This window comes from Thamnophis sirtalis, unplaced genomic scaffold, assembly GCF_051295495.1.
Source record: "Thamnophis sirtalis isolate CommonGarterSnake01/CBP01778 unplaced genomic scaffold, rThaSir2_p1.2 scaffold_12, whole genome shotgun sequence".
NCBI classification, from domain to species: domain Eukaryota; kingdom Metazoa; phylum Chordata; class Lepidosauria; order Squamata; family Natricidae; genus Thamnophis; species Thamnophis sirtalis.
The window spans coordinates 815,609-955,000 of NW_028261392.1; the positions used below are offsets into that span (position 1 = coordinate 815,609).

Sequence of the window (139,392 nt, forward strand, 5' to 3'; positions counted from 1 at the left end):
TCCTGGGCACTGACTAGAACTTCTCAAGAGACAAGAGCTCCTATCTCCAGGCCTACAAAAGCCCATCTCCACCCAGACCCCCTCCCCTCCATCTTATCTGGTTAATTTTCAAGTGTTGTTTATTACTCCTAGGGCCCCCCATCTCTCTCCTGCTTTGTCCATGGCCCCTAACCAAAGCCCTGGTCTTCACTGTGAAGAGGCCAAGCTGTTCCCTCAAAGGCTTCCCGTTCATGCTTGAACGGAGAGACCAGCTAGTTTGGAGGCTCTTCAGAAACGCACTGACCCTGTGCCTGATCCACATCAGACTCAAGAAAAGGAACAATGCTTCCTCGGCCTCTTGAGGCAATGCATACGCCCCAGACAATATGCATTCTATAGGGGCTACGACAGCCAGGGATGCATGCTGCATTAGGCCTGTGACATTGCAGATGCTCTGAACGGGGTTCTCAGCGTTGACGTATGTGGCATGGTAGCTCATTGTTGAGACAGCCCTTCAAGATGGACTTTATGTTTAGTGTTTTATTCTTCTGGACTTCGGATTCAGGTTGGTTTGTTGAAATAAGAAGTAAACAGAGTGACAGGCACAGAACGAGCTCTGTGTGGTTTTGGCTAACTTTAGCCACCCAGCAAGACTCCCTGTCTAGCAAAACCTCCACCGTATAAGGTGATGAGTCCAGAGCGCCCGGCCCCCCCAGCGCCAGGGACGCAGCTCCGGACTACCGTGTAAATCTCCCAGCGCCAAGGGCGAAAGTAAACACCGAGGAATAAAATGCTCAACCCTTGTAAAGACCAGCTGGATGCATGCTGAATGTCACACTCCGGCTGTTTTAAATGAGGTGAAACAAACAATAAAAATAAGGAACACCCATCGTGGACAGGACTGGCTACACTCGGACGAGCGGCTGTTCATCACAGCAGGGCGCTTTTAAGCCAAAAAACGAAAAGCACAACAGGCAGTTAGTCAAGTCAAACGAAACAAATATTAGGGGAAAATGCAAAACCAAGTGAAATGGACGTTCTGGCTCTCGAGTCTCACTTGAGGGTGGAGTTTCATTAGCAGCAGAATCAAACCAGGGCTGTTTTTTTCAACCCCTGGCAAGTCCTCAGTTGAGGAAGGGGGGGGGGAATCAGAAAAATCGTGCTGTTTATGAATTATTCAGTAGAAGTGCATCCACCTTGGAGAGGTCAGCCTTAGGTGATTCCCTCCCATAAATCTTTTGCTACTATAGAAAATCCGATATTTTTGTCCAGCTGGAATAACTACAGGAATAAATTTTTCCCCATTCTTCCTTCTTTTGCAAAAGGACATCATCGCGTGGCCAATGTGAAAAATGGTCATACAAGTTAAGATACATTAACGAAAGAAAAGTATATACAATATGATATAGGCGAGACGATAGTCTGATATGAACGGCTAAGTATAAATAACTAAGGAGTAGTCCATGAAAAGGAGTAAGGAACAAGGGGAGCATAAATGTAAAATTGGAATGTATAGGAGGGGAAACATTAGCTGATATGGAATTGCTGTAGGACGGAACCTTTCGCTCCTGTGTTGTTTTAAGATATCTCTTTGTTTTTGTTGCTGTGTTTATGTGTTTAAAATGAAAATTTAAAAAATAGGGTGGGGGGGATAAAAACGGTCATGTCACTTTTTTCAGCCCCCTTGTAACTTGCAACTGTCACTAAATAAACCATTCTGATTTCTATTGTTTTTTCCCCCTCTATACCATCTTACAATCCTCACATTAACATTGTCATCATGTAGGTATATATCAATCTTATATCGCTTCTATATTTATATACATTCATCTACAGTTCTACACATTTCTCCATTGTTTCTCGGCTGAATTAACTTTATTCTTGTTATGTAACCATTGGTACCAATTATCCCAAATTTCATAGTATTTCAGACTCTTCTTTGTCCTTTAATCGTAATGTTAACTTGTCCATTTCCGCACAGCCTAAAACTTTCTGAAGTTGGGAGAGCGTAACAGTCTTCCAGGCATTTCCCCCTCGCCCCTTCACACAACCCATGCATTGTCCAGGGATTAAGCAGCGTCCCGGGGTCCCGAGTGGAGGCCTGGAGGGACAGATGAGGAAGACTCCTCTCCTTCAGGCCCAGGTGGGTGATGACATCTGCCTCTCCGGGACTCAGGCGGAGATGGCAGTACCTGCCCCCAAGACAGGCGGCCCCGGCTGAGAAGGGGAAAGAAGTCGTAATTTGTATTTTGTCAACAAAAGTTGCTTAATCCTCCCCCCCCCCCGGAATGGCATCCTTCAGAGAAGCCAACCTTTGTCCCCCCAGAGCTGCAGCGGGGAGAAAGAATGCGGGCAGATTACTGTCCACATGGCAAGGGTGGTTGAAGGGTTCATTTAGAGCGGGCCCCATTGTTGTGGGCTCAGCCCGGCACTCGGCTGGGTTCTCATTCTCTCACCCAGCCGGCCTTTTCTGGCTAAATGAAGGGGAAGACCCCGAGGAGGGGTCGGCCACGGCTGTTAAGCGATTTGGGGCAAGACGGACTCCAGAGCCCACGACGTCCTCGGGTTCAGAGCGGAAGAATTTTCCCATGAAGTCTCAAGGGGAGAAAGGCCTAGCTGGGCCTTTGCCGGCCCTGGCAAGGAGACCCCGAGGGGCTGATCCCGAGGTGGGAAAATGGGGGCGCTCCAGACCCCCTCCTCACTCCACCCCCCCCCCCCATTGCTAGTCTTGAGCAGATGATACAGCGACAATTCAATCCAATCGGCCTCTGAAAGGAAACCAGAATCCTCACTCGGTGCAGCCTTTGGCCTCCGCAGAACCAAACTGGGCCGTCCAGGAGGGAGAACCAAACTGGCCAGTTGGACCAAAGCTGCCCCCGTGGAGATGTGACCTGGGTCTGGCCCCTTTGGATGTGCGTTGCCCTTTGAGATGTTTGTGGTGCCCCAGCAGGATGGAGCTTTCGCCCGAGTGATTGATGGGGCACCATGCGCTCATCCCAAAGAGACTCACTTCTTCAGGGTGCAACTTTGCAAACATTCAGACGTCTCTGTTTCCACCTGTGGTTTCCCCCCCCCCCTTGTTTGGAAGGAAGAAGGGAGGGAGGAAAAGAGAAGGAGGGTGGAAGGGAGGAAAGGAGAGAGGGAGGGAAGGTGGAAAGAAGGGAGGGAGGGAGGGAGGAAAAGAGGGAGGGAGGAAAGGAAGGGAGTGAATCAGGAAAGGAGGGAGGAAGGAAGGAAAGAGAGGGAGAAGGAAGGAAAAGAGAGAAGAAGGGAGGTAGGGCAGAGGGAGGGAAGGAGAAGAGGGAAGAAAGGAAAAAGAGGGAGGGAGGAAAGGAAGGGAGTAAATCAGGAAAGGAGGGAGGGAGGAAGGGAGGGAGGAAAGAGAGGGAGAAGGAAGGAAAAGAGAGAAGAAGGGAGGAAGGGCAGAGGGAAGAAAGGAAAAGAGAGAAGAAGGGAGGTAGGGCAGAGGGAAGGAAGGAGAAGAGGGAAGAAAGGAAAAAGAGGGAGGGAGGAAAGGAAGGGAGTAAATCAGGAAAGGAGGGAGGGAGGAAGGGAGGGAGGAAAGAGAGGGAGAAGGAAGGAAAAGAGAGAAGAAGGGAGGAAGGGCAGAGGGAAGAAAGGAAAAGAGAGAAGAAGGGAGGTAGGGCAGAGGGAAGGAAGGAGAAGAGGGAAGAAAGGAAAAAGAGGGAGGGAGGAAAGGAAGGGAGTAAATCAGGAAAGGAGGGAGGGAGGAAGGGAGGGAGGAAAGAGAGGGAGAAGGAAGGAAAAGAGAGAAGAAGGGAGGAAGGGCAGAGGGAAGAAAGGAAAAGAGAGAAGAAGGGAGGTAGGGCAGAGGGAAGGAAGGAGAAGAGGGAAGAAAGGAAAAAGAGGGAGGGAGGAAAGGAAGGGAGTAAATCAGGAAAGGAGGGAGGGAGGAAGGGAGGGAGGAAAGAGAGGGAGAAGGAAGGAAAAGAGAGAAGAAGGGAGGAAGGGCAGAGGGAAGAAAGGAAAAGAGAGAAGAAGGGAGGTAGGGCAGAGGGAAGGAAGGAGAAGAGGGAAGAAAGGAAAAAGAGGGAGGGAGGAAAGGAAGGGAGTAAATCAGGAAAGGAGGGAGGGAGGACGGAAGGGAGGAAAGAGAGGGAGAAGGAAGGAAAAGAGAGAAGAAGGGAGGTAGGGCAGAGGGAAGGAAGGAGAAGAGGGAAGGAAGGAAAAAGAGAAGGAGAGAGGGAGGAAGGAAGGAAGGATAACCATTCTTTCAAAAACCACACTCACAACTCTCATAGTAGTACAAAAAGGACTTTGCAGAACAGCAAGAGGAACTTCTAATTCACGGGCAGAGTAGAGGGAGGGTTTGGGGGTCCTACCATTTTACTATTTAAAGCCCGTTTTGGATTGCTGCAGAACCTTACTATGATACTATTATAGAGTCACCTTGGTGAAAAATGCACCCCACGAGGATCACGGGAGCCTTCTGAAAAGCTCCAATGTCTACAGTTCAACCCCGATTCTCGCCCTCTGTGTTGCTGGGGCTCTGAGAGGATCTAAGGCAACTGCACCATGACAGGGTTGGTGAGTTTTCTCCACCGTCTCTGCCCTTAGGAGGAGTAAAGGCTTTGGGGTTTTTTTGCACGCCCATCGCTCAAGCAGTGGAAAGTGTGCTTGTGCACGTGTGTGGGTGTGTAGGCACACACAGGTAGGTCTGCGTAATTATGTTTCCTCAATTACAAATAGGTGGAATTCAGCCAAGCGAAGAGTCCCTTGAAGGTACAGAATTCGCAGCCTCCGAAGGGGATGCGGAGCCCCTGATCTTTCCGTGTTTCAGAGATAACTATATTTACTGTGAGTTTTCTTGTTTTTATTAATCAGAGGCGTGGCTTTCGGAATGTTCTCGATGATAAAAATAGCTTGCTATCTTCCTGAAAAACCAGAAGAGCAAGATAAGAACGTGGCTTGGAGGAAGAAGGGTGGTTCATTTAAAGCCACCTGCGATGGATCCAGTCAAAGATTACGGGGCCTCCCTTTGCAGTAGCCCCACACTCACTTCTGGGTTTCGGAGGGTGACACGTTTATGGGGAAGGAAACACGGCTGGTATCTATGGGGAAATGAGCAGAGGTCAAGGAAACACAGCCCCTTTCTTCAAAAGTGGCACAGGGAGAAGGCGCATCTCCCACAACACACCATTCTCTATTGGTGTTCTCAGCCAGAAGAAGGGATGCTGGCAGGTTCTGGGGGGCTGGGGGGCTTTGGCCTCAGCTATGCTGTGGCTTCTTCTTTGGCACTTTCCACCCTCCTGAGCCAGAGACCAGATGACAACCATGTTGGCTTCTGTGCGTGACTGAGCCAGTTCTCCATGCAACGGAGTCGGTGCTGGGAGGAATGCGCCCGGCTGCCTTCAGAGGTTGTGGGGGCTCCGGAAAATGCCTGAAAGGGTGCAGGGCCTCCTGTTGGACTAGAACAGTGTTTCTCAACCTTGGCAACTTGAAGATGTCCGGACTTCAACTCCCAGAATTCCCCAGCCAGCATTCGCTGGCTGGGGAATTCTGGGAGTTGAAGTCCAGACATCTTCAAGTTGCCAAGGTTGAGAAACACTGGACTAGAAGATGTCCAAGGTCTTTTCCAACTCTCTGGCTTTGCAAACCTTAGTCAGCGGAAGGACTTTCCAGCAGATGCCGTGTGAATGCAGGCTGCTCAGAAGCAGCTGGGAGATGCGGTGCCCAGAGAGGGCTGAGCAACATGGGCCTCCATTTAGCATGCTGCCATCAGGGCACCCAGAAATGAACGGAGCTATTCAGCAGAAGACCCTCTCTCTCCCTCCCCCCCTCCATCTCTCATACAAGAGAACCAGAGGTGAAATCCAGATTTTTTTTTACTACCGGTTCTGTGGGCGTGGCTTGGTGGGCGTGGCAGGGGAAGGACACTGCAAAATCCCCCTTCCCTCCCCACTCTGGGGCCAGCCAGAGGTGGCATCAGCCGGTTCTCCAAGCTACTTAAAATTTCCGCTATTGGTTCTCCAGAGCCTGTCAGAACCTGCTGGATTTCACCCTTGCAGAGAACCATATTTTGCAAGCAAAAATGACCTTATGAACAAAAAACACCCTCCAGAATGCGAATAAATTTAAAAACACCATATAAGGTGAACGATTCCAAGGGGACTTTTCAAAAGAGATTTCAATAGCTTTGCTCTAAACGCAAAGCCAACGGATTCAACTTAGTCCTTGGAAGAGGCTCTCTGCTTAAATCGCTGTATGGATGCATTGAAATGGGGATGTCAGCCGTCTGATGGCCTCGGGGCTCAACTCCAGTATATAAATATGGGCCTTTTGCTGTACAACGGCTACGCAAAGACTGGGCCCCTTACGGAGGGACCTTTCCCCAAAGAAACCTGGAGAAGGGGATGAAACACCCGTTTCCTCCAGGGATCTTGAGAAGGGCGCCCAGAAACCATTCAGACAAACACAAACGCTTTTTCCCAACTTCTTCTCGGTCAAAACAAAGTTCTCCTGCAGAGAAGAGATGATGGAGCTTCGGATGGACCCTTCTTTTGCTTTCAGCCCAAGCAGAACTCTGCCCCCCGGTGAAGGGGATGAAGATGTCAAATTGTCCCCGAGAGAGAGAAAGGACAAGAGAAGAGTGCGTTGTCCTGCTTGGACGCGAAGCGAGAAATGTCTTTATTAGCACCGAGGAGGAGGGGGAACGTGGGGTTGCAGAGCCCGCCTCCCTATTAGGATCCCGGGCGCCCGCCTCCCCGCCTAATGAAGCACAATAAGCAGATTATAAAACGCCTTTTGTTTTGCTAAGTAGCAGCTTTTCTTCCAGGGCATCACAAAGGTGTGTTTTTCCAAGGAGGGGAGGGGGCTTTGTGTGGGATCTGGGGGGGGGGGTTGTGCTGCTGCTGCTTCTCCACAGCAGCCTTGGGGGGGGGGATGGCAGGGGAGGGGGCGGGCAGCCGGGGCCAGAACAGGCTACATTTCATCATCATCCCTTAAAGCAGTGTTTTTCAACCTTGGCAACTTGAAGATGTCCGGACTTCAACTCCCAGAATTCCCCAGCCAGCATTCGCTGGCTGGGGGATTCTAGGAGTTGAAGTCCTGACATCTTCAAGTTGCCAAGGTTGAAAAACACTGCCTTAAAGCTTCTCTGATGGAGCCATTGTGCGGCAGGCAGTAAAGCTGTCACCGGTGGCTTCCATGCGAATCTTCCTTCCTTCGGCTCCCAGGCTGCGCCCGGCTCTCTCCGCTGTTTTTGTCCTCCTGAGAAACTGCTGCCACCTGACACTTAGGGTGACCTGGGAGATTTGGGAGCTGAATGTCTGATTCATACAAACGGGGGGCACCTCCTCCTCCGCCCCTCCTGGATTGGAGTGCGAGGCTTCCAAGGGGAGGCTGGGAAAAAAAGAGGCAGAAGGGAAAATCCACGCAGGCAGAGGTGTGTATCTGGGACTCCACATCCCTCCCTCTATCCGAACCTCTGCCAAAGGACACCCCCCTCCCCCCCCTCTGCTTCCATTGGTATTCAGATATTGCCACCTGCCAGACGAGCTGGCAAAGGGAAGGGGGCACGGCAGCCAGAAGGGGAAGTGTGTGGTTGTGCAGCACACAAGGCTCTAGCCACATGGCAGGGAATGAATGAGAATGGCCACGGAGGATCCCTCTGGCCTGAACGGAGGACCAGAGGGAAGCTACCATCCATGGGGGGGATGTAGGGGGATTCTCCGTCATCCAGGCTGCTTTCCCCACACAAGTCAAGTGGACTTTCTTGGCTTTTCCCTGGAAGACCTTTCGCTTCTCATCCAAGGAGCTTCTTCGGTTCTTACTGGATGGTGGAGGATGGAAGGATTGACCCTCCTTGCAGGCAGCTGGTCCTTTGCATCCTTTGAGAGGGTCCTTGAGGCCACTGGGAGGCTTATCTCTGTCCTCGGGGCCACCTGAGTGGGGCAAATGCGTGTGAGGAGCCGTGTTGTGGAGCTGTGCTTTCTGCAGGGTGTTTTCTGCCCTGGCCCCCTTCCCTCTGGAAGACCCCTGCAGGAGGCTGTGGGGTGGGGGGAGCCCGTGCATCCCTAATGAAGCGCAAATGGTTCCTGTGCTCTGCAATGTTCTCTGGGAATCCGTTCATGCTCACAGACCCTCCGAAGGGAAAAGCTAAATGTCTACGGAGATTCTCCATCATCCAGGCCTTGGTTGTCCCAAATTTTCCCACAATCATTTTGCTCCCCCCACCAAATCTCTGGTAGGTGTAGCATTGGCAGGTGCCACTATGAGTAGATACTGAGGGGGGGCGCATGTGGTGCAGAGACACCTCGGCCACTGGGTCTCTTAGCTGAGAAGGGGAGGCTGACCTCCATTTTAGTTGGGAGGGGGGTGTTGAGTTGGCACTATTTCAGTTCTCTTTCTCATGCTGCCATGGGGCAATGAAGATAAGGAGAGGTAGGGATTTTGGAAGGTCAACTGGACAGCCACCAATGGATTCTTCTCACATGACCAGAAGACAGAGGCTGTGGCCCACTTCCCTCAAACGTCTGGGCCGCCGTGTGCTTTAGGTGGCTTCCTCGGGATGTAGGCAAGATCTCTCCATAAAGGAGAATATTTGAAATGAGCCTACTTGAATTCCTACAGATGTTTCCTGACCCAAAGTAGCCAATATGGTCACTGATGAGGTTACCTAGCTGGGTAATGAAACCTGCATGAAAACCACCAAGCTCAGAGAGCACCAAGGACCCCACAGTCCTCCTCCCCATCGTCTCCGCAAACCCCACTCCCTTAGCAGTTAGACTAGCAGTTAGCAGTTAGACTTATATACCGCTTCCTAGGGCTTTCAACCCTCTCTAAGCAGTTTACAGAGTCAGCATATTGCCCCCAACAACAATCTGGGTCCTCATTTTAGGGTGTGATATGGCTCCTCCATCCCAGCGTCCTGCTCTTTAACCCAGCCAGAATTACAGGAGGGCTGCCCCCGTCCTGCTTTCCGGGCTGGGTCTTAGCCGAGGGACACCAAGACCCCAGAATGGGTGGGTGGGGGGTGGGGGAAGGGCTTCTTGGCGGAGGCCACGATCGACTTTTGGAAGTTGTGTTTTCGTAAAACAAGATTAACCTTTGGATGTGTTTGTTCCGCTTGGCCAGCGGCGTTTTCTCCCACTTAATCCCGGCGGATCCTGATATCTGAGCTGGACCCCCGGAAATGATGACGCCCCGCTGAGTAGCTGGGACTTGCAGAAAAAGGCTGCAGAGAGAGGAGCCTTCGATCCGTAATCGGTCCGTGGGGGGCGCTGGGGGCAGGCCGGGCCCCTTCTTCCCACCTCTGTCCCCCCCCCACTCTTGAGGGACAAGCCCTTTCCCCTGTCCCAATGGTGGGAGGTCTCTGTTGGGCTGGGTGAGGGTCAGGCTGGCCTCCGAGAGCGGTGCCACTCCCCAACTCCAAAGCAGAAGTGGGTTGCTCCCCTTTTGTGACCTTCTGATGAGAAAAGGCAGTGGGGAGCCGGATTCACTTAACGACTGTGTTATTGACTTTACAACTGCAGCGATTCACTTAACAACTGTGGCGAGAAAGGTTGTAAAAAGGTTAACGACAGGTGTTTTGGCCTCCGTCATGGTCGTAAGTCGAGGATTACCTGTCCGTGTAAATCACCCGTCAAAGGAAGCGCCTGAGCCTCAGAAGGGAAATTTTAAGGCCGCTTAAGGAGGGAGAGGGGCTGTATTGAGACAAAGACGGAGGGGAGGCTGCAAACATCGCCAGAAAACATTTCTCTTTAATCTTATTTTATGCCAACCTTGGCTACAATCGCCTGATACGTTCTCCGTTCAAGCCACTTCAGGAGACTTTTAGGCGGCTGCATTAAAAAAGATAAAAGTATGCATTGCACATGATCCTCATGAAATTTAGATCGTTAAGTTGTACTTTAGCTAATCACGTAATACATGATTGAATTATTTCTCCCAGGAGACGGAGCCTGCCTGATCAGAGAATATCTCCTTCTCTTCTCAATTCCCTTCTAGCACTGATGATGTTACCTAGATGGATAATGAAATGTCTGCAAGAAAACAAATCATGTTTAGAGAGCACCAAGGATGACTTCCTCCTCCTCTTCCTCCTCCTCCTCCTCTTCTTCTTCCTCCTCCTCCTCTTCTTCTTCCTCCTCCTCCTCTTCTTCTTCCTCCTCCTCTTCTTCTTCCTCCTCCTCCTCTTCTTCCTCCTCCTCCTCCTCTTCCTCCTCCTCTTCTTCTTCCTCCTCCTCCTCTTCTTCTTCCTCCTCCTCTTCTTCCTCCTCCTCTTCTTCCTCCTCCTCTTCTTCCTCCTCCTCCTCTTCTTCCTCCTCCTCCTCTTCTTCTTCTTCCTCCTCTTCTTCTTCTTCCTCCTCCTCTTCTTCCTCCTCCTCTTCTTCCTCCTCCTCCTCTTCTTCTTCTTCCTCCTCCTCCTCTTCTTCCTCCTCTTCTTCCTCCTCCTCCTCTTCTTCTTCCTCCTCCTCTTCCTCCTCTTCTTCTTCCTCCTCCTCCTCTTCTTCCTCCTCCTCCTCCTCCTCCTCCTCCTCTCACAACCCCCTACCCCTTCTAAAACTGATGCTGCCACCTAGTTTAGTGATGAAATGTCTGCTCAAAAGCAACCAAACTCCAAGAGCACCAAGCAAGCGTTGTGATTCTGAACCATGGTTGAACGGACGGTCGTAAGTTGAGGATTGCCTATATAGCAAAAGCTTCTCTTGCTTCATATCTCCGCATTCATCTACTGGTTCCATCGGGAAAGTAGGACCCCAACAAGCGTGAGGGAGGTGTTGATTTTTTTTGAAATGTGAGAGATAAATAAAAATAAAATTTTGAAAGATTCCTCTGGAACTCTCCATTGTAAACCTCATGTAGGCGAACAGAAAACAAACTCAGAACGGGAGGTTTGTATTCCCAAGAAAACACATTATTTACCCATCTCGGCCAAAATAAGGCTGGGGCAGGAACGAGGCAGCCTAACAGCGTCACCGGGCAGCCCACAGAGGGCAGCTTGTTCCAAAGTCCCTTGTTTACTTCTGCCCATTAGAGAAAGTTTTTGATTCCCAATATAACTTCCTATTAAAGGTGCTCTTTCATTGGGAAACACAACACCTACTAGAGGTTTCCAAAGGACATTCTCCTCTCTCTCTCTTTTTTTATTCCCCCCCCTCCAAAAAAAAAAGGATTCATTTATTAGATCTTCAACTTTTGCCCCGTGCTTTGCAATCGTCCTTGGGACTGCTGGATCATTCACGAAAAACAAATTGTGTTTGCTCTGCCTGCAAAACATTCGTTTGCTTTCCTGCACAGCGACCGACACCCACACAAGGACCAAAAAAAATAAAAACCACCGAGGAACAGCAAGGATTACTAGGCAGGAGAGTTTTAAAAGGCCAAATGGAATCAGATCGCATCGTAAAGCTCCATGAAGCGGTATATAATTTATTTATTTATTTATTTATTAAATATATTTATATGCCGCCCAATCCCGAAGGACTCCGGGCAGCTTACAAAAACTGTAAGAGAAACACAAAAGATAAAAAGAAAACAGTTTAAAAACAGCAAATACCCTCATACATTCATTCTAATCGGGGCTGGACCTCAACAGTGAGGTCAACAGCCCCAGGCCTGCCGGAACAGCCAAGTTTTTACAGCTTTCCTGAAGGCCATGAGAGTGGGTGAGGTCCGGATCTCCGGGGGTAGCTGGTTCCTTCCTTCCTTCCTTCCTTCCTTCCTTCCTTCCTTCCTTCCTTCCTTCCTTCCTTCCTTCCTACCTACCTACCTACCTACCTACCTACCTACCTACCTACCTACCTACCTACCACCTATTTCCATGCATCCATGAATCCACATTCCACACATCCATCTACGCTCCTTCCTTCCTTCCTTCCCTCCCTCCCTTTTCAGCCCTTTGACAGCAGTTCGATTCTGACCGGCTCAAGGTGGACTCAGCTTTCCATCCTTCTGAGGTCGTTAAAATTGTTTTTATAGAGAAACAAATCCCTTTAGCAGGAATTCTATTACCTGTGGACACTTTTCTGAATCCCTGAAGAGGATTTGCCCCCCCACCCCAATAAAGGAGAAACATTTGTCTCTTCCCTCTGACGGCCATTCCAGTCAGGAAGGTCAGAGGCTTCTGTTTTAAGATTAAATTCTGATAATCGCTTCAGAAATCCACATTCCAGGAATATATCCGGCAAGGCAGCTTCCCAAGGCCTCCCCTGGAATTCCTGATCCCAGGTCTTTTCCTTCATAGAATTCGCTTATTCCGGCCTCCTTGCAGCTGCAGAGAAAGAGGGGAGAAGGGAGGCCATTAAAAGCCGCTGGACCTTTCCACTCGGGCCCCCTCCCCAGCCCCCCCCTCCCAAAAGAAACCCCAAAGCCCTGGGGAAACAAGATCACCTTTTAAAAAAATTTAAAAAAGGACCTGCCCCAAAGGAAAATTCCTCCTGTGTCGAATCCCCCCCCCTGGCCAAGAACGAATTCTAGTCCAAAGAAATAAAAGTCCCAGCTTCCCCTCCTTGTTTAAACTCCTGGGCTGGCAGCCTTTTATCCCCCCCCCCTGGCCTCCCCTCTCTCTGGAGTTTGCAAAGTTTTCTCTGGCAAGACAGGCCTCCCCCCCCTCCCAAAAGGGGTTTCTCTGGGCTGATTTTGAGACAGGGGAGAGACCCAATTTTGGGGCGCAAAGGACCTCATCCTGCTTAGCCTCTTCTCCCGTCACAGCTGGGCCTCCGATGCCCGTCCCAAAGAGGGACTCCTGAGTTAGAAGAATGGTACAGGTTTTCATTTGGGGGGGGCAGCCTCAGTCACTTTAGCTACTTATCAAGGCATGGAGGCAGCTTGGGAAGCCTGGAGGAAGTCACCAAGGGTTGAGCTTGAGGAGAGGGACACAGTCACCCCACAATCAACTCCTTTTACAGGTCTTTGGCCCTGGGGTGGGCTTCTCTTGGACCTCATCCAAAAACGTTGTTCTGATGGGGACTGCCTGCAGAAGGATGGGATGTGCAGAACCACAGAGTTGGAAGGGACCTTGGAGGTCATCCAGTCCAACCCCCTGCTCAAGCGGGAGACTCTCTACCACTCCGGACACATGTCTGTCCAGGCTCTTCTTGAAAATCTCCAGCCATGGTGAGAGGGAGGTTTGGGAGGGGTGGCTTGGGCTGGATCCCACCAAGAGATGCCCCAAGGATTGGGGGGCTTTGACTGGCCTTGACAGGTGGAGGGGCAGCCAACCTCCTGCCCCCCCCCTCGTGTCCCCCCACCTTCACCCCGAGACCGCGCTCTGCCTGTGAAGGTGCCTCTAGCCCGGACCAGCCCAGCCGAACTCTGGCGCCCGTTTCCTGGCGGAGGGAGGCTGAAACCAGCCTGGCCCTGCCCTCCGCTGCTGGGGGCCGCCCGCTGCCCCCCCCCCCCGGGCAAGAGAGAGCGAGAGGCGGCGCCGGCCGACGGGCGGGAGGGGGGGAGGGCGGCCGGAGCGCAGCAGCCCAGCCCTCGCTCTCCTCCTCCTCCTCCTCCGCGGAGCCGCTTGGCAGGTAGGCGCGGGGGGCGGGGGGGGCGGGGGTCCCGGGGGCGGGGCGGGGGGCGTGGCGGGGGTGTCCCGGGCGGGCCGTCCCGCCTACCTCGCGGGAGCGCTGTGCGGGCAGCAGCGGAGCGGAGCAAAGCCGAGAGAGGCGAGCGGAGCGGCGCTTCTGTCGGGGCGCTGGGACGGGGCGGCGTCCGGGAGGCTGTGAGCGCCGGCCGGGCCGCGGGCCGAGGGCCACCATGCACCTGGAGGATGGCTGAGGCCGGCCGGCCGAGCGCTTCCCCCGCGGGCCGGAGCGGAGGCGGCATGCGGGCACTCGGGGCCGCCCTGCGCTGCCTGCTCTTGTTGGCCGCCGTGCGCGGACGCCCGGCCCCCGCCTTGCCCGGGGACGGAGCCCCGCAGCCCGCAGGTAAGCAGCCCCCGGGGACGCCGAGGAGGAGGAGGAGGAGGAGCTGCGGGCGGGCGGGCGAGCCGGGCTGGCCGGGGGCTTCCTGGGTGCCCTTCCCCGAGGGAGCCTCCGCTGGTGGGCTGGGGAAGAAGCCGGAGAGCTTCCCGGGGAAAGTTGGCGCTGGGCGAAGGGGCCGGAGGGGGGGGGAAGAGGCTGCTTTGGCGTTCTCCCCCTCGGGGCTCCTGCCGGACCCCGCAAAGGCCCCCCTGGCTGGTTGGGGACCCGCTCCGGCCGAGGCGTTTGGCTGCGCGCTCTTGCCCGGCTCCTTCGCTGGAGAGACGACGGGGAGCTCCGCGCTAAGACCCACCTCTAGGCTCCCACCTTCCGCTGCAGAAAGAGCGAGACCCCCTCCCCATTGGATCAATGCCCGGGGTCCTCCTGGGGCCGCTTTCTCGCCCCTTGCAAAGTGCTGCTGGGGGCACCGCAGTCCCCGGTTCTCCTTTCGGAGTCTGCCGGGCGACCGTCTGCCAGAGGAGGAGGAGGAGGAATATTTCCTCCGGGTGTTGCGGGATTCGAACCCTGAGCAAATATTAGCCTGCCCAGCTCAGCCGCCTCTGCGCCGGAGCAGCAACCCAAGGTGTGTCTCCTGCTCGGAAACGTGGAGCCGCGGCAGCCACCAGTTGCGTCTGAAAGGGGCTTTTTGTACTCGCGGAAAGCGAAAGGATTTCCCGGGGGGAGCCGGCTGTCCTTCTCTTGCGGCCGCTTCCCCTTCAGACGAGGCCGAAAAGAAGCGCTGAAGTTCGGTTTTAATTCTTGGGCTATTAAAAGCCTAGGAAAGGGGGAAATGGGCGACTGCATTCGGTGGTTTAAATCCCCCCGCTGCCTTTGCTTGCATTGAAAGCAAGTGATAAATAAAAGCCATGGGAAACTCCTGGTGGAAAAGTTTTCACAAAGTTTCTTCTGTTGAAAGAGGCTGAAGGCCGTAGCCCTGGGGGAGCAGCCGTTGCATTTAATGTTCAGGGGAGAGTGATTGTCCTAAGGACTAGCGCTGGGATGCCTCAGTTTTGACATGTAAAACTAAAAGAGTCCAGCTGACTTTACCTGCTTCTCCTGACAGTCATATTCAGCTTTTCAATTCGGTCTTTGCATCACTTTAGATCAGTGTTTCTCAACCTTGGCAACTTGAAGATGTCCGGACTTCAACTCCCAGAATTCCCCAGCCAGCGAATGCTGGCTGGGGAATTCTGGGAGTTGAAGTCCGGACATCTTCAAGTTGCCAAGGTTGAGAAACACTGCTTTAGATCCTTTAACTGCACAGGTCTGAAACTAACTAAACACGCTACACAAGGAACACCAATATTTGGTTTCGCTGCTATGTTGTGTGTAAACAAGCACAACTTATTTAGAAGAAAATGCGGTCAGAGCAGATACACAAAAGACCAATTTGTTGGGTGTGAATAGGTACGTTCCCACCAGAATAAACACCAACAGTTAGGCTTAATTCCCCAAGACAACACAGTCTTAATTTGAGCGAATGTTGACGGGCAGTTATCCCCAGCGCTGGAAGGCAAACGTGGATTTCATTAATCAAGCCTGGCCAAACTTTTTAGGGTAGTGAAACTGGGCATCCAAGAGGCCGTAAATGCTATAAATATAAGAGGCACGGTGTAAATCTTAGCTTTGTGAAAAACCTTCTGCGGAACAGCTTGGAGAAAGGAGACAGTTCAGCTCCAGACAGAGCACAAATGTTTACTTTTTCACCAGGACATTGGAGAGAAAGAGAGAAAGGCAAACAGGGCCTTTTCCAGGATGAAACACGGGCTGGTCATTGGTCCATTCCTAAGGCGGGTTGGTTCAGCAGCTTTGCATTTCGCTGTCCAAGGCCTTATTTTGCAAAAAGAAGGAGGAGGAGGAGGAGGAGGAGGAGGAGGAGGAGGAGGAAGGGGGGGGGGCTTGGAAACATTTCCCCCCCCTCACCGCTTGTGATCTAATTCTCCACGCGGAGCTGGGAAGGTTATAACAGCCCCTTCCTTGTGCCGCCACTCAGCCGCACTGAAAGGAGCCATTCTGCAGGAATGCCTGTGTTTGCTCATAGGAGTACTAGCCATTAGTAAAGGTGGTGCAGATTCTAGCATCTTCCAGGGAGGTATTCCCCCGTGAGCGAGAAGGAGAGGCAGATGGCCGGGCCGTCCTTGAATACGGTCCAAACCGAAGCCTTTGGGGGGGCCTCCTCCGAGCAGAGCGTCTCCCCTCCGGATCCTTTTCTCCCGGCTGCAGCAGCAAAGACCGTGTCAGTTTTTATTTTTGTGAATGAAAGTAGAGAGGCAGGACAGAATTGGCCATGTAGGTCATTCACGAGAGTGGCAGTGATGATTAGGGAGGTCACTGAACTCCTTTGCAGGCGGGAACATGCGGCCACTCTATTCAGCCGCCACAGAATAGACGCGGAGATAAAAAAGCATTCAAATTTGCATTCGCATTCAGATAAAGATATAACTCGCTACGGTTGGTGCATGACAAGTAGCGGGCTAACTGCCTCGCTGCAGACAGAGCCAGGGGGACTGGGAAGGGACCCACGAGGGGCTGAGTTCCAGTGGTGGCCCACTACGCTTGTTTTCTAAAAAAACCTAAGAAAAATTACTTGGCTTCGCATGGAATGGATCTTTGCAGCTCCAAAACCGAAGGGCTGCTTGAGACAACTTGTTGCTAATTTGCAGTTATAAACAAAAGATACCAGGGCACCAAAGAGAACAGATGATACTCGCCTACACAGAGAGGAATTGTTTGCATCTCGTATTTATTTTAGCTGGGGATAATTGTGCCTACTTCCCAGGCTCTCTCTCTCCGCCTGGATTATATGACTTCGAAGAGCAATTAAAAATAATATTTGCTCTTTTAAAACCTACAGCACATTAACCCAGAGTAGCATTTCACAAGGGTTACAGCCAAAGGGGAAGAAATGGGGAAGAAGAAAGAGAAATGGTTTAAACCAGAGAGGTTTGAGCAGAATTCGGATAGCAGCTTCTCATTTGTGGCTAACTGCAGTTCTTAAATCTAAAGCTGTAGTGACGAACTAACTAGGACTTGTTTGAAATAAGGTCCGCCACGGGCAAATCCACAGGAGGGACATGAGAGGCAGGGAGCGTCTCCAAATCCAGTTTAGCTTCCTTAAGAGGCCTTTGCTTCTCACGAGTTCACTTTATTTCTAAGGTTAGTCGGCACCTGGCAAATCCGAATTATAGAATAACAAACAGAGTTGGAGGGGACCTTGGAGGTCTTCTAGTCCAACCCCTTGCTCGGGCAGGAAAGCCTGTGCCATTTTAGACAAGTGGCTGTCCAGTCCCTTCTTAAAAGCCTTCAGTGATGGAGCAGTCACAACTTCTGGAGGCAAGTTGTTAACTTGGTTAACTTCTGGTTAATTGTTCTGTCAAGAAATGTCTCCTTAGTTCTCTCCTTGATTGGTTTCCATCCGTTGCTTCCTGTCCTGCCTTCTGGTGCTTTGGAGAATAGGTGCCCCCCCTCCTCCTCTTTGTGCCAGCCCCTGTTCAAAATCACAAGTTTCGAATACGGATCCAGCAGGGTAAAAACCATGGTGGAGTGTGGCTCTAGCCTTGAGCAGTAGAATTGCTTTCGGATGTGGGGGGAACCCTCTTGGTGTAAGAGGTTACTTTTTGTAGGTAACTTCCACGCAGGCCACTGCAAGATTTTTATAATGCTGTCATTCTGATCTGACATTGTCCCGGGGGGTGGGTGGGGGACGGACACACACGGGGGGGTGGGGGTGGGGCTGTTCTCTTCCGCTTCCAATGCGTTCACGTGTCCTTTTAGCTTTTCTGCCTAGGAACCAGCGCGGAATGTTCCCCGATCTCCTCGTGTGCGTTTTGTTAATGGGAACAATTGATCTGTAGTATAAACATTTCAAGAAAAATTGTAATGACTGCTACGGTTTTATTTATCTTGCTTGGCATCGGTTTTCTTGCTTTAAACAGGATTATCCTGGCATTGTGATCAGGATTGTACCAGTTTGAATCGTGCTGCTGAGAAACGTGATGCCCACAAGATTCCTTATCTTGCCAATTCTAATGGTTTGTTGTTGTTTTTTTGGGTGGGTGAGAAAAGTCTTCTTTCTTTTTTAAAACAACAACAATAACAACAACGTTCAAGCCGTTTCTATTTCTATTTATGGTTCTTGGTGTTTCCCAGTCTGTAGTAGAAATGATCTTGTCATGGAACGATCTACCCGCAGAGATCTGGACCCTTCCCACTCTCTCGGCCTTCCGAAAAGCCACTAAAACCTGGCTGTTCCAGCAGGCCTGGGGCTGTGTTGACCCATGAATGAAGTCCAGCCCCCATCTAGGTTTGAGTGTATGGTGTGTTGCTTTTAAATCTGTTTTCGTTTTCCCCTATATTTTATTTTTTATTTTTCTCTTCTATTTGTAAGCTGCCCGGAGTCCTACCAGATTGGGCGGCATATAAATTTATTAAATTACAATTAATTACAATTACAAGTATTTGGAACAGATTTGGTGTGATTCCGTTAGTTGCACTTCAGTTTCCTTCGCAGGAGGCCTTGTTCAATGAAACATTCTCTCTCGTTCGAAAGAGTGGCAGTTTTGTGTGACACAAATGTGAAACGGTGCGTTTCCAACCCTTCGGCAGTTAGAATGTGGGAATCCACGTATGAATCAGTGCCTGGTGTGGTTAAGAAAAAGTGTGGACTCCTTTAGTGCTGTTTGAGTTCGGTGGTTTTCTTGCAGACGTTTCGTTACCCAACTAGGTAACGTCATCAGGGATCAACTCCTGAGTGTAAATGGCTTGTGTGAAGGTTCAGGGAAGCCTCTGGGGATGAGACCTTGGTTCTTATGGGGGGAAAAGGTTGAGAACTAGCAGGCTGTCCATTTCAATCTCTGCCCCAGCTGTTGGGAGGATGTGGGACACTCCAGTGATTTAGAGCAGGAGTCTCCAACCTGGGCAACTTTTAAGACTTGTGGACTTCAACTCCCAGAATTCCTCAGCCAGCTTCGGGATGAAAAAGGGGAAGCTTGCAACATGTCCGTCCAGAACGGATTTCGTCATTTGGGTAAAGGACTGGATTCTGCAAAGCTGATTAGGAGGCCCCAGAGCCAGGATGATAAACCTGTGGCACGCGTGCCCAACGTGGCACATGGAGCCATTTCACCTGGCATGCGCAGTCTCGGCCGTTCCTCTTCTGGGCTTCTGGTGTGCAAGTGCCAATCAGCTGTCCTTTGTGCCTGCGTCAGTGCTGGAAACCGGAAGAGCTGGGCTTCCATTTTCCGGTGTGAGCATGTGCGCCGGGCAGCTGATGGGCGCATGGACATGCGCGGCAGCAACTGGAGGTTAATTTTGGGGAGGGCGCATGCCCCCTGGGCAACTCCTCTTCCTGATGGCGGCCCAGACGAGCACACACGAAGTGTTCCCTTGTGGTGCCCAAAAGGTTCCCCATCACTTCCCCAGAGCTTGGAAGTTGTAAAAGGCAGAGGTTAGACGTAGCAGAGTTGGAAGAAAGGAAACGTTTAAACCAGTGTTTCTCAACCTTGTCAACTTGAAGATGTGTGGACTTCAACTCCCAGAATTCCCCAGCCAGCGAAGCATAGCTGGCTGGGGAATTCTGGGGATTGAAGTCCACAGGACTTAAAGTCGCCAAGGTTGAGAAACACTGTTTTAGACTGTAAAATCCTGCGCCGTACTTTTTTATCGACTTCATGTAATGTTGTTAGCAAATGTAACCTCAAATAGTGCCTTGGGGTTGCATATGAGAAATGATATTTAATCTCTTCACACAGAGCAGGTTGAAAAGTCACCTTCATCATCCATCGCTTGGTCCAAAGTCAATCCAGTTTTCAGTGTTGAGTTGGCTTAACCAGCACCTCAAAAAAGGCCATAAAATTGTGTCAGTCGTGTGGGTAGGCTTCATTACACTCATACTATAAAGCGAGGACCACCTGTAGCTGAAGGTTTTACTACTGGTAGGATAGTCATGGCACTTGGTTCCACCTCTGTAATGAATAGAGGCATCTTCTCAAACAACATCTGACCTCAGATTGATTTCTAGCTTAGCTACTTATGGTGAAGAATAGAGTAGAGCAGAACATATTTTTTTTATAAATTTTTATTTTTATTACACAGACAACACATACAGACAACAATAAAAAAACAAAAAACAAAACACACACAGATACAAAAAGAGCATCATCACCTACAGCATGTCGTTTGGTTACAGGTGTTTTAACATCCATATTCTCAAATAACATTTACCATCACAGATTTTTCATCCAGTATAACTAAATGCCTCACTTTCATTGTACAGTATACATTCAATTACGATTAGTATTATTTTTCCCCAATAAATCATAGTTCCCTTACATTCTTGATTATCTGTTTGATAACAGTATAATTTTATATAATCCCCATGTGAAAGAAAAGATTTTTTTTACCAACCATTTATATTTATATATCACTATTTCCATTATACATAATTCCACCAATCAACTATCAGGTATGCTTATGTTCATTGTTATCCTTGTACCTCATACCTTCAAACAGAAATATTTTTCAACAAAATATTCTAAATGGTCGCTACATATATATACCAATTTTTTAATTATTCCCTTATTAAAATTATTTATCAACAAGATATCATTATAATATGTTCTTAAGGTTATACATTATATCACCAATCCTCTATCAAGTATACATAAAATCGTTGTTATCCTTTTTAAAGCAAAAAATTCTAAAGTATTCAATTCATAGATATATCAGTTTTTCATTGTTAATTTATTTCACAGCATGATTGTGTTATCATTTAACTCCTTCAGTTAAAACATGAGTAAAACATTTTTCATTTCCAAGTTTTTCCCCCCAGCCACTGATAGAACAAGTCCCATATCTTATAAAATTGCTCGTCCTTATGATGAAGAATAGAGTAGAGTAGAGTAGAGTAGAGTAGAGTAGAGTAGAGTAGAGTAGAGTAGAGTAGAGTAGAGTAGAGTAGAGTAGAGTAGAACAGAACATTTTATTGGCCAAGTGTGATTGGACACACAAGGAATTTGTGTCTCTGGTGCATAGCTCCAGTCCTCTGTCTGGGTAACTGGAGTCCCTGTTGGTCAGCCAAGTCCTTCTTCTCAATCCTTCTTCTCTTGACTTCTCAACCTCTGTAATTTTAAGATGTGTGGACTGACTTCAAGCGCCCTGCTTAGGCACTCTGGGCAACCTTATTCAAATTCCCTCCCCCTTGGATGCCATTGGATCCTAAAAGAAGCCGTATCTGCGGTCTGAATCTGCTCTAATTTTATGGAGTTGCTTTCAGTTGTGGCTTAAGAATGTGAGCGAGACGCTTGGAAGGGTTTGCCCAACCATTTAATTTCACCCGACCCCTGTATTTAATCCTGAAAAGTGCCCTATTATTTCTTCTTAATGAAAGGCAATATATAAAACCAGGGAACGAAATCATACGATGCAGTTAGGAGTCCCAGCAGCTTCCGAGGGTGGAATAGTGGAAAATATGTCCTCTTATTCTTCACTTGGCATCCGACTCTTTCCATGAGGGAATTTGTCCTGGTTTTCGCCCCAAATCCTGGCCGTTTGGTCGGCTGCAGGAATGACTTCAGGGTCCGTTTTATGTTAGATCCAGGCACCAAGATTCAACCCCATCCGAACCGACGACGGTTTTAATCAGAGGCCTTGGTAAGGACACTTGACTGTCAGAAGAGGAAGAAAGGGGGAAATGTCCATGTTAACCTTGGTTATTTCAGGAGTTTCCTTCACGGGCTTTTAAGAAATATTTCCCATTTTATAGCAAGGGGAGACATTGTCATCTTCTTTGATTATCTGTCAAGGAGCCAATAAATCATTTGTAATGAACTAATGCACAGAGAGAGAGACAGAGAGAGAGAGAGAGAGAGAGAGAGGGAAAGGGAGAGAGAGGGAAAGGGAGAGAGAAGGAAAGAGGCAGAGAGGGAAAGAGAGAGGGAAAAAGAGGAGAGGGGGAGGGAGAGGGGGAGAGGGAAAAGGAGGGAGAGAGGGAAAGGGAAAGAGGAAAAAGGGAGAGGGAAGGAGATATAGAGAGAGCAAAAAGAGAAGGAAAGAGGGAGAGAGGGAGGGAAAAGGAGAGAGAAGGAGAGGGAGAGAGGAGAAGGGAGAAAGAGAGGAGAGAGAGAGAGAGAGGGAGGGAGGGAGGGAGGGAGAGAGAGAGAGAGAGAGAGAGAGAGAGAGGGGGGGGGAAAGGGAGAGAGAGGGAAAGGGAGAGAGAAGGAAAGAGGCAGAGAGGGAAAGAGAAAGGGAAAAAGAGGAGAGGGGGAGGGAGAGGGGGAGAGGGAAAAGGAGGGAGAGAGGGAAAGGGAAAGAGGAAAAAGGGAGAGGGAAGGAGATATAGAGAGAGCAAAAAGAGAAGGAAAGAGGGAGAGAGGGAGGGAAAAGGAGAGAGAAGGAGAGGGAGAGAGGAGAAGGGAGAAAGAGAGAGGAGAGAGAGAGAGGGAGGGAGGGAGGGAGGGAGGGAGAGAGAGAGAGAGAGAGAGAGAGAGAGAGAGAGAGATATCCTTTTTCAGTCAAAAAGAGTTCCAAGGCTAGGAGAGGAACTTATCCGCTTTTGGTTTCTGAGCTGGCAAACTTGTGGGTGTGACACAAACACACCTTGTGTGGCACAACACAAAGGGGGGGGGGGAAACCCGAGAGGAGATTGTGCACCTGGTGTTGTTGTTTCTCTGTGTATAAAACACAAGGATAGTAAGAGTGCCAACACAGGCGGACTTCCACTTAACAACAGTCCGTTTAGTGACCCTTCAAAGTGACGACGGTGCAGAAGAAAGTGACTTACGACCGTTGTGGTCACAGGATCAAAATCTGGAGGATTTGCCACAGGCTCGTATTTTTGAGAGTTTTATTTTATTTTATTTTTTAAAAGGGTATGGCAGGAGTTAGCCAGGGATCACCGAGGTAGCCGTCTGTCTCCGTGAAAGGAATTTTTCCGGGCGGTGTTACCTTATTCGCGGGGTGCCTGAATGCTGGGAGGAAATCAGGGGAGTCTCCTTTCTTGTCCCTTCCGCCATTTATCCGCTCACGGGAATTGAACCGCCGACCTCAGCGGTGCGCAGCCCAGCCCCTAACCACGGGAGCCACGACGGCCCCTCGACAGTTGCAGTGCCCGGGGGGGGTCACATGACTACAGAGCCGAGGTGGCGCAGTGGGTAGAGTGCAGTACTGCAGGCCACTTCAGCTGACTGCTATCTGCAGTTCAGCGGTTCAAATCTCACCGGCTCAAAGGTTGACTCAGCCTTCCATCCTTCCGAGGTGGGTGAAATGAGGACCCGGATTGTTGGGGGCGATATGCTGACTCTGTAAACCGCTTAGAGAGGGATGAAAGCCCTATGAAGCGGTATATAAGTCTAACTGCTATTGCTATTTTGGTGCCCTTCTGACAAGCAAAGTCAACGAAGACCCCAGATTCACTTCACATCCGTGTTACTAATTTAACAACCGCAGGGATTCGCTTAACAACTGTTGCACAAAATGAGGCAACAGGCGTTTCACTCAGCCACAAATATTTTGGGCTCAATTGTGCTCATAAGTTGAGGAATACCTGTATCAGTATAAGGACAAGCGTCTTATCCGGGTCTCACTTGTACAGAGGCAAATATCGGAGCAAGCCAGAAGATTTAGATTTAGATTGTTTATTTGTATGCCGCCCTTTTCCCTGGGGGGACTCAGGGCGGCTCACAATCAAAAGGAAGGGGGGGGACAGACTTTTACATATAAGACAGTACATGATTAAAACGCAACATTCATACCATTCGGTCGGGTTACAATCTTTAGCCCCAGGCCTGACGGGATAGCCAGATTCTAAGGGCTGTGTGGAAGGTCTGGAGGGTGGTGAGGGTACGAAGCTCCACGGGGAGATTGTTCCATTGGGTCGGGGCTACCACCGAGAAGGCTCTCCTCCGCGTGGTGGCCAGTCGGCATTGGCCAGCGGATGGAACTCGGAGAAGGCCTAAACGATGAGATCTAATGGGTCATGTGGAGGTGATCAGCAGTAGGCGGTCTCTCAAGAAGGAGACTTGGAAGAGTGGAAGGGAGACAGAAAATGACGGGGAAAGTGACTTGTGGGCAATTCCGTAGGAGACAAAGGAGACTTGCTGACGTGTTGAGAGATGTCCTGCCTGCTCCTCTGGGGCTGTGTTGAAAGCCAACTTGGCAACCGAGGCCCTCTCCTTCTCCACGGCTTGGATTTGGTGGGGCTGAATGTCAGCCACCAACTGAGAAACTCCCCCCCCTCATTTAAATTTATTCCTCTCTAACGGGGGGGGGGGAAATACTCTTCCACGGTGCCAAGAAAGGAACGTTCTTCCAACCCACTTTGTGATTTTGGTCTTCGTGATTGACACTCTGTTGTTGAAAAGCCTTCGCTGTTGGGTGCCTCTCAAACTTTCTCAACGTTGGCAACTTAAGAGCTTTAACTCTACGAGACGGAACGGGAAGGAGATCATTCAAGAGAGAAGCAACCTTGAGCCAAGGGAGGAATTTCCTGATAGTCAGAACAATCAATCAATGGAACTACCTGCCTCCAGAAGTTGTGGGCGCTCCACGACTGGAGGTTTTTAAGAAGAGCCTGGACAGCTCCTCGTCCTGAATGGCATAGGGCCTCCTGCCTGCGCAGGGGGTTGGACTAGAAGGCCTCCGAGGTCCCTGCCCAATCCTATGTTCTAAGATGTATGGACATCCGCTTAGGCCGGAGGTGGAGAATTCTCAGAGCTAAAGCCTCTCTTCAAAGTTAACACGGCTGAGCATTGGAGTTATAAAGCATAATGTACGTCCAGGGTAGTATCTCCAACGTAGCTGTCCCCGTACTGGCAATGCATTGTATGTACTCCCTTGGCTACAAATCATTTAAATCAGTGTTTCTCAACCTTGGTGACTTTAAGTCCTGTGGACTTCAACTCCCAGAATCCCCCAGCCAGCAGAGCTGGCTGGGGAATTCTGGGAGTTGAAGTCCACAGGACTTAAAGTCGCCAAGGTTGAGAAACACTGTGGTAGAAGAATGAGAGATGGGAAGAGTACCCATGGTCATTGATACATCGGCTACCACTCATATCCATGTCCTTCCTCTCCCCAGCTTTGTTCAGGGAAAGCTCAGGGCTCTACTTCATGTTTCCCAAAAGGCATCTAGATGTTGCTACCCCCTCTTAGTTGGAGGAGCGAGTTGATTCAGTCCCCTTCAGTCTGAATCACCCCTTTGAAGTGTTGCAGGGATACAAATCTTGGTTCTGGGCATTGTGTTCCAGCCGCAGTGGATTCAATCATCTGATTTTGATTGTCGCTCAGTAAACTGTTGGTATCTCTAGTAGGTTTGGCCATTGGAGGTGGTGAAACATAGTATGAGATTTCCTCGATCACGTGTTGAGTATACGCCTACTTGATGATCTGGCTGTAGCCTTGGTTCCCTACGTATTTTATCTTTCTTCAAACTAACGTTTGTCTCCCTCCCCTTTCTACAGTACACAACGGGGGCAACTTTGTTCAAACATTCAGGTTGAAAGTCCGGGGGGGGGGGGAATTTACTCTGTTTTGGTGAATTTCACTGTAATTTAGCAGTGGGAATCCAAGCCGCCTCCCGTGCTTGTTCAAATCGTTTCCCCAAACTGCAACTCTTGCTTGCAAGGAGGGTGAGAACATTTCTAGCCACGGTTGACGTGAGCAAGTTCAGGTCCCTTAGGAGAAAATGGCAAACGCTTCCAGAAGCCAATTGAGACTCTGTCCTGAAGCCTTTCACCGCAGTCTGTTTGCAAAGAAGAAGTCGTTCTTTCAAGAGAGCATGGCAAGGACTCTCGGCTCTGCCAGCTTGGCCCCCATGGCGACCAGGAAGAAGAGGAAACTTCCACAGAAAAGGTGTGGGTTTGGAGCGGGGGGGGGAAGTATTCAGGAGAGCTCTGAGGAATAATAATCAGCATAGGACTCAAAGGAAGTGAAAGGGAGGAGTAGAGGTCACAACACATAATTCAGGTACGAGAAAGTAATTCCCTCTGGCTTTTCACACATTTCCCCCCACCTCCCTCCTGTTTGGAGACTGGGCCTTTGTGAGATAGTGGCTCCAGAAGCCACACTTGGAAAAAAGATGTGTTGTCTTAGGAATACAGAGATTTAGGTGATTCTAATCCATTCTTAAGACTTTAAAAAAAAACACCTACAAGATGAAGGGGACTTTATGCTCTTGCGAAACATGTGGCAGAGTCTGGAAATAAGAAATTGGGCTTAGGAAAATATTCTTTGGGGGGAATGGCCAATCCTTTCACAGTACTGAAAAGCAGAAAGTAATATAGCTCCAGTGTCCTGTAGTCCACTCAGATGGATAGAAGTGTACAGATAGTTTTCAATTAAGGATATTTGGTTGCTCAGAGGCCATTCAAAGTTATGACGGACTTAGTAAATGTGTTTTTATTTTCCATTTTCATTTTGTACAGTCACATATATACTGTGCAGAACCGGGGCCATATAACATTAAACAATAAACACAGCCATTCCTCTTGTCAACAAAACCCCCCAAAATAAAGACCCAATGTACCTCTTCGACCCTCCATACATCCTTTCTTTCGCTCCCCTCCAACTTTCCCAGATGTGGAATTTTGATGACCGTTTAATGATCAGTATAACCTATTACTAATTCTGGGCTCATAGTTGTATGTTGAGGGCTACCAAGAACCTTCCCCCCCCCCAAAAAAAACCAATTTTCCTCTTGGCCTCTGTTGAGTGAATGCGACACCTCTTCAAGTGATATTGGTTCAATCTGGGTCATGTGTTTGTCTCAAAGCAAAGCATAACAATCGGATATGACTGATTATGTTGTTGTAATTCAGGCATAAAAGTAGAGGGAGAATACATAAATATAACGCCAATCCATTTTCCTGGGCTTTTATAGAACCTTACCTTACATCACACAGATGCAAAGTTCTCATTCGGCGGCATATAAATAAAATCAACAACAACAACAACAACAACAACATTCCCAGAGATCCCGTGTTTGAAAGACCAGTTTTCCCCCCCCCATGCAACTTTCCTGATCATCGCCCACCGCTGGATACCATACAACAGATGCCTAGAATCCTTGATCAGAATACAGGCAGGGCCCCAGCAGTTCTAATTTATGGTTTTGTTCTTCCAGAGAAAAAGTTGGAGGCTCAGAATGTAAGAGAACCGGGCTGTTTTAGTGCCCCTGTTGTGGTGCATCTCGCCCCCTTTTGAAGCTCCTGCTTTCTCTCGGCAGAGTTGTTTGAATTGTGTTTTGTGACTGCCTTGGTGTGGAGCTGTGGCCGCAGGGGGAGGCTTCCCAGGGCGAGTTTGATATTCAACATGATTGAGTGTTGCAACGTTGCCTCTGGTCACCAGGACAGCAAGAGCTGAGAGGAATGTGGGAGAAGGGAAGAGCTAAACCTTGGGCAAACTTCGTTGTTTAAGGCGGAACCTGCCGTCTTTCTCTCCCTCACTCTGGAGGGAAGGGTTTTCTTTCCTGCAGGTTTAACCCAGGCACGGCCTCCCTTTACGACCAGTGGCTTAGCAATCATTCAGAGTTACGGCAGATCTACTTGGGGAAAATACTTGGGGTTCTGACGGTTGGGCCCAAACCCAGCCCGGCCCCTGAAGAAACAGAACCTCCCTTGGTCACTCAGCAACATTTGAACAAAAGTTACTGCCATTTAGCAATAGCAATAGCAGTTAGACTTATATACCGCTTCATAGGGCTTTCAGCCCTCTCTAAGCGGTTTACAGAGTCAGCATATCGCCCCCACAATCTGGGTCCTCATTTCACCCACCTCGGAAGGATGGAAGGCTGAGTCAACCTTGAGCCGGTGAGATTTGAACTGCTGAACCACAGCTAGCAGTCAGCTGAAGTAGCCTGCAGTGCTGCACTCTAATCACTGTGCCACCTCCTGCAGCCCCCACATCAAAACCCGGCATTTATTTCCATTTTTTATTTTATTTTATGAAACGGGCTCATGGAGAGCCACAGGCTCGCTTAACAACCGCTGCAAAAAAAAAAAAGAGAGAAAAGGTTGTAAAATCAGGTCAGCCCCGGTGGGCGCCTTGATTTACGACTGTCATGAGTTATGGGCAGGCTCCATACGGGTCATAATTCAAGGACGCTGGCTGTGCACTGGCCCAAACCAGTTCTTCAAAAGTCAAAAGTCTACTTAACTTGGTTTCCTCGGTCTTGTGGAATTGTGCTTTGTTTGGAAAAAGTGGGGGGCCCTTAAGGGAACCGGTGGTGACCTTCACAACGATTGGCTCCCATCGCTGTTTTTCTCTATTATTCAGGGGTTTTTCTACCTCCCGCTTTTTCAGGAGGGAAGAAACGAGGTGAGGGTGGAAGAAGAACAGGAGGCCTTCCTCTTGTACAGTACAGGTAGTCCTCAAGTTACAACCACAATCGAGCCCAAAACCTAGGCAGCTGCCAGGGGAAGGTTCCTGCCACCATTACTACCGGTTCGGTGCCCGCAAATTTTTGCTCTGGGCGCGTGTGCGTTTGCACTGAAAACGGCCTGTGCATGCACACAACATTAAAAAAGGGAAAGAAACAACATTTTTTTCAATGAAGAGTGTTCTGCGCATGTGCAGAACGGAAAATGTACAGAAAACAGGCATGAAAATGAAGAGGCTGCCAAGGAGAGAACCGGTACAGCCACGTATCTGCCAGAGTTACTACCTATTCGGCCGAACCGCTCCGTACTGGTAGGAACTCACCTCTGGCGGCTATGTGAAGATATTTGTTAAGTGAGTTTTGCCCCCATTTTACCACTTTTCTTGCCACGGTTGTTAAGTGAATCATTGCATTTGTTAAGATAGAAACGCCGTTGTTAAGGGGACCCGGATTCCCCGTTGACTTTTTCTTGCAAAAGGGACACGGCAACCGTCATAAGTAGGAATCAGCTGCCAATCTGATGAATTTTGATCATGGGAACATGGGGAATCCTGCAGTGGTCGTAAGTGTGGATCTGGCAGCAGTCATGAGCCCCTATTTTCCATGCCATTGTAACTTCGAACGGTCATTGAACAAGCTGTTGTAAGTCAAGGACTACTTGTGAAAAGCTGCCTGGGTCTAGCCTTAGGGGGGGTGCTCTGCTCCGGAGGATTTGTGGGGGCGGAGAGCTTCCCTTTTTATCAGCTCTTTCTGTACAGGAAAAACTCTGCAAACTTGTCAAGCGTATAATCCACGTTTCATTTTAAAGGCCCTTTTCATCTCCTGCCCCCATGACGGCGCTAGGCAGGTAGCTGCAGGGATTTGAACCATCCAGCCTCCGAACGCAGCAGCGCAAGGGGGATGGCCAACGCATTAGACCAGGGGGTCTCCGAACTTGGGAAGTTTTAAGACTTGTGGACTTCAACTCCCATAATTCCCCAGTCATCATAACTTTCTCTCTTGTGATCCTTTCCTTCCTCTGCAAACTCTTAGATCAGAGGTATCCAAACTCGGGAAGTTTTAAGACTTGTGGACTTCAACTCCCAGAATTCCCCAGCCAGCATTCTGGGAGTTGAAGTCCACAAGTCTTAAAGTTGCCAAGTTTGGACAACTCTGCATTAGACAGAAAGAATCTCATTACAGGCAATCAAACACACACACACACACACACACACACACACACACACACACACACACACATACACACACGTGACGTAGCTACTACGCTCTGCTTTCTTCCCGGCTACTCGGCCTGAAGTCCCGGGCAGGGAGGGAGGGAGGGATGCAGATGCTTTGGCTTGGCCAGAGAATGCCACCAGATGGCACCAACTGACCTCTGAAATTCTAATAAAAAGATTGTAAAACTCCTGAAACTGTCTTAAAGTCGCCAAGTTTGAAGACCTCTGCTCAAAGGTCTTCTCCAGAACCCCAATTCGAAAGCATCGTTCTTTGGCTCTCCCCCTTCCTCATGGTCCACCTCTCATGCACGACTACGGAGGAATCCACGGCTTTCACTATTAGTCAGAATAATAAGATGAGAACAGCAGAAATGAGAAAGATTTACTCCAGTTTGGATTGAAACGAATATCCCCAAAAGTCGGAGAGAAGTCCTTCTCCTTGCAATCACAGAAACCGAACAGGTAGCCTCTTGGCTTTTATGCCAGAGTCGCACATGGATTGGAGGGTTGACTGGCTCGGCTTGGAGAAATTTCCTATTCCCCACCCACCCACTCCTCTACTAAAAAAATAAAATAAAATACAGGAAACCTCCCTTCCCCTCTTTTAAAATCAAATGCCTCCTTGTCTCACAGCCTATTTTGGCTCCCTTATGCCGTGTAGGTGGTCTTGGTTTAACATCAAGGATAGCAGAGTGGTCAGCTGCTCCGAAGGGTCTGCTAGGAAAGAGGTCCTGGAAGGTGACTGTGGAATATTATTTGAGGTTCTTGAGGTGGTCCTAACGTCTCCGAGGTCTGTTCTGACCCTTGCATTCAAGTGCAGGAATCATGGGGGCTCTTTCTAAAAAGCAGCAAGATTTCTACGAAGAAGGCCGTGTCGTCTGTCCGCTCTCCAACAAAGAGGACTCTCTTTAACCAGTCTTTCAATATCTCAGGGGTTGCCACCAAGAAGAGGGACTCAACCTATTCTCCAAAGCACCAGAAGGCGGCAGGACAAGAAGCAATGGATGGAAACTAATCAAGGAGGGAAGCAACTCAGAACTAAGGAGAAATTTCCTGGCAGTGAGAACAATTAATCAGTGGAACAGAAGTTGCCTCCAGAAGTTGTGAATGCCCCAACACTGGAAGTCTTTCAGAAGAGATTGGATAATCCTTTGTCTGAAATGGTGTAGGGTTTCCTGCCTAGGCAGGGGGTTGGACTAGAAGACCTCCTAAAAACTATGATTGTGGGAAGAAGGGAGGGAGGAAAAGGAAGGAAGGAAGGAAGGAAGGAAGGAAGGAAGGAAGGAAGGAAGGAAGGAAGGAAGGAAGGAAGGAAGGAAGGAACCTTGTTAGAGGGAGATCAAGTCTGCAACTATGGAGGAATTTCCTGACAGTGAGAACAATTAACCAGTGGAACAACTTGCCTCTAGAAGTTGTGAATGCCCCATCACTGGAAGTCTTTAAGAAGAGATTGGACAACCATTTGTCTGGAATGATGTAGGGTTTCCTGCCTAGGCAGGGGGTTGGACTAGAAGACCTGGTTTTGGTGGCTTTTTGGAAGGCCACGAGGGTGGGAAGGGTTCGGATCTCTGCTGGCAGCTCGTTCCACAGAGCCGGAGCAGCTACAGAAAAGGCTCTCCCCTGAGAGGTCGCCAGCTGGCATTGTCCGGTCGACGGCACCCGGAGGAGGCCTAGCCTATGGGTTCTTATCGGACGTTGGGAGGTGTGTAGCAGGAGACGGTCTCTCACATATCCAGGTCCAATGCCATGTAGGGCTTTAAAGGTGAACACCAGCACTTTGTAGCGCGTCCGGAGACCAATAGGGAGCCAGTGCAGCTCGCGGAGGATAGGTGTAACATGGGTGTACCGAGGTACACCCGATATCGCTCGCGCGGCTGCATTCTGGCCCAACTGTAGTCTCCGAACACTCTTCAAGGGCAGCCCCATGTAGAGTGCGTGGCAGCAATCGAGCCTTGAGGGCATGAGTGACCTTGGCAAACTCCGTGTTGCAGCTACATGGCAGGAAATATAATTCCCAGCCGTTTCCACACTTGGAGGCAAGAAGGAAGAGTCAAAAACACCGTTTTAATTAGCCCCCAAATAGGAGGCCCTTGTGTTCCGGGGGAATGGAATGTGTTGTGTCCCACATCTTTACCTGGCACACAAAGGCTGGGACGTTGTGTACTTTCCACAGAGGTTCCCCAAAACAGGCAGCCGTGGGTGGGAAGGAGGAGAGGAGTGGTGGGAATTGGGGATTTCTTCCATTCAGAGGTGGAGTTTGCTTTAAGAACACCACCGAGAACCGCCCTGCTGGAGGTTTTATTGGTCTCCCTCCTGAGTCTCGAAAAACAAGGATTTCTTTTTTTGGAAAAAATAATAATAATAATATTCCCAGCAAATAATGACCACTGTATTGCAGTTAGCAAATTAGTAAACCTTGCAAAGGGCTAAAAGGAAAAGGATCCGCGTGAGAAGATGTGTGAAATTTGACGTATGACTAAACGGAATATTTAGAGCAGTGTTTCTCAACCTTGGCGACTTTAAGTCCTGTGGACTTCAACTCCCAGAATCCCCCAGCCAGCATAGCTGGCTGGGGGATTCTGGGAGTTGAAGTCCACAGGACTTAAAGTCGCCAAGGTTGAGAAACACTGATTTAGAGAATGGAATGGAATTTGTTCCCTTGGTGCAAAAGAGGCCGGGCTAGAACTGGGATGGTGAGCCTATAGCACACCTGCCACAGGTGGCATTCACAGCCCTCAGCTCCACCGTGTATGCGCCTGTGCCTCTCACCAGCCAGCTGGTTTTCGGGTCTCTGCGGTGCATGTGGAAGATGCGAGGGGCCGTGGGCGCACACACAGAGGGCAGGGTGCATTGCGTGATGGGTGTGGGCAAACGTCCCAAGGACAAAAATTTTAGCCGTCATCGGACTAGAAGACCCTCAACGTCGCCCCCCAACTCCGTTACTCTGTTCTCTCTGTGATGAATGAAAAGCTTTTAACTATGTGAGTGAAGCTGTTTGTTATGAGAAACTCTTTTCTCCCCCATTTTGTGTTCATGACGAAGACGGTGACTAACAAGGGAGGCGTTGAGGAAGCAGAAACAAAGATCGGAATGATTCAAGTAGGACTTTCACCGAGGACTTTCACTGAGAAAGAACATGTCTGTGGAAATCCACCCAATATTATATATTTGTGTGAAGTGCTGATGGATGAGCTCTGGGCCTCTTTGCGTTTTCCGTCTGTGTCCCTACTTGAATAGCTAGAAAACGCCGTGCTTGGTAGGGAGGACTCAGGGCAGATTTCATCTGAGCATTTCTACAAGTATGAAGTCCAGCCCATCCATGAAATAGACACTTTTCTCCAATCTAGAAATGGACTGGAAGTCTAAGGGAAAGTTAATTTTGGAGAAGGAGGTGGTGGAGAAGGAAATCATCCTTGGTGTTCTCTGAACTTGATTTGTCTCCTTGCAGACGTTTCGTTACCCAGCTAGGTAACACCATCAGTGTTAGAAGAGAATGGAGAGGAGGAAGAGGAGGTTGAAGTCATCCTTGGGGCTCCCTAAGTTCGGTTGTTTTCTTGCAGGTGATTCACGTAACATCATCAGTGCTAGTTAGTGCTAGTACTAGTTGGATTTCTTTCTTTTTTTTCCATTCAAGGTTTTTTATTTTTTAATACAAATTATACATTTTATAGGAACAAAGAGTTGCTCGAGTCTTTTCCTTTACATCCTCTCGATTCCATAGTCCTTTTTACATCATAGTTTTGTTTCCACTTTCAGCCAAAATATTCTCTTCCATTATTTTTCTTCTTTATACATAAACAATATCTTCAATTTCCCCTACAAAGTTACATCAAATCTTCATTTCTTATTTTCTCCATTGGTCTATTTGGCTATAAACAGCATACATCCTCTTATTCGATTTAAGCATAAAGAACATTTCTAGTACTAGTTGGATCTCTTAGTGTTATTTCCTTGAAAACATAAATTGCAAGCACCTCAGGCTCTCATCTTAAACCAGAAATACTTTTATTATTGAAAATTATCTTCAATCAAGGAGTTAAGTCACCCAGCAATAGCTAAACCGAATGTACATAAAAATGTAGCATTTTTAATTGAGTGCGGAAAAGTGCATCTAATGGTAGAATCCCCCTTTTGTGCAATTAGAAGGGCATTGAGGTAGCACACGGGCACAGAAAATCGTTATGTGGACATTGGCACGTTGTAACCGCTTGAGTGGAAAGCCAAAATCACAGGGAAAAAAGGATTTTTGGGAGGCTGAGAGCTACGGGCATACTAACCGGTCTCTGTTTCTCAGCGGCTGGGTTTTAATCACTTACGAGGCTGAAGCCCAGTTCTTGAGTTTGTAGCCCAATGTCTCATTCAACCAGCTTATAATTCTTTGGGTTGTGCAAAGCAACTGAATTACTTCATTAACTTTACTTCGGTTAACCACGAATGAGTGTGTTGGGCGAACAAAGCCATTGAAGTTGAAATGCCATTGCTGGTAAACAGATGCTGAATCATCACAAGAGGGGGAGTAACCAAGATTTTGGTTACTCAAATTTTAGGTAGCTTTCTTTCTCTCTCTCCCTTCCTTTCTCTCTCTCTTTCTTTTTCTTCTTTCTCTTTTTCCCTCTCTTTTTCTCTCTTTCTCTTCTCTCTCTCCCTCCCTCCCTCCCCCCTCTTCCTTCCTTCCTTCCTTCCTTCCTTCCTTCCTTCCTTCCTTCCTTCCTTCCTTCCTTCCTTCTTTCCTCAAACCTTGGAGTGTATGAATTTTAACTCCCCTTGAAATTATTTGTCTCCCCTCTTTATCATGACTTTTGATAGCACCAAGCTTTGGACTCTGTCGTTGTTTGCCCAGAGATTATCATTGAGAGTCCAAGGCAAAATGTAAACGAGACATTTCTTAAAAGACAGGAAATTGGGAAATTGGGGTTGTTGAAACTGGGATGGAGCAGAAAAGTAACAGAAAGGAAGGATCAGAAGAGATGGTGGCCTAAGAAATAATTGAAGACGCTGCTTACCATTGAGGTAAACTCCACAAAAATGCACACTTGCGAATAAAACATGGATATGCCTATACCACCAGCTAGGATTCAAGGGTAATTCTAGATTCCAGAATAACGAATAGAAAGGACTCAGCTCTAAAGCTGCACATGGGATGATCCTGCACTAAGGAATGGAAGCAGAGGTCCGTGGAGTTCAGATTCAGAATGGGAAAAGGTGCTACAGATCCAACGTTGGTCTGTTCCCAAAACACCTTTTTTTTGGTCAAGTTGTCCACTTCTGAAGAAAGAAGGAAGACACCCGAAGTCAATTCCCAACATCCCCTTCCTGGGTCAAGATGTGGTGATTAGGAGGGCTGCTCACTCCTGAACAAACCGGATTCTCCAGACAGTCTTATTCTCTTGGACTTTTGAGACATTTCTCTTGAGGCAAACGGATATATAAATTTGATACATAAATAAATACATATACATTTCTTTATGTCTATGGAGATTCTCAATCATTCGGGTCATGGTTGTCCCAAAGGTGCTTTTTCCCCCCAAAAGACAACTGGACTTTCTTGGGAGTGAAACATTTTCAAAGGAAAAAAACCCAAGAAAATCCAATTGTCTTTTGGAATAAAATCACCCTTGAAGGCCTCAGGGCTTCGGGTTCATTGTGGTCTTCTGAATTGGAAGTGTAATTTCTGCACTATTGAGATTGTCCTCCCACCTGGATGACAGATTCTAGAAAGGAATAAAAGGGGAACATTTTGATAGTCAAGATTTACGGGCCGCTCGTAAGCTTTTCAGCATATGTAGGGTGAATGGGTGCAGTTCTCCAGAGATTTCACTCAAGGTCTCAACGCCAACCAGCTTATCGGTGCGCTGATGTTCTTTCTTATGAACTGGTGTTCGCCTTCTTCAGAAGGAGATTTGCATGGAAACCAAAGGGCTTATTATCATAAAGAAGTTATGCTGTGTTCAGAGAAAACCTCTTAGTCCTTGGCATAAGGAACCTGTTCATATTTTAAATCTTCCCGCTGTTTTCCCTTTGATTCCATCTCATTTTTATTATGTTCTGCTGTTGATTTTGGGTTCATTATTTCTTGTGCCTAGGCAAGCATAAAAGCAGCGTTATGTACTCAAGCCACAATGAGATTACATGTTTTTGGAATGAATGGGAATGATGGAAAGCTGGAAAAAAGAAAACCAGGCCAAGTTTTGGAGGGCTTTTATGCTTCTTAAAAGTTCTTTTTCACTTGCTGGGGGAAAAAAAAACATTGTAGGCTATCTGGGCCCTGCAACCGATGCTGATTTTCAGTCGTTGTGCAGTGGAGAGTAAACTTCACACTGAAACTAGGACGGTTGTAGCTGGAATGACAATTAATGTGCACTGAGCATAATCCCAGTTGGAAGCTGGGCTTTGAATGGAGTTGAGCCCCCTGGCTCTTTCTCTCTCCTGGCCCCCTTTTCCTGGTTTGGCCCTAGATGTTGGCTCTGGACGGTGGTGGCTTCCGTTTTAATTAGCTTGCCAAGCAAAAGTTTGGTCTTTGTGCCCTTTGTTGGAGGATCCAAAGGTTGTTCTTGTTTTTCTCCCCCAATGAAGCCTTTTGGGGGGCTGCAGCATCCTGCATTTTCATCCCGAGATGTTGGAGGCCAGCTGTCCGTTTTAAGGGAAGATTTAATCTGAGGGGGGCCACAAAAGGACAGGGAGACCCATAAGAATGGAGAACATTTATCTGCAGAGTTGCTAGAAAAACCCTTTTGCAAAGTGGCAGAGCAAGCAAGCATGTTAATCACGTTTTGAGGGCTGAAAAATTGAGGAGGGATGGTAGGTGCTAAATCTTGTCTCCAACCATTATGCGAGGCTTCCAGTGCTGGCTTTGGAAACGGAGTTTAAGAACAACGGGGGCCTTTCTAAGCGCAGAGCGTGGCCAGCCACACAAATGTGCCCCTTTAGCACTCTTTGGAAATGTTGTGTCAGGCCACTAACAGGCACAACGTGAGAGGAAAACTCCCAATGGATGTTTTAAAATTAATATCTGTTACGGCCCGCTTGATTTCTGTGCCACGTTTCAATGGCATCAGCAAACATTTGGATCCTTCCATGCATTTGGCCCAGGGGCCTCAGGTGTGGGGAAGAATGGCAGCAGACTTCACTCTTGGCCGTACTTTTCCATGAGTGTCTGCAATTGGTCCACTCACCTGGACACACCTGGAAGGTAGGTCTCCCAACACCCCCTTTCCATCCCTCCTCACAGGCCGAGGATTGCTTGGAAGAGGGGCTTTTGAGGAGAACTTCAGGGAAGGCTCCGCGGGGTATAAAACTTCTCAGGACTCTTGACAACGCACCCACGAAATCATAAGGGTTCACACCTGTCGTTTGGCCAACCTACTGATATAAAGTCCCAGAGGTGCTTTTTTCAAGAGGCAGCTGGATTTTCTGCTCTCCATGGACATCTACTAATAGGAGGTGTGCAGAGATACTTACAAAATGCTCCAGGAGCCAAAACTGGAACTGTTGATTGTGTTGCTGTGGCTTAAGTCTGATCCAATCTAATTTGTTGTCTCTTGAGTTAGTATGGAAGATTAGCACAGGAAAATACACAGCTTTCTTCTTATTATTTTTTTTTCCAGAGAAATGTTTGCAGGCAACCTGTAATCTCCTGGGAGGAGAATGTTATGATCCTCAGTGCAGAGACGTTCAAATGTGTTGAGCATTGTTCTTCCACTGTTTCACTTCCACTGAAACTGGGGCAAAGGGCTGCCTATCTTGGAAAACCTCGTGTAAAACACAGGATCCAAGTGTGTCCAGAGGTGGAATTTCAGGAAGTGGTGAATGAAAAACAAGCAAACGATGTCCCACTTGTAATTAAGCAGTGATACTATTTAGCATATTGCCATTGGGATGTTAGGCCGGGATCCTTACGACATATTAGCCTGGTAACTGTGAAATTCTTAATCAGTTTGGTAGATCACGGGATTTCTGGAATGCATGCAAGAGAGACCCTTATGGGGAGGGAAGATGTTCCTGTATCCCTGAGAATCATGTTCAATTATGCTGCAAATGTTCCACAGATCAATCCTGGAAAGGAAAAGCCATTTATAGAATAGAAGAGAGGAAATAGCAAGCAGAGGAATGAGGAAGGGGACGATGGAGCAGATCTTAGGAACAGGTGGGGAAGATGGAGGGGAGGTGCAGTGTGTACAGGTTTGGCTAATAAGAGCTTTAAAAATCCAGATAAGGCCTGAAGTGAGAAGCAAAATGAGCAGATTCAAGGGTAACAGAATAGCAGAATTGGAAGGGACCTTGGAGGTCTTCTAGTCCAGCCCCCCCTGCTCAGGCAGGAAACCGTACACCATTTCTGACAAATGACTGTCCAGTCTCTTCTTGAAAGCCTCCAGTGATGGATCACCCACAACTTCTGGAGGCAACTTCTGCCCCACTGATTGTTGATTGTTCTAAAAAAGCAGTCAAAAGATTTCTTGGACACCAGTAGCTAGCGATAAAGAAAAATCGTGAAAAATCATTTGGAGTGAACCTCACCTACATACTGATCTTTATCCTGTGGCATGATTGGACTGTCCTGGAAAATAACTGCCTATGTGGTTCCTAAGAATCAACATGGACATGATAGCAATAGCAGTTAGACTTATATACCGCTTCCTAGGGCTTTCAGCCCTCTCTAAGCGGTTTACAGAGTCAGCCTATCGCCCCCAACAACAATCCGGGTCCTCATTTCACCCACCTCGGAAGGATGAAAGGCTGAGTCAACCTTGAGCCGGTGAGACTTGAACAGCCGAACTGCAAAACTGCAGTCAGCTGAAGTAGCCTGCAGTGCTGCATTTAACCACTGCGCCACCTCGGCTCTTATGATGATACATAATTGGTCAATGTTCTTATGTTGCTACACAATCAATGCTACTGTATAATCTGATTTAATGTATCTCAATGGCTCAAGAACCTGATTATCTTTTTCTTAAAATATCTTTCCTGCAGATGATTTAAGAAGGGAAACGGGTTTCCTCGAAGAGTTGGTGGTTGGAAGTGGCGATACAGTTGAACTTCAGTGCAATACTCCGGACTCACCTGTATCTCTCCTCTGGTATAAAGACGGCGTTGGGATTTCGCCTACCAACCGGACTCACATTGGTCCAAAACTGTTGAGGATTATAAGTGTGTCCTACAATGATTCAGGCCGATACAGCTGCAAGAAGAGGCATTCGGTGGAAATGCTCAGGAACTTCACGGTCCGAGTTACAGGTGAGTCAGTAGCAATGAAGGAGAATATTTGCAACTCAAGGTTGAAATGAGGGCCCCCTGGTGCTCTCTGAGCTTGGTGGTTTTCTTGCAGATGTTTTATGACCCAACTAGGGAACATTGTCAATGTTAGAAGAGTGGGGAGGAAGGGAGGAGGAGGAAGGATGGACTGTGGGGTCCTTGGTGCTCTCTGCGCTTGGTGGTTTTCTTGCAGATGTTTTATGACTCAAACTAATTAACATCATAACTAGCTAGCAACATCAGCATTGATGATGTTACCTAGTTTGGGTCATGAAACATCTGCAAGAAATCCACCCTCAGGTGAGTCACTCATGTCAGTCTAATGTCTCTTTAGTTGTGCCATTGGAGGGCCACCAATGTTTGAATTCAAACTCAGGTCTTAGTCAACGTTTGCCTTCAATAAGGGATCCCCGGTGACTCTTAGAATGGCTCTCCATATCCGGAGCCAGAGGAGGACCATTCAATCGGGTCTTTGATGGTCTTTCAATGGAACATTTGGATCCCCCTCCTCTTCCAACTTGCTATTGAGGCAACCTGTCTTTCCCTGCCAGGGTGGTCTATATGAAAGACCCCTCAGTCTTTCTAGCTAATTAACATTTCACATGTCCCGTGGCCGGAGTGCCTGCCTTCATCCTGGCAAGATTCAGGACTCTGCCATCTACGTTTAGGAGAGGAGACACAATAACATCTGAATACAGGATCCGTTGTGGCTGTGCCAGCTGGAGATATGGAGCCTGTTATGCCTCTTCTGTTGTGATGCCCTTTTTTCTGTTGCTTCACACACAGATTTAATAGCCTCCTCAATGCTAAATTATCCTGGCAGGTTTGATGAAGGGAAAGTTTGCCTCTTATTGACGGATTTGACTGGAGAAAAATGCACAATTGGTATTGCTTTACAGGGAGAAGGCTTCCAAGTCGTTAAATATTTACACTTGTTCAATCCGGCTGCATCACAGTTCAGATTAACCAGTTCCCTTCCCTCTTTGTGAATCTTAATCCTTCCATTGTTTCACTTTGTGTATGGCGCTTCTTGCTGCTAAGTCTGGGTTCCTTTTGACAGCCAGGTTTTGACAGTAAATAGAGGTTATTGCCGTTCCTTATGTTCGCACAAGTCTCTTGATCCTACTTAAAGGCTTGTTTTGGAAGAGTTTTACCCCAGCGATGTGAGTTGGTACTTTGGTCAAATTCTGCTTTGATCGAAAGGATTAATATACAGATTTCTTGCACGCTCTCGGATAAAGTCGGTTTTTTTTCTTTGGGTGACAGTAGAATGCACTTCTTTTTATTGATTGAATGCTTTTTAGGAAGTAAAGGAGCAAAGACAAAGAAATGGGCAGGATTGGAATGGAATTACATCGATTTCATTTTCGTTTGTATTTATTGATTAGATTTTTAACCAACGTCTCCTCCAAGAATTCAAAATAGTAGCCTTTCCTTCCTCCTCATTTCTCTTTGGGAGATGGGCTGGGTTTGAGGAAGGATGGCCTCTGGTGAGCTTCAAGGCTGGGGGCGTGATTTGGGTGGGGTCTCCCCTCTGTTAGCCCAACAAACGCACCCTGTACCACATGGGTTAATGGGGTAATTCTCCTTTGCATCTGTAATATTTCAGCATATTAAAAAGCAGCATCCAGGAGCCACTTTTGGAAATGAGAGCATACTCTGCGCCCGGAGTTTCACATTATGCACCCTTGAATTCTAAGCTGAAATGAGTTAAATTTAAACTTACGTTCATGCAGGTCGTGGAATGCACTCCCTGCCATGGAAGGAGGGCAAAAGGGATTCAGGGTAGTTAATAGCAGTTAGACTTATATACCGCTTCCTAGGGCTTTCAGCCCTCTCTAAGCGGTTTACAGAGTCAGCATATCGCCCCCAACAACAATCCGGGTCCTCATTTCACCCACCTCGGAAGGATGGAAGGCTGAGTCAACCCTGAGCCGGTGAGATTTGAACCGCTGAACTGCAGATAACAGTCAGCTGGAGTGGCCGGCAGTACAGCACTCTAACCACTGCGCCACCTCGGCTCTTGTTGTGTGAACATGTCATTGGAATCCTCTTGTTTTATTCCCATTGCAACCCAGCAGGGATCATAAAGATATCCCACATGAGCACAGGCAAACCAAACATTCTCCAAGATACCCTATATTTGTACATACAAACCGGTTATTTTGTTAACCTAATTTTAAGACTGTAGAGTTCATGATATTTCAAGCATTCTTTCATTTGTTTACCAGGGCAAGGCATTTTAATACGTTGTTCTGGAGGTCATGTAAATAATTATAGGGTAGTTTATTAATTTTATTAACTTGTCCATAACCTGATGCAAATAGCTTGAATAAGAAAAGTTTGAGTCTAATTGCCAAGAAACAGTGTGAATCAAACTCTTTTTTTTTTAAATTCTGCACATTTTTAAAAAGCTTCTTCAAAATCTACATGATGCAAAGTAAGATAAGAAAGTCATGTTACCCTCCCCAAAAGTATTTACCTGGTATTTTAAGTAGATGACCCCATAATGAAAACTCTTCATCATGGTAAGAGGGTCAACATTATATATTTCTATTAGTGTTTCTGTTTACAACTTATATTATTGGGCCAGTATTGAGACTGATCACCAACCCAGCAAATTCTCCCGTGCGTCTTAGGAATTCAGTCTGATTAGATTAAAACTTGAGTTCTGAACTTCTTTATTCCATGAGCTCATTTTTCTCTGAACTGATTGAAAATACTCCTGTGAAATAAAAGGAGGGTATTTCACACTGTCAATTCCCCCAGAAGCTAAATTCAGTCTAATCAGATTTTTTTCTTTCCTCAAACACTTAGAAGGTACCTGGCTCATCGGAATACTTCTTCTTCCTTCAATTGCATTAAAATGGAATAAAGTCATGCTGCAGGCTTTCCTGCCTAAGCAGGGGGTTGGACTAGAAGACCTCCAAGGTCCCTTCCAACTCTGTTATTCTGTTCTATTCAAATTTAACAGCTGGGAATGAGTCCTTAAGGATTTGCATTCCAAGTGAAAACAAAAAGCTGAAAAAAGAAACAAAACTTTTAATATACATAACTAAGAAAACCATTGCTACCATCCAGTGACATGAATCGGAATAGACTCCAAATGATAAAATATCGAGGTAGTACATGGACTTTAAAGGGAGAATAACTAAGCCTCGTAGTTCAAAACAAACCCTTCCTGCATTCTTTCATAGATGTGAGGTTGTTTAATTTCCCTTTCTCTTACATCTTCTTATCCTTCAGAAAATGGCACGGCATCTTGAATGTAAGGTTTATGAATTGAGGTAGGCCAAAGTTAAGCCCAAGTTAAGCCATGTTTCTCTGCATTAAACCGCATTGGGCGGGCGACCGGAGGGCGGTTGAAGGGAACGGGGCTCCTCTGTTTATGAACGAAGAGGCAGAAAGGATGAACAGGCACAGATACACTTCAGTTCCTTATTGAGACGAACGACTGGGCCCCCGCATTGCATGTTCAGGCCAAGAGGGATTGGAAGCGGAGCAACCGGTAGCTTAATAGATTTGGTAAATGGTGCGAGACAAACCGGGAGCCAAATCCCATTGTTGCCGCTGAAGGGAGAAGATTTATACAATCTGAAGAGAAACCAAACTCGGAGTGGGAAGCAGAAATATGTGTCTCTATTTGCAACCCCACCATTTCTTCAGAGCCCAAAGTCCCTTCAGCCCCGTCGCTTAAAGGAGGAGGGAGAGGCAGCATCCGGAGGGCTGAAGTCTCCGCAGGGGACTCGCAGCCCTCAACAGCCTTGAGGTCAGGACTGCAGCCTCAACCTTGACTCGTGTCAAAGCCCAACTTGATTGTTGCAGGCAGCCAAACCACCTTTGTGGACACATCTAAGGATCCTCCTTAGGCATCTCACATGTAGGCTCCAAGATGCCCCCCACCCACCTTGCTTATTCAGGAAACAGGTTTTCTGCTGGGTCTGGCTGGATGTAAGGCAGCCCTGTAGTAGCGGAGGTGAGGTTTTATGGTAGATCACCCAAGTTTACCTTCAGCCAGCCAACGTTGGGGCTGGGCTGGGATTGGTGCTTCAGAATCACAGAGCTGGAAGGGGCCTCGGAGGTCTTCTAGTCCAACCCCTGCTCAAGCAGGAAACCCCATACCACCTCAGGCAAATGTTTCCTTTCTAAACATTTAAAACGTCTTGCAGAAGGTCAGAAGGAAATGAAGGAGGACATTTGCAAACAGGCTGCTTCCCCTTGGCCTGAGCATTGCCCTCCGAGACGGAGTGAGGAAGGTTGGCTTCCCTGGAGAATCCCTCAATTTGCCACTGGTACCAACAGCTCTACATTTGCATAATCTGCTTTTAATGAATCTCCTTGGCTTCGTTAAATAGGTCGGTATAAATGATTGTGGATCCTTGAAAAGTCATAGGTGAACAAGCAGCTTTGGGACTGTAAATAAAAGCTCCCACCCACCCATTTCATTGAAGAGGCTGCTTCAAAGCAGGGTTGGACATGGAAACATACAATCATATCCCCCCCACCCCCAAAATCATGTTTTACTGATGCATCCTGTATCTCACGTAATGTTTGAAGGATCAAATTAATATTTAACACACAGTAGTTGTTTAATGTGGAGTTAAAGGACCCTCTTGGTTTAATTTTCAACTTTTAAAACTCCTCCATCTGAGTCCCTAGGGGCATTTAAAAGGGGGGGGGACAAATAGATAATCCATTTCCTTGGGTGTATCCTGTCTCAGAACACCCATTGTCCATCCATCTCTAATCTCCAGGAAAGAAAGAGTGATAGCAATAGCAGTAGACTTATATACCGCTTCATAGGCCTTTCAGGCCTCTCTAAGCGGTTTACAGAGAGTCAGCATATTGCCCCCAACAACAATCTGGGTCCTCATTTTACCCACCTCGGAAGGATGGAAGGCTGAGTCAACCCTGAGCCGGTGAGATTTGAACTGCTGACCTGCTGATCTAGCAGTAGCCTGCAGTGCTGCATTTAACCACTGCGCCACCTTGGCGAGCAGGTCAATAATGGGGTTATTTTAGGAGTCACAACTGCCCAACTGATGTCCCACCACTCTTTTACAACCCTGCGCAACGTACACCTGGAAAAAAAAACCCCATCATCTACATTTTGATGCCTTGCATGGTGTTTCCCAGCTGGGATGACTTCTACTCATGCGGACTTTACTTCCCAGAATTCCACACTTGGGATGGCCAGTGCTGAGAACTCTGGGAGTTGAAGTCCAGCCAGCGAGAACTTCCACCAGTTGGGAACCCTTGCGCATATACCTAGACAACCTGGTTCATAAATTAATCCTGCCCACCCAGGACGAGGGGGTTTCCCGTGGGGACTTATGGCCCTTTGGGTTAAAGGCTTCTTTGGTCCTAACTCATGGGTTCACACATCCGTCAGCAGAAACCTCAGGGAAGTCTGCCTTCCCTCTTCTTTCCACATTGCTCCGTGCCAAAACTACATTGAGTCGCTCATGATTTGCCTGACTCCAGCAAAAGTAAAACAGGAATGGGAAAATAGGCACCAGGGACAGAACAAAGACGCTGAAGCCGAGTGGGACAATCCCAGGATCTTAGAGGTGAGAGATAGCAGGGTGGCCTCCCATAAGATGTACTCAGGTCTTGATTTAATCACTTTATCAGCTCCGTGGGGGGAGGGCTCTTTGTTTTCACAGATTTCTCCATCTTCTTGAGAAATTCTCTCAGCGGAGAGAATGAGTGATGTCCCAAAATCTACTGAATTTTGTTTTTTTTCCAAATCTTTAGGGCAGCCATATTCAGAATAACAGAATAAGAGCTTGAAGGGACCTTGGAGGTCTTCTAGTCCAACCCCCTGTTCAAGCAGGAGATCCATTTTCAGACAAATGGTTGTCCGGTTTCTCCTTAAAAGCCTCCGTTGAAGGAGGACTCGCCAGTTCTGGAGGCCAACCGTTTCACTGATTAATTATTCCAACTGTTGAGAAATTTCTCTTTTGCTCTAGCTTGGCTCTCTCTTTAATGATCTTCCACCCGTTAGTCGCTTAATTAAAATTCTTTTGTCTTACGCCAACTGCCACTGTAACTCTTCCAAAGCACATCGCAGCAAAATTGTACCGTCATTCAAAAGGAGCCACAGGAAGGACTGATGAGAAGGTTCACAGGTCTGGGTTCTGGAACCACCGGAGGCTCCTCTCTTTCCTCTTGAAACATGATCTCTGCGGAGAGTAAACCTCTCTGGTGCATTACAAATCAAACATTACACTACATGGGGAAAACAAAAGGAGGAAACGTATAGTCCCAGGCAAAAGAACAGAATATTAAAAGCTGCCCTGTCTAGGTTAACAAATCTCCTTTTTTGGTAGCATCAGGGTCCAAAGCTGGGAGTTCCCCAGGAACTTTAAGTACATCTTAATGAATCTTCAGTTGCTTCAGCGTCTAAATTACTCCTTTCAAACCGAAGAAAATAATGCTTAATTAAAAAATGCTCCGTGGAAGCCTTTCTAGGGTGTATGACCTAATGCAACTGTGATCGTGCAGAGAGGAGAGAGAGAGAGAAAAGAAACTCTATATAATATATTGCTGACACGCCTTTCCTAGGAACGCTGAGGTTTCTTAATAAAGATTTCCAAAGCCTCCGTAAGCAAACAGGCTCACAGGTTCTCCAAAGGCAGAAAAAAGAGCTTCAGATTGAAATCAGCCCAGAGGGTTGGATGGAGCATCCTGGATTTCCATTTGCAGGGAATTCTAATGCTTTTTCTTCATGAAAAGAATGTTTGTGCTGAACGCGGACAAAAAAAACCCCTCCACCCTATTTAAAAACGACTTTAGCTTATTCCACATTTGGAAAGCCAAATCACTACAATATGCTAACCAAAAGGAAAGTATCTCAATGAACAACTTGGGAGTTAGAATGCTTATAACAGTGTTTCTCAAGCTTGGCGACTTTAAGTCCTGTGGACCTCAACTCCCAGAATTCCCCAGCCAGCATAGCTGGCTGGGGAATTCTGGGAGTTGAAGTCCACAGGACTTAAAGCCGCCAAGCTTGAGAAACACTGGCTTATAATTTTGACGTAATTTTGCCGTGCCTCATTTGATTCTGTTCTTTTGTAGGTTGGTCTTCTAAGCTGGGAGAGGCAGGTGGGGGTCTCCCATTGTGCAGCAAAAGAGGATTTTTAGGGGAATCAAAAAATAAAAATGAAATCGGTGTGGAAAGAACGTGGTGGGCTGATTTGAACCCCGAATGGAAGCATTTCTGTCTAATCTTGCTTCAGAAGCAAAGGGGCCCTCTAAGACACAGGCCAGGGAAGGCCAGAACATAAAATATAGGGTTGGAATTGACCTTGGAGGTCTTCTAATCCAGTGGTTCTTAACCTGGGTGATATTGCCCCCCCCCGGGGGCAATTTCATTTTTCAGGGGGGGAGGGCGATGAAACGAAAAGGGGCAACGCGGGGGCGAAGGAACGGAAGGGGGGGCGATATGGGGGCGATGGAGCGAGAAGTTTTGGGGGACACTTTTTTCGTACAGTGAACCGCTGTATATCTGTCGTACGAAAACATCAGATCGCTCGATATTAGTGGATTGAACTGTGTTTTAAAATGTTCCTCCAGCTAGCTTCAGTACAGAACACCGTATGTATGTGAATATGCATCGCTCATCTTCATGCGCGTTGCGCAGCGGCCTCTATCACTTCACCCATACAGTGGTGCGCCATTGGCCAGAATGGGCAGTGATGGAGGGACGAGCGCTTCTTTCGAAACATCGCCCTGTGATGTCAGCTGTAAAGTCAACATAACTGTTGAAACTAGGTTTATCGACGTCCACACGTGTTTTATAGGGTTCCAGTGTGTCGAAAATTTAATTTGCAGTTAGTGCCCTTCATTTCGAAGACCTCTCAACATGGCCCAGAAGAGGAAGTGTCGCCAATATTCGACGGAATACCTAAAATTGGGATTCATTCCATCTCCTTCCAACGTAAGAGCCGAGGTGGCGCAGTGGTTAGGGTGCAGTACTGCAGGCCACTTCAGCTGACTGCTATCTGCAGTTCAGCGGTTCTAATCTCACCGGCTCAAGGTTGACTCAGCCTTCCATCCTTCCGAGGTGGGTGAAATGAGGACCCAGACTGTGGGGGTGATATGCTGACTCTGTAAACCGCTTAGAGAGGGCTGAAAGCCCTATGAAGTGGTATATAAGTCTAACTGCTATTGCTATTGCTATTGCTATTGCTATTGCTATTGCTATTGCTATTGCTATCTATCTATCTATCTATCTATCTATCTATCTATCTATCTATCTATCTTTATATATATCTCTATCCGTCTGTCTGTCTGTCTGTCTGTCTGTCTGTCTGTCTGTCTATCTATCTATCTATCTATCTATCTATCTATCTATCTATCTATCATCTATCTATCTATCTATCGGATTGTTGGGGGCGATATGCTGACTCTGTAAACCGCTTAGAGAGGGCTGAAAGCCCTATGAAGCGGTATATAAGTCCACTGCTATTGCTATTGCTATAACGTGCAGCTTCCGTTTTGTCTTCTCTGTGAGAAAACATTTTCAAATGAAGCGATGAAGCCTTCCCAACTGAAAGGCCATTTAGGTAAGAATTCATTCGGATAAAGCCGACAAACCGCTATTGTTTTTCCAATCCTTAAAGGCCCAGTTTGAGGGTCGCAGCACTGTTGAGAAGTTCTTTGGGGAAAAGTCACTCAACGCCGACAAGGGGCTCGTTTGTTCCTATGAAGTATCTTTGTTGATAGCAAAATGTGGCAAACCTCACACTATCGGAGAAACACTGATTTTTACCAGCAGTGAAACGGATTGTTGTCACCATGCTGGGGCCCAGCACAAGCACTTTCACGCAGTCGATTCCTTTGAGCAATGACACCGTATCAAAAAGAATGGATGAAACGGCTGCTGAAGAGGAAGAAAGGCTTATGGACACCTTGAAAAGTACAGAATTCGTGATGCAGGCTGATGAGTCAACGATTCGCGAAAATGAAACCTTGTTATTGGCTTATGTCCATTTCATCAACGGAAATGAAGAGATCGGGGAAGATCGGGAGCCGAGGTGGCGCAGTGGTTAGGGTGCAGTACTGCAGGCCACTTCAGCTGACTGTTATCTGCAGTTCAGCGGTTCTAATCTCACCGGCTCAGGGTTGACTCAGCCTTCCATCCTTCCGAGGTGGGTGAAATGAGGACCCAGATTGTTGGGGGCAATATGCTGACTCTGTAAACCGCTTAGAGAGGGCTGAAAGCCCTATGAAGCGGTATATAAGTCTAACTGCTCTTGCTATTGCTAAGTGTTATTTGCTCCAAATTTAGCCACCGACACAAAAGATTCTTCAATATTTAAAAGGGTTGAAGAGTTTTTTTAATGAGAAAAACATCCCTTTGATAAACGTCATGGCATGTGCAACCGACGGAGCTGCACCCATGGTTGGACGATATCGCGGATTTCTTTTTTTTTTTTTTTTTTAATTTTTTTTTTATATATAGTTTTTATTAAACATTATCTTTAAAAAACAGAAAAACACAATACAGCGACATAAATACAACGACATAAACAAGACAAATCATACATAACAATATAAAGTAAAACATACAGATACAGATACCGTTTTAAACATACAACCCCCCTCCCCCCCACGGTGACAGTCATTCACAGCCCAGTTTTTCTTTCTTTCCTCAATTATTAGATCTCTAAGCCACATCTTCTCATTGCAAGATTCAGGGATCTATTACAGTACTTATGTTAACTTTCCCCATTTTAAGTCCCTGCTGTTCTCCTAGTCGCCCACATATACCATAGGTTCCAGCTAAGATAATGTTCTGTTTCTCCTTTGTCCCTCAGCCAACCCGTCATTCTATCCATTTCTGCACATTCGTAGATCTTTTTAATTAATGCGTCTTCCGACGATATCGCGGATTTCAAGCTCATCTAAAATCGGTTGTACCTGGAGTTATGGCTGTCCATGGCCTCGTTCATAGACAGCACCTTGTCTCAAAAAAATTGAGTGGCCGTATGCACGAGTCTATACGTTAACGTCATTAATGCTGTGAATAAAATTAAGTCGAATGCTTTGAATAGCAATAACAATAGCAATAGCAGTTAGACTTATATACCGCTTCATAGGGCTTTCAGCCCTCTCTAAGCGGTTTACAGAGTCAGCATATCGCCCCCAACAACAATCCGGGTCCTCATTTCACCCACCTCGGAAGGATGGAAGGCTGAGTCAACCCTGAGCCGGTGAGATTAGAACCGCTGAACTGCTGAACTAGCAGTCAGCTGAAGTGGCCTGCAGTACTGCACTCTACCCACTGTGCCACCTCGGCTCTACCGAACTTGGAAAAGTTGAACAACCAACTTTTTCACAAGCTTTGTGAAGAAAATGATGAGGGGTTTGAACGTTTCCTTTTGCACACCGAAGTAAGGTGGCTTTCAAAAGGGAAGTGTTTGCGGCCATTCCACGAACTTTTTGACACACTTGACGAATTTCTTGAATCCCTTGATCCAAGTCTAAGCAGTTCCCTTAAACTTCGGCGTCTGGATGTAGCTTATCTCGCTGAAGTTTTTGGCAAGCTGAATGAACGTAAAGCTGCAAGGAGATAAAATCAATTTTCTTAAGGCCAAAGGAGCAATCTGCTCATTTATTTCCAAATTGGGCCTCCTTGCAAGCAATATGAGTCGCCAGGAGCTGTATCAGTTCCCGAGCCTTGGTAATGAACGTCAACTCCAGGCAGAAGATTGGGACGTTTTTTGCTGCCACTTGAAGCAACTAAGAGAAGATACGGAAACCAGATTCTAGGATCTGATAAATCTGGAAGTGCCCACTTGGGTGCTAAATCCTTGCACAACTTCATCCCAAACTGCAAGAGCCACTGACGGATCTGAAATACAACTGTGAAGCCCAATCACATTTTCAGAGTTACGGCTGAGAAGCTTTTGGGGTGAAAATGAGGAAGACTTACCCAATATTGTGGGAGGAAGTTAAGTTGCTTCTTTTAGCCTTTCCTTCCACTTACTTAGTCGAGAGGGGCTCCAGCGCCGTCCAACAGATCCTTTCTAAGTCAAGGAACATGTTGAAGATCACTGAGCGTGGCGATTTAAGAATGAGATGAACAAAAATGGTTCCAGATGACAAGAAATTGGCGTCAGCTCACCAAGCTCAAGGGAGCCATTGATGTTCCTTTTTTTTTGCTTTTTGTATACATACATTTTCTTCGTTAATAATTGTCCCAGCTCTTATCCTTGTATTTGCTTGCATTGGATTTCAGGCTCCAGTTTGAGTTTTCGGCTTCGTTTTCGAATTCTTGTTGTGCTCTGTAAAACATTTTGTGTGTCTCTTTGTATTGTACTTTTTTAGCGTGCACTCCAGTTCGATATTATATTTTCTCGGTTTTATGGTTTAAATTTTTTTTGTTGTGCTCTTTGTGTAAACTTTTTGGATATGTATGTATGTATGTATGTATGTATGTATATATCTATATCTATATCATCTATATCTATATCTATATCATCTATATCTATATCTATATCTATATCTATATCTATATCTATATCTATATCTATATCTATATCTATATCTATATCTATATCTATATCTATATCTATATCTATATCTATATCTATATCATCTATATCTATCTCTCTATCTATCTCTCTATCATCTATCTATCTATCTATCTATCTATCTATCTATCTATCTATCTATCTATTTATCTATCATCTATCTATCTATCTATCTATCTATCTATCTATCTATCTATCTATCTATCTATCTATCTATCTATCTATCTATCTATCTATCTATCTATCTATATCAACCCCCGGTATGCCCAAATATGGGAGGAGGCATACTGCTTCCATTCTCTGTCTATTGGCTCGTCACAAGAGACCATCCAGACAGAAACCCAATATTTTTTTACTGTTGCCTTTGTTACATTTGTGTTGTATTTGTGCTGATAAATATCCCAGTATCCCAGTAAGGGTATGGCTAGCTGATGAGAGCTAAATAGCTTGAAATAGATCTATACTAGTCTCCCTTTATTTATTTATCAGCACAAATAAAAAAAAACACACACACACAAACACACACACAACAAACACACACACACACACATATATGTATATATATATAGATATATATTTTGTATTTGTGCTGATAAATAAATAAAGGGAGACTAGTATAGATCTATTTCAAGCTATTTAGCTCTCATCAGCTAGCCATACCCTTACTGGGATTCGAACCATATTTGGTTATACCAGGGGTTGTGACACTATATATATGTGTGTGTGTGTGTGTGTGTGTGTGTGTGTGTGTGTGTATATGTGTATATGTGTATATGTGTATATGTGTATGTATAATGTATATGTACACGTATATAGATAATTTCTTCAGTTTAAGGCATTAAACTGAAGGCTCTGATTTTTGTTGCTTTCCTTCTGTAAAAAATTTCTTGGTGTCTTTTTAACCATTTTTACAGTGTGCATAAATATATATTTTCCTTTCAGAGTTTTCGTCTTGAAATTCTTAGTTCCTGCATTGCGGTTTGTTCTTACGCCCTTTTTATATTTCTTTTTGCGTCTTAAAATTCACTTGTAATTAAATCATTAAACGTTACTGGTTTTTTTTCGGGCATTTCATTTTCTTGCAATTGAATTTTGTTTTCAGTGGTCATTGCATCTAAGTGTCTTGAATAAATAAGATAATAATGAAATACGTGTATCACGAAGTTTGGGAGTGAAGTGATGAGTGGCATCAGAATTTTTCACACAGTTGAGATATGGGAAAAAGACTTGAAATAAATTATTTGCATCGATAGGCCCTGATGACAATTTTAAAGAAAACAAAAAAATGTGTTTGCATAAATTGAAGAATTATTTCCCTGTGTTGTGATTGAGTGGTTATTTTGGGGGACAGGGGTGATGATAACTTCCTCAATGGCTCAAGGGGGCGATTCTTTCAAAAAGGTTGAGAACCACTGTTCTCGTCTAACTCCTGCTTGAGGACCACCCTGTGCTTTAAATCCATTTTTGGTGACATTTTGTATCTTGGCCATGTCTGGAGACGGGCGATGAGGCCATGAAGAAAATAAAGCTTCATGGAGAAGATCCTTTTTTAATTGAGAAAATATTTGCTGAGGTCCCACGAATTCTATGTTCTGATGATTGCAAAAGTATATTCAGGAACTTATTTTCAGAAACAATTCTCACCTGTTTTTCTTTCCATTTCAAGAGTCCCCATCATCGGGTGATGACGAAGATGATGATGATGATGAAGAAGATGACGACTCTGAAGACAGAGGTAAACTTCATGAAGAGAAGCTTGATAGAGCCAGCGTTGATAAAGGCTCGTCCTGAATCGGATCCTTCCAAGGGGGCATTTTCTGTTTTCCTCTGTTGGGAGTTCCTGTGTGTTAAGACCAAGTCTGTGGGGCTGATTTTCAGCCCCTGGGAGAAAATAGTTGCTCAGAAGGAACATCCAAAGAGAGATTAGAACCACCTTCTTCTCTCCTTCAAGTTCCTTCTTCCTTTGGGAAAAGGATGGATGGATGGATGGAAGGAAGGAAGGAAAGGAGGGAGGGAGGAAGGAGGAGATGGCAGGTGGATGGATAGAAATGAAGGGGAAGGAAGAAGGAAGGAAGATAGATGGCAGGTGGGTGGGTGGATGGATGGAAAGGAGAGAAAGAGGGAGGGAGGAAGAAAGGAAGGGCACAAAGGAGAAGACGAATAGTAAGCAAACAGTTATGAGTTGGTAAGGCCACCACAGTTTACAACAACCCCTCTGGGTCTCTCGATTTGTGTTGCCTTCCATTTTGCAAGACCTGAGTGTCGATAAAGTTGTGAGTCTTTCTTTTTAACAGACCAAATTTTAAAACGACCCCACAGTTTGTAAACAGAGTTTGAATGACTTTTTTTTTTAAAAAACTTTGCCAAATATAAAATAATCCACTTCCAATGTGTAGAAAGGTTTCCCTTCTTTCCTCTCCCCCACCCGTTGCAGGCCTGTGAGTAGCTAATCGGCTGGAGTTTCAGCTTTGAGAAACAGGTGAGCCCCTTGGCTGCACCTGGCAAGCTGCCTGTCCCCCCTCCCTTGGAAGGGGGCTGTTGGAGAAGCCAATATGTCCTGTGATCTACAGGAGGAAATCAACGTGGGGTGTGTGTGTGTGTGTGTGTGTGTGTGTGTGTGTGTGTGTGTGTGAAGGCTTTGGAGCTGGGAAAAGCCGAATAGCCCAGTTAGCCTCTCCTTCCCTTCTCCGGCTTTTCTTTTATTAGCAATAGCAGTAGACTTATATACCGCTTCATAGGCCTTCAGGCCTCTCTAAGCGGTTTACAGAGAGTCAGCATATTGCCCCCAACAATCTGGGTCCTCATTTTACCCACCTCGGAAGGATGGAAGGCTGAGTCAACCCTGAGCCGGTGAGATTTGAACCGCTGACCTGCTGATCTAGCAGTAGCCTGCAGTGCTGCATTTAACCACTGCGCCACCTTGGCTCTTTTCTGCTTCTTATTCATTCCCTTGTCATCAGGGGAAAGGAAGCCATTCATTATGCAACTTCAAGGCATGTGGATTTCAACTCCCAGAATTCCCCAGCCAGCTGGGTGGGGTATTCTGGGAGTTGAAGTCCACATGAACTTAAAAGTGACCAAGGTTGAGAAAAACTGCATTAGGCAAAGAGCTCTTTTAAAAAAAAAAGTTTCATTTTTAAAATATTAGCAGAATGTCGGGCAGCCTTAGTTCTGGACAAAGGTTCATCGCTTAACGATAAGCGTTTGCAAAACTGGAGAGAAAAGGCACCGTCTGTTATTGTGGTCTCTCTTGCACCTGAAAAGACAGATTGGTTTCCCAGTACAAACACCCCTTTAAAGAGTGCAAGCGTAAAATCTCAGAGTAAAAGGCCTTCTAGGGGATGAGTTAAAACAGTGTTTCTCAACCTTGGCCACTTGAAGATGTCCGGACTTCAACTCCTAGAATTCCCCAGCCAGCGAATGCTGGCTGGGGAATTCTGGGAGTTGAAGTCCGGACATCTTCAAGTTGACAAGGTTGAGAAACACTGTCCTAACCACTGCTGGGGAATTCTGGGAGTTGAAGTCCGGACATCTTCAAGTTGCCAAGGTTGAGAAACACTGAGTTAAAACAAGTGAGATGGGGTGCTTTGCAAAATTCAGGCTGCTGTGCAATGACTTGGTACAGCTAGACTGAATGATTGCAGAGTCATATATTACACATGTGTGCAGTTTATTGCATGTACAACATGTAGCAACATGACCTAAAGCTTCAGGCTGAAGGTTGGTGTGGATTAGCAAAAAACCGTGTGCGTAAATCCAGTGATGGCAAGTGCTGACCCAACTATTTGTGGTAATCAAGGAAGCTGTTCTTGCTACATTGGCGCCTGTTACAAGTTGGCCAACTGGTCATCCGTAAAATTTCTTCAGGGACACTCTTAGAATTAAATACTTTTCGTTCTCTTGGTTGATTGTCCTCAGTTTCCTTGAGCTCTGTAGGTTGATTTGTCCTCAGTTTCCATAGGTTTCTCGAGCTCTGTAGATGGACAAGTTGGGAAGTTTGGAAACTGTTTGGGGAAATGTAGTAAAGGAAAAATGGGAAGAGGAGGCTCTCGGGAGAAACAATTCACTCTCCCCCTGAAACCTTGTCATTTGATAAAGCAGGTTTGACAGCCTGATGTTGAGGTGGCTGAAGGCCACATCCAAATTCTGGATTGTTTTAGAAGAAGATTTTGGAAGGAGATTGCTTTCCTATCTTCCTCGAACATTTTCTAGCTCATCTAAGAAGTGTTCTCACCGAGTGTTTTCCTTATCTTAGTCATCCTCTCTCTCTGCGTGGTCTTCTCCACTGTTTGCTGAACATCTACAGATGTTCTAGGTGCTTTGTCTTGTCTTGCCTTTCCTGTAGGCTCCAGGTCCACAGGAAGGCTCCTTTCAGAAAGCATCGGTTGCGTGGTCCTACATTCTCAGCCGCAGATGGCATTTCGTGTTATTTTTGGGCCGGAGACAGACTGCCCAGATGTCTCTGTGTGGTCAGCACTTTGCCCAGCCGGCAAAACTAATCTTCCTGGCTTTGTGCTCATTGTCGGGATGAAGCCTGGCATTGCCTGATTTGTTCTCTGAAGCCACCATCCCATGAAATCGCTTTGGGTCTGTGCTCTGAATTGGCTCCTAATTGGCAAATCCCACAGCGAGATCCCTTGCCAGTAATTATAGCTGCCCCAAACATTTCCTTTGTTGGGACTGTTGGAGCCAACTCAGCAGATTCGCTGCCCTCTTCAGCCGGCGGCTCCACCCCAGGACCTTTTGACCGCAGGAAGCTCACCTCCCCTGTCCATGATCTGAGACTCAGCTTTGATCCCCCAGGGATGTTGAAGGGGCTTTCAGCACAAATGCCTTATCAGAAGACTTCATGCTAGGACAAGGCATGGTCAGCCTCCTGGTGGTTAGGGACCATATATTCAACAGACTAACAGAATAACAGAGTCGGAAGGGACCCTGAAGGTCTTCTATGCCAACTCCCTGCTCAAGAAGGAAACCCTACACCATTCTGGACAAGTGGCCGTCTGGTCTGTTCTTGAAAGCCTCCATTGATGGAGCCTTCCCAACCCCTGGAGGCAACCCATCCCTCTGGTTAATTGTTCTCTAGGAAAACTGTCAATAAATGTAATAATTTGTTGGCAATAACAAAGCCAATAGCTCTTTATTTATTGTATTTCTCCTTTGTGGGCAGTTTTGGAGTTTGTATTGAGCAAATTTAAGTGACTTTAGTGCCCGTCTTCCCTCAAGAGGAGAGAAAACCGACGCTTGATTTTTAACAATAGTGGGTAGAGGGATTATTGAAGTATAAAAACAGGATTTGTGAGCCAACGTAGCTGTTCACCAAACTTCACCCTTCCTGGCGTGGGCAAGGCAATTATACAACCTGCCCCACCCACTTTCATTTCCTTGGTGCACCAGCAATGCAACGGTGTCTTCTCTGGATGTGCTGACTTGTCTTTCTTCCTCTGGCCAATTCTCTACTTGAGGGAACTTTCTCTTCACCCATTTGTTTGTGCCAACACCAGAAAGAAAAAAAGCCAGCTTATTTCCTGTGATTTTGGCTTTGCAATCCTCTCAAAGGTGCTTCTCCAAAAGGCAACTGGACTTTATTGGTCTTTTTCTTTGAAAACCTTTCACTTCAGTCAGAATTGAAGGGAGAGAAGCTCCCCCAAGATGGGCTCCGGCACCAGCCCGAAACCTCTGGTCTTGGTGACCGACCCAGATTGAATCCTGCAGAACTGAAGAAGCTTCTTGGATGAGAAGCAAAATGTTTTCAAAGAAAAAAATCCAAGAAAGCCCAGTTGCCTTTTGGAAAAGCTCCTGTGAGGCAACCATGACCTGGATGGTTGAGACTCTCCATAGACATTTGGCTTTTCAAGTGGCTAGGAGTGCATCCACTCAACCTGTTCTTCTCATCTTCATCCTATGCTTAATCCTATGCCTACTGCCAATTGCCAAGGTGGCGCAGTGGTTAAATGCAGCACTGCAGGCTACTGCTAGATCAGCAGGTCAGCGGTTCAAATCTCACCGGCTCAGGGTTGACTCAGCCTTCCATCCTTCCGAGGTGGGTAAAATGAGGACCCAGATTGTTGGGGGCAATATGCTGACTCTCTGTAAACCGCTTAGAGAGGCCTGAAAGGCCTATGAAGCGGTATATAAGTCTACTGCTATTGCTATTGCAATTACCTCCACTAGACCGATACAATCACATAGATTAGGCCTCCTCCGAATTCCATCATCCAGCCAGTGTCGACTGGCAACTACCCGGAGGAGAGCCTTCTCGGTGGCTGCTCCGACCCTCTGGAACGAACTCCCTGTGGAGATTCGGACCCTCACCACCCTCCAGGCCTTCCGCGCTGCCCTAAAGATCTGGCTGTCCCGGCTGGCCTGGGGTTAAGATTCTGACCCCACTCGAATTGTGTGACTGTTGTGTTTCTTTTAATATGTTGTATTGTCCTTATATTGGAAATTGTTTGTCCTTCCCCCCCCTTTTTTTGAACTGTGAGCCGCCCTGAGTCCCCCCAGGGAAAAGGGCGGCATACAAATAAAGGGAAAATAAATAAATAAATAAATAAATAAATAAATAAATAAATAAATAAACAAACAAACAAACACATGGAGAGATCATTTCACCCCAAGGATGGGCAACATGTAGTCCTCCAAACCTCCACCAACCTTCAGTTTTGATTAGGCTGCCTAGGACTGCTGAAGGCTGCTCTTCAGTTAAGTTTAGGCAGCCATCCCAGATATAGGAAGCTGGTGGAGATACGTAAGACCCCCCTGCACCTCACTAGTCCTTCTCAGCTGACGCCTCTCGTTCTGCTTTGTATTTGCAGTTGCTCCTTATTGGACCCATCTTGAGAGAATGGAGAAGAAGCTTTTGGCAGTACCAGCTGCCAATACTGTCCGTTTCCGGTGCCCGGCGGCTGGCAAACCACTTCCTTCCATATACTGGCTGAAAAATGGCAAAGAATTCAAAGGAGAGCACCGCATTGGAGGCATTAAAGTAGGTCCTCATTCGTGGGTGGGATTTGATGGCCACCCATCTTGCTTACTCAGCCCCTAAGGAGCTGCCCATTTTCCCCTCTCTGATGGAAAAGCCTTTTAGGATAAATAAGCGTACCCCACCCCCAATTTGCTTATTGAAACTCATTAAGCTGCTTTGAGGTTATTCTTGAAATGAACCAGATGCTTTGGAAGCTTGTAAATTGGACCCAGAGGTTACACCAGTAACAAGTGTTGATGTAGAAAGAATCTATTTAAGGAGCATGTACAGAGGAACCTCACATGTCAGTTCTAGAAAAAGGATGTTCTTGCTACGTCGTTTCCTGAAGGACCAAGGGAAGCTTCTACTGGCCTTTTCCCTTTTTTTTCCAGCTGCGTCACCAGCAGTGGAGCCTCGTCATGGAGAGCGTTGTTCCGTCAGACCGAGGCAACTACACCTGTGTGGTCCAGAACAAATACGGTGTCATCTGGCATACTTACCTACTGGACGTTCTTGGTAAGTGTTGCTTTAAGACTTCGCGCCCAAGATCCATGCGGTGCCACTTGGTATCCACAGAATGGAAGCTGTTCCCCATCTGTCCCAAACGACAGATCCTCTTATGGGAAAGAAGGAATTCCCCCGGGCTGCCCCACTTCTAAAGTTGGAAAAGCAGTTGGGAAGTAGATTTGCTGAATTGAAGGGAACCAGTAGGATAGTTTCCCTTCAGGCTCGGGTTTCAGAATTTAGAGCAGTGTTTCTCAACCTTGGCGACTTTAATAGGTTATAATATACAGTTTGGGTTGCTTTGTTTACCATCCCTTCCTCCTGTTATAACACCACCTTATTTTCCCTTTCTTTTCTCCCTTCCTCCCTTCTCTACTTTCTTCCTTCCTCCTCTCCTTCCCCTTCCTTCTTCCTGTACCTTTCTCCTACTCCTGCTCTTCCTCTTCTCCTTCCTACCCTCTCTCCTCCTCTTTCTCTCCTTTCCATCCTCCTCTCCTTACCTCTTTCTTTCCACCCTCTCTCCCTTCTCTACTTTCTTCCTTCCTCCTCTCCTTCCCCTTCCTTCTTCCCTTACCTCTCCCTTACTTCTACTCTTCCTCTTTCCCTTCCTACCCTCCTCTCCTTCTCTTTCTCTCCTTTCCATCCTCCTCTCCTTACCTCTTTCTTTTCACCCTCTCTCCCTTCTCTACTTTCTTCCTTCCTCCTCTCCTTCCCCTTCCTCTTGTTCTGTAAACCTTTTGTTTAAATTATTACTTCTGTAGAAAGAAGTGGCTTTTTTTTTAATTGCCTGGATAAAGGAAGCTGGATGGGAAATATCTGTCCCGTGAAAACTTTCTCAATATCTTATTGATTTTCTTTAAATCTCCATGAGGAATTAACACAGGGCTCACTCTGACTATCTGCATCAGACCAGATGCCACATTCCCTTTAACTATTGTTATTAGTCCATATAAATTGTTTATATCAATATAAACTTTATATTGTTTATAGTGTTAAAGACACCAACAATACTGGGACATATTCCAAGCACTTAAGAGGATTCATATTTTTTTTAAAAATGCTGATTTCTTATACGTTTCCTCAGCTACTCTACATCTGGAAGTATATTAAAGATACACTACAACAGTGTTTCTCAACCTTGGTCACCTGAAGATGTGTGGACTTCAACTCCCAGAATCCCTGGCTGGGGAATTCTGGGAGTTGAAGTCCACGCATCTTCAGGTGGGCCAAGGTTGAGAAGCACTGCACTACAATTTATTGTATTGATAATTCATTGAGGGGAAAATATAGGCAAAGTCTGCATATCATAGCTTTAGAGCTTAAACTGCAGCCACAGTTTTATATCCTAAAATGTCCTTTGACTGTGAACTAAAACAGGTCAATACTTCTACGGCCCAATTCGACACCAGAAGAATATCCTGGGTGGATTATATGAGATATCAAAATAGATGAAGATAGGAATCCAATCAGAGTCCTTCCAATGAATTCAGATACTGCATTTTAATCCTACTGATACAACGTCGAGAAAATTGGTATCTCACCAAACGTATTTCAAACAGGTTTACATCCACGCTTCTTCTTCAGAGGAGTTTGCTACTCCTAGTTAGTATCTTGATAGTAGCTGATGATAGCAAACCTTGCTGCCCATTTATGGAGCCAGACTGGGCAAGGCACCCAGACGCTTGGTGGGTTTTCATTCCGGTTTCAATCCACCTTTTCGTGGCCACAGGAGAGACGGGAATTGAGCAACAGCTTACACGTGGAAATATTATATCGCAGCTCGGTATTGTGGTTACGTTGGCCTCTCGCAACAGCTAGCAACAGTGTCGTGGTGTGCTAACAGGGAGCGTTTATTGGACGAACGTTGCGTGGAGGGGTTCACTCATTGCCCGTCGTAAGTAAGGGTCCTCTTCTTCCTGCAGAACGGTCTCCACACCGCCCCATTCTCCAGGCAGGGCTGCCTGCCAATCAAACCGTGGTAGTTGGGAGCAACGTGGAATTCCACTGCAAAGTGTACAGTGATGCTCAGCCTCACATCCAGTGGTTGAAACATGTGGAAGTCAACGGGAGCAAATATGGGCCGGATGGGACTCCTTACGTCTCTGTCCTAAAGGTTGGTACACATTGCTGCACACGAGTCTTTGAAAGCTAGAACCCACCAGAACAGTGTTTCTCAACCTTGGCCACTTGAAGATGTCCGGACTTCAACTCCCAGAATCCCCCAGCCAGCATTCGCTGGCTGGGGAATTCTAGGAGTTGAAGTCCGGACATCTTCAAGTGGCCAAGGTTGAGAAACACTGCACTAGAACAAGGAGATACAAGGGTGTCACTCACAACAACCGCTGTCAGATTAACCTTGAGTCCTGCTGAGAATCCTGTTGGAAGACCCAGGGTTTAATCCTGCAGAGGAGCTGTCCATGTAACCATGCCTGAGAGATAGGACCCCAAATTGGGAAAGGTTTGACGTCCACGGAGCTTGTCCCATCATCAGGGCCCCTGGTTGTCCCAGAGGTGCTTTTCCCATAGTCAACTGGACTTCCTTGGGGTTTTTTTCCCTTGACAATGGAAAGAACTGAAGAGGCTTCTTGGATGAGAAGTGAAAAACCCAGGGAAGTCCAGCTGACTTTCATAAAAGCACCTCTGGCAAAAAGCTTGATGTAAACCTGAGTTCTTATTGTGAACCTGTTTGGCGTGATGAAGATATGACTGCTTGGTTATAGGGAAGATAATCATCCCTCAGAATTAATATAAGGATTATTTGCTTTTTTCAAAAGCCGCCTCATCTGGCTACTCGTGTGAAATCTGGTCGTGAAAAATGAAGATGGGGAGGCTAAAGTATTGTTTCCCAATACTTTAGCCTCCCCATCTTCATTTTTCACGACCAGATTTCACACAAGCAGCCAGATGAGGCGGCTTTTGAAAAAAACACTGGCTGTAGCTCCTTAGCAAAGCCATGCGCTGCCTTGCTAGCTTCTGTCATTGGTCCTTGGATGAATTGATCTTTGAATAGAGAAATTGCGGACATTGGAGAATACAGAATGTCCTTCAGATCTTCAAAAAAAGGGGGGGGGGGAAAGGATGATTTGTTGATCATTTCATGTAGATTGCCTGGCATTGATGCTTTAAGAAGCTCCTGAACAGGCCATTGATTCTGTCAGCACCTTGAATTCTATCCCTGTTACTTTATCAAGAATAAATTTTGCAAGAATAAAGTGTTGCTCGTTCTTTAGGCCACTAACTGCTTTAATAGATCATGCAGTAAATGCCTGTAGATTGCAGCCTAAGAATTGATCAGTGACGTGGGGAGAACGACAGTGGAGGGTAAGATAAGGGTAGGCATGGACGGCTGTGGAAGGAGATTGGAGAGTCGGGTTGGCCTGCTAAGCCTTGGAAAGAGAAGTTGGAGGGCGGGGGGTTAGGCTATCCCCCTTCGGATGTCTAATAAGACCCCTCAAAGAAGAGCATCAAGACCAGTTCTCCCTTGTGGTAGAGCGCAGGATTTGAAAAAAAAGAAATTGGACCCAAGAGATCAAAAGGCAGATTCCAGTTGGGGGGAATTTTCTTAGGAGTAAAATCCCTGGGGCAGTGAGACCCCCCTGGCATGGAGAGAAGGTGGGCCTTTCCTCCTGGATGGGTCCAAGCAGGGGACCCAACCACCGTCTCCCGAGAGAGAGACAGAGACAGAGAGAGAGACAGAGAGAGAGAGAGAGAGAAAGAGAGAGACAGAGAGAGAGACAGAGAGACAGAGAGACAGAGAGAGAGAGACAGAGAGAGAGAGAGAGAAAGAGAGAGAGAGAGACAGAGAGAGAGAGACAGAGAGAGAGAGAAAGAGAGAGACAGAGAGACAGAGAGAGAGAAAGAGAGAGACAGAGAGACAGAGGGAGAGAAAGAGAGAAAGAGAGAGACAGAGAAAGAGAGAGACAGAGAGAGAGAGAGATAGGGCTTCAAGGTGGACTCCTGCCCCAAGAGAAGGAGCCGTCCTCTTCCAACACGGAAGTTCTTCCAAAGAGTGAGGCCAGGCGGAGGGAGAAGCTAGCCAGCCCTTGCCTGCCTGCCTGCCTGCCTGCCTGCCTGACGTGTGACGGAGAGAGATTGTTGGGTTACTGAAGTTCAAGTGTTTGTCTGTCCTACAGTCTTGCGTCAGTAAAAACGCTGAAGCCGATGTTAACCTAAATCTATTCAATGTGACCCAACAAGACGAAGGCGAATATCTTTGTAGAGCCAACAATTTCATAGGCAGAGCCGAAAAATCATTTTGGCTCCACATTCACAAACCAGAAGCAGGTAATTCCTCCACTCTGTCCCAGAGGCTTCGCAGCTGCACGAACCAGACCGGGGAATAAAAGGCTTCCAACTGCTCGTCCTTCCTCATCTCTGGGTCCTCCTGGGGTGCTTCTCCCCCACCCACTCCCCTTCCTCTACGTCTCTGAGATGACGGCTTTGCCTTTCCTTCTCCCTCACGCTCAGAATAACCGAAACGCTTTTATGAATCATTCGCTCAGAAAAATCCCCACATTCATGACTGTCTTTGAAACTCCTCCCCCTCCTGGTTGCGTGATTAACCGGCTCTTCACCTGGTCAAGTTCTCCGCCGCCTCTTCTCACGATGGCCAGGCACCCCCGTTGGGTCCTTTGCAACCAAGGCCAGGCCATTCAAAGGCCTTCCTCATTTTCACAGGCTTCTCCCGGCCCCCCACAAAAAAAAACCCGGCCCAGGGAATGTACTGAAAGCTTCCTAAGAGATCTAAGAGAAGCCGGGGTTTTCTGGATGGAGGGGTGGGTGGTGAGAACGGACAATCTCTGGGCGAATTCTGCAAATGAAAAAAGGGAAAGCTTTTCTCTGGTGAAGAAGCCCCCGTTTGCCCAGTGGCCTTGGGTCCCCCCCTGCTTGCCTCGGCTGCTTCTCTCCCTCTTCTCGGCCCCTCCGTCCCCCTCCTCGCCCTCCCCCCGGAGACAGTCATATTGTGAAGGGGATTTTTCGCTTGGAGGCTTTGGCCCGCATGTATCCTTCGTGGGACAGAGTCAAGAGGCTGGTGAAGGGAGCTTTGGAAGCCACCCCTGGTTGTGGAAGGGGAGCCGGAGAGGCCCCGGAGGCCCTTCCGGTCGCCCTCTGCTTTGGAAATTTGTCTGGGTGATCTTTTCTGGGAATTTTGCTTATCCTGTTCTCCTTCTTCCTTCCCTCCTTCCTATCTCTGTTTTTTTTTTTTTTTGTTCTTTTGTTCTTTCCTCCGTAGACAGCAGGTGTTAACAAAACGGATAAAGAGCTAGAAATTCTCTCCTTGCACAATGTTACTTTTGAAGACGCTGGGGAATATACTTGCCTGGCGGGGAATTCTATTGGTTATTCACATCACTCTGCTTGGCTGACGGTATTACCAGGTATTTCTGCTTGGTCTCCTTTCCCCCTTTTGCCTCTTAAAAGGGCAGAGAGCCCTCTTGTGCCAAGGTGCAGCTCCTGAGCGGGAGATGCGTCTTGCGTTTCAGGACAAAACGATCATCTTCAGTGACCAAAAACACATTTCATTCCATGCAACTGCCTATAAAATAGCACATTTCTATTCTGGAGTAAGTCTGAACTATTAGCCTTTCTCCAGCTGGGGAGCCCTGGTGGTGCCCCTTTTCGGAACTGTTGTGGGTGCAGCACTGACGTTTAGACAGCCACAAGTGTGTGAGAAGAGGGAGGCTGCCTGGATTCAGCTGAACCGCTGCAAAGGCCCTTGTGACTTTTGGGCCCCTCCTGGGGGCCTCCGAGAAGTCCGAAAGCCTTTGTTTCACACCACTTACAAGCTGGGGCGTTTCTGAAGGCGTTTCCATGCTCAGTCTGTGGAGTGGTTTCCTGTGACTGGATTCCAACTTTCACTGGCTGAATTGCACCCTCATTTAATTTGGAAAACACAATCCGCCTTCTGGGAAGCTTGTGAGTCACTTGTGGCTCTCAGCGTCCGTGGTTGATTTCTCACAAGGTCGACCTGACGAAGGGCCTGCTGGCTCACCCCCCCACCCACACCCACACCCCTCCTTCTGCCTGGGGGTGTCTCTTGGCGGGGAGGAACTTTCACCCTTTGCGCCAATGAATCACACAATCCCAAATGAAACAATGCCACTCTCGGCCCCAACTCCACAAAGCCCGTTGGCTGCCAGCTCATCCCAGGAACGCCAAGCCTTTCCTCGCTTAGTGCTGCAACACGAACTGAAATTTTGCACTCCAGCACTGCTCTTTTAACACACGTTTGTTTGGCGTTGCTGTGCGTGTTAATGACACTTGGGTGTCAACACGTGTGTTGTTTCGGTATTTAAACGGCTGCTCCTAAATAAAGGATCTGGCGGAGAAAGCTATCCGATTTTCAGGAAAGAGACCTTCATGTCTCATTTGTTGAAAACCCTTTTGCACCAGGGTTCTTCCCCAAATTTAACGGAATCTGGAGATGGCAGCCGTTTCGTGCATTTTTTTTTTTGCAATTGTGTGTTTTAGATTGGGGATGATCTGTGCTGAAACGAATATGGTTAGGCTGCCATTATTCTGCTTCCTAAAGTGTGCCTCTCTCTCCTCCTGCAGCAGAAAAACGGGTTGCAAGAAAGGATTCCAGCTCGTTTTACGCAGGCATCCTCAGCTACGGGATCGCCTTCGCGCTTTCCATCCTGGTGGCTGTGATGGTGATGATTTATAAAATTAAAAGGCCGGCTAAAAAAGCCATGAACGCCTCCGCAGTCCAGAAAGTCTCCAAGTTCCCCCTCAAGAGACAGGTAACAGAAAGTAGATACAAGATCTCTGTTCCCCTCTATTCCTTATGCCCCCCCACCCTGCCTCCTCCTGGCTGTTTAGACGTTAGAGAAGGATTTAAGCGGGTTACTCAGGGGCAGGATTCAAATATTTTTACTACTGGTTCTGTGGGTGTGGCTTGGTGGGGTGTGGCAGGGGAAGGATACCGCAAAATCCCCTTTCCCTCCCGATCAGCTGGGACCCGGGAGGCAGAGAATAGATGGGGGCGGGGCCAGCCAGAGGCGGTATTTACCAGTTCTCCAAACTACTCAAAATTTCCACTACCGATTCTCCAGAACTGGTCAGAACCTGCTAAATACCACCTCTGGGATTACCATAAAGCTTCGTTTTATGGAGAATATGGATTTATTTTAGCTTTGCTGTTTCTGGGGTCCTAACGCTTGTTGTCTGCTGGCTCAGGAATTCTGGGAATTGAAGTCCACATAAAGGAGGCAAGAAAGAGAGAGAGAGAGAGCAAGCAAGGAAGAGAGAGACAGTGACAGAGAGACAGAGAGAGAAAGAGGGAGAGAAAGAAAGAAGGAAGAAAGAGGGAGAGATACAGACAGAGAGAGAGAGAAAGAAAGGAAGGAAGGAAGGAAGGAAGGAAGGAAGGAAGGAAGGAAGGAAGGGAGAGAGACAGACACAGAGAGAGAAACAGAAAGGAGGCAAGAGAGAGAGCAAGCAAGAAAGAGAGACAGAGACAGAGAGACACAGAGAGAGAGGGAGAGAGAAAGAAGGAAGGAAGAAAGAAAGAGAGATAGCAAGCAAGAAAGAGACAGACAGAGAGACAGAGAGAGACAAAGAAAGAAGAAAGAGAGAGAGAGAGAGAGCAAGCAAGAAACACACACACAGACAGACAGAGAGAAAGAAAGAAAGAAAGCGTGATAGCGAGCAAGCTAGAAAGAGAGAGACAGAGACACACACAGAGAGATAGAAAGAAAGCTGCTGTTTCTCCATGCCAAATATAAACCAACATGGTTCAAGGCTGCCTGAAGATCACAGGAAGGGTTATAGTACTACTGCTCTATACTGCAACCAAGTTAAATTCCAGAGACTGTTTTCCAGGAGCAGGCAAGGTAGGTAGGTAGGTAAGTAGCAGAGGTGGGTTCCTACCAGTTCGCACCTGTTCGGTAGAACCGTTTCGTCAAATCTACCGAACCGGTTAGAAGAGGTTCCACCAGTGGACCCGGAAAGCAGGCCACACCTACAGAAGAGGTTCCAAAATTTTTTGAAACCCACCACTGGTAGGTAGGTAGGTAAGTAAGTAGGTAGGTGGATAGATGATAGATGATAGATAGATAGATAGATAGATAGATAGATAGATAGATAGATAGATAGATAGATAGATGATAGATAGATAGATAGATAGATAGATAGATAGATAGATAGATAGATAGATGAGAGATAGATAGATGAGAGATAGATAGATAGATAGATAGATAGATAGATGAGAGATAGATAGATAGATAGATAGATAGATAGATAGATAGATAGATAGATAGATATGTTGTATTTGTGCTGATAAATAAATAAAGGGAGACAAATACAACACAAATGTAACAAAGGCAACAGTAAAAATATTGGCTTTCTGTCTGGATGGCCTCTTGTGACGAGCCGATAGACAGAGAAAGGAAGCAATAGGCTTCCTCCCATAATTGGGGCATACCAGGGGTCGTGACACTAAATACATAGATAGATATGTAGATATAGAATAGATAGATAGATATGTGCTACCCACATCAGAATAGATTCCCAGGAATGAAACTGATTCAACCCCAAAGTCTTTTTGGAAAGCCAGGGTCTTGGAGGAGGCCCTGAGTGGCTTCCCATCAAGGTTTCCAATCTATCTTTGGAATCACCCTGGGGCTCACGGAGGCTCTCCCCCCCCCCCGGCCACTTGGGCTGCCCCCCCCCCCGCGAGAGGCTGTTGCCAGTAACCGCTCCTTTGCTCTACCCAAGCAGGTGTCCCTGGAGTCCAACTCATCCATGAACTCCAACACGCCTCTGGTGAGGATCACCCGCCTCTCCTCCAGCGAGGGCGCCATGCTGGCCAACGTCTCCGAGTTGGAGCTCCCGGCAGATCCCAAATGGGAATTGGCGAGATCTCGGTGAGGAAGCCGGATTGGGGCGTGGCTTCTTTGAGGTGGCGGCTTCCTCGTTCTTCCGCTATCTCAGCCTGCTCCACGCTCACCTTCTGGCTGGTTTGCCTTTCAGCTTGACTCTGGGGAAGCCGCTGGGCGAAGGCTGCTTCGGTCAAGTGGTGATGGCTGAAGCCATGGGCATCGACAAGGAGAAACCAAGCCAGCCTGTGACTGTAGCCGTCAAGATGCTGAAAGGTAACGAAGGCCTGAGATGCAAGGACTGGGGTGCTTTCATGAGCCTCTTGGCACCTCTGACTTCTCATCCTGGTTGGGGTCATGTGATCCCCTTTGTGTCCTTCCCAACTGGTTCCCAACAAGCGAAGTCACACGATTCAACTAATGACCACATAACTGCAGTGTCAATAAAAGCCATAAAATGGGGGCACAAATCAGATAACTACTGTCTTGCTTAGCAACAGAAGTGGTGGGCTCAATTGTGCTCGTAAGTCAAGGACAGTTCCACCTCTCAGTTCTTCAACGGCCTCTCTTCCCATTCTAAGGGGGGGGGGGGGGAAGGTTGGCTTAGAAATGCCATTCCGGGAAAGTTGGAGCTCTTTTCCCACTCCATCTCTGAAGCAGAAAGGGCCTCACTTCTGGAGAACTTCCGGATGGGTCCCTTGACCTGGTCAGAGCCAAGGTGGCGCAGTGGTTAAATGCAGCACTGCAGGCTACTGCTAGATCAGCAGTTCAGCGGTTCAAATCCCACCGGCTCAGGGTTGACTCAGCCTTCCATCCTTCCGAGGTGGGTAAAATGAGGACCCAGATTGTTGGGGGCGATATGCTGACTCTCTGTAAACCGCTTAGAGAGGGCTGAAAGGCCTATGAAGCGGTATATAAGTCTACTGCTATTGCTATTGCTGGACGGGAACCAGAAACCAGCAAAATATCAGACGTCTGTGTTTGAAAACACCCTGTGTTGTCCAGAATTGGAGGGAAGGTGGAGGGAAGAATCCCTGATCCCTAAAACCAGGAATAGGGCAGAATGATGGCCAAGCGTGGGGATCTGGTTGACCTTCAAACTAAACTATCAGGGTGGAACAGGGCAGGAATGCTTTCCCCTCATGGCTGCCTTTCTCCTCTCTTCTGCAGATGACGCCACGGACAAAGATCTGTCTGACCTGGTCTCAGAAATGGAAATGATGAAGATGATCGGGAAGCACAAAAATATTATTAATCTCCTGGGGGCCTGCACGCAGGACGGTACGTTCCTAAAACAGGCGGCTGTGGGGCTTTGGGTAAAGAGAAGTGAAGGGTCGATACCACTTTATAAGGCCTTGGTAATAAGGCCCTACTTGGAATACGGCATCCAGTTTTGGTCACCACGATGTAGAAAAGACGTGGAGACTCTAGAAAGAGTGCAGAGAAGAGCAACAAAGATGATGAGGGGACTGGAGGCTAAAACATAGGAAGAACGGTTGCAGGAACTGGGGATGTCTAGTTTAATAGAAAGAAGGACTAGGGGAGACATGATAGGAGTCTTCCAATATCTCCACAAAGAAGAGGGAGTCAAGCTATTCCCCAAAGCACCTGAGGGTAGAAGAAGAAGCAATGGGTGGAAACTAATCAAGGAGAGAAGCAACTTAGAACTGAGGAGAAATTTCCTGACAGTGAGGACAATTAATCAGTGGAACAGAAGTTGCCTCCAGAAGTTGTGAATGCTCCAATACTGCAAGTTTTTAAGAAGATGTTGGATAGCCATTTGTCTGAAGCAGTATAGGGTTTCCTGTTGAGCAAGGGGCTGGACTAGAAGACCTCCAAGGTCCCTTCCAACTCTTATTTTATTCTATTCTAAAGTTAGTCAAGTATCTGCTCAGTCTGGGCCTCTTTGCACCTCTTCATATCCCCCGGTGTCCTTGCTTTTTGCTTTCTCCCGTTGAGGTCCTCCAACAAGGCGAATTCTGCCTCTTCAAAGTCACTCTCATCTGGAGAAACACCTGCATGGGGAAAACCTCACAGGTAGAGCTCTACGGGTGGGAGTTCCCACATGAGCTCAGACTTTCCCCTCTCTGAATTGGAAGCTGAGTGGGTGTTCAGGAAGGCATCTCTGCTGGCCCTTCAAAGAAGACCTCCTCGGGGCAACCATGAAGAGTAGGCCTTGGGTTACTCAGTGAACCTTCATTGGCTTAGAAGTTCCTGCCACGGTGTGGGCATTGGGCTTCCTTTCTGATGAGTGGCTGGAAGACGAGGGAGTCTTCCAGCTTGATCCTTGATGCCTGTAATTTGAACCATCTCCATCTCCACCCAACCCATGTCACCTTGCTAAAGTGTTAGGGTGCAGCTCCTCTTCCTCCCAAGATGGGGTGGAACTGAAGCCCCTCTCTTCTAGAACCCGAACGAAAGGACAAGACAGTCCTAAAGTGAGTAGGAAGCTGCCAGGAAAGTTAAGAGGGAAATGGGAGGGCAACGTCAAACAAGAATGGGCTGTTTCCTTCAGGTCCTCTCTACGTCCTTGTGGAATATGCCTCCAAGGGGAATCTAAGGGAATACCTGAGAGCTCGTCGCCTACCCGGCATGGATTATTCCTTTGATACCTGCAAGATGCCTGAGGAACAGCTGGCCTTTAAGGACTTAGTCTCCTGCGCCTACCAGGTGGCCCGAGGGATGGAGTACCTGGCCTCTCAAAAGGTGAGTAGCGAAGCGTTTGGGGAAAGTAGGCAACTGAATTTTTAAAAATCCACAACAATGAAAAAGCGGAAAACTACTAATTATAAGAAAAATATAAACAGAAAAGAAAGAAGGAAGCTGAAAAGAAACGACTAAGGATTTAAATATGTTGCTTATATTTCACAAAGCTGTACAGAAAAATAAGGCCCTTTATTGTTAAATAGAACAATGATGAAATTGCTCTATTGTAAAATATGGTGAAATCTGGGTCAACGGGAAACACATTGCTTCATTTTCTATTTATTGGGGAAAATTGCCTTTTTTTAAAACAACAACAACCATTATCCGTCTCCTATTTTCTCAAAATAATTGCAATGCCCCAGTCTCAGCATAACCATAAGTCCTCAAAGACAGTCAAATTCCAGAGTTTTGGAACATAACATAACAATAACATCTTTAACATTGAGGGACTTCCCTATAAATCTTATGGCCTAATAAGATGTTATTCCTGCCTGGAAAATCCAGTAATTCGGAGATCAAATCAGATGGAACAAGGAAGATTCAGAGGGTTTTTTTTTTAATGCATCTCCAACAAAACAAAAGAAATTGTTAGTCCTCGTCTTACAACCACAATGGAACTCAAAGTTTATGTTGCTAAGGGAGACGGTTGCTAACTGAATTGTGCCTCATTTTTTCCCAACTCTTCTTGCCACGCTTGTTAAGTGACTCTCAGCAGTTGTTAAGTTTGTAACCCCGTTGTTAAGCGAATCTGGCTTCCCCACTGACTTTGCTTGTCAGAAGGTCGCAAAAGGGGATCACGTGACCCTGGGACACTGCGACCGTCATAAATACGGGTCAGTTGCCAAGCGTCTGAATTTTGATTACGTGACAATGGGGGATGCTGCAATGATCTCATCTGAAAGGTGACTTTTTCCAGTGCTGTCTGTAACTTTGAACCGTTACTAAATGAACTCTTGTAAGCAGAGGACTTCACAGAGTTACAAACAAAATACAAAGAGCTGCTACTCAATTGAAAGTCTCGGTGTTGCTGAAGCCAATTTATACTCCAAAGTACAAGGAGTTTGAAAAGATTTCTTTTTTGGATTTGTAATGAAGAATATAGCTGTTTATTGATCCGAGTATCCGATATAACTTTTTTAAACAACATTTTAATCCGTGCATGATTTACAAACTATTTCTTTGCAGTGTATTCACCGGGACCTGGCTGCCAGAAATGTTCTGGTCACGGAAGACCACGTGATGAAGATAGCGGACTTTGGCCTAGCCAGAGACGTCCATAACATCGACTATTACAAAAAAACAACTAATGTAAGTGGACAATTTCCTTTAAAAAAAAAGTTTGTGTGTGTGTGGGGGGAGAATTCTGGTCATTGTCCATCCAGATGTGCTGAAATGGGGACTCCCAGAATCCCCAGCCAAAACGGAGAGCCCCCCCCCATCAAGGGAGGGTAAATCGGAGAGCTCCAAAATAGTTTTTATTTATTTTAATTATTCAATAAACAAATTATTCATTGATCAAACATCTCTGAAGTAATACTAACTAGGACTTAATGAGGTGAAAGTCTTTCTAATCATTATGGAATATTCATCTTGTTTCCTTTTATTGTAGATTTGTTAAAAGTTTGTGTGAGATTAGGTAGATTACCAGATTGTTGGTGAAATGTACTTGGGTTTTCACCCTATAGCAATAGCAATAGCAGTTAGACTTATATACCGCTTCCTAGGGCTTCCAGCCCTCTCTAAGCGGTTTACAGAGTCAGCATATTTGTCCCCAACAACAATCCGGGTCCTCATTTTACCCACCTCGGAAGGATGGAAGGCTGAGGGAAGGAGGAAAGAAGGGAGGAAGGAGGGAAGGGAGGAAGGAAGGGAGGGAGGGAGGGAGGGAGGAAGGAAGGAAGGAAGGAAGGAAGGAAGGAAGGAAGGAAGGAAGGAAGGAAGGAAGGAAGAGCAATAGCACTTAGATTTATATACCACTCCATAGTGTTTTTATAGCCCTCTCTAAGCGGTTTACAGAGTCAGCATATCGCCCCCAACAACAATCTGGGCCCTCATTTTACCCACCTCGGAAGGATGGAAGGCTGAGTCAACCCTAGGCAGGAGATCTCATGATGTGTCAGCATTTCCATCTGGATCCAGGAGGCCAGAGAATATTCCTGCTCTGCCCAGTAAATCCATCTTCCTACAAGAAGCTGTTGATTAATATCCAGCCCCACCTGATTGAATGGATGATGTACTAATTTTAATAATCGTATTTTTAAAATTTTAAAATTTTTAAATGTTTTACTTTTGCTGTGAGCCGCCCAGAGTCCCAAGGGAGTGGGCGGCATACAAATCTTATTAAAGTTGAAAGTTGAAAGAAGAATTTTATATACATACATAGAAATACATACATACATACATACATACATACATACATACATACATACATACATGTCAATGCTTACAATACTTTCTCTGATTGCAGTCAACTGATTTTTGTCTCCAGATCTTACCTTATTTGTCAAATAAAGCCAGGATGGTGCAGATGTTAGGGACACGTAAAAGATTTGGAGTTTGCTAAGAGGACAGGGCAGAAGAGAGACAGATAGGAAGAAGATGGCTCAGTTGATCTTGCAACCAGTCTTGGGTTTATTTTACGAGGGAGAAGGTTGTGAGGAGTGTTTTCTTGTAGGCCTTTCATTGTCCAAACTACCGTATTTTTCGGAGTATAAGACGCACTAAAAGAGGGTGAAAATTTGGGTGCATCTTATACACTGAATGTAGCCCCACCCACCCACCCACCGGCCCCAACCCTTTGGCCTCTGCCTCCCAGCAATTTACCTCTTTGCAGCGAAGGGGGGGGGGGCGGCTTGCAAGCTATAGCAATCCCTCCATCCTGCAACAGCTGATGATCGGAGGAAATTGAAAGTGAAACTTGCTGTTTGCTCTGCAAATTGCTGGGAGGCAGATTTTTTTTTTCCTTGTGCTAATCAGGCTGTTTGCTGTTTGCTGCAAGGAGGTAAATCAACAACTATAAATGCCTATAGAAGGTTCACATTATTAGACTTATTTTTAAGGACTGCTTTATTATTATTCTAGACAACAAAACGAAGAAGCTTTTAAAAATAAATGCTTGATCTGAAGAGGCCCAGTGCTATTGTTTTAAAAAGTGCTCTTCTTTTAAACAGCAGAGAATAACGTATACTTCCAGAAAGCACATCAATTTTAACAGCATCTGTACAAGTATAGTCCAAAATATAACACTATAAACAGCGTATATTGTCTGTATTGTTTGTTGCAAGGAGGCAAATTGATGGGAGGCAGATACTTTTCTCATTTTCCTCCCCAAAATCTAGATGCGTCTTATACTTCAGAGCATCTTATACTTGAAAAATTACAGTGGATATTTGTCTGTGGAGATTCTCAGTCATCCAGGTCATGGTTGTCCCAAAGATGCTTTTTCAAAAGGCAACTGGATTTTGTTTTTCCTTTTTTTATAGATAATGTTTTTTATTTTCCATTTTTTCATTTTCATACACTCACATATATACTGTGCATAGCCAAGGCCATACAACATTAATCAATAATTGCAGCAATTCCTCTTGTCAACAATACCCCAAAAAATAGAAACCCAATATACCTCTTCCACTCTCCATACACCTCTTTCTTCCACCCCCCTCCAACTTTCTATCTTGATTTTGTTTTCCCTTGAGGACATTTTCCTTCTCATTCAAGAAGCTTCTTCAGTTGGATGAGAAGCAAAACACCTTTGGGGCAAACTAGATAATGAAACATCTACAAGGAAACAGCCAGGCTCAGGAACCATCAACGTGAGCCTTCATTTCAACCCTGGGCTACAATATCCTCCTTCATTGGAAGAAAGTGGCACCAAATGCATTAACTGTGGATGGTGGGTCAAGTAGATTGATCAGCGTAGCACACAAGTCTTCACAATGATTAGATGAATTGGGATTAGGTTTGATTAAACCAGGGGTATCCAAACTTGGGAACTTTTAAGACTTGTGGACTTCAACTTCCAGAATTCCCCACCAAGTTTGGACTCCCATGGATTAAACATTATTTGGACTCGCTTGTAGCAGAGGGGGCCAGAAGGCGTGATAGGAGTAAGACACAGGAATTATTGATGGATCATCTTCTGCTTTCCTGTTCCCGATGACAGGGCCGTCTGCCGGTGAAATGGATGGCTCCCGAAGCCTTGTTCGACCGTGTCTACACCCATCAGAGTGATGTGTAAGTAATGCCCGCACTTTTCAAATAAACAAGGAACAAAACACCCATTCGGGGCAAGCGTTGTGATGCCATGCAGAGAAGAGATCCCGAAATCCATGAATGAAGGGGGTGGTTCCATTCCTTGCTCTTCCTGGAGGCTTCCCCAGAGGTCAAAGAGAGGAGCCGCATCTCTTGAGCTGCTGGTCAGCCGCATCAACGGATTGGCCAGTCTTTGGGTTTTTTTAAAAAAAATATGATTCAGGAAGTTCATCAAACTATTGGTGACCTTTGCATGGCTTTGCGGGAGAGGGTGGGATACTTCTTGATTTCTTCTCTTTCCTCCCCCCCCCCAAAAAAATTCACTGGATTTTTCAACGTTGGTGCTTCCAGGTGGTCCTTTGGGGTGCTGCTGTGGGAGATCTTCACTTTGGGAGGGTCTCCCTATCCAGGAATCCCGGTGGAGGAACTCTTCAAGCTGTTAAAGGAAGGCCACCGAATGGACAAGCCCGCCAACTGTACCCCAGATTTGTAAGTTTTCCACCTGAGAATATCCTACATTTTCTTTCCACCTGTCAGAATGGATTCTTGTTAATTCAGTCCCTTCACCCCCGTATTTTTTGTTCATAATTTCTTTCTGTTCATAATTTCTTTCTTTCTTTCTTTCTTCCTTCCTTCCTTCCTTCCTTCTTTCCTTCCTTCTTTCTTTCTTCCTTCCTTCCTTCCTTCCTTCCTTCCTTTCTTTCTCTTCTTCCTTCCTTCCTCCCCCCCTCCTTTCATCCTACCTTCTCTCCTCCCTCGACCCTCTCCCTCCTCTCCCCTCCCTCCCTCCCTTCTCTATAGCCACCCAAAACTCAATCCAGAGTCTTCTGATCACCAGAAGGGTCTTTGGATGCTTTGTGCCAGGGGAGAACTGGTCTCCAAGACAGCCTGACCCGAGCTCCGTTTTATCCCAAGTGGGCTCCTCCTTCTGTTCCGCCTCTGCAGCCAGATGAGGACGCAGCCCGTTAAAGCTGCCTAAAGGCTCCCGTCAAGTTTCCCGGCAGCCTGTGGGCCCACCAGAGATTCTGTGGAGAAGCATGGAGCCTCTTGGGCGGCCCTTCCGTGGGCTTCCCTCAGCCGTGGCCAAGGCCCTCCTTCAGGCCAGCCATGGCCGTAGCTTCCCTCCGGGGGCTTCAACAGTTGCGGAGTTAGGGCCCTTTCTGGAAGATCCTCTTGATCAGCTCCAATCCCTCCTTCTCAGCCCCAGGGGCTCTGCGGAAGAATGGGGGAGAGTAAGGAGACTCCGATTCACCTTCACCCACTCTTTCTCCCTCTCTTTCTCTCCCTCTCCCTCTCTCCTTTCCCCTCCTCTCTCTCCTTTACCCCTCTCCTCTTTTTCTCTCTCTCCTTCCCTCTCCTTCTTTCCTTCTGTCTCCCTTTCCCCCTCTCTCCCTCTCTCCCTCTCTCCTTTTCCCTCCCTTTCTCCCTCTTTCCTTCTTTTTCCTCTCTCTCTATCTCCTTCTCCCTCTCCCTTTTTCCTCTCTCCCTTTTCCTCTCTCCCTCCTTTTCCCTCTCCCCCTCTTTCCTTCTCTCTCCCTCTCTCCTTCTCTCTCTCTCCCTTCTCTCTTTCCTCTCTTTCTCCCTTGCCCTCTCTCCCTCACTCCCTCTCCTTCTCTCTCCTTTTCCCTCCCTCTCTCCCTTTCCTTCTCTTTTTCCTCTCTCTATCTCTCCTTCCCTCTCTCCCTTTTTCCTTCTCTCTCCCTCCTTTTCCCTCCCCCTCTCCCCCTCTCCCTCCCTCCTTCTCTGTCTCCCTCCCTCCTTCTCTCCCTCTCTCTCAGTCCAGCCCACCTCACAGGGTGACTGTCGTGAGGAAAAACAAGGAGAGGGACCAACATGGAGGCTCCCTTGGACTTTCCTGCCATCCATGAGGGTTATAAATCTAAAACCTATTCTTGCGTGGGTCTCTTAGAGCAGTGTTTCTCAACCTTGGCAACTTGAAGATGTCCGTACTTCAACGCCCAGAATTCCCCAGCCAGCGAATGGTTGGGGAATGCTGGCTGGGGAATTCTGGGAGTTAAAGTCCAGACATCTTCAAGTTGCCAAGGTTGAGAAACACTGTCTTAGAGGATCGGGGCCCTTTGGGATTGTTTTTGCCGTGTGTAGAGACCCTGGGCAGCCGACCAAAGTCTTGCTGTGCTGAGGGGGACCTTGGGGGCTCTCCAGGGCCCCTTCCTCAGCAGTGCTGATCAGCCCCTCCTCTTCCCCAGGTACATGATCATGCGTGAGTGCTGGCATGCGGTGCCTTCTCAGCGGCCAACCTTTAAGCAGCTGGTCGAAGACCTGGACCGGGTGCTGACTGTGACCTCCACGGACGTGAGTATCTCCTGCTTCCTCAGCCCGGACAGCTCTTGTGCTGGGCCCAGCCCCCCTCCCCTGCCCCCCCCCCGTCCATGGAGCGTAGACCCTCGAGCATTTCTGAGCTTTGCAACCGTTCTAAGAGCATGGAGAGCTGGAGGGAGCAGCCAAGGGCAGAGGCTGCGGCCGTGAGGGGGCATTCTCATCGCTGCAGCGGAACGCTTCACTCCAATGCAACCGTTCGTGCCATTCAGTTTCTTTCTTTGGAGCAGTTTAATGCGCCTCTCGGTTCCTCAGGCAGAATTTTTAATTTTTAAAAAATACAGCCAGTAGGAAAGAATTACGGGCACCAAACAGTCTGTCCTAACAGTAGCAAAAGTACCCAAATCCCATAAAAGAATCGGGCATCATTTGCAAAATCTTTCAGACGTCCCAGAGCGAATCTATAGCAATACCAATAGCAGTTAGACTTATATACCGCTTCATGGGGCTTTCAGCCCTCTCTAAGCGGTTTACAGAGTCAGCATATCGCCCCCAACAACAATCTGGGTCCTCATTTCACCCACCTCGGAAGGATGGAAGGCTGAGTCAACCTTGAGCCGGTGAGATTTGAACCGCCGAACTGCAGATAGCAGTCAGCTGAAGTGGCCTGCAGTACAGCACTCTAACTACTGCGCCACCTTGGCTCTGAATCTACTAGAGAAGGTGCCCCACAGCCTAAATGCCACAACCGGACAATCTGCGTCTCCACTCCAAGGTGGAGGGGAGCATTTTCCAAATGGGTGCCCATGAAAGGGAGGGGGGGGATTCAGTAGTTGGAGAGGGTGATCTAGGAGGAACCGTGGCTGCTAATGGAATAATTGCCTCAGCTCTGCATGGGCCACAGATGGACCTCCATGATGCCTTTGGACCAGGGGTGAAATTTAGCAGGTTCTGGAGAACCGGCAGTGGAAATTTTGAGTAGTTCGGAGAACCGGCAAATGCCACCTCTGGCTGGCCTGTCCGAGTGGGGAGGGAATGGAGATTATGGGGCCAGGGGTGGCGCAGTGGTTAGAGTGCAGCACTGCAGGCTACTTCAGCTGACTGCTAGTTCGGCAGTTCGGCGGTTCTAATCTCAACCAGCTCAAGGTTGACTCAGCCTTCCATCCTTCCGAGGTGGGTGAAATGAGGACCCGGATTGTTGTTGGGGGCGATATGCTGACTCTGTAAACCGCTTAGAGAGGGCTGAAAGCCCTATGAAGCGGCATATAAGTCTAACTGCTATTGCTATTTTGCAGTATCCTTCCCCTGCCACTCCCACCAAGCCACTCCCACCAAGCCACGCCCACAGAACTGGTATTAAAAAAAATTGAATTTCACCACCTACTTTGAATCCTAATTTGAGTCCTACCTAGCTGACATTAAACCACAGCTGGATTCTTGAAAGCAGTGCTGGCCGTTAGCGGGTGGAGAGCAGGAGATTTTGCCCACTGGAGGTGGAGTTTCAGTTCTTGCCCAGGAAGATAAAAGGAGTCCTTGGGAAGAGGACCGTGTAGTGTACGCTCCCTTGCTGATATCCACGCCGTTGTTCTCCTCCCCGCAGGAATACATCGACCTGTCCGTGGCCTTCGAGCAGTACTCCCCCAAAGGCCACGACACGCACAGCGCCTGCTCCTCGGGAGATGACTCCGTATTTGCACACGAGCTGCTCGCCGAGGAGCCCTGCCTTCCGAAACCGCAGGCCAACGGCATCATCAGGACATGAGGACAGAGGCTGAGCCTCAAAAACGAGATTCGTGAATGTATGTCTGATGGGAACTCCGGAGCGAGATTCCCCAGGAGGAAAGGCGCCTCCTTCTGCTCCACGGCACGGAGGGGGGGGCAGTGCGTGGCCGTGAAGCCGTGGCACACCGAACGGGCTTCATTCCGATTTCTCTTGCCAAACACCCGGAAACCTTAAAAGGCAAAGGAGGGGATGGGGGGGGGGCTTTGAGCCCGTTTTCTGTGCCTGCAAATTCTAGGAGTGGGTGGGAAAATGACAAAAAAACCAACGACCCCCCCTCCCGTGCAAAGAATGTAGGAAGCGTTGCCCTTGTGCAACCCCTACACGCCTCCCCTCTGGTAGGGCTCCGTAGCCACGTTGCCTGCAGGGAATCCTAAGTAAGTACTGGTTTTATATTTAATAAATATGAAACGCCACCTTCTACTTAAGGGCGCATTCAAAGCCATTCTGAGGAGTTAATCACTCTCGAGAGCGCTAAGCCTCTTTCAAAGCCGCCTCCCCTTTTCTCGCGGTGGGAACTATGCCGCCTCTTGCACTAACGGCTGGGTAAGTGAGTGTGTGCAGGCAAGATGAGGCGTGAAGGCCTGGAGGTGTTGCAAGCTCTAGGAAATTGTGTGTGTGTGTGTGTTGGGGTGTGTGCGTGTGTGTGTCATTTGTTAATGAGTGTGTAGCAGTGACTTTGGCTAACCTTTCCAGGGGGTTTCTATGAACTGTAATGTGCATCAAACCGAAATTCTGCTATTTGCTACATTTATTTAGCTATTTTCTGGGTGAGTTTTTTTGTAGATAAAAGTTTAAATATATTTGTAACGGAGGTCCATACATTTTCCCCAGGAATCTATTATCAAACACTTGGAGAGAGAGAGAGAGAGAGAAAAAAAGATATTACGGGTACCCCATAGTCAGCCTTTCCACGAATCACAAAGTTTTGTTTCCTACAATTGTGCATATACCTATAAATAGCTCTTGTGTGTATATAATATCTTTGATATTAACACGGCTGGCGAGACTGAAGAAGGATTTATTCCAGTTGAGAATTCTTCCAGAGTAAGGCCGACTGATTTAGGCAAAGGTCTTCTTTGATCTTGTCGGCTCGTTTCGTTTTAAAAAATTATATTTTAACATGTATATTTGTAAAATTATTTATAGATATTAACATATGTTCATTAATGTATACATTTAATTTTTTCATCAGATTTAAGGATTTTAACTTATTAAAAATAGAGGAAGATTATTCAAGATTGTTTTTCTGAATTCCTGAGAAATCTTAGAAAAATGTATAGCTGCATAGTCCTTCAACACATTGCTTTAATACTAATTTTTCTTTATAAAACAAAAACAAAAAAAATATTGCTTTTCCTGACTTGCAACAATTATCAGGACGTGCATTCTGTAATATGTTCATATTAAATCCAAACATTTGACAGCCGAAATAATCCTTTTTCCATCTCTGTGAGAGCTAAGAAAACTTTCATCTCTTTTGCCTTTGTGCATTAAGATGGAGAGGGTTTTTTCCCCCCTTCTTTGAATGGTGTTCTTCATGGTTGAAAAAATATCAAATATGTGGCAGAGCCGAATGTTGACTGCAGATGATTAATCCCCTCCCCTACATGTGTGTGTTCCCATTAGCATTTTTACGGTAGAGAAAAGGATCCAAACAAAATAACTCAAAATATATGTAGGGAAAGTTCTGACGATTGTAGATAGACTTCGAGCCTCACGTGTTCCTTGGGAAAATGTTAGGTTTGGGGGATAAGTCGGTCAAAGCTATCTAGAGACTTTGCTAGCGTTTTAAAGAGTTGTTGCAAGATATTTTTTTTGGGATTCCTCGAGAACAGTTCCAGGGCTTCACGTAACCATTCGAAACGGAAGGCTGGTTTTCATTCCTGCTGGTCCCAAAACATGAAAATCCCTTTTGTCTTTCCCTCCGGTTGACCCTTGGGAGAATGCAAAGGACATAATCCAACCAGTTCTCAGCTTCCTGATCTGTCACTGGTGGAAAAGCCCTCCTCCCTGTTGCACATTACAAGGGGACCATCTACGGCTCTCCTCCATATTTTCTTTCACTCCATCTGTTGATGTGCGTTGGGCGTCTTGCTAACTTCTAGTCGGAGAGGTTGCTCTGGAGGGGCATTGTTACACACTAAAAAAACCAACAAAAGCACGGATGTCCGCGGTGAGCTTCCCAGCTTCCTCTCCAGCATTCCTTTTTTGCATTGAAAAGCCCCCCCCCCACACCCCACCTGTGAAAATGAAAGGGAAGCAAGTCAGCACCTTTGTAAAGCATTGTTTTCCCCAGCAGCTCAGGGGAAACAGGAAAACAGACCCCTGGATCAAGAGGTTGAGCCTTTCATTTGGGTGTGTGGGTGGGCATAGGGTGGCCGGCTGATGCCCCAAAGCAAGGAGGCCCATGTTCCCCTGTGCCAGGAAATGGGCCTCCTCCGAGGTCTGCAGGACCACCACAAGTGAGCGGACGATAGCGATTCTGCTACGCATCGATTTTGAAGATGACTTCGTGGAACGCACCAGGCCCAGAGCTGATCCCCAAAGTGATGGACCCACTGGACCAAGAGACGTACCCGTTGAATAAGGAAGTAGAAAACAGGGATACATAAACCGGAGCAAGACCAGGGTTCTAGTTCTGGAACTAGGATTAAGGAGGAAGTTGGACACAAGAACCGGCCTTGTAGCCATTCTACATTTCAGCAATTTCACTAAGGATGACGAGCCGCATTTGCAACGGAATGGACAGGTGTCCTTGGGGATCTTTCAAAAGGCGCCTTGAACTCGTTTTTTCCTTGAAGGTGTTTTGCTTGTCCTCCAAGGAGCTTCTTGAGTTCCACCTTCAAGGAAAAACAAACTTCGGAAAAAAAAAAGCAACTTTTGAGACAACCGGTTGACCAGGATGACTGAGAATCTCCACAAGGAGTTTGTGTAGTTTTAAACTTTTCAATTAGCATAGTTTAAATATTTTAATTTCTATTTATCTTTTTTTATAATCTATTAGCCACCCAGAGTCACCTTAGGGGGAAGTTGGGCAGCCCAAAAATTTAATAGATCAATAAATAAGTAATAAATAAGAGCTGCTTGCCTAGAAATTGCTCCCAATTTATTTCCCAAAGAAATAAACTTTGGGAGGGCTCACCTTAACTGATCAGCAGTGAAAACTGCAGGTGGGAAATTTGTGCGCTGTTAAGATAACTTTGCAGTAAAATAGAATTAGCTCCTTTAGCTGAATTTTCGGGCTGGTTGACTGGAAAAGACTGGCCTCAGTTGGGTTCATTCACACACATTAGATGACACCGTTCCAGATCAATATCCAGCATATTTTTGCAATACCACAAGATGGTTTCAAAATAGTTACTTTATAGGAATGAAGCTTCGAAAAGGTTTTTTAAAGATAGATTTCTATGGACACGTACTTTTGGGGGTGGAATTTTAAAAAATGTGCTCTTTTCTTACAATGCCTGTTGGTTTTGTACATTCCAAGCATTTGAAAATCGCTCTCCCAGCCTATGTTCATTAATTACCTGAAATATGTTATATATTCATATATAATATATTTATAAACATTTTACAAAGGTAAATTTCTTACACATTTTTAAAGGGTTTGAAACTTGAATGTTTCTTTCAACCTTTATTCTTGCCCACGTTGGAGTCAAGAAGCTTGCAAATTGTGCACAGCATTTGGGGGAGCGTTTTCCCTGTTGGGGGCCTTACAGCTTCTCTACTGATTTTGAACATTTTAGAAGATGTGAAACAAAAAAAAAACTTATTCTGTTTTTGCTTACCTGGCCCCAAAATAATAAAAAAAAGAGTTAAACATAATTTATTGCCTTTAATTTATGAGTGAATCTTTTAAGATTTTATAGGTAGAGGCAGATGTTTGTTTAGTGACAGTTCAAAGTTACAATGGCACTGAAAAACGTGACTTATAACTATTTTTTCCACACAGCCCTTGCAGCATCCCAGGGCTCAGGGGATCAAAAGCCAAGAGGCTTGGCAACTGGCATGTCCTTATGACGGTTGCAGTGTCCCAGCGCCATGCAATCCCCTTTTGCCACCTTCTGAAAAGCAAAGTCAACGAGGAAACAAGATTCACTTAACAACCGTGCTACTAACTTAACAACTGCAGTGATTCACTTAACAACCAAGACAAGAACAGTCATAAAATGGGGCACAGCTTACTTAACTGTCTTGCTTAGTGACAGAAATTTTGGACTCAGTTGTGGTCGTAAGGAACACCTGTGTACAAAGCTGGAAAAGAATGCAGGTAGTTGTCGATTTACAAGCATTTGTTATGCCACCATTCAAAGACGCAAAAAGGCCCCCGAATTTCATGGCTGGGGAATTCTGAGACTTGAAGTCCACCCAGAGGTGGGTTTGCAAGTTTGCAAGTTTAATAACATTTATATGCCGCCCAATCCTGTAGGACTCCGGGCGGCTTACAGTACAGAAATCAGTCCAAAAATAAAATACAGGGAAAGAAAAGATAGATTTAAAAACAGCACACCATATACTCCGTTCTAAATGGGGCTGCACCGTATTTTGGGGTCAACAGCCCCAAAACTGGGTTGCTCCCAGTTTGGCCAAACCGGTAGTGGTGGGGTCAGTAGGCTCCGCCCACCCACCCAGACTTTTCTGCGCATGCAGTAAAGCTTCTGCACACGCGCAGAAGCGCTGCGAGGGTATGCGTGCACGCATGAGCCAACCAGTAGTAAAACCGGTAGAAACCCACGACTGAATCCATCCAGTTTAAAGTTGCCAAGGTTGAGAAATGCTGGTATAAATAGATGTAAACCTTCAAATCTGACTCTAGAAATGAGCAAAGAGCAACAAAGAGGATCAGGGGACTGGAGGCTGAAACATATGAAGAACGGTTGCAGGAACTGGGCATGTCTAGTTTAATGAAGAGAAGGACCAGGGGAGACAGGAGAGCAGCCTTCCAATATCTCAGGGGTTGCCCCAAAGAGGAGGGAGTCAAGCTATTCTCCAAGGCACCTGAGGGTAGAACAAGAAGCAATGGGTGGAAACCAGGGGTGAAATCAACTTACCTTCGCTAGCATTTTTACTACCGGTTTGGGCAAACCAGTCCAAACCAATAGCATTTTATCCCTGGTGGAAACTAATCAAGGAGAGAAGCAACTTAGAGCTCAGGAGAAATTTCCTGACAGTGAAAACAATCAATGGAACAGAAGTTGCCTCCAGAAGTTGTAAATGCTCCAACACTGGAAGTCTTTAAGAAGATGTTGGACAGCCATTTGTCTGGAATGGTAAAGGGTCTCCTGCCCGAGGGGTGGACTAGAAGACCTCCCAGGTCCCTTCCAACTCTGTTATTCTGACTTCCCTCCTTTTAAGCCTTTTCCAATCCTTTCCCCCTTTTCAAATCAACCCTTTTGAGAGCAGAGGAGGGCTTTAAAAAAACACCAAACAAGAGAGAGATCTTTTTTTGCTGGGGTGTGCAGAAATACTGTCTGTGGAGGCCCCCCAAGACAGCCATCCTCCTCTCTGCATCACCAGGAAAAAACCTTCCCCAATTTTAGCACAAAGTAAGAACTTTGGGAGGCCAGAAAGCCTCGGTTTCTTGAATCGCAGGTAGGAAAACTCGGAATTTCTCTCAGGCTGCAAGTCAAGGGGAAAGGAATGAAGCCCTGGGGTTATCTCTCGGCTTCCTGCTGTGTCTCTGGAGGATAAAGGGTGCCAACTCCTGAACTCATCAGAGGTTGTATCTGCTGCTATCTGGAACGCATCGGTGCTTCTGTATTTTGCGCTGAAATCTCTACATCTGACACACTTTAATGCTCTTGTCAAGCTTTTTCTTCCCCACAAGTGTTATCTTGTAATAATTGCACTTTGCCTCCAGCCTCCCTCACTTTGCATAGGAAAGAGATGGTTTAACCAACGAGGGTGTTTAATCGGGACTTCTGGGACTGCCAAACACTGATGGCTCTGAGATACAGAACTTTTTAACAAGTTTCTTTCAAGTCAAGGTTGGCTCCTACTGACTTGGAATACAAGCTTGGCTTTTCACCCTGGCCGTTGCGCCATCCCGGATGCGTTTCCACATTCCTGGTCTTGCCCAACTCCGTAGAATTTTCTGGAGATCTCCCGTCTGAAAAGTAACCCAACTGTCAGCTTCCCAGGTCACTGAGGCCCTACCGTTTGCTAAGACAAGCAGCCTTGGTTGAGTCGGAAAGGCCTCCTCCTTCTCTGGGACCAACTCTTCTTGGCCAGGGGAGTGCACAGCATCCCCCTCCTGTTGACCTTCAGCTGGAGCAGAAGAACCTCCAGAAGATTCTGTTGGGGGGAAAGATTAGCATCGCCTTCAACAGTTGGCTTCCACCAAGGGCTTCCACGTCTCCATCTGTTTTTAGAAAGCAACATACAACAAGCTCTTGCTTCTTTGGCATATTCATACATGTGTACATGTGTGTGCAGAACCCACAGAAACATGTTAGGGCTTTTGTCAGGCTGCCTGGTTTCAGCTCCTGTGCTCCAGGAATACAACTACACGTACCTAATGTAGCAACACATCCCTCACCATTCATAATGGGGTCTGGAGGTACAAGGGTTGGAAGCCAAGTCCTTCAGTTATCTACTCCCACCACCAGGCACAAGAAGCACAATCTCAGGTCTGTTTTGCCCCCCCCCCCAAATGTCCCTAAACACTTGTCGTCAAATGGTGATTATTCCAACTTGTATATCTTTCTGATTGCAGTGATACTGAGTAGCTAACAAGCCCACCCCCCCAATAAGGAAACAGTTTAAAAATTGCTGAATGATAATGAAGACATCCAGCCCAACTCAATGCTCTGTTTTCAGAGGGTAGAGGGATCCTCAAAAGCCATGTTCCTGTTGGCTGGGGAATTCTGGGAGTTGAAGTCCACAAGTCTTAAAGTTGCCAAGGTTGGACACCTATGGATTAACCCAACTTGGGTCCCCCCCCCCGCAAATACAACAAGGTGATAGAAATCTAACTCCCCCTGAGTTCAGAAACTGATGAAATAAAGATCTATAAATATTTGCGTTCACATTTCATTCCAGGGGCCTCTGTAGTCCATGTCAACATATTGTCACACACGCGTTAAAAAGGGGCAAAGTGTCAATCACACGGTATAGTCACCATCCTGGCATCTCCACATGCCAAGGCACACTCGGTTCCCCCATGGTTCCCCTCATTGAGTTCACACAACAGGCTCACACATCACATTTGGTTGAGCAGGTTTTGTGACCTTTGTCAAATGGTAGCCAGCCTTGAGCTCTGGTGACCCCAAGACCCCTGGAATCTCCCTTAGAGAAAGAGACATCAAGGCAATACCCTGCTTCAACCTTCTCAGCAGCCCTTTGTGACACAACGCTAGAGAAGACGGCAACCACACCGTTTTGAAACACACAACGAGAAAGCTGAAGAAACAACACAAATTGGAAATATGTATTTCAGGCTGGCAGGATGTTCTCCTCAAACTTGTTACGAAATCAAGGAGTTAATCCTTACTACACACACAACAATTTGGTTCTTTGCCCAGACAGATAAATCATTTATTTTTTAATTAAACGATGATCAAATTGGTATAACTTGTTTTTGAAGCAAAATCTTAAAAACAGTTTCACTTGCTTTAATATTAAGTTGCTGCTGGCAAAACAGGAAAACCAAGTTGATTAATGGACTCCTTGCTAGCAAATACTTTCAGCACGAACAATATTTGATACGAAATGTACAAGCACACAAATACATTAATTCGAACGTATTCGAATGACACAACTCCTAAGCCAATGTTGTTGGCTCTTGGTTCACTTGTCCATCATTCCTCAAAGTGGCAATCTTCAAGGATGCTGTTTTAAAACCATGGCTGTCAATCATTCCTTGAAATCTGGAGAAATAAGAGCCACTGAAGAACAGGTTACTCACAAAAACCTGGCACTACTCTCGACATCCACCTCTTGGTCCATACTCCTTTGTGAAAACAGTAGTAGTAGAGATGTAAAATTGGGCGAAAGAGATAAGACCAGGCAAAGAAAATGAATTGAGATGTGTTGTAAAGACGACCATGGTGAAAACAAGATCACTTGAGCACAATTTGTCAAGCATATCTCCCAGAGGGACTTTTTTCAAACTTTGTTTTTTCCCCCTGAAGACATTTCACTTTTCATCCAAGAAGCTTCTTCAGTTCTAGTTGAAGAGTTCTAGTTGTAGCTCAGTTCGGCATTCGCTGGCTGGGGAATTCTGGGAGTTGAAGTCCAGACATCTTCAAGTTGTTAAGGTTGAGAATCACTGGTTTAGAAGCTGCTTGTGTCAATGGGTGTTGTGCAAAAGCTTTGGTTCAACGTGGGTCTACGCAGGCTGGGTTTGAAACCAATCAGGCGACTTTAGAAAGGGTTCAGAGAGAGATTCATGGAGGTTAAACCTGCTCTTTGCCTCTAAGATGTGTTGATAACGGATCAGAATTGTTTTGGAGGAGGCTGCGAGGGTAAATTGTATTTATATTGTGCTGATCTATTTTCCGCCCTTTGCTGTTACAACTGCTTGTATTAACAGAACGTTGGCTTAGGAAGGCCTGGAGCTGGTCCTACAGGTTGCCACGGCTTCTTTGCTCTGTTGAAAGTGAAAACACTGTAGGTGTGTTTTTCTTTTAAACATTTTTCACTTCTGGGGTTATATTTAGGAAAGGTGTATGCTGTGTGTATTCATTTTATACTTTTCACACACACACACACAAAAGCCCCTATGGGTAATTTGACTTTTTAACTGAGCAAATGTTCAAAGGGCTTTTAATGTGGGCTTGTTCCAACATCCCAAAATTATTATTATTTTTTTTGATCCCTCAAAATAACTGGGTGTGTAGCCAGTTTCTACCTTGCAAGAAAGAGCTTGCCTGTTCCAGTGTAATGTTGACGTTACCTTTTGCCAGGGAGATGCTTCAGAGAGATGCTGACATGCACACACGCCCTGCATATATATGGGAGGTTAATTAAGTAGGGAAGGGGGGGGGGGGACCGCTAGCATTTCTGTCCATACATGTCTTAAAGGAAACACAGCAACAATAAAATGCAAACGGTCTCCATTGGAGACGAACTGTGGTGTTTAGGCATTGTTATCAATAAAATAAAATAAAACGGATGAGTAAAAACCTGAGAATTTCTATACCTTTGGACTAGAAGACCTCCAAAGTCCCCTCCAACCCTATTTTTCTGTTCTATGATATGAAAAAGTGCTTTCATACAAAGTATGCCACTCTCCATTTTCTTCTCCAGCACATTGTCCCATTTTGAAGTCTAAACAAAACCGTTAGTGCCACCAGTCCTTTTGATTAGTAATCTTGAAACGGGGGTGGGGTGGGGTGGGTCCTTTCCCATGCTGTTATTCCCCATCTTCAGAATAAATTGTCATTTTGTGGAATTTGTGTTTGTTAACCAGAGGTAGAAGTGAATTTGGTTAAGTGTTTTGCTTTATGCCAGTGGTTCCCAAACTTGGCAACTTTAAGACTTGTGGACTTCAACTCCCAGAATTCTCCAGCCAGCAGAGCTCTTTCTGCGTTTGTTGAATGTCTACCTCCAAACATCCCTCATCTCTCCAGTATGGACTTGAAAAATTTAGGCAAAAGCAGGAAATGCATGAATGCTGACTTGGAAACGACATGGATGTTGGAATGAAAAATATCTTTATAGCATTTGTGTTAAACAGATTATAGTTCTGATGCTCTAAATTCCTGCGGATCGGAAATGATAAAAGGTGTTGAAGCCACAGGAACCCTGGGGGGGGGCAAGTGACCATGCAATATTGGAATTCAACATTATGCAAACACAAGTAGTAGAACAAAGTCAAATAGAGTCTTGGACTTTAAGAGAGCTAATTTCAATAAACTTAGAGAGAGCTTGGGAAGAATTCCATGGATGAGAATCCTCACGGGGAAAACAACTCAAGAAGCTTGGGAAATTTTGAAAAATGAAATTATAAAAGTCCAGTCTAGCACAATACCAATGAAGAAGAAAAATAACAGCTCCCAAAAGAAACCAACATGGCTGCATAAAGAACTCTCTGACAAATTGAAAGACAAAAAAAGGATAAAAAGTGGAAAGAGGGGAACATAACTAAGGCAAAATATCAGCAAATAGCCCAAGCCTGTAAAGATGAAGTGAGGAAAGTTAAGGCTCACAATGAAGAAAGGCTTGCCACAAAAGTAAAAAATAACAAAGTTTCTTCCAACATGTTAAAAACAAGAAAAAAGTCAAGGAAACAATTGGTCCATTGCTGGGAGAAAGTGGCAAGAAGGTGACAAGCAAAAGGGAGAAAGCAGAACTATTTAACTCATTTTTTGCATCTGTCTTTACACAAAGGGATAAAACAGTCCAACCTATCAAAAACAGCGCCACAAAAATCAGATTAGGAACACAAATTGAAATAGGGAAGAAAATGTTAAGTGAGCACCTGTCTACCCTAGATGAGTTCAAATCACCAGGACCGGATGGATTACACCCCAGGGTTCTGAAAGAACTGGCAGACGAGATCTCAGAACCTCTGAACGATATCTTTCAGAGATCCTGGAGCACCAGAGGACTGGAAAAGAGCTGATGTGGTTCCCATCTTCAAAAAAGGGGGAAAAAATAGATCCAGGAAACTACAGACCTATCAGCCTGATCTCAATACCAGGAAAGATTCTGGAAAAGATAATCAAGCAATGAATTAGCGAACACCTAGAAGCAAACAAAGTAATAGCCAAAAGCCAACATGGGTTTGTCAAAAACAGATCATGCCAGACTAATCTTATTGCATTCTTTGACAAAGTGACAAAATTAGTGGACCAGAGGAATGCCGTCGATATAGTTTACTTGGACTTCAGTAAGGCATTTGATAAGGTAGACCATAACCTACTACTAGATAAAGTAGAAGAATGTGGGTTGGACAGCATCACCAACAGATGGATTCATAACTGGCTGACCAACCGCACTCAACGTGTAGTCCTCAATGGAACTGCATCTTCACGGAGTTCGGAAGTATGCAGTGGGGGACCCCAAGGCTCTGTTTTAGGCCCAGGACTCTTCAACATCTTCATCAATGATCTGGATGAGGGAATAATTGGGGAATTCATTTGCAAATGACACCAAGCTGGCAGGAATAGCCAACACTCCAGAAGACAGGCTCAAGATACAGAAGGATACAAACTTGAACATTGGGCACTATCTAATAAAATGGAATTCAATGGTGAAAAGAGTAAGGTTCTATATCTAGGCAAGGAAAACGAAATGCACAGGTACAGTATAGGTGGTGCCTTGCTCAATAGTAGTAACTGTGAAAGGGATCTTGGAGTCCTAGTGGACAAGCATTTAAATAGGAGCCAGCCGTGTGCAGCAGCTGCCAAAAAAGCCATCACAGTTCTAGGCTGCATCAACAGAGGGATATGATCACGTGAAGTGTTAATACCACTTTATAAGGCCTTGGTAAGACCACACTTGGAATACAGCAATCAGTTTTGGTTGCCAGGATGTAGAAAAGATGTGGAGCCTCTAGAAAGAGTGCAGAGAAGAGCAAGAAAGAGGATTAGGGGACTGGAGGCTAAAACATATGAGGAACGGTTGCAGGAACTGGGTATGTCTAGTTTAATAGAAATAAGGACTAGGGGAGATATGATAGCAGTGTTTCAATATCTCAGGGGTTGCCCCAAAGAAGAGGGAGTCAAGCTATTCTCCAAGGGACCTGAGGGCAGAACAAGAAGCAATGGGTGGAAACTAATCTAGGAGAGAAGCAACTTAGAACTAAGGAGACATTTCCTGACAGTGAGAACAATTAATCAGTGGAACAGCTTGCCACCAGAAGTTGTGAATGCCCCAACACTGGAAGACTTTAAGATGTTGGATAGCCATTTGTCTGTAACAGTATAAGTTTTGCTGCCTAGGCAGAGGGTTGGACTAGAAGACCTCCAAGGTCCCTTCCAACTCTGCTATTGTATTTGTATTTGAAGGAAATAGGATCCATGTTATAATCTTAGAAATCAATGGGTTTTTTGCTTAGGATGTAGAATAGAGATGATTCCTTTGGTAACGGGAGGTTTCCTGCCTAGGCAGGGGGTTGGACTAGAAGACCTCCAAGGTCCCTTCCAACTCTGCTATTGTATTTGTATTTGAAGGAAATAGGATCCATGTTATAATCTTAGAAATCAATGGGTTTTTTGCTTAGGATGTAGAATAGAGATGATCCCTTTGGTAACGGGAGGTTTCCTGCCTAGGCAGGGGGTTGGACTAGAAGACCTCCAAGGTCCCTTCCAACTCTGCTATTGTATTTGTATTTGAAGGAAATAGGATCCATGTTATAATCTTAGAAATCAATGGGTTTTTTGCTTAGGATGTAGAATAGAGATGATTCCTTTGGTAACGGGAGGTTTCCTGCCTAGGCAGGGGGTTGGACTAGAAGACCTCCAAGGTCCCTTCCAACTCTGCTATTGTATTTGTATTTGAAGGAAATAGGATCCATGTTATAATCTTAGAAATCAATGGGTTTTTTGCTTAGGATGTAGAATAGAGATGATCCCTTTGGTAACGGGAGGTTTCCTGCCTAGGCAGGGGGTTGGACTAGAAGACCTCCAAGGTCCCTTCCAACTCTGCTATTGTATTTGTATTTGAAGGAAATAGGATCCATGTTATAATCTTAGAAATCAATGGGTTTTTTGCTTAGGATGTAGAATAGAGATGATCCCTTTGGTAACGGGAGGTTTCCTGCCTAGGCAGGGGGTTGGACTAGAAGACCTCCAAGGTCCCTTCCAACTCTGCTATTGTATTTGTATTTGAAGGAAATAGGATCCATGTTATAATCTTAGAAATCAATGGGTTTTTTGCTTAGGATGTAGAATAGAGACGATCCCTTGGTAACGGGAGGACTCAAAAGATCATCAGTGTGGCAACAGCGACATCTACTGGCTGGGAACAGAACAATAATTTTAACTGTAAAATAGCGTAATTATTATCCCTTTAGGAAATTTGTCTCTCTTCTTTCTTTTCAACCTTGTTCAAAGAAACGTATCTCAGGTAAGGAGTGGGAAGAGGAGAGAGGAAGGGGAAGTAGAGAAGAGAGGGATGATGGAGGGAAGAAAGGAGGTAGGGAGGAGAGAGGATGGCTGTGAAATAGGGTATAATATGGTGTACTGAAAGCAGAAGACAGACGTTCTGGGTTGAGGGAATGATATAATGGACAACACAACAAAAAAAAATATGTTCAGATTATGTAACGGTATATTTGTGGTTATATGAATGAAATTAAAATTAAAAAAAAAATTTTTTTAAGGTATCTCAGATGAAGACTATTATACCTGTAGGGCAATATTCTTATATTGAATATTCGATATTCTAATGCAGTGTTTCTCAACCTTGGCGACTTTAAGTCCTATGGACTTCAACCCCCAGAATCCCCCAGCCAGCATAGCTGGCTGGGGAATTCTGGGAGTTGTAGTCCACAGGACTTAAAGTCGCCAAGGTTGAGAAACACTGTTCTAATGGTTTGATAAATACAAGTTTCCCTGCTTTTCCATTCCATGTTGTGAATGTTAAACATTTTAAAACAACATAGTTCAGGAGTGTCCAATCTAGGCAACTTTTACGATCTATGGCAGTGTTTCTCAACCTTGTCCACTTGGAAGATGTCTGGACTTCAACTCCCAGAATTCCCCAGCCAGCGAATGCTGGCTGGGGAATTCTGGGAGTTGAAGTCCGGACATCTTCCAAGTTGACAAGGTTGAGAAACCCTGATCTATGGACTTCAACTCCCAGAATCCCAGTGGTGATGCTGGGCAGCAGAGTTTTATGCTCCACGCCGGGTGCCCAGAGCGATGAGGTCACACTGCCTTTGCGTGGGGCTTGTTGGAAGTTGTAAGGCCCTGGGGATTCCAACCGGACTCTGCCCGGCCAGATGGGAGGGGTTTGAGGGGGTGGCAGGGTCACACGAAGCCCTTCAGCTTCACCTGGACTCCCATCTCCTCCCCAGAAGAGCAAAGAGTGGCGGGACCGGGAGAGTTTTTGCATAGCCTGCTTGTGCGCCAGCGGGGACCTTTCCTGGATCACGATTCCCCTGCGCTCAGTTACCCAAAGCTGTGTCATCGCTTGCCTGGACTGCTGCAATGCACTCTACGCGGGGCTACCCTTGGAACCCATTCAGAAGTTTCCACTGGTGCCAACTACGGCAGCCGAGAGCCATCTCTGAGGTCCTTAAGATGGCCCATAACACTCCTCTGCTACACAAACTTTGCAGGCTGCCCATCTGTTTCCAGGTGTTCAATGTGTTGCTTATGACCTTCAGAGCCTTGAATGGCACCTGCTCAGCCGCCGCCTCCCGCTAGGACCAGCCTCTCCTAACTCGGGCCTTTGATTGGCTCTCTTGTCTTACTTTTGTTATGACTCTCATTCTTTCCATTCCTTTTTATTGTTATAAGCCGCCTAAAGAAGCCCCATGTTGAGATAGCAGGTAAATAATGTTATTAGTTTTATGGTAGAGTCTTTGTTGGAAAAAATTGGCTGAGACAAATCTCGACGCCCCTAACGGATATTGACACGGTCTTAAAAAATTAGGAGTTATAAGTTAAATGTTCTACTTGCATTAAATGCATAGCTTATTCATTTAGTTATAAAACATACAACTCAATATGAAAGCTAGAGAGAGAGAGAGAGAGGAAGAGGAGAGAGAGAGAGGAGAGAGAACAAGAGAGAGGGAGAGAAACAGAAAGTGTGAGAGAGACAGAAAGAAAAAGAGAAAGAGAAACAAATGGAGAGAGAGAGGAGAGAGAACAAGAGAGAGGGAGGGAGAGAAACAGAAAATGTGAGAGACAGAAAGAGAAAAAAGAAACAGATGGGAGAGAGAGAGAGAGAACAAGAGAGAGGGAGGGAGAGAAACAGAAAGTGTGAGAGAGACAGAAAGAAAAAGAGAAAGAGAGAAACAGATGGAGAGAGAGAGAGAGAGAAACAAGAGAGAGGGAGGGAGAGAAACAGAAAATGTGAGAGACAGAAAAAGAGAAAAACAAATGGAGAGAGAGAGAGAGAGAGAGAGAGAGAGAGAGAGAGAGAGAGAGAGAGAGAGAGAGAATGGCTCAACAACCAGAGACAGAATATTTTGCAATCTCAGCATACTGATTTGTCTAAATACAACAAATTGTTAACAATTTTTATTAGCCTGTGCAGTTTAATATCAGAAGCAGTCATTAATTTAAATCAAAGATAAATTTTCTTTATTTCTTTCATACAAAATGAAACTAATTTTCCTTGCTGTCGGAAACATATAAGGAAGCAATAAAGTTGAGTTCAAGAATGCAGAAAACATCCTATCAAAAGATTGGGTAGTTTAAAGACAGCAGGCTAAAAACAAAAATACCCCAAACCTTGCTATTCACAGAAGAGTCACAGGAGGCCTCTTCTTTTTTTTTTTATAAATTTTTATTTTTATTACACAGAGGCCTCTTCAACTACTTTTCAGAAACAGAAACTGGGGATAAAAAGAAACTATTTTATAGCAAATAATATTAGTCAAACTAGTGACACTGAAGTGTAGAAATACATTTAATAAATAATCTATCCCAAAATTGGAAAACAGAACAGAACGGGAGGAAAGCAGAGATCTTAGCACTATTTTTCCATCTTAGAAATCAATTCGTCACAGATTTTTGTGAGTTCCTTGTTTTCTTTTTCCTGTTAAAGAAAGAAAGAAGAAAATATCGTATGGTAGATGTTGCATAAATACAGTTTAGAAAGTAACATTTATATTAATGGAGTTCTCCTTTATAGGAACAGCTCTCTCTCTCTGTACACGTATGTGTGTGGTATTTTTAAGAAACAAAATGCAGTTGCCCAGCTCAATTGTACAAGGAGCTGTACACTTTTAAGTAGAGTTAAACTTGAATTTTAATAGCCCCCCCCCACTTTCCAATGTCAGCTTGGAGGGCAGTTTTTCCTTATGCGCCACAGGCGAATTGGACAGACTTGCAGGCTTATCGATGAAGGGTTAGCTAGAATGGTTATGTAATGTGACAGACGGGCCAGAAATTGGCCATTGCTTGTTTTCTTCCTTAGAGAGAAAAACCCTCCACCCAGCGCCTCCCTGGCCTCCTTGCTGGGGAGAGCGGGGACCCTCGCCTGGACTGACCTTCTGCTCAAGGGTGCTCTCCAGCGACTGGACCCTCATCTGTTCTATGCGCAAGCTGGCCTCGAGGGCAGCCACCTCCGACTTGGCTTTGCTTCTCACCTGGGCAATCTCTTCGTTTGCTCTGCGTGGGAAGGGAAAAGCCACAGTGGCACAGGTGAGCCCATTGAAGGTTTTCTCCCCCTCCCCCTCTCGGAAGGTCCCAGACGCCCGACTCACTGATCCAACTTCTCTTCCGCGTGGGCCTTCAGGGCCTGGTACCTCTGCTCTTCCTTCTTAATCCTTTCGAGGTAATCCACCACACATTTCTTCAGCGTCTCTTCATTCTAGAGGACGAGATGGGAGTCCTTTGGATTTCCCCAGCCACCTTCCCCAACTGTCTTCTACAACACAAAGCCACTGCTTGGCCCTCAACACAAAACCACCCTCTTTCTCTGAATGGGAATATTGTACAGTTGTTCCTCTGGACAAAAAGGTACAAAAGACCCATCTGAGGCCTCAAGCGCTTGGATTTCAAAATAGAAAATGCCGGTCCTAGTTCCCTTCAGCAGCATCGCTGAACTCCTGGAAAGGAAGATTCTTAAACCTTCTTAGCGTTGTGTCCGTTTTTGAGGCAAAAACTTTCTTCAGGCAAAACGGTTCTGATCAGAGAGAGAAACTGGAACTTCTTTAATATAAATGTCCATTTAGTGACACCCTTCTCTTCTGACCAATTAGTGGAGTTAAGCAGGGGACAATACTGATTCCCTCTGTACAGAAAGCATTTTTTTTTTTTAAAAAAAAGCAGAAATGGTACCTTCCTACCAAAAACAAAGAGCCATTAACAGCATTAGAAAGGAAGACAGCAAAGTATTTTAGGATCTATTTACACACCTTCAAAAATACAATGATCTCCAAATGTTTGCAGATGGGTATTTGGCACAACTGTAGTTATCTATATTGCGTTAGCAAGGTGGGCAGCTGTGTGGCTGATTGCAACGATCCCCATTCATGGAAAGGACACCCAAAAGCTTCAATCCTTCAAAGCCAAAGCGCTTCTCGTGGGAAACTACAAGTTCCAGGCAGTCAAAAGCCGCTCGGGACAGAGCAGCAGCCGGGGGGGAAAAGAACCAAACCAAAGGCTCACCTTCTGAAACCCTTCGATGGCCTCCTTCTGTTTGGTGAAGCGGTTGAAGAATTCGGAGAAGGACTTTTCCAAGGCCTCCAGGTCAGAGACCGCCTGCTGTTTGGCCTCCAAGGCTTTCTGCAGCTCTTTTTCCGCAAGCTCCTTCTGGCTCTTACAATCCTCTGGGGAAAACAAGTCCCATTAAACTGGCAGGAGGTTCTAGGACAGGAGGCCCCCCAACCTCGGTTGGAAACCGGGCCACGCAAGCAGTGGGCGAGCGAGGGAAGCTTTATCCGCGCATGTGTGGGATCTAAGGTTCCTCATGAAACCCTCCCCCCCCCTTCCAAAACCTGGTCCATGGGAAAAATAGTCTTACACAAAACTGGCCCTTAGTGCCAGAAAGGTTGTGGGCCGCTGTTCTAGGAGATGGAAGAAAAAAGTCAGGAAGGAGATTCCCCTAAACCAGTGATCTCCAACCTTGGCAACTTTAAGACTTGTGGACTTCAACTCCCAGAGTTCCTCAGCCAGCAAAGCTGGCTGAGGAACTCTGGGAGTTGAAGTCCACAGGTCTTAAAGTTGCCAAGGTTGGAGACCACTGCCCTAAACTATCCGATTATTGATCTTAAAATCTAAACGTCTACGGAGCTTCTCAGTCATCCAGGTCCCAAGAGGCAACTGGACTTTCTGTTTTTTTTCTTTGAAGGAGTTTTGCTTCTCATCCAAGAAGCTTCTTCAGCTCTGGCTGGATGGGAAGGATTTATACTCATTGCAGACAGCTGGTCATTTGCATCCTTTTCAGAGAGGACACAGATGAACCTTTAGGTGGCCTCAATGACCCCCTCAAAGGATGCAAAGGACCAGCTGCCTGCAAGGAATATAAATCCTTCCATTCCTCACCATCCAGTCAGAGCTGAAGAGGCTTCTTGGACAAGGAGCGAAACATCTCCAAAAGAAAAACCAGACAGTCCAGTTGCCTCTTGAGAAAAAAGCACCTTTGGGACACCTTAATATCTAGAAATGTTGGGCAGGGGGCTCTGATCCCAGGGTCTCCCGACCTGAAACCCTCCAAGTATCACTGAATTATGTTCCTTTCCTTAGCCCTGAACATAATGACGTGGCACTGCAAGTGTAGCATCAAAGTAGCCGCCTCTTCCGTTTTCTAGTCCAGTCCAGCAGAGCTGGCTGGGGAATTCTGGGAGTTGAAGTCCACAGGACTTAGAGTCACCAAGGTTGAGAAACACTGTTCTAGTCCACTGCAGAAGAGGCAGCTTCATGCCTCCAAGTCTCAGGCACAAAAGGCCCGAGACAAGAGGCGACTGTGGGACGTTGCTCCTTCCCAGAAAATGAGATATTGACAGCACACGATCTGAACCTACCCACCACCAGTCCGACCACGTCCTCAAACTCGGCCACAACTCTTCTGAAAAATAAAGGAAGAAAATTATTTTAACACATGCCATCGGGATATTTAACCAAGTGTCCCCCCTGCTGAATAGGTCCCTCTTTCTGTCCGCAAGGGCCTTCGAGACGCCGTCATCAGAGGATGACGGGGCTTCCTTTCACCTTCCAGGACCCTCTGGTAGAACGAGGCGGAGGAGGAGACGAAGAGAAGGTAAAGCAGGAAACGTTATTTGCCCTCTCAAGACAAAAGAGGGGCAGGACAAACGATTTGCAAACTGAAAGCAGGAGAGATGAGACCGTCTCATCCACTGCACACCGGTGAGAGAAGGAAGAGTAAAGCCAGGGGTGAAAGGCACCTGGCTACAAACCAGGTGGGGACAGCGAGTTCTAGTCCTGCCTTAGCCATCAAAGCCAGCTGGGTGACCTTGGGCCAATCACCAGGAGACTGGGATCTCTAGTCCCGCCTTAAGGCACAAAAGACAGCCGTGTAACTTTGGGCCAATCTCTCTGGGCACAACCCACCTCACAGGGCTGTTGTGGCGAGGAAAACAGGAGGAGGGAGGAGGGGTTGGGTATGTTTACCACCTTACTTATAAAAATAGTGAAGTGGAGGGGTATAAATCCACCCATCTCTGGAAAAACAGAAAGCAAGGGGGGAAAGCGTGTGGCCGAAGGCAGCCCTCCTCCCGGGCTCCCCATTCTTAGCCAAGGCTGAGTCTTTTGCTGGCGTTTGTGGAAAGAAAGGCCAATTTGGAATTGCAACCCAAAACTAGGCCAGAGTTCTTCACGACACAAGGACAGAGCAAATGCTCCTTTTATGGCTGCACGCTGTAACTATGCAGCCCTGCTCAAGTCTCCCCCGCCCCTCGTATACAGGCAGTTACAAAATTCATTTAGTGACCGTTCAAAGTCGCCATGGCAGTGAAACAAGGGACTTTTGACGGTGGTTCGCACCTGCAGGTATTCCGAGCTTCCTGCCCAGCCTCCCTCGCACTCCCCCCCCTCACGAAGCCAATGGACCCCCCACTTATACCTACTCCATTTCTTTCTTCTCGGCATAGATCTTGTCGTGCTGCTGCTTCCACTCCAGAGCCTCCTTTTCCTTTTCCTGGACCTGAAAGAGCAACAATCCCCCCCAGGGCCTCAGAGCAAGGAAGAGGGGCCTTTTCGGATTCAGGGAGGGGATGAAAGAAACGTTTTTCCATCTGGCCTCCCTAACTTTTGTCCTAGGGCTCCTTTGCAGGGGAAATTCCACTGGGGAAACTTGATCACACTGCTACGATATAAAAAAAAATCTACTGTGGGAACCTCCAGGACGCAAAGGAGGGGACCAAATGGCAGCCGTGGAAGTGGGTGGATTTGCAAAAGGAGCAAGTGGAGGGGCGTTCCTTGGACTTTTTAGGCTTCTAGAAGAGCTCAGAATTTAGAGCAATTAACACCTTACAGGCAAAGGCCGAATGGCTTGCAGAGAACTGGGACGGAGCAGCAGGGGACATTGTCCCAAGGGCCCCACTTGGGAAACTGAGGCTGTGGTGGAGGGGAATGGGACAACTGGCTGTGGCAAAACTCGCTGTGGCCACGGCCAACTCACCACAAGACAACTCGTTATGGCACAATTGAATCATTCCATGTAATTATTTAAAAGAAATAAAAATTCTTTTAGTTTTTGCCGTTCACATTTTGTTGTCACTCATTTCGTATCCTTTCTGTAATAAATTCTGTGCCTCCATTTCTTTGATACGAGTGCAAGTCTTGTCCTGCAGTGAATTGGCCGTTGTGGAGGGTCAATCCACAGGGACGCTGAGGCCGAGGCCCCCGCCAGAGGCTGGACGGGGACAGCCAAGGGGTTGACGTAGCCTGGGGGATGTGGAATACCCAGGTCTGGTCTAAAGCAGGGCTCTCTAACCTTGGCAACTTTTAAGATTTTGGACTTCAACTCCCGGAAATCTTAAAAGTTGTGAGATTTGGAGAGCCCTGCTCTAAAAGATGGCTCTACCAAACGAATGGCATTTACATGAGGAAATGAAACATTCATTTTTGGCAGAATGAGCATGGAGGGAGGTTCAAAGCAAAGCGGGAGCTTCTTACCTGGGCCGTAAGGTTCTGGACAGCAGCATCCCTCTCCAGCTTCACCTGCTGCAAGGCTTCCTCCAGGTCCCTCTCACTGGACCTCAGCTCACCTGCTACGGCTCCCAAGGGCTGAGCGCAGGAGAGCAGGGGAGGCTCTGGACCCGTGGGGGTGTCTGCAGGCTCCTTGGCCTGTGGACAGAAGCGGAAGGTGCCCCCCATCCATGAGAACGCCCGCAGTCTTACTCAAGGGAAGCTCACTGACTCAGGGGCCTACAGGTATCCCTCGACATACACTTCATTTAGTGACGGAACTGAAAAAAGTGACTTATAACCGCTTCCCGCACTTATGACCATGGCAGCAGCATCCCCATGATGATGGGATCCAAATCCAGAGGCTTGGCAACTGGCATGTACTTATGACGGTTGCGGTGTCCCGGGGTCACGTGATCCGCTCTGGTGACCTTCTGACAAGGGAAGCCAAGCGGGAAGCCAGATTAATCTGACAGTTGTGTTGCTAACTTCATAAGTGCAGTGTGATTCACTGAACAACTGTGGCAATAAAGGTCGTAAACCGGGGCAAAACTCAGTTAAGCAAACGCCTCGCTTAGCAACAGAAATTTTGGGCTCAACTGTGGAGATAAGCCGAGGACGACCTATAAAGTAAGCCTAATTCCTGATAGGGGTTCCTCCTTCGGAGCGGAAGAAGCTCCTTGGAAGGAGAAGGGAAACGTCTTCCAAGAACAGCCAGGAAGTCCAGGGGCCTCTTGAAAAAAAAAGCCCCTCTGGGAGAACCAGGACCGGAGGAATCTTTTCCTCTGACGACGCGTTGCCTTCCGTTCCACAAGCGTTAAAGGGAACAAACCCCCCAAAACCCTTTGGATGGCGCTTACCAGATCTGGGAGGATGAGGAAGTCCAGCTCCACCAGTTTCTCTTCCGCTGCTTTGGCTTCAGTGGAGGGAGGTTTTGTAGACGGTCTGCTTAGAAAGAAGGGCAGAAATGGCCTAGATCAGGTGTGTTTCTCACCTGAATAGCAATAGCAGCTGCCTGTCTTCAACCTGGCTCAGAAGTTCAATGGCTGAAAAGAAACCAACCCGGAAGAAGCAAAGGTTTTCTTTATGCTGCCAGGACTTTATGGGCTTGTCTTGGGGGGGGGGAGGGGGGGGCAGAGAGAGCTCGTCTTGAAGGAGACCCATCTGAAATCGACAGCCGTGACTTCCATCAACTTCTCTCCTTAAACCTTCAGCTCTATGGGCTGAAAAGGTCCTCGCAGAGCGTGCAAGAAACCGAAAAAAGGACGGTGCATCTCACAGGTAAATCCTAATGTAGCCTGGAGTTGATTTTGTAAGTATATAATGGTTGTACATTGGGGCACTCACACGATTTCCAATTTAATAAAATTTGTATGCCGCCCACTCCCTACGGACTCTGGGCGGCTTACAGACAGATTAAAAACATTTAAAAATTTAAAAATAAAGGTACATTATTAAAATTGCACATCATCCATTCAGTGTAGGTGGGGCTGGACATTGATCAACAGCCCCAGGCCTGCCGGAACAGCCAGGTCTTGGTGGCTTTACGGAAGGCCGGGAGAGTGGGAAGGGTCCGGATCTCTACAGATAGATTGTTCCACAGGGTCGGTGCAGCAACAGAGAAGGCCCTCCCCTGGGGAGTCGCCAGCCGGCATTGTCCGGCTGATGGCACCCGGAGGAGGCCCAACCTGTGAGATCTTGTTGGTCGTTGTGAGGTAAGTGGCAGGAGGCGGTCTCTCAGGTAGCCAGGTCCTAAACCATGTAGGGCTTTAAAAGTAACGACTAGCACCTTGAAGTGCATCCGGAGACCAATAGGGAGCCAGATTGGCACGATTGCAGGGTCCTCTTGGCAGGGGCCGTTATATGAGTCAATGGATAGCAGTGGGTGTATTCCTTGGGGTCATTTCCCTGTATTCCCACCAGTGCTTCTTTCCTTCATAAAGCTGGCATCGCTGCATGGCTCAGAAGAGGAAGCCAGCCGAGCCGGAGGGGTTTTAACGTGTCCGCTTATCCTCCTCGTTAGGGTCGCTGGGCCTGGCCCCCAACTTCCTCAGACGGCAGCTGCGGAGCCCTGCAGGGGCCCAGTGGACCAACCCTCCGGGGGCTGAGGATGGCAGCTGGAGCCCCCATTTAATCCCACTTAATGGCTGGCGTAGGTTGTTTCAAGGGTGGATTTTGGCTGCTGTGCTTCTCTGGATTTACAGGTAACCCTTGACTTACAATAGCTCACTTAGTGACCATTCAAATTTACAACGGCACTGAAAAAGGTGACTTGCGACTCTTTTTCACACTTATGACAGTTGCAGCATCCCCACGGTCACCTGATCCAAATTCAGCCGCTTGGCAACGGACTTGTATTTATGACGGTCACAGTATCTGGGAGGGCCGTGTGATCCGCTTAGCTGACATAAGTGAAGCCAATAAAAACAGATTCACTTAATCCTAACTTAACTGCGGAAAGGAAAGTCAGAAAATAGGACAAAGTTCACTTAACAAACTTCTCACTTAACAACATAAACGTGGGGCTCAATTATGGGTCGTAATCGGGGACCACCTGTGCCTTACGGCTTACAGGAGAGAGTCTGGCCTTCCAGGTTTCAGAAAGGCAACATTGAAATAAAAATGCTGCATTTAAAGAGATCTCTAACTCAGCTTCTAAAATCCTCACTAAAAAGAAAAGAAAGGCAGCCCCTACCCATTTTGAAGCAATGCAGCTCCCGGAACAGCCGCTTGGGGATCTGGGTGGGGGTCTTTCTTCTTAGGGCTGTCTCTGAGCAGAGGGTCAAACTTCAGGTACAGCGACTGCTTCCTCAAGACAGATTCCTTCAGCTGGGAGAAACACACTTGTGAAGTCCACACAGGCTGCCACTTCCCACCTTGTGTATGTGTGTGTGTGTGTGAGGGTGGTTGTGCCTAGGGCAGTGTTCTTACTTACCGAGGCCGATCCAAATTGCTCCAGGTAGTCTATTTGGGTTCCGAGAACTAAGAGGAGAAACAGATGCGACAGAGATCAAACCTTCACTACAGAATAAATGGCTGTTCTCAGAGACCAATAAAAGCCAAGCCTTCCTGCTATTGATAGCCGCCCTTCTTCCCCCTGGTCATTTCATCCATTTCACTCATAGCCAAAGAGAAACTACTTTGCCAAAGCTTCCAATCAAGAATGATTCTGAAATCATGACTAACGTGGATTAACAGATTAACACGGCTGCTTCTCTGAATGAAGGAGCGAGCGTGGAGGCTCTCTTGGAGCCTCACCTCGCCTTCATTCAAACTCCACTTTCAGCCTGGTGAAACTGCCCAGGGATTATGGTTGCAGTTCTTATTTTGCTTCTCTTTTTCGAAACGGTGGGCAAAAGCTTTTGGCTTATTAGCCGGGTTGCTATTGTCTGCACGGTTTCGGTGCGCTCTGCATAAATAATGTTCCAAACTTTTTTTGTATTTGTATTTTATTATTTGTATGCCGCCCTTCTCCGCGAGGACTCAGGGCAGCGAACAATTCAAAGGGGAAAAAAAGGGGAAAAAAAGGGGGAACATAAAAGACAAAATACAAATAATAAAAGTAGACAACAGTCGCACAACCATACATGTCGAGAGGGGAGGGAACTCATCACCTCCAGGCCTGCCGGCAAAGCCAGGTTTTGACGGCTTTTCGGAAGGCCTGGAGAGAGGTGAGGGTCCGAATCCCTGCGGGGAGTTCATTCCAGAGGGCCGGAGCTGCCACAGAGAAGGCCCTCCCCCGGGTAATAGCCAGGTGGCATTGGCTGGTAGATGGCACCCGGAGGCGGCCGACCCTGTGAGATCTAATGGGTCTGTGGGAGGTAATTGGCAGCAGGCGGTCTCTCAAGTACCCAGATCCAATACCATGAAAACTGGACTAGCAAAAACGAACAAACAGGGACAGGTGACCATTGACCTAGTTTTGCTCATGGGAACCTTCCAATGTTGACTTAAGGCTCACACCCACCTTCCATGGGGGATCTGAATTCTTCATCTTCTGTGAAGAGCTGGTCACTCTCGCTCCCCTGTTCTGTCCTTCCCCAAAGGGCCCTGGGCACCAGATCGCCTGCAGGCAGCTGCCCACTCAGAGGCCCGTCTCCTTGGTCCCAGGCCTCAGATAAGATGCTCTCCGGCTTCTCCTAAGTAAACAATATTTGGGGGTGGGACGAGTTCAGCCGGCAGAGCAGTTAGTTCCAATCGGACACAGGGCTAAACATCTCCCTTTCGTTCTGCTGAGCGGTACTATAGCAGCACAATGGTCGGTGATTCCACTGCAGGCAGATTTTCCTAGCTGAAGTCTTGTCCTGCTAATCTCATTTGGCCAATCCAGCCCCCAATTGTCGTGAAATCAGCAGCAGAAGCTCAAATGCCGCTTCGCTGTGGAGAACCTGTCAAAAACACCTGACACACAACCTCGGAATAAACGGAACCAACAGTTTTACTGGGAGGCCCGAGAGGCATAAACACAACTAGGACTTTTGGGACGATTACCTTGGTATCTTCTGACGGTTCACTTCCGGCATCCTTTTCAGCCACAGCCGGGCTGTTTGCTAAAATCCAATCTTTAATCTCTTTCCTGTGCAATACAGAAGGTTGATATCAGAACGTCTGACAGTTCACATTTGTTTGATATTTCACTTTATTCCATTTCTGTAGCTGCTTCACTCGAGGTGGCTGGCAAATCTTTTGTGCTTTTTAAGTAAATCATTTGCAATTCGACACCTCCGTGGTTCTCCTGCTTTCTCTGTATCGTACCGCTATGTAAGGTTTGGGGGGGAAATTTGCTTTTTTCAAATACCTGGCGGTGTCAATTACTAGCATGCCCCAAATGTTCTAGGCTCAGAACCATGGTTTCAAGTACTCTGAGCTCAGAACAAGCCACGGGGTTTCTTCTTTTCATTTCATTTCATTCAAATAAGCCCTCTGACCATTTTTTAAAAAAAATTAGACAGCAGGCAACACCAGGAAGGTGCTATCAATTGGACTTTTGTGATATTGAAAAACTAAATGCGGGAGCAGAGGCTTAATTATTTCCCACGGTAAAACACACAAAACATATTCTAATTTGTATCCGATCAGAATCCAACTAATCAAAATGTTCCAACAGATTAAAACTTTTCACGTGGATATGTTTGCTTTCCAGCTCAAAAGAAACAATTTGCATTGTTTGCAATATTGATAAAGCATGCTTAAAAGCTGGAAAAAAATCTAGCATAATGCAGCTAAACGAAACTTTGGACTGGCTAAAAGAACTGGACGTTGAGCACAATTTTAAAAAACCCAAGAATGCAGCCCAGAACAATGGAAGATTTGCCCAGCTGCAGTCCCCAAACACTTACAGGCTGCTGGGGATTAATTCCATTCTCTCAAATGCCTCTGGTGCTTTCGGTTCCTGGGTTTGCAGAGTGTCTGCTTCATCTTTTGGGACATCGGATTTCTCTAAACCGGGTGCAGGACTCTCAGGGGCTGGAATGTTGGGCGCGCAGCCAAAAGTGTCCAAGTCAGAGTCAAAGGTCATGCAGTCAGGGACTTTGGGAGCCCAGTTCCCACTCGTTTGAGCACCAGTGTCACCCTTTTCAACGTTCTTTATTTCGTCCCTGTTTAGCTTTTCAAAGCTCCCAGGTGTTCCAATGGGCTGCAAGGGAGGGTTTTGCAAGTAGAACATTGGTAAGGGCTCAGGGTTGCGAGTTCTGTTAGAAACAAGGTTTGGGGCACGATCGCAACCTAGAACTTGCTCGGAGACGTCCTCGTCGTGCAGTAAGGAGTCCAGGAGGGAGAAAAGATTCGTGGTTGTGCAGCCTGCTTCCTCAGAGGGAGTCTTCTCAGGAAGGCTTTGAGGAAAGGGCAACGAACCGCCTGAAAGGGAAAATCCCACTTGATTTTCTTCTCCAGTAAAATCTTCCCAAAGGGAGAGTTTCTGGCCATTAGAGAAATTCAGGAGGCTGCCTGAGCTCTGAAATGGCTCAACATCATGGACAGCGGACGGGAAGGTTAGATCATCTGAAGGATCAGGAACCAGGACTTCCCCTTCTGTTGGCACTTTCTCTGTTCCGGAAGTAATCTCGGTGGTCGTTGTTGGTTGACTCCTGCCAAAAAGATACACAGGGTTCCCTTTACTTCATTTTAGAGGATACCGACATTGAATGAAAGGAGGCTTCTGTCTGGCCCTCAGGAAGACCAAGGGGAAGAGGCTATCATTCATGGGCTCCAGGACATACGCTATCCACTTCTGAGAATCTGTTATGAAGCAGAGTATTTGTCTTTCCTTGGAGGCTTTGATTTTACTCTTTACTCTACAGCTGATCTGAGCTCCATGGGGATAATTTGGAAATAAATATTGAATGAAACATCTGCAAGAAAACCACCAACCTCAGAGAACAGGGCTCTCCACCCTTGGCCACTTTTAAGATTTGTGGGCTTCAGCTTCCAGCTAGCGGCCTGGGGAATTCTGGGAGCCGAAGTCCACAAATCTTAAAAGTGGCTAAGGTTGGAGACTCTAGAGCAGAATGACCCTACAGATATACACCAAATATATAGGTAGCACATTGAATCATTATGCCCCAATTTCTGAATCTGATCCATTGGTGCAGTTTTCAAGACAGGATCATAATATCCCTCCCCCTCCCCCCCACAGACTTTAAATTTCTATATTAAAATTTTGGGTGGAATGTAAGATTAAGAACTGTTTTTCTGGAAGACTAAAAAGTACATTTTTTTTCTTGGGTCTTTATATTAGACAGGACTCTGGAGACTACAAGGAGAAGCCTATGGCACCCACTGGTTCATACCTAAGACAGGCTGTAACTCTAATTTCCCCACTATTATTCCAGAACTTTACTAATTTCTACGGAAAGAGTATTCGGTCTAGGAAAGTGAAAACGAACAGCTCAAAACAGAATATAAGCCATCTTTGCATAGCCAGTTCCTAGAATCAATTCCCTAAAGATTTTAAAGGAATCCTATGTGGAAAAACAGAAGGGTCTTCATGCCAACTCAGCAGGTTGTTGAGGCTCTTCATGTAGCTCATTAGAGAGAAGGCAAGAAGCATCAAAATGTTTGGCCGCAGGAGGTCCAAGTTAAGGCCACTATCCTTCCTTTCCAGATCTAAGGGCAAAGAATAGCCACCATATTTAAATATGCTTTTAAAACAACTAAGAACTTTTAGCACGTCCCCATTTCTCTGCAAAGGCTTCCAAGGGAATTTCTACACTCTTCCTTGTTTCAAAGGGTGAAATCTGCAAGGGAATGACATGCTTTTGGGGAAACAGACCGCCTTGCCACTTTTTGGGTCTAAAAATTCTCCAAGCGCGTATTATAGAAGTGGTTACTCACACAGCAGTGCACGTAGGCAAGAGAAGATTCTCTGTAGTCTCTGTGACAAGGGGAATTTCAGCCTTTTTCTTTCTATCCGGACTCAAGATCCTGCGAGTTTGAGGATCCCGCAGTGGGGTTTGGAAAGTTACCTGCAAAGGGGGCAAATAACCCTCTTCAGAACAGCAGGGAAAAAACTTACAACTGCATTTTTTTTACATATTTAAAAGGAGATTAATATTCAGCTATTCCATTGCTAACAGAGACACCCAAGCCAGCAGGCCAAAAACTAGTTCTGTTAAAAGTTCCAGCAATAAAAATCAAACCAAACCAGAAAACTTTAAAATAAATCAGAGCTAAAGTAAAAATTAAGCAATAAACAAATATTTATTTGTATCCCTATGTCTTCTACAGTGTCAGTGGTGGAGATAACATAACAGTTAAGAGTCAGTTGGTTTCATGGCAAAGGCGTTAGGCTTGAAAACGCGAGTCCACAAGTTCAAGACCCACTTTAGGCACGAAAGCCAGAGTGATTTTGGGCCAATCACTCTCTCTCAGCCCAACTCACCTCACAGGGTTGCTGTTGTTATGGAGAAAATAAGAAAAGTATGTTGGATATATTCACCACCTTAAGTTATTTGTAAAAACAACAAAGGTGGGATACAAATAAATAAAACAATAAAAAACATGCTGTGATACCAACTGTCCAAACCCACTTGGGCCTAAATGCATCTCTTTTGCATCCACCCACCCACCCACCCAGGCTAATAGCTTCTTCTAACGTGGTACTCCTCTGAATCTTCTGGGATGCGGTGTTCTTTCTCCCGCCTACAAAACCGAAAATGCCCCTTTCCCCTGCTGCTTCTGGTGTAAAATGGCTAGACAACAATGCATACCTTCATAGGCTTCACTATTCCCTTTGGGGGCAAATTTTCTTTCTGCGACAACCGAAGGATAGAAGTCTTGCATGTGGTCTCTGCAGGCGTCAAAAGCATCGCACAGTTTCCGGCCGGCATGTCCTCACCCGCATTTTCTCCATTTAAAGCATGTAGGCTCATCCTGAAAGGCAAAGCATGCAAAGCACATCATCTGAGAACTTTGCTTCTTCAGGATAGCAGACGGATTCCAGATCCCCCAATTCATAATTCTGTCTGTCCAGGGTAGCAGCAGCACTGGAATGCAACAACTTCTGAACACAGCCTTCCCCACTGGCAGTTTTGAAATTGGACCCAGGAGCCGGAATGAAAAACCTGCATCCCCTTCAGGTTTGCAAAAAATGGCAGCATTAATAAGCTTTCCCCATCAGCGGTCAGGACAGGGCCTTTCAGCAGAGGCTCTAGGCTTCTTTAAAACACAGAATTGAAAATAATTTTAGCTTGAGCCAGATTCTCTCCCGAAGGGTATTTTTCTGCAGGAGAATATATTCTGTGGTCAGGAAGAAAATTATTGGCAACAGTACTGCAGGCCACTTCAGCTGACTGCTATCTGCAGTTCAGTGGTTCAAATCTCACCGGCTCAAGGTTGACTCAGCCTTCCATCCTTCCGAGGTGGGTGAAATGAGGACCCAGACTGTGGGGGCGATATATGCTGACTCTGTAAACCGCTTAAAGAGGGCTGAAAGCCCTATGAAGCGGTATATAAGTCTAACTGCTATTGCTAACAATACTCCCTTAATTAATCTCTTAATTCAAAGTAACCATATTTTTCATAATTGTACATGTACCCCTGATGAGGTTACCTAGTTTGGGTAATGAAATGCCTGCAAGAAAATAACCAAGCTCAGGGAGCAGCAAGGACTCCTACTGTTTATAAATATATAAATTATGAATATTTTGATATTTATAAATAATTTGCATAACTTTGTCCGGCAGGAGGTGGCCATTTTTTAAAAGTGCAGGCAATTCATTGTTGCTATACAGGTAGGCTTCAACTTACAAGCACAATTGAGCCAATATGAATGTTGGTAAGTGAGGATTTGGTTGCAAGCTTTGCCCCATGTTATGACTTTCCTTGCCACCATTAAGTGAATCATTGCAATTGTTAAATTAGTTAACATGCTTAAGAGAATCTGGCTTCTTCAATTGACCTGTCAGGTTGCAAAACGGATCCCGTGACGGTCATAAATGTGGAGTGTAAATCTGCTTATAAATCACGTGATGGTGGGGAAGGCTGCAACGTTAAGTGTGAAAAATGGTCATAAGCCCCTTGTAATTTCGAACAGTCGCTAAACAAACTGTTTTAAGTCAAGGGCTACCTGTACTTGGAAACAATTTGCACCATTTTGTCAGGCAGGAGGGGGCCCTTCTTTCAAGAGCTCAGCCTCCATTCTTGCTGAATTAGAACCCAGAGGCAGGGATAGAACAGAACAGAATTCTTCATTGCCCAAGCGTGATTGGACTCACAGGGAATCTGTCTTTGGTGCAGAGGCTCTCAGTCTACATCAAAAGACAAGGTGCTTTCCTCAAGAACCATCAGGGACGGCACTGAACGACAGTCATGGATAGGAGGGAGCCCACTCAATGCTTAGCATGTGTGTGTGTGTGTTATGGCCAGGCTTCTTTTTTCCCCTTTTTATTATTTAATGTCTTTTATATGAAGTTTCCATATCTTTGTAAGCTGCCTTGAGTTGCCAGGTGTGAGTAGACGGCAATATAAATTCTGTAATTATTATATTAAAACATATATACATACACACACATATTCATAGACACACTATACATGCATATATACACGAACACATATATACACACAAAATACACATACACTAGATACACACACACACACACACATATTCATACACGCACTATACATACATATATCCACATAAACACACATATATACACACACTATACATACATATATATACACAAACAGATATATATATCCACACAAACACATATATACACACACTATAGATACATAACACACACACACATTCATACACGCACTATACATACATATATATTCACACAAACACATATATTCACACAAACACATATATACACACACACTATAGATATACACACACACACACGCACACACTCACATATAGTGTGTGTATATAATTTTATTTGATTATAAAAAGAATAGAATAGATGAGGCCCTCCGAGTCTGTTCCCCCCAGCAGCAGCAGGCTCCCCACGGCTCTCCCCAAGGGGGAACAACGCTAGTCAGGCAGCCTCGGGGCCTGGGCGGCGGACACGGGGGGGGGCAGAGGGCCTGGTCGGGGGTGGGGCGAGTCCAGGGCCGTCTTCAGACGCCCCCCTTGACCGGCGAGCGAGCCCCCTTCGCCTGGGGCGCCGCGCCACCAACTCACCTGAGGAAGCGGGCTCGGAGCCCCTCCGCGGACGAAGAAACCAACGTGGGAATGGCCCGGAGACGCGCGTCAGGCAGGTTCCCTCACCGCCGTCCGAGCGCTGCTGCCTCCCCTCCCACCTCAACCACCGCTCCCTTTTCAAATTTGAACGTCGCCGCTTCTCCGCCAATGGCGAGCCTGGAAGCGCCTGACGTCACGGGTGACGCATGCGCCGCTCGACATCCGCGAAAAAAAAACCTCCCGGAGGAGGGAGGAGCTTGGCAGGGAGGCGTGGCCCGCATTTGGACGCGGAAGGGCGGAAGCGGCGAGCGGTTTGATGTTTATCCTTTGTGCGTTTTGCACGCATGCGCGTGGTTGTAGTTCAGAGATTTAAAAAAAGGGGCTTCTTAATTTGTTTTTATTTATTGTTTTATAACTCGCAAGCCGCCCATCTGGTAGGGGAATATGGGTGGCTGAAACATTTAAATGAATAAATAAATGGATGTAAGGAGGCAAATTAATGCGGGGCTAGAACAAAAGTTTGAGGAGCAATAGCTCTCCAACATTAAATCAAGGTTCTAGAACTGTAAATATTGAAATAAAAATTGCAAAAAAAAATTCTTTTGAAAATGGAGGAATGGTGGCTGGGATATTCTGGGGTCAATAATCTTTCACGGTACAGAAGTTCATATCATTAAGCTCTGGTAGTTTATGTCACACATCATGGCACCATAACACACTAATGATAGTGAGGGCTCTCTGAGCTTGCTTGTTTTCTTGCAGACCCAACTAGGTAACACTATCAGTGCTAGAGGGGAATGGGGATTGTGGAATGGAGAAGGAGGAGGAGGACTGTGGGGTCCTTGTCCTTGTTTCCTTGCAGACTTTTCATTACCCAAACTAGGTAACATCATTACGAAATCAAACATCAAAACATTGACATTATGCTGTTTGCTGTCAGTTTATATGCTGGTGGGTTGCCTCGCTAGAGATTCTTTGGTTGGGCTGTTTATTGATGGCTCTGGCAGTTACTTGATTGAGAGGTATTGCTTACTTGATTGTTGATCTGAAATTGACCTTGGAGTTAATCTATGCTGATCTGAGTGCTGATTGCTGGTGGAGAGGTGCTTTATTCTCTTTTGGGCTGGCTGAGTGTCTCTTTTGCATAGTCTATAGATGGTTATTAACGTCTGTGTGTCTATTGATGGCTGATTTGTTAGGATGCCAGGCTTCTGGAAATCCATTGGCATTTTTGGACTTGGCCTGGTCTACCATTGTGTCACATTTTCCCCAATTGAAACGAGGGTTCAATCTGCCTATCTGCTGTGAAATCAAAGAATTTTCGTCATGCCTTCTGACTGCCAGTTGGTGTTCGTGGATATGCCTCCTGCCAGTCTTCTGCCTATGTGTCTCCTGCAGTCCTTACAGTGTGTGTTGTAGATGAGTCCTGTTTCTTTTTCCCCATCTGGAGTTGCTGGGTCTTTTGGTTTCAGAGACTTTTTGATAAAGTTGTGTGGGTATCCATTTTGTTGGAACGTGCTGTATAGATGCTCCGTTTCCTTTTTCTGCTGTTCTGGGTTCCTGCAACATGTTTGGGCTTGTCTAAATAAAGTCCTTAGGAAGCTTTTTTTTGTGGGGTTGCTACTTCAGCAGTCTGGTACCAGGAGGTAACCAGTACTGGCAGTCAGAAGGCACCACAAAAATCCTTTCATTTCACCACATGTAGACAGATTGAACCCTAGTTTCAATTGGGGAAAAATCTGACCATCCATAAATGCCAGGGAATTTCTAGAAGCCTGGCACTCTGACAAATCAGCCATCAATAGTCACATAGACATCAAAAACCTCTGTAGACTATACAAGAGATAATCAACCAGCCCAAAAGAGAAGACGCCAGCACCTCTCCGCCAGTAATCAGCAACCAGCATAGATTAACTCCAAGGTCACCTTCAGACCAACAACCAAGTAAGCATGTCCCAAAGGTGTTTTTTCAAGAGGCAACTGGACTTTCTGGGTTTTCTTTGAAGACGTTTCCCCTTCTCATCCAAGAGCAAATGTCAGATTTCTGCTCCTAACTAAAAATGGCAAGGACTTTCAGAATTCCTGCCCATGCTGTTTTTAAATGCTATTATTATTAATATTGTCCATTACCAAGAAGCCTGTTCTTATCCCTGCTGCTGCAGCACCCTATCCGCCTGATGGCTACTGTAGCATCTCGGCATGCGACCACCCTTTCGGGGTCCAGCATGCAATTGTTCTGCCTGCCTTTAGACAATCCCTGGTTTCTTGCAAGCACGAAATATTAGCAAGGTGGCAGAATTCCAAAGCCTGCAGGAATATTCCCTCCCCCAAAAGCCTTAGGAAAGAAAAATAAACTGGCAAAATTGCTCAATAAGGAACGAGCAACGGATCCCTCGTCGGGAAGCAGCTTCAGCCGAGAGAAGCGAGCGAGCGGGGCCGGGATCCCGCAAAGAAAAGCGCCCAGCGCTACAACATTGCGTTGCAGAGGCCCGTCCGGGCTTGCAAACTTTTCCCGCCAAAGCGCCGTTCGGATCAAAAGAGGGGCGGGAAGGAAGAGGGGGCGGAGCTCTCTGCGCGCCGGACCGAACCATCGCTACGCCGTTTCCAAGGGGGGGGAAATCTGGTTCTGAAGAGAGGAGGAGAAAAGCCGCCCCGAAGCCTTTTCTACCTCGGAGGCGGAGAAAATTCCCTCCGTGGAAGGCGGCTGGGTATTCCGTCCCAGAGCTGTGAAAGGAAGAAGCGGGGAGAAAAAAACCTCCCCTCTAGGATTTCCCCCCCTCCTGTTTTCGAGGTGGTAGCGGCCGCCGGGGTTGGCGCGCGCGGCGCTACCTGACGCGCCTCAGTGCCGAGGTCGGCGTCGTCGGTGAAGGGTCGTCGGAACCGCCTTCCCCCTCTCGTCATGTCGTTCCGCCAGCGAAGCCCCTTGGTCGGCCGGACTCGTAGCAGGTAAGGGCCCGCGTGGAGCCGACGACGTCCTGTGGCTGCCTCGGAGAGGCTCCATCGGCCTCCCTCCATCCGCCGCGGAGGCCTTTTCCTCTCAAGTCTCTTCCTTGTGACCCAAATAAGGCGCCTCAGCTCAGCCCGGGATTGGCGGGACCGGCCTGAGGGGAGCCCCGTGTCGAAGACCCTCCTCCTGCGCCCCTCAAGCCTCGATTCCTCTGGTTAATGGGGCGGGGGGGGGGGTTCGCCCCTTCCTCACAGGGCTGTTGTTGGGCCTCGATTGCCAAAAGCCGGACAATCGCCTGCTTTAAACCCATCTGAAAAGACTCTGGGCCCGGTGTATGTGGGTGTTGAAAGAAGGAAACAGACCCAAAATCCTAAATAGATCCAATGGAGACCCATCAGGTGAGGTAAAAATAGGGGAAAAAAGCCCCTCATCTCTCGCCCAAAAGATAAATGCCGATACTGGGGGTTGGGGGGGGGGGGGAGAACGGCCAGTTTTCTTTGGGAAGGTAAAAAATTATTTATTTATTTATTTATTAAATTTATAGGCCGCCCAATCCCGAAGGACTCCGGGCGGCTTACAGAGAAGGAAGAAAAAAATAAAAAGAATAGTTTGAAATCCACAACTTTTAAAAAAAAAGCTCATTTTAGCAATTGGAATCATAATAAAGGGGGGGAAAACACCCCGCTTTTTCCAAACAGCATTAGAAATTGTAGGAAAAAAGGCTCCTCTTTTGGAATAACAATAATAATAATGATAATTGTAATAGTAATAATAATAATGCCTCGTCTTTAGGAATTACAGGGATAAAAAGGATAGAAAAAAAGTCTTCGGCATCGAAATAATAACAACAACCAGTAAAAGCCATTAGCAGCAGTCAGTGATATTTTTTAAAAAATTTTAAATTAAAAGAGTCCTGGATTGGGCGGCATATAAATTTAATAAACAATAATAATAATAATAATTTATTTTAAGCTGCCTGGCTCTGGGTCCATAAAAGCAAAATTGAAATTTAATTTTAAAAAAATGAAATTTAATAAATTTGTATGCCCCCCAATCCCGTAGGACTCTGGGCGGCTTACAGAGACAAGATAAAAAGTTAAAAATCAGAAATAAAAAGACACAATTATTAAAAATAAGACACCATCCATTCTGTCTAAATGGGGCTGGAGTGTAAAAGGAAGGAGGGTGAGGAGGAGAGGCTGATGGGAAATGTGGTTTTTTTCTCTTTCGGCCTCCCTTCCACTTCTGCTTTTTTTTCCCCCTCCGCAAAGTCCTCGGCATAAGGAGTCCTCGGCTTATAGCCGCTCGCTTAGTGACCGTTTGAAGCTACAGCCGTCCTGAAAAACAAAGCAGGGTCAATTGGGTAAAAAGCTGGATTCACGTAACAATCACCCCGATTCACTTAGCGACCGTGATGGAATTGGATACGAGCATGGGACGACACGCTTGTCAACCATTTCATTCAGCAACTGGATTTTCCGGTCCCAGTGGCTGTTGATAAGTCTAGGACCAGCTGTAGCAGAATGGAGGTTCCCCCCCCCTCCAAATGTGGTACAGAGAGTCCTCGACATAACAGCTCATTGAGTGACTGTACAAAGTTAGAACAGATCGGAAAAAAGGGACTTACGACCATTTTTCACACTTGCAGCATCTCCATGATCACACGATCTAGGTGTATTCTAATGCCTGACAACTGATTCATATTTATGACCGTTACAGTGTCACGGGGTCATGTGATCTCCTTTTGCGACCTTCTGACTAGTTGGAAAGCCAGATTCACTTAACAACCGGGTTACTAACTTAACAACCGCAGGGATTCACTTAACAAATGTGGCAAGGAAAGTTGTAAAATGGGGCAAAACTCACTGAGCAAATGTCTCATTTGGCAACTTAAAGCCTGGGCTCAATTGTGGTCATTAAGTCGAGGGCTGCCTGCATTCAAGAGCTAGAAACAATTCAAAATGGCCGATCTCCAGTCCATCTTGACCTCCTGTGTCGCTTCTAATTAAAAGTGGCGCAGTGGTTAGAGTGCTGTACTGCAGGCCACTTCAGCTGACTGCTATCTGCAATTCGGCGGTTCAAATCTCACCGGCTGAAAGTTGACTCAGCCTTCCATCCTTCCGAGGTGGGTGAAATGAGGACCCGGACTGTGGGGGCAATAATGCCGACTTTGTAAACGGCTTAGAGAGGGCTGAAAGCCCTATGAAGCGGTATATAAGTCGAACTGCTATTGCTATTTTCCCTGACTGTTCGTTCTTTTTCATTGCCTCTTCACAGATCAACTGCTTCATGGAGTCAAGGCAGGAAGCGCGACGCAGATGGGAAGCACAGGAACACGCATGAGCCCAGCGGCCCAACCCTTGACTACGATTCGTACAGTCTGCCAGATGGTAGATCAGAGAGGTGGGTGTACAGAAATATTCTCTCGCTATTAAGCACAGCGAAGTTCTACTTAAGGCAAAGGTGGGCATAAAATGTTTAGTTCCTGGTAATATTTTGGCACTGTACTAAATATTTTTCAGTAGCATACTTGGGTGTTCTGCACCCCCCTTCTCCGTCCAGGAACGAAAGCCACAAGCAAACGTAAATCAGAATACTTTTAATCAGTTCAGACTCTTGTTGGCTGCAAGCCCAAAATAAACAGATAAGCATTCTGGCACCATTAGGCAGCAAATGCAAAAACAAACACAGCAAACCACTTCTCCAAGTTGGTTTCTCTGAATCATGAACGTTGACTTCTGCCATGGCAACAGCAGTCCCTTTTATCAGCAGGAGGAGATCCTAACGAGCAACAGCTACTCTCGTTATCATCTCCTGCAAGTACTCAGTTCTTTAGGTTGTCAGCCCTTCTCCTGCATGCATCCTGATACAACTCCCAAATGCTCTCATGAACATTCCCTTTGATCCAATGCTCTGCGCCACCTGGTGGCCAACCAGTCTCTCCTCACCCTGCTCGGAGTCGACACCCTGTCCAGGGTCGTCCTCCTCCAAGGCCGACTCATAAGCCCCCTCGCTGTCGGAGTCTGGCGACAGCTGTAACAGCTCCTTCCGGACCACAACACTGGGGGTATCCCAAATAGATGATGATAAGCACTGCTCTGCATAGGGTAACTCAAAAGCACTTCATGATACATGAAGGGATACACATTGTGGATAGCTTGGCTTAACCTGCAACACAGTTGGGATGGGGTACACTATGTTGTGTGTTTTAAATATTGTGACAAAGCTGCTACTTCGTTTTTCCTGCAACTTGGTGTTCACAGTTTCACAACCCCAGAGGGCCACAAGCCCCATTCGAGATGTTCAGACTGGGGGAGTGCAGTTGAAGAAGATGAAATGAGGACTAACGTCAACAGAGAAATGGCAAGGTACAGAGCTGCAGTTTGTTTACATTCAATTTGTCTTACTTAAGGTCGAAAACATCTTTTCTTTGAGATGGGGAGATCTAGTAAGGTAGGGAAGGTATTACCCCTTTTCCGTGTAGCATACACTTTTGCGTTCAAAATAGAAAACAATTTTGTGATGTAAGACTGAGTTGGAGAATGTGCTATAAAAAAGCCAGTCCTTGAGGATAAATCCAGTAGGTCAGGAGAACGTGGGTAAGAGTGTTACCATCTAACAAATGTGAGATTATTGTTAATTGTTACATTTATTAAATAAACACCAACTATGCTGTAGGAGAACAGCACTGTAGCAATACGTGCACTGAAAATAACTTTCTTTAAAAAACAAATGTTTTACAGATACAAAAGGAAGCTTCTGATAAATGAATTTGGAAGAGAAAGGAAGACCTCTACTGGAAGGTAAAAAAAAATCATTGTTCACAGCCAATCTACCAGGGATGATCTGTGAAATGGCAGCTGATGAGAATGAATAATTGAAGCATGGCTATATTAAAAGTGAGTGGGAATGAGAAGATAGGAGGGAAATGCAGAAAAGGGGAGACATTTGCCATGATAAGGGCAGAATAGCACTAAAAGCATGGCTGGGCCCCCAAATAAATTTCTTTTGGCTTGAGTCTGAGAATGCAAAGCTATGAAACAGGAATAAATGAAAAATAAAACTCTATTTTCCAGTTCGGATTCCAAGGAATCTGCAGCAGCCGTGGAACTGGAGACTGACGAGGCTGTTCTAATGAGGAGACAAAAGCAAATAAATTATGGGAAGAATACATTGGCATATGACAGATATATTCAAGAAGTTCCTAGGTAAGTTCTCTTTACTCACAGAATGGAGGTTATTTTCAGTACAAAGTATAATTTAATTTGTAAGCATTGGGGCAAACTTAAGGTTTTGATGTAAAGAAAATGATCTTTTCTTCCTAAGAGGTACCTACATCTTTTATTCAGTCTCATAAATCACTGGAATCTTGAATCAGAGGCAAAAAATCTACTTCTAAGAAGGAAACACATCCTTGCTTTTGCTGGGGAAAGGGGAGCAAAAGGGGAAAAGGATAAAATAAGAGCTCAGAAAATTATCCCTGGAAAGTTGGCCTTAATGTCATAGCTGATTTCTGGCTCACCCCGTTTGTAGAAAGTTGCTACTATAATTTCTCATTTTGTTCTCACGAATGGTGACGTTGAAGGCTGTGGCAGAATATTCTGAGAAGCTGGATGTCTCTGATGTCAAATTTGCACTAAATTATTCCTCTGTGTAAATATTGAAACAAATATAAACTACAGTGGGGCATTGCTGAGAGGAGGGTGGCGTAGGCTCATTGGAAGACGAGCAGTCCTGTGTCTGAACAACCGTGCAATTAGAAGGCCTCTTTTATTTGCTCTGGAAAAAATTACCCAGAAATTGCTGCATTACTAAGTTGTTGAAGGTTGGTGTTGTGCTAAAAGTAGCTGAACTGTTTCTTTCCAAGGTGTCTACGGGTTCCAGGGGTCCATCCAAGGACTCCAAATAAATTTAAAAAGTACAGTCGGAGATCTTGGGATCAACAGATCAGGCTTTGGAAAGTTGCATTGCATTTTTGGGACCCTCCCCACGAAGAAGGCTCCGATGCACAAGGACTGTAAGTAGCAGCAGTGTCTCTAAGGGCGTGTAAATAGTAAGAGCCTTTAGACCTTGAGGGCCATTTTAATTCAGGAGTCATTCAGCAGTAGCAAGTTTCTGAAATTTTGTTTCTTATTTTGTTTCTTATCAAGTTTAGCTTAAGGGCAGCATAATTCTTTGTTGTGGAATTGAGTTCAATAGCCATAATACAGGTAAGCCTCACCTGATGGCTGCCTTGTTTAGCAATTAGTCAAAGTTACGAGTGCTGAAAAAGTAACTTTATGACTACTGGTCCTTCCATTTTGTCCCCCCGTGTGTGATCCACAATTGGGCCCTTTGCAGCCAGCCGGCATTTGTGATGGTTGCAGCCTCACAAGGTCACGTGACTGCCCTTCGTACACTTTTTTGGATAAACCGTCAGTGGAGAGGCTGGCAATGAAAGAGCGACCTGTGGTCATGTGATTTCTTGCTTAACAACAGGAACAGCCACATTGGAGACAAGGCTTTAAGTCCGTTGTGGTCCTGTGGTGCTTTCACTGGCCCACATGGCTTAGCAAGATTGCTGCTAGTCTCAATTGTGATTGTTAAGTGAGGACTACATTTTCTACAAAATGTAGGCAGCAATAGTGCTGTGTATGTTGATAAAAAGGTTCCTTTTCTTTGTAATGAATTAACGGTTTGTCTTCTTTTTACTTCTTAAAAAAAAGTAAACAGTTTAACATGACGTACTTAGCCGGTTATCAGAATTTTGTGCCACCTCCGGAACATAATTGGTGGATTAGAGTACATGCAGTTATTTTAAAACAATTATTTTTCTGAAGGTTTTGTTTATATTGCTATCTACTTGTTTAAATACAAATGGATCTTTACATTAATAAGACAAGTTGCTGGAATACTTTTCTCAATTATTTAAATGTAATACTAGAAATCATTGGAAATTACATGTGATTTATACTTACAATTCATATTTGCCTAACTTTTCCAGCAAATATTGAGATCACTGGGTAAATCGGGAGGCAGGTTTTGTGTCTAAAGAGAGGCTAAACAATTTAAGGTGAATTCTCTCTTTTATTCCAACATTAGAAATACGATTTCTAATATTGCTAATTCCATGTTTTATTTTTGCAGTACCCCTGTTGATCTTGGTGATATGGAAACAGAATCTGTAGGAAGTAATTCCCAAGACAGCAATGTAAGTAACTCTAAGCTTGGTTTAAGTTGTAATATTGTGTTAGCTTGCATAAATTCCTAGTTGTGTAGTGTCTGTAGGAGTAGTCTACCCCTGGCCATTCCAAAGTAGTTTCCCCCTCTTACCTTTCCCTCTACTATTTTCTCACCCTCATTTAATTTCCTCTATTTGCTTCATTTCCCAACCATCTTGCATGCTGTCTTTTTTCCTTCCCTTTATGTTTTCTGCCATTAGCAGCCACTGCTTTAATTAAGTGGGGCTTAGCCAAGCAGGCGTCTGTTGTGGAAGATGCATTGGATGTGCTACAGTGACAACCCCCTTCAGCCATTGGAATAATTTTGACTCCTTTATGTCATTGCAACTGTCAGAGTAAAGTTTAAAATATTTTCTCCAGAATAAAGCTGTAAGTTTTTGGTGGGAAGTGATCAGGAAAAAAGAAAGTTTATACCTCCTGAGCGAAGGGAGGTCCAAATTAATAGGATATGAATGAGTCCGTGGTGTGTATAGAAAAATCAGGTGTAAGTATGCACCGGGTATTGTCACGTATAGTTTTATTGAGAATAATTGTGATTTCTTGAGGGCAGAATGTTCACTACAGGTAGTCCTTGAGTTATGACTACAATTGAGCCTGCAATTATGGTCATAGGTTGGGACGGTTGTCAAACGGGTCACCATATGACCAGACCTCCTTTTGGGTGGTGGTAGTTAAAGCAAGAACCCTGGTAGTTCAGCAAACCGCATGGCTGTTTAACAGACTGATTGTTTGCTGTGGGGTGGTATTTGCTGGAGAACGGGTAAATGTGGGTTCTGGCAAAACCACAAATCATGGTCATGAGGCCGTGGGGGGGGGGGGGGGGCTGCAAACAGCCATTTGATCCAGTTGCCAATAACCCAAAATGGGGCCACATGGCCACAAGGTGTGAGTGTGTGTAAATATCAGAACTTTGAATCCATGTGGTAAGTCCCATTTGGGGGCTCCATTGTATATTTGAGGACTACATGTACTTCTGAGTATTGAGAAGTATGTATGAAAGTATTTTTTTTAATCAGGGATGGTATAAGGGCTCCTACCACGGACTAGAAGACCTCCAAAGTCCCCTCCAGCCCTAGGATTCTAGGCTTATTGATGTAGAGCCCAATAAATGCAGCATATTTCTTAAGTAAAATTAACCAATACTATTATGAAGTTCCTGGTATGTTAATTTGGTAACCTTTTATTGCAGGTGAATTGTACAGACACCAACCAAAGTGAGAAGAAGTATTGAGCATCAATTGGATGACTAAATCCAGCTAGAGGCACCTTCTGGTATGAAGCTTATGTGACCGGTAGAATCGTCTTGTCCTGCAGGATCCGTTTTCAGGGAAGGGACACCTCCAGTAGATTCAAACAGAAATAAGAGATTTTACTGCGTTACCTATCTAGAGCTGCAGCAACTTTTAAGATGAAAATCAATGTTTCTCTGACCTTTGAAAACATGAAAATGGAGTCATATATAATTGGCTAATTGTTGTACCTGCATATGAAACAGGTGGCTTTGAAAGCAATCGGATTATAGTTAAGAAAATCCGGAATGGGCAACGTTGCCACAGTTGTAGCAGGTTCAAAACAGGGACTTTTAGTAAGAAAATAGTTTTAGCACTTGGTTAACGTCTTTTAACCGTGACACAGGTGTAGACAAGGAAAGAGGTGGTTCTGCATCCTGCCCTGCCCTGTAAGTTTTACAATGAGGATGTATGCTTTTCAAATTATCTCTCTCAGAATTACCAAACAATTGGCAATAACCTTTTCCCAGGAGGCGCGGGTCTCTTCCAGAAATAAACAGCCTCTTTCAAGTGGCACAGCTCACCCGAGTTTTAAACCGACAACTTGTAAATAGTTTTCTGCGGGGCTGTGTGTACTTTTAAGGAAGCATGAATGAAGGGAGTCTGGGAATGTTTTTATTCATTCTTAATATTTTTTTTACTATTGTTGCTGTTTTCGTATGGAATAAAATATAAATAAAGCAAGGCTGTCTTTGTAGGACAGGAATAAAAATCTGTCGTTTTCAGGTATTCAGAAAGGAGGTGCAGATAAAGATCCAAGTAACTCAAACCAGCTGTTTGCGTAGCTAATTGCGGTTGTAAGTGAAGGACTAACTCTAGCAGTGATTGCATATATCTGAATTCTTTAAAAAGTCATTTTGAAGTTGCGTCTGTATTCAGGTAGTTTGGGTTATTCCACTGAATTTAATCAGATGGGCTCATTTCTGAGTGAAAGAATAAATGAAATTGGATTGTAAAATGAATGCCTTTGGTGCAAAACTTTTGGAGTATCTGACTCAAATCTGCAGGCCCCAAAACAACTTTTAAGTCAATCCCCGCAACAGTGAACTGCACATGTTTCAACTCAGAAACGGATTTTACTTTGCAAGAACTAATGGAGTAGATGTGGCTGGTCTTGGGAGGTGCGACCGCCAAAAACCCCCCTCCCTTTTCCTGGTCATTGTTGGCCTGTTTTGCTACAGCTGAACAATTACTGATTGGATTTCTGCTTTCTGGAGTCAATAGTCCATTCACCCTTCAAGAAATGCCCTTCGATTATGTGGAGTGGAGCATTTGTGCTTAAGAGCTCTTAAATAAGCAGGCACACCAAAAACGGCTTGGGAAATCCCAGTGTTTAATTGGGTCAAATTGCATGTGCTTTTTTGATATCTCCTCAGGAGACGGCATCCTTTCGTGCGCCTTCCTGACAAATGCCAGCTGAAATTGTTTATGCGCACGCGCACACAGAGAAAGTCATTTTGGTTGCACAAAACTAATTTATAAGAAGAGGGTGGGGAATCCTTCAGAGAACTCCTTTGTAAGATTTTTAGCTCAGAGGTAATTTGGATCAAAGTCTCCTGCTTGTCTGCCTTATAATTTTGTAAATGCTATGTTCAACTAGAAGCCTACGTCTCCTATTTTGAACCACTCTTATCTTTTGACTTCCTGAATTATATAAAAGATTTGAGGGGACACCAGCAAAATATCTCTGAGAAAATTGATCCGGTGGCTGTAGAGAACAACCTCAAACCACAATCAACTTTTTATTAATGTAATTTTTTATTTTTGAATAAACACAAAACACAACAAACACCACAAAAATATCTTCCATTACAAATTGTAAAAAGTGTGTCAGTTGGTTACAAAGCGCTTTCCTGCATCCCTTCCGCAGTCATCACCTACAATTCGTATCAAGTTATATATTTTAAATCAAATATATTTATATATATTACTACCATCATACCTCAATATTCATATGACTAATTGTTTTTGCGTCCCTTTAAAATATTCCAAAATTTAAAGCAAAATCACATGATGGCATTCCATTATCTACTTTCAATTTCATCCAGCAACATTACATCTTTATAACACTTTCTGAATAAAAATTAATTATGTTTAATAAGTTTCTAGACCTCCTTTCATAATCGCTGTATACAATTTATATCCAATTTCCCTTTTATTATGTCAATACAAATATCAATCATTTATTTAACAATATCCATCATTTCATATATATTTTTTGGTTTTAGTTTAAATTTGACTTAATATAAGCTTTCATACATAACAGTTTCTAAACTTCTTTTTGTGATCACCATTTAGAATTTATACCAAATTTCCTCTTATTAACCAATACATATGTGTGCATTATCATTATCAATTATTTATCTAACTATATCCATTATCACCTCATTTTTAACATAATGCTCTTAATTTTAACTAAATTTGACTAATATTTTGTTATTAGTTTTCATATCTCAACCTGTGTCTTTCCAGTAAGTGCAGTCATGTCTTTTGCCATTTGTGGAATTAGTCTTGTTTATTTCCTTAATCAAATTTGTGTGGACTTCTCTTCGCAACTTGTTGCTTTTTACATATCTTATAAAATCTCGCGATCCTCCATTAGCTTCTTTAATCAGTTTATCTTTGGTTATCAGTAGTGCTTTTGTCAAAGTCTAACTAACTGAAATGAAATCCTTTTTCTCAGACACATTCAAACAGAGCAAGCAGTGATAGGGTTAGGGTTAGGGTTAGGGATAGGTAATCCACTAGCCATTTGATTCCCAATATTGAATCAAGGTGTTTGGTGGAAAAAAAACTAAATTTCCCAATTTCCCTGTTACTTAGTCCGCAACACAGCTGGCCTTTGTGGAGATGGAGATGCAGGTAGTCCTCAACATACAATTGTGCTCCAAATTCCCATTGCTAAGCAAGACAGTTAAAATGAGTTTTGCCCCATTTTATGACTTTCCCTGCTACAGGGAAGTTCAGTGAACCACTGCAGTTAAATTAGTAACACAGAGAAGTGAACATGGCTTGTTAGAAGGTTGCAAAGTTGATGACCCATCGTAAATCCGTGCCAATTTTGATCATGTGACCATGGGGACACTACAACAGTCCCCATGGGGTTAAAACAGGGTTAAAATCGGACATGAGTCTCTTTCTTTAACTGAACGGCCCCTTTCTCCTAGCTCTGTTCTGCAGTCTGCACGCGTTTTGTGTGGTAGTTGATTTGGGGGTCAGGTATCTAAGGGCCCATTGCGAAAGGGGTTCCTATAAAAGCTCCTGAAAGTGGCTGACGCTTTTGAGGCTAAGTGGATCGTATGAAATCTTCCCTGCTGCTTCCATTTTTTAAAACAATGCGAATATATTTATCTAGACGTGCAAAATGAGTTGGAACAAGATAGAGCAGTGATGGATGAGCGGACGCTCCCTTTGCCAACTTTTATCATTCCTTCTTGTCAGTTATGGAAATGATTTTTAGAAATTGAAAGACGGGAAAAAAAATGTGAAAGGTTAGAAGAAAGAGGAAAATTGGATTCCACGTTTCTTTCCATCTGACTTTTTAGCCTTACCCCCAAGTGATATGAAAAGGAGAGTCTAAAGGAATCCTTTTTTGCAGCCCTTTTCTTCCAGCAAGAGCAGAGTCTCTTTCAGCATGTGAGAATGTTGACATAACTCGATTCAGCAGATGAGAGAAAGAACACACGTGGCCCAAACATACATCTTTACAGTACGCAAAAAATAAAAATAGGTGCTATCTTTGCAGTACAATGAATGCTATTAGAATCCACCACTAGGTGGCGCCAATGTTCCAGAAATTCAAGTTATGGAGCATAATCACAGGTGAAATCAAAGTTTCCTTGCTCACTTTCCCCTTCTGGGTGAGAATTTTCCCCCCTGAACAATGTACATGCCTAGATAGCGAAAAGTGTGTCTCGTCTAGTGAAGAGAAGGATTAGGAGTGATAATCTTCTTGTAATTGAGGAGCTGTCATGGAGAAAAGAGGGTCAACTTATTTGCCAAAGCACCTGAGGGCAGAATCAAAAGTAAAGGATGGAAACCTATCAAGGAGAGATTCAACCTGGAATTGAGGAAAAACTTCCTGACGGTGCCTATTTGAAACAACAACATTATTATAAAGGGCACGTGGTTTTGAAAGCAGTGAGTGGAGCGTTTCCTTTTATTGTGCAACAGGGAATTCTGGGGTGAATTTATAATAAACCCATGAACATTTTGGGGATACCTTAGCATTGGCTACTGTTGAAAGTGATTTTCTGCATTTGCTCCAACTACATTGAGGCTGTAAGTAACACAACAAGCTTCCTTCGTTTTTAAAACCAATATTTAGAAAGAAATATATTCAAAGACTTCAACACGAGCCTGAATTATGCTCCTAAAATATGGGATTTCACACCGTCTCATGAAGACCTTTGGTTCTGTTCACCTGGGAAGTGGCACAGGATAATCCTACTTAAGTGGGAAGGAAGTTGACACTTGACTTTTAAGAAATGGGTCTAGGCTGTGATTGTGTTCTTACAATTCTGGATTGAAACCACCAGATGGTATCAAAGATCATAGAAAAACATATCCAACTCCTGGTCCATGCCAGGTTCTGAGCTAGTCTTTTGCTCTCTTTCTCCTACATTTCTTGCAGAACTGGAAGTCTCTGGAAACAAGCCCTTCAGATGAGATCTAACCAAATTTCATGGAAGCTGTTGTTGAAGGTTATTTACTAGAAAGAGTGCAGAGAAGAGCAACAAAGATGGTGAGGGCACTGGAGGCTAAAAAAAATGAACGGTTGCAGGAATTGGGTATGTCACGTCTAGTGAAAAGCAGGACTAGAGGTGACATGATAGCAGTCTTCCAATATTTGAGGGGCTCCTACAAAGAAGAGGGGGTCGACCTATTCTCCAAAGCACCCCAAGGCAGGACAAGAAACTGGATTGAAACTGGCCAAGGAGAGGCGCAACCTAGAATTAAGGAGGAATTTCCTGACGGAACAATTAACCAGTGGAACAGAAGTTGCCTTCAGAAGTTGTGGGTGCTTCATCACTGGAAGAAGAGATTGGTCATTCATTTGTCTGAAATTGTACGAGGTCTCCTGCTTGAGCAGGGGGCTGAATTAGAAGACCCCCAAGGTCCCTTCCAACTCTGTTATTCTGATTAGGGCACTCAACACGTTTTATACAGTAGATATCAATTTAGGCACACCAATTAACTTCCACGCACAAGCAGGCAATCATCTTAAGTCAACATCCTGGGTTTGATTTTTCTTAAAACTCGGTATCAATATGTGATCTCTGAAAGGACAATACTAATAAAATGTAACACAGCCCTGACACAAATTGAATGTTTCAGACATATTCAAATCCCGGCAAATCTTTACATCTCCAAGAAGTCCTTCAACCCGATATCCTTTAAAAAAAAATCGATCATGGGGTTATTGGATAAGTAAAATATGTGATTGTTCAGCACATAAACACCCTTTGTTAAATGTGTCCGTCAATAGACAATCCGTATAAATGATACTAACTATCTTCAGAGGCATAATATCACCTTTATTGATAAAATAAATCTCCGAAAGACAGATCAAATGGACGTCAACTAACCATGCATGACATTAACAGGAATTAGCCCGAAAGTAACCCACACGGGACAAAGAATTTTCAGTCAAAAGCCATCGTCCTTCCTGTTTCTACAAATGCCACCAAGGCCGTAAACCCTTTTATCATCTTACCCTTATTTTGTCCATGTTTGTCACAATCTATCTTGCCGTCTCTCTCTCTCTCTCTGGATCTTCCTAAATCAGTCAATATCTTCTCAAGACATTTGCTTCTAAATAATTGAAAGAATGGAGCCGAGCACAGTTCCCATGCCTGGCACTCTGGAAACAGTCTTAAGTCAATCACAATGAACCAAATCAGAAATTGATGGTTCCACCACAAAAGCGCGTAGGACAAAATCGCGCTCGACAAAAGCGCGCTGTGACGTCATCACAGCGTGACGAAAAAGATCGAAAAATTGTAAAAATAAAGCGAAAACCTTACCCTAAGCCCCCCAAACCTAACCCTAAACCTAACCCTAAACCTAACTCTTAACCTAACCCTAAACCTAACCCAAAACCTAACCGTTAAAGTAACGAAAAACCTAACGCTAACCCTTATCCTAACCCTAACGCTAACGCTAACGCTCTAAAGCTAACCCTAACCCTTAACCTAACCCTAACCCTAACCCTAACCCTTACCTTTATGCGAATCGGCTTGCTTTAATTTAATTTTTATTAATTTTTATTTGAATTTTTCGATCTTTTTCGTCGCGCTGTGATGACGTCAAAGGCGCGATTTTGTCGATCGCGCTTTTGCCGTCCGCGCTTTTGACGGGTCACGAAATTGATGACCTTCGTTGTGTCACAAGTGATCTCAAAAAATGCAGCCCAAGGAAATTCTGTGTCATATTGGAGAAACACAACCACCTTTTCCAGGAAACTTAATGAAGTGGGCAGACTTGCCACTTCTGCATTAATGACTTTAGCAATGTCTCCAGAGCACCAACCAGCAATCACTGAAGTGAGATATACGGTGAAGTCGGCTATTTTGGCCCAGCCATGGTTAGATGCCTCCAGACGAGGCTCCCAGTCACTCGCAGGAGACACGAGCTGCCATGGGATTTGTTCTGCAACCAAGAATCAAGAGAGGGGAGGATTGGAAAGTTTTTGCTGGCTTGGTTGAGACTACAGGGAAAGGCAAAACGCATCCGGGCCCTTGTGGCAGGGGAACGGCAAGAGTCTTTCTTTGTGCTGTTTGTGTCCAGATATTTTCAAGGATAGGGTTGGTGTTCTGTCCCCCCTTCCTCCCTCGTTAACAGACGACAGGCACACAAACGTAAAAGGGAAGAACTTGATCAGTTCTCGGCTCAGACTGGCTGCGAGCCCAAAAATAAACATAAACAAAGTCTCTGACGAGAAGATAACAGAATACAAAACAAAACTCTTACAAAACAATTCACTTCTCCAAGTGTCTCCTCGAATCAGGGTTACAGAAAGCAAAATCACTTCTCCAAGTGTCTCTTACAAACAAACCAGGACCGATGAATGCTGAGCGAATGAATGAACGTTGACTCCTGCAACCGGGGCGTGGCACCATCCGTCCTTTTATCACCAGAAGACCCACTAACATTGTTAAACTTGCATCCCGAAAAGACTCACAGGAGACGTCTGCCGAGTCACAACAGGTTGGGAACCCAACGGCTTTTATCTTTCTGACTCTTCCCAGCCTTTTTCAATCCAGCAATTTCAGAATGAAGTTCTAGGAAAGGCCCACTTCACTCCCCTCCCAATTCCCGGTGTTCTCATATTGCAGTTCCAACTTGTGCTTTGAGGCCATGAGTCTCCTCTTCCAGCTTTGCTTCCTCAACCCAAGTTAGTGTCTCCCTGGCTGAAGCCTTTGGCTTACCCACCTGCAGAATGAGGAGTAACAATATTGTTCTTTCTTTCAAAACAGAATGGGAAATAACATGACTATGAACCGCAAAGCCTCCAGAGGGCCTTTGTAGGGTGTTAGACAAACAGCTGTGTGTACACCTGGAAGCTCCCAACATCTGTTAGATGAAGTAGGGGCTGTAATCGGGATTCTGGAGCAGCTTCTTCAATTCCACGCTTCTCCCTTGTACAATAAAGTATCACTTTTTCTGACTAAACTTTTACATTCAAACTTGACGTCAGGCCTGCAGCCATCTTTTTGGGGGGGTCTTTGGCCTGACACACTTTCTGTTATTCTGCTATGGATTTTCTATTGTGGGGAAATGGGAGGGGGGAATTGTACGAAGTTAGATGCTATGTAGTCATAACAAAGTTTTTTTCTAGAAAGCGAAGGTCATCCTTTGTCTCTGCACCTCTGCACCTGACCGGAACTGGATGGGTGGAACTGCCAGCGTGGCAGTGGGAGATTGGACCATGGGATGGACTTGTGGTTGTGGGCGGGGGGGGGGGGCAAGATCTTGAACTTTCAACTGGGTGGGGGAAACTGGGAAGCTTTCGGATTTGGGTTTTCCCAGATGTGGCAACCTGGCTCTCTTAATCAATGGGAACTTTGAGCAATATTTTGCCTTGGACTCTGATTTACTTTTGGATGCTATTTGGAACCCTGACACTTGATGTGGTTCAGAAGGCATCTGAAATCTGCTGCTGTCTTTAAAACTGCAAATAATCTGCCCTGGGTATTCATAATGATGCTTCATCCTGTCCAAATTTTGAAAAACCTGCTGAAGGTTTTTGCTTTCACTCTTGGATGTCACATATGCAATGGCACCAATTGCACCAATTTGTTTGTTTTTTGCATTGTTATGACAAAGGGATTTGTGAATTTTGATTCATTTTGGGGCAGAAATGTTTGCCCCTGTGTAGTAAGCCATAAAATCAGTGCTTACGTTTATCTTTGAATCCAGTTTAAAAAAAAATTAACCTAATTGTCCTGTTTGATATTATGGTTGCTAAATGTGGTTAAGTCCAGATTTCAGATTCCTTCTGAACCACATTGTGTAATAAGATATTACTTGTTATATATAACATTTTTGGGTGATTTTTGCCATTTAAAGCATGTTAGTTCAGGTATTGAGAGCCATCATCATTTTAATCAGCGGATTGAATTTTCAATTCTTCCTGGCTCACCCAATCTGATTTCAAAATACAAGGATATTTTGTAAGACTATAATCCCCGGAAGGGGAAAAAAAATTTAAATTAAGAACTAGAAAATTCTCCAAAACCATTTTAGCATCTTGACCCAAACTCCCTCCTGCTTGTACACCAAAATCACAGTAGTGCAGTGGTTCCCAAACTTGGCAACTTTAAGACTTGTGGACTTCAACTCCCAGAATTCTCCAGCCAGCTCTGTTGAAGTCCACAAGTCTTAAAGTTGCCAAGTTTGGGAACCACTGCACTAGTAGAACCACAATGTCAGGGAGAGAATGGTGATGTGGAGAGAGTGGAGGAGGTGTGTATTGTATCCCTACAATCTAGAGATGCATGGATCTCCATCAGAAGATTCACACTTTCCAAGACTTTTCTTGGAAAGATAAGAGTAGTCTTGAACAGCTGATGGATTTGGCCATTTAAAGTATGATGTGCAAATCCTTTAGAACAGAGCATCTTTCTTTCTTTCTTTCTTTCTTTCTTTCTTTCTTTCTTTCTTTCTTTCTTTCTTTCTTTCTTTCTTTCTTTCTTTCTTTCTTTCTTCTCTGAGACAAACCCAAAATGTTTAATGTTCCCAATGTGGCATCCTGAACTCTGATTACAGAATTTACACGACTTTACACGAATTTACACGAATTTACACCACCATCCAAACCTTCCGCACAGCCCTCAAGATCTGGCTCTCCCAGCAGGCCTGGGGATAGGTTTTCAATTTACCCGCCCGAATGTTGATTGTTGAATGTATGTTGTGGTTTACTATTTTATTATTGGTCTTTTATTGTTGATTTGTTATTGTATACCCTTCCCTTTGTGATTGTAAGCCGCCCTGAGTCCCCTCAGGGAGAAGGGCGGCCTATAAGTCTTATTAAAATCTAAATCTAAAATCTAAATCTACACACGCACACACACACACCACACACGCATACACACGAGAAGCCTTGTTTGTGTGTTGGGGGCCCTCCCGTGTTCTCCTTCCCGCCCAACAGCTTTGAGCCAAACAATCGATGTGGCTCCTCTCAACTTTTTCTCCCCCCTTTCCAATTAATTAATTTAAATTGACCATTAAGTCAGCAGAGGTTTTGATTGATATTTTCATTAACAGCCCTCTCATGCAGACCTGTCCAACACCTAAGAAATGTATGATAATGTCCAATCTGCATGAAAGGCCTGGGCCTCTCCCTTCACCCCTCAGTCCCCGTGAATTATTACTCGGATTGTGCTAGCTGTTTCATTGAGTGTAATTTGAATACAGATTAGCTGCCCTGGTGTTCCAGAGCTTTAGCATTATCATTACTGGGGACAGTAATTTGACTGATGAACACGTGGGTTATCACAAGGTTATCACCTTCACAGCTTCCCAGCCCACGTGTGGAAGGGAAGACACCGGCGGCAGCTTCCGTGGCAAAATTAAGCTCGGTAAATTGGCTCCTCCAATAACCCTATTGAATAAATTCCTTTCCTAATTAAAGAACCGATATCCCTCTTTACTCTTAGATATTCCAAGGCTTTATTAGATTGATGAACTAATATCAATTTGACTTTCTTAAAAAATGTGAATTAAGCACCTTCATCCAATTACCCACCAGCATACCTGTAAAGTGATTTAGAAAGCTAAAACCGACACAGGAAATATATTGGCTTGAGCGCATGAAAGCAATTATTATTCGGCCACTCCTTCTCAAAAAGACATGCTTTTTCTTAATTAGGAAAGAATGAAAAAAAAAAAAAAAGGAGAGTCTCCATAATTTACAGGAAAAGGAATCCAAACTGGGATGATATTGAAATTTCTTTCTTAACTTATAGCATAGTTAGGCCACTCAACTATAATGATCTAATCCTGGGATGAATTAAAGTACTCAAGGCGTTAAATTTGGCTCCATTATAACAGAAAACCAGTGCTTTCTGCTAATCTTTCAACTCAAGGAATGTGAAGGATGCAAAAGAAATGAATTTATAATTTGAAGCGAAAGGAAAGCATCAGTGTGAAAGTTGCAGCGGAGCTGAATTCATTGGGGCAAAAGGTTCAGAGGTTGTGATAAATGCACCTGTCAAAAAGCCAAATAAATCCAAAATTCATTGTGCATCAAAAATGTTGGAAGTTCAATTTGCAGTCGCTGTGCAGATGACACGGAAAGCTAGTTGAAAATGAACAAACATCAAAAGCTGACATGTTTGAAAAGCCAATTGATTCCATTCAGGACTCATTATCAGCAATGAAGATTTAATAGGATGAGGATTGAATTTCATACATTCAAAATTATCTGTCGCATGATATTTTCCTAAGAAAGTATCCGGGCGTCTGAAAATCACCATAATATTCTTTGACCCAAAATTGTTAGCGCTTCTTAGGAAAAAAATATTGCCTAGACAGAGATTCCAGATTTTGTGCTTCTGTGTTTTAATTGGAAAAAAAAATACCCAAAGCAATGATTTAAAAAAACACAAAAACAAAATAAAAATGCTTTGGCAATGAGGCCAGTGGACGTAAATCAATTAATCATGAAAACAATTTGGCACGTGGAAAATTGAACCTTCAGTCAGATGCTATCAGCTCAATATCCTTTATATTGTCCCTGGATGGAGATAATACTTCTGTTATCTTCCTGAGAATCTACCTCCTCTACTTTTAACAGAAATGATCAAGTGATAGTTATAAAACCCCTGATGTTTGTCCTTGGATGAAAGAGGCCCACGGAGACATAAAAACATTCGTTACTAGAATTACAGTGCTGAATTTTCACAACCTGGCTAAAGTGAGCGATTCGACCATTCTGCGGCATCTCTGGTTTAAAGGGGTCTTTAGGGTGGGAAATGTTCCAACCTCAGGTAGAAACGCCTTTAAATGGAGAAGACCCCCGTAACCCATCTGCTTAAGTCTTTGGAAGTTTTGGAGTCAGCTGGTTCTTGGGAGTCACTGGGCATTTAGATTCATTGGTTTCATTCGGCTCTGAGCTTAAAACTGAAGAGTCCAAGAAACGATGCCTTGACTATGTGAAGCCAAACAAGGCCCAACCTTCAGCAGAAGAAGCTTCCTGCTTCCAGAAGAATGGATTGGCTTCTCAGATGTTGTTCTGAATTGGTAAAGCATTATCCAAGGGGTTGCCACAAAGAAGACAGCGTCAGCCTACTCTCCAAAGCACCCGAGGGCAGAAGAAGAAGCAACGGGTGGAAACTCATCAAGGAGAGAAGCAACTTAGAACTGAGGAGACATTTCCTGACAGGGAGAACAATTCATCAGTGGAACAGCTTCCTTCTAGAAGTTGTGGATGCTCCAACGTTGGAAGTTTGGACAACAATTGACTGAAATTTTATGGGGTCTCCTTATTGAGCAGGGGGTTGGATTAGAAGACCTCCAAGGTCACTTCCAGTGAGGTCATTCTGTTACTTTCGTTTTTCACACAGTTGTGCCTTTTCAAGCAGGAGCTGTGAGTTCAGCAAGATCCCCAAGTTACACATCATCCCATCCAAGGTCGGAGATGAAATATCCCCTGATTTGACCAGCCAAAACACCCAAAGCCAGTCAATCAGTCTTAGTAGGATTGAGTCAGGCTGACTCATCTGAATCTTCACAGCTTCCAGACGCTTCAGACAGAACTTTGACGACTTCATTCGGCTGGAGTAAAAAGAGATGGCTTCTACCTGGAGTCTCCAGAGGTTGTGGGCGATTCATCACTGGAGACATTTAAAAAGCGACTGGACAGCCATTGGTCTGAAATGATCTAGTGTCTCCTGCTTGAGCAGGGGGATGGACTAGAGGACACCTGAGGCGCCTTCTAACTCTGTTATTCTGTTAAGAAAGGAATGCCACATGTGACTGGGGCACCTGGAGATGTTATTGCCATCCCAAGCACCTTATTTCAATAGATCTCCTCGGAACACATGATTTTATGCTTACTTGATCTCCTCAAACAAGTGTCTATGGAGATTCTCAGTCCTCCAGATACTGGTTGTCCCAAAAGGGCTTTTTCAAGAGGCAACTGGACTTCCTTCCTTTTCTTTGAAGACATTTCAGTGGTTCATGGCAGTGGTTAAATGCAGTACTGCAGGCCACTTCAGCTGACTGTTATCTGCAGTTCGGCGGTTCAAATCTCACCGGCTCAAGGTTGACTCAGCCTTCCATCCTTCCGAGGTGGGTAAAATGAGGACCCGGATTGTTGTTGGGGGCGATATGCTGACTCTGTAAAACCGCTTAGAGAGGGCTGGAAGCCCTATGAAGCGGTATATAAGTCTAACTGCTATTGCTATTGCTATTGCTATTTCGCTTCTCATCCAAGAAGCTTCTTCAGCTTGGAAGGATTTATACCCCTTGCAGACAGCTGGTCATTTGAATCCTTTGAGAAGGTCGTTGAGGCCACTTGGAGGGTTAGCCGTGTCATCAGGGTCACGTGTGTAGTGCAGATGGGTGTGAAGGCTCCACACCCATTTGCACTACTCAGGTGATCCTGAGATCACAGATAACTCTCCAGGTTTCCTCAACGACTCTCTAAGAAGATTTAAATGACCAGCTGTCTGCAAGGAGTATAAATCCTTTCATTCCCCACCATCCCAAGTCAGAGCTGAAGAAGCTTCTTGGTTGAAAAGTGAAACGTTTTCAAAGAGAAAACAGAAAGTCCAGTTGCCTCCTGAAAAAAAAAGGCCCCTTGGGTCCTCAAATAAGGTTGGGAAAGAGTTGGATGTTCATTTTTTTTTAACTGGTCTTCCAAGAAAAAATTAAAGCTCTTTAACTCCTGCAGTCTGATTTATTTATTTTATTTTACATTTATTTTAAGCACCATAAAATACGCCTCGTAAAATGCTCATTCACTCTATGGCTGTTGTTTGTCTTTGGCAAGCAGCTTTCTGCATTTCCCTTGCTGCACTTTTCTGTATAATTTCTATTAGAAATGATGCGACAATTTTTATCTTTCCTTCCTTCCTTCCTTCCTTCCTTCCTTCCTTCCTACCTACCTACCTACCTACCTACCTACCTACCTACCTACCTACCTTCCTATTGTCTGTCTGTCTGTCTGTCTATCTATCTATCTATCTATCTATCTATCTATCTATCTATCTATCTATCTATCATCTATCTATCTCCATGCATCCACCCACACATCCACCCATGCTCCTTCCTTCCTTCCTTCCTTCCTTCCTTCCTTCCTTCCTTCCTTCCTTCCTTCCTTCCTAATGTCTGTCTGTCTGTCTGTCTCTCTATATCTATCTATCTATCTATCTATCTATCTATCTATCTATCTATCTATCTATCTATCTATCTATCTATCTATCTATCTATCTATCTATCTCCATGCATCCACCCACACATCCACCCATGCTCCCTCCTTCCTTCCTTCCTTCCTTCCTTCCTTCCTTCCTTCCTTCCTTCCTTCCTTCCTTCCTTCCTTCCTTCCTTCCTTCCTGTCACTCATCCAAATCCCAACAAGTGCAAAGGCCTCTCTTAGGGCTCCAGGGATGTTTGACACGTTCTCGTTCTCTCAATTGAGATGTGCGATCATCTGATAGTTGCATTCTTTCTGCAGAATTTCTTATGACAAGCCACACGTTCCTTTAAGCTGCTTGCATCCTTTGTCACAAAAAGAGATTTATTCTTCAACACATGAAGTGGTTACCAAGATAGCTGCTGGAGAGGGTGGCTGTTTTCTATATTTTATATGCTTTAATGCTTTTTTAATTAGCTTTGTGTTCTTGCACTGGGAGACAACCTAACCTGTAAAATTATTCTTTTAGGTATCAAGATGAGGAGCAATTTAGAAATAATACCACAAAGAAAACGGGCCTTTTTAGACTTTACTAGTTGACCAGAAATGATATCATCACATTTCAAATGGTGCTACTGACCACCGATGGTGGTGCATATATATTAAATTTGCCCTGTCTTAAATGAACTAAAGACACACCACAAATCTTACATCTAGATGCCGTAGAAGTTACAACCCTCTCCAGGCGTGGGTATATTTTGATGGAAGGAATGGAAATGGTCAGTTCCCAGTAAAGCAACTGGTACTGATGAATTATTCTGAAAAATTAAGCAAACTTAACAGGGAACTCTTTGCCTTTCCTAACCTTCAAAAGCTCTCTTCTTTCATAAAGCCAGTGTAAATATAGCAATAACAACATCAGATAAAAGCGAGATGCATTCAAAGATTTAGGGCACTTGTTGTGTATTTAAAAGAATTATATCTTGTTTATAGTACAGTATAAAATGCACAACTGATTTATATAGCAGCTAGTCCATGGCAGAGGAAATCTCATTTCAATCATAAATGGCAGGATTTGATTTAAGAATTCATTCTTTAATGGGTCTGCAATGTTCAAATTTAAACTCGCTCAATTCATCAGCAAAATATTCAATACGGGGCACCGGGAAGTCATTTAGGCAAACAGTGACTTTTAATATAAATTTTCCAGGAGATTTCTTCATTGATTGAGCAGTTTAGTGCAAAATGATTTGTGCGATACATTCTCCAGGATCAATGAAGGTTGAGTCAATGGCTAATATAAAACCATCATCGCGCCAAGTACAGAGTGCAGAGCAATGAACTTTGACTTCACCCTGAAATGCTCAGAAGACAAGAGGGGCCTGAGCAAGTGGAGGAGAAATGGGGTCAGGGTTAGGTTGCTCAATGCTCTCCTTGTTGGTGGGCCGCTGAAGGGTCTTCCACCAGGGTTCAGCTGATGGAAACCTTCCCGGATTTGTGATGTCCCCAATCCCAACCTCTATCCTGCCTAAATAACAGAACAACAGAGTTGGAAGGGACCTCGGAGGTCTTCTAGTCCAACCCTCTGCCCAAGCAGGAGACCCTACACCATTCTGGACAAACAGCTGTCTAATATCTTCTTGGAACCCTCCAGTTATCTTTGTCTGAATTCACCAGCAAACATCTGACTTCCCTCTATGATATTATATCACAAAGTCTAACAGATTTGACAAATCTGGAGTCTGTCTTATGAGAAAGTCAGGGGGGGGTGGAAGCATCAGAATGGGATCTATGGAGATTTCATGTACTCTAGGTCCCAAAGGTGCCCTTAAAAAAAAAAAAGAACCAAAGAAGCTTCTTGGAGGAGAAATGAAATGTATTCAAGGAAAAACAAAGTCCAGTTGCCTTTTGAAAAAAGCACCTTTGGGACGGTTCCACCACAAAACCGCAAAGCCCTTATCCGCGCCGACATAAGTGCGGAGGCAAATCCGCGCCGTCCGAAGCGCTAAGAAAAACACGACCCTACCGCGATGACATAACCGCGGAGGGCAAATCCGTGCCTACCGAAGCACCCTAAACCTAACCCTAGCCCGAACCCTAAACCTAACCTTAAAGCAAACCCCTAAACCTAATCCTAACCCTTACCTTAATTTAAATCGGCTTTCTGCCGCCGCGCTGTTGTCGCGGTGGTGATGACGCGCGGTGATGACGTCGTGGCTTTAGCGACATGGTTTAATCACTGCTATTTTGATGAGTGCGGTTTTGTCAGGTGGGACACACCTGAAACTTGCAAAAAGAGAGAGAGAGAGAGAGAGAGATGTTGCATCTCTCTGTCTGAGAACTTAATGAAAGATGGACTGAAAAGTCCCATCCAGCTGACAAGGGTGGGAATTTATTTATTTCTTACTTTTTTATGGAGCTCATCCCCTCTATAGGGTGGCTTTGAGTTTATAAAACAAATAGAAAAATGATTAAATACGTTGAAATATTAAAACTACACAGGTTAAAATGTTAAAAACTACTTATAAGTCTAATAAACAAATCAAGTTCAAGAAGGAATTCTCATTTAGACAGGAAGACTTTCAGCTTATTCCAGTGGAAGCAATCAAAATACTTCTAGTATCTGTGAAAGGTAGAAAATAAAAATTAAGACTTTAGTTTGGTCTTAACAAAATTATTGCTTCCCTGCTAATATTTCAGAATGTCTTTTTTTCAAATAAAGAATGCAACTTGATGTTATACAAACATCTCCCTCCCTCCCTCCCTCTTCTCTTTGTCCCATTCTCTTATTCCTTCCTTCCTTCTTTCCTCCCTCCCTCTCTCTCCCTCCCCTTCCCTCCCTCTCCTCCTTGTCCCTTTCCTCCCTCCCTCCCTCCCTCTTCTCTTTGTCCCATTCTCTTCTTCCTTCCTTCCTTCTTTCCTCCCTCCCTCTCTCTCCCTCCCCCTCCCTCTCCTCCTTGTCCCTTTCCTCCCTCCCTCCCTCCCTCTATAATTTTTAACACTATCCAGAAAAGGTTGCTATGCAGATCCGGTGCTAATGAAGGCCAGTCTTTTATTGATTTAATTTCCAGATTATTTACAGCTGAGCAAGTGATGTTGCTCAGTTCTGGCACTTCCTATCAACTTCTTGCGAGCTACAAGGCCAAAGATGATGAATGACCCAAGGAAATGGGTCATCCCTGCCCGTTGAACCATAAGGTCCCACATAGATTACCCCGTGCCTGGTATCATCTACCATATCAATCCAGATGTGGGCTTTGATCTCAGATGGAAATCAACGGAGCACCAAACCTTGAGTTAAAACAAGCGTCTTACTTTGTACATAGATTGCTATTGCTATTGCTATAGATGAGCCCTGGTGGCGCAGTGGTGAGAGTGCGGTACTGCAGGCTACTTCTGCTGACTGCCGGCTGCCTGCAATTTGGCAGTTCAAATCTCACCAGGCTTGGTGGGCGTGGCAGGGGGGAAGGAAACTGCAAAATCCCCCTTCCCTCCCCACTCTGGGGCCAGCCAGAGGTGGCATTGGCCGGTTCTCCAAACTACTCAAAATTTCCGCTTCCAGTTCTCCAAACTACTCAAAATTTCCACTACTGGTTCTCCAGAACCTGCTGGATTTCACCCCTGTCTCCTGGGCTCCAGGGCCTCGCTGGATGAAGTTTGGGTCTTCTCCATACAAAGGCAGTTAAGCCCTTCTTCTCTTCCTAGGGCACTTCAAGGAGCCCTGAATCCCCAGCTGCCTACGAGCTGCAAACGTTGCTTTTAGGTGGTGGTGAGATCTTATCAAAGTCTAATTTATCTTTAGATCGATGTCATCTTCAGAAGACCTGAGGGACGAAGTGATTTTAGCGGTTTCTCTTTCTTCAGCCGAAATTCCTGGTTTCTCTCGTGGCTCTCGAATGCCCTTTCCTCTTTCCCCGGAGCGCGATTTGCACAACTAGCCAAACAACTGCGTTGCGATGTCAACGAATGCAGTGACTCCCTTGACACACTGTGGCAAGAAAGGTCGCGAAGCAGGGTAAGACTCACTTAACAACGGCTTCCTTTCGCAAACAGAAATTTTGGGACAGAAATGTCTTCTGTCAAAGGCTGTTTGTCTCCCCCCACCCACCTCCCGTTGACCAGCAAGGGACCCCAAGGCATCCCCCATTATTTAGTCCCCTTCAAATTGTTATAAATACCGAGATCCATTAAAAAAGAACTATGTAATGTTGGCTTTAAACAAACTCAATCCATCATCCTTCCTTACACACATAGCATTTCCTTCAGGGTGATCAACCAACCAGCAATGGAACAGAACCGATTGTGAGATCCCATTTCTCTTCATCAGCTCGACTTCTGATGAAGAGGACGGGTGGGGGAGGGGACGTTAAGAGGAATAAAAAAAAAATACAACACTGAATATCAAATAAACCTCTGTTGGACCTTCCCAAATTCTTTCGTCGTATGTTGAGTCCACACATATCTTGCCCGGAGGGTATGAACAGAGACATAGAATCAAAATCATATCAAGTGTTACTATCACTTTATAAAGCAACAGAACAGAACAGCATAGCATAGCACAGCATAGCATAGCATAGCATAGAATATTATTCTTTATTGGCCAAGCAATTTATCTTCGATGCATAGGGTCTCAGTGCAGGAGGCCACACCTGGAATCGTGCATCCAGTTTTGGTCACCACATTACAAAAAAGATGTTGAGTCTTCGGAAAAAGATAGAGATGAGCTGCTAAAATGATTGAGCCGAGGTGGCACAGTGGTTAAAGGCAGCACTGCAGGCTACTTCAGCTGACTGCAGTTCTGCAGTTCGGCTGTTCAAATCTCACCGGCTCAGGGTTGACTCAGCCTTCCATCCTTCCGAGGTGGATAAAATGAGAATCTGGATTGTTGTTGTGGGAAATATGCTGACTCTGTAAACCGCTTAAAGAAGGCTATAAAAACACTATGGAGTGGTATATAAATCTAAGTGCTATTGCTCTTCCTTCCTTCCTTCCTTCCTTCCTCCCTCCCTCCCTCCCTCCCTCCCTCCCTCCCTTCTTTCCTCCTTCCCTCAGACTTCCATCCTTCCGAGGTGGGTGAAATGAGGACCCGGATTGTTGTTGGGGGCAATATGCTGACTCTGTAAACCGCTTAGAGAAGGCTATAAAAACACTATGGAGTGGTATATAAATCTAAGTGCTATTGCCCTTCCTTCCTTCCTTCCTTCCTTCCTTCCTTCCTTCCTTCCTTCCTTCCTTCCTTCCTTCCTTCCTTCCTCCCTCTCTCCCTCCCTCCCTTCCTTCCTTCCTTCCCTCCTCCCTCCCTTCTTTCCTCCTTCCCTCAGCCTTCCATCCTTCCGAGGTGGGTGAAATGAGGACCCAGATTGTTGTTGGGGGCGATATGCTGACTCTGTAAACCGCTTAGAGAGGGATGAAAGCCCTATGAAGCAGTATATAAGTCTAACTGCTATTGCTATGATTAAAGGCCTGGAGACTAAAACATGAAGAACGGTTGCAAGATTTGTGTCTGGCTAGTCTAGAGGAAAAGAAGGAGTAGGAGGGACGTGATAGCAGAATTCTGGTATCTGAGGGGCTGCCCCAAAGAAGAGCCCCAGAAGGCAGGAGAAGACTCAATGGATGGAAACTAACCAAGGAGAGAAGCAACTAGGAATTAAGGAGAAACTTCCTAACAGGGAGGACAATTAACCAGGGGAACAGCTTCCCTCCAAAGGTTGTGGTGATTTTACAGAAAATGTTGGATTTGCCTGAAATGGTGCATAGGGTTTCCTGCCTGAGCAGGGGGTTGGACTAGAAGACCTCCAAGGTCCCTTCCAGCTCTATTCTGATCGATTGAGACAAAAGAAAAGCCTTCCTTTGAATGGTCAGATGGGGGCTGCTACTTTGAAGCTAGTGGAGCTAGGTCCACTTAACAACCAGGTTACTAACTTAACCTCTGCAGTGATTCACTTAACAACTGGGCCAAGAAATGTCGCAAAATGGGATGAATCTCACTTAACTCACTGTCTTGCTTAGCAATGGAAATTTTGGGCTGAATTGTGATCATAGGTCAGACTAGATTAGACTACACTAGAATAGTTGGAAGGGACCTTAGAGGTCTTCTAGTCCAACCCTCTACTCAGGCACGAAACCCTATCCCATTTCAGACAAATGGCTATCCAAT

General features: G+C 45.6%; 3 protein-coding genes across 7 annotated transcripts; 2 read left to right on the forward strand and 1 right to left on the reverse strand.

Moving 5' to 3' along the window:
* Positions 1 to 13,575: 13,575 nt before the first annotated feature.
* FGFR3 (fibroblast growth factor receptor 3) lies at positions 13,576 to 78,807 on the forward strand. Of its 4 annotated transcripts, none has more exons than XM_087726490.1 (17): positions 13,576 to 13,862; positions 38,448 to 38,711; positions 51,939 to 52,007; positions 57,088 to 57,257; positions 57,629 to 57,752; positions 59,663 to 59,853; positions 61,874 to 62,024; positions 64,296 to 64,483; positions 66,459 to 66,607; positions 66,714 to 66,835; positions 67,730 to 67,840; positions 69,075 to 69,265; positions 70,451 to 70,573; positions 73,428 to 73,498; positions 73,868 to 74,005; positions 75,724 to 75,829; positions 77,394 to 78,807. In XM_087726490.1, the coding sequence occupies exons 1-17, from the start codon at positions 13,706 to 13,708 to the stop codon at positions 77,553 to 77,555; spliced, it is 2,487 nt and encodes an 828-aa protein (XP_087582616.1). In that variant the 5' UTR covers positions 13,576 to 13,705; the 3' UTR covers positions 77,556 to 78,807. The 4 variants fall into 4 exon arrangements, with proteins under 4 accessions (XP_087582616.1, XP_087582617.1, XP_087582618.1 ...); XM_087726491.1 differs by having other exon boundaries at positions 66,462 to 66,607; XM_087726492.1 differs by lacking the exon at positions 61,874 to 62,024 and adding an exon at positions 62,974 to 63,118.
* Positions 78,808 to 92,760: 13,953 nt separating this feature from the next.
* TACC3 (transforming acidic coiled-coil containing protein 3) lies at positions 92,761 to 109,030 on the reverse strand. The gene is made up of 16 exons (XM_087726176.1): positions 108,918 to 109,030; positions 106,498 to 106,660; positions 105,623 to 105,753; positions 103,630 to 104,376; positions 102,782 to 102,866; positions 102,258 to 102,429; positions 101,226 to 101,272; positions 100,986 to 101,119; positions 99,151 to 99,235; positions 98,279 to 98,449; positions 97,228 to 97,304; positions 96,166 to 96,209; positions 94,811 to 94,971; positions 93,904 to 94,010; positions 93,688 to 93,808; positions 92,761 to 93,233 (listed from the first exon to the last, which is right to left on the reverse strand). The coding sequence occupies exons 2-16, from the start codon at positions 106,657 to 106,659 to the stop codon at positions 93,171 to 93,173; spliced, it is 2,307 nt and encodes a 768-aa protein (XP_087582302.1). The 5' UTR covers position 106,660; positions 108,918 to 109,030; the 3' UTR covers positions 92,761 to 93,170.
* Positions 109,031 to 111,731: 2,701 nt separating this feature from the next.
* SLBP (stem-loop histone mRNA binding protein) lies at positions 111,732 to 120,332 on the forward strand. 2 transcript variants are annotated; one of them, XM_014071778.2, is made up of 8 exons: positions 111,734 to 111,863; positions 114,142 to 114,267; positions 115,128 to 115,232; positions 115,608 to 115,667; positions 115,941 to 116,072; positions 116,732 to 116,881; positions 117,991 to 118,054; positions 119,275 to 120,332. In XM_014071778.2, the coding sequence occupies exons 1-8, from the start codon at positions 111,817 to 111,819 to the stop codon at positions 119,314 to 119,316; spliced, it is 726 nt and encodes a 241-aa protein (XP_013927253.2). In that variant the 5' UTR covers positions 111,734 to 111,816; the 3' UTR covers positions 119,317 to 120,332. The 2 variants fall into 2 exon arrangements, with proteins under 2 accessions (XP_087582303.1, XP_013927253.2); XM_087726177.1 differs by lacking the exon at positions 116,732 to 116,881 and having other exon boundaries at positions 111,732 to 111,863.
* The last annotated feature ends 19,060 nt before the right edge of the window (positions 120,333 to 139,392 follow it).

What these genes read in the sequence shown, in the direction of transcription:
- FGFR3 (XM_087726490.1), top strand. Translation starts at nt 13,706, where the DNA reads ATGGCTGAGGCCGGCCGGCCGAGCGCTTCCCCCGCGGGCCGGAGCGGA. An exon ending in CATTCACAAACCAGAAGCAG is followed by an intron (nt 62,025 to 64,295) that starts GTAATTCCTCCA and finishes CTCCTCCTGCAG; the next exon opens with CAGAAAAACGGGTTGCAAGA. An exon ending in AGTTCCCCCTCAAGAGACAG is followed by an intron (nt 64,484 to 66,458) that starts GTAACAGAAAGT and finishes GCTCTACCCAAG; the next exon opens with CAGGTGTCCCTGGAGTCCAA.
- TACC3 (XM_087726176.1), bottom strand. Translation starts at nt 106,659, where the DNA reads ATGAGCCTACATGCTTTAAATGGAGAAAATGCGGGTGAGGACATGCCG. An exon ending in TCCAGAACCTTACGGCCCAG is followed by an intron (nt 97,305 to 98,278) that starts GTAAGAAGCTCC and finishes TTGCTCTTTCAG; the next exon opens with GTCCAGGAAAAGGAAAAGGA. An exon ending in CCATCGAAGGGTTTCAGAAG is followed by an intron (nt 94,011 to 94,810) that starts GTGAGCCTTTGG and finishes CTCGTCCTCTAG; the next exon opens with AATGAAGAGACGCTGAAGAA.
- SLBP (XM_014071778.2), top strand. Translation starts at nt 111,817, where the DNA reads ATGTCGTTCCGCCAGCGAAGCCCCTTGGTCGGCCGGACTCGTAGCAG. An exon ending in AGGAAGACCTCTACTGGAAG is followed by an intron (nt 115,668 to 115,940) that starts GTAAAAAAAAAT and finishes TCTATTTTCCAG; the next exon opens with TTCGGATTCCAAGGAATCTG. An exon ending in GGCTCCGATGCACAAGGACT is followed by an intron (nt 116,882 to 117,990) that starts GTAAGTAGCAGC and finishes TTATTTTTGCAG; the next exon opens with TACCCCTGTTGATCTTGGTG.